Source organism: Pleurodeles waltl, chromosome 1_1 (assembly GCF_031143425.1).
Source record: "Pleurodeles waltl isolate 20211129_DDA chromosome 1_1, aPleWal1.hap1.20221129, whole genome shotgun sequence".
Taxonomy (NCBI): Eukaryota; Metazoa; Chordata; class Amphibia; order Caudata; family Salamandridae; genus Pleurodeles; species Pleurodeles waltl.
Window position 1 is genome coordinate 25,370,510 of NC_090436.1, and position 144,179 is coordinate 25,514,688.

At 48.1% G+C, this 144,179-nt stretch overlaps 1 protein-coding gene across 1 annotated transcript; it reads right to left on the reverse strand.

The window, feature by feature from the left end:
• Window positions 1-4,617: 4,617 nt before the first annotated feature.
• On the reverse strand, window positions 4,618-91,695 carry LOC138257869 (HEPACAM family member 2-like). Its single transcript, XM_069205906.1, has 3 exons — window positions 91,551-91,695; window positions 54,337-54,711; window positions 4,618-8,211 (listed from the first exon to the last, which is right to left on the reverse strand). Exons 1-3 carry the CDS (start codon window positions 91,672-91,674, stop codon window positions 8,021-8,023), a joined length of 690 nt encoding a protein of 229 aa, XP_069062007.1. The 5' UTR covers window positions 91,675-91,695; the 3' UTR covers window positions 4,618-8,020.
• Window positions 91,696-144,179: the final 52,484 nt, after the last annotated feature.

The following is a 144,179-nucleotide window of genomic DNA, read 5'->3' on the forward strand; positions in this document are numbered from 1 at the left end:
TCCACACCTGGCAGGATTCAGTATTCAAAGATGAAGAACTATTTAAACTTGTTACAAGATGAATAAAAGAACAGGGTTTATCTTCTGTCGTTATTAAGGTCACGTTTTACCCTGTGCTCCAAGAGTGCATCCTTCATCCAAAGCTCTGCCCATAGGCCTCTGGTGTGATGCCTCGGGGGTTGGCCAGCTGCTGCTTTGCAGGCAGGGTTGTGCGGTTTTTAAGCTGCAGGTGTTTCTGTGGTTTGACCTAATTTGCTTCCGTTGTGATTTTGCTGTTGTTCACCTATGGCTGAAACTGATGGGTTTTCTGCTCTCAAGAGGGTCAACTGAGTCCTTTCAGTTTTAAGAAGGAAAATGGAGAAGCAGATGAAACTCCCCAGGGGCTGCTTTCTTGTTTCCTCGCTTAGCCCCAGCATTGATAGGATTTTGAAATAGAAAATAAAATTTGTCTGAAGCCTGATTTTAGGACAAGTAACACGAAAAACCCTAAATGGTGAAGGCAACAGCGCTTGGGCATTAGCCGCATCAAAGCCATGAATTCACATTTCTCGAAGCTCATAGGTCGCTGGCCAGTGAGACTGGTCAAGTGGTTGTTATTGGCTGGACACTTCACCTCTTCGCAGCATCATTTGGGATTGTGGGACAACTGATTTGTTGTCGATAGCAAAGGCAACGCTCTTTTGAGGGGTTGAGAAAGATCACCACTTGTATTTGCAATCAGGCGTTGACCACTTCCAAGATGCAATCCACATGTCCGCCTTGTAGTGTAGTGGATACAATGGGATTTATATTTCGGCGGACGGGCGATCGACCACCGTTGTGATGGAGTAGCCCCTCCACCGAATTCTAAATCCGGCCCCAAACCATCTTCTATAACATATCAACTGTCTACAAAACCATCCCCTCTGCTCTAAGTTACTACATCAGAGTAAAGGAGCATTATGTAGAGTATTGGTTGGTGGCATCTCATCATGCATATGCTGAAGACAACCAGATCTTTCTCTTCTTACCTTCCTTCACCCGTTGCTCGACCCTGAGCATCCGTCTTGCAGTGATCCGGCGTATGATGGCTCAGTCTTCGCTCTTGTTGAAGTTGTCTAAACTAGAGCTTATACGATGCCATACGGTTTGAGTACTTGTCTCCCCACCCAAACAGTTCTCCTGTTCCTACCACTCTCACTCCCTAAAACTCAGCTAAAGCCCTTGAGATATTATTGAATAGTAACACGTAGTTAACTCTTTCATTACCGGTATTACCATGCTTGCCGGGTACAAACCATAAGCACGCAGAGGATCTGCCCTAGCTGACAACCTGGGCGCCAATCAGCCAACTAATTATAAGAAAAAATATATTCTACAACAGACTTTTGGTCATCTTCTTTAATCCTTTTCTAGAACACACAAGGTAATCAACTTTGCCTCAAGAACATACTATTTATCATCGTAGGGTCACCATCATCTCATTTGACAAACCAGAGCAGGGGACTGTCAGCTAAAACAGATTATCACTTGTGTCCTGGTACCTCCCAACTTACCACCTCCACTCAACCAGTCAAAAACCTCCTAGTTCTTCCTAAGCCTCTAGTCTGTACACTGATACTGGGTTTCAGTGTTTCCGCTCTTGCAGTGACTTCACTGGAACTCTCCTCCCAACCACAGGAACCGGGCAAAGCTATTCCACTGTCTGGGGAGGCTGTCCTCATCCTCCATCTGTGCTATGGCAATCCAGGGCACACAAAATGGATCCCACTGGCTTCAGTGCTCAGCCTTACTCATGCAGAGCCCTACTACTGCATATGTACTACATGCAAACCCCACATGCAGTTGACATGATGCAGGATGTCGGCAGAGTGTACTGGGTACTCCCATAACAGTGGAATGTTACACAAGAGGGCCTGTAGGTCACACTCTCACTGATTTTGGGAGTGCACAACCAATTCTGGAGCTCTTAAGCATTTGTTTTGCACACTTACAGGACTTACAAAAGTATTTTTGTGTGAGTAAATCTTCTAGGGGTGGGGAGGAACTAAGGGGGTCATTCCGACCCCGGCGGGCGGTGGGAGCCGCCCGCCTGGCGGGAACCGCCGAATGACCGCACGCGGTCAAAAGACCGCGGCGGCCATTCTGGCTTTCCTGCTGGGCCGGCGGGCGACCGCCAAAAGGCCGCCCGCTAGCCCAGCGGGAAACCCCCTGCAACAATGAAGCCGGCTCCGAATGGAGCCGGCGGAGTTGTGTGGGTGCGACGGGTGCAGTGGCACCCGTCACGATTTTCACTGTCTGCATAGCAGACAGTGAAAATCTTTGTGGGGCCCTGTTAGGGGGCCCCACGACACCCGTTCCCGCCATCCTGTTGCTGGCGGTAAACACCGCCAGGAACAGGGTGGCGGGAAGGGGGTCGGAATCCCCATGGCGGCGCTGCAAGCAGCGCCGCCATGGAGGATTCCCTGGGCCAGGGGAAAACCGGCGGGAAACCGCTGGTTCCCCTTTTCTGACCGCGGCTTTACCGCCGCGGTCAGAATGGCCCAGGAAGCACCGCCAGCCTGTTGGCGGTGCTTCCGTGGTCGGGTCAGAATGACCCCCTAAGTGTTTCGGTGCTGAAATGTCTGTGACTTTGTGCACACCCACAATATGTCACATTTGTGCGTATTCACTGCAAGCCACTCTCGTAACCTTCTCCATCCAGGAATAGCTAAACATTGTACTCTTGACAAGGGTTAAAGAAAATCCATTTCTAGGGTAGGAAGCGGAAGGAAACACTGGCAGGATTGATGTGGGTGTAGGGGAAAGGGTTTTTGAACAGAGAAGAGCATCCTCATACAGAAACAAAACGTTTAAAAAAATGTGCACTTGCACAAATGTTTTCCAGAAGTTCAGTGTTTGCCCTGCGACTGTTTGATGTTGCTAGGAATACTTTGGGAAAAGCTTTGTTAATTCCACGACTTGCTGCACCAATGGAAGCTACATTTGTGACTTTTCAAATGATTTTCAATTTCAGACAAGCCCTTGAGAGTTCTGAGATATAAATACACCTTCAATGTGGTCTCAAGCGCTGTTATCGCCTCGCAGGGACCAGGTGCTTGCAGAGTAACTTTCTTCTCAAAAGTTTCTAGATTCTCACAATAATGTATTTTGTTAGTTATTTGAGGAACATGGTGATCCTACAAGGAATGCTGTACATAGCAATAAACTACCACCTCAGTCCAAGATCAGAATGAGTAAATATAAAAAAGGCTTTGTTTGGTTGCAACTGTGATGGCCATACAGTCTTAGGACCTGATTTAGAGATTGGCAGATGAGGAAGTGTCCGTATGGATGGAGAAGGGCATTACCTCCACCCTTCTGAGGGTTCTCTGCCTTCCAGGTTTAGAGCTGGCGACTGGCCTTGTGTACCTGTATATCAAAAGGAACCATTGTTACGGCACTTCCTTTGAATGCACTAAACGATTAGTGTATGGCTGCTGTCGGGTTTGATAGCCATGCACCAAACCTTTGACATTATTTTGTTTTTCAAAACCAAACTCCAAAAGTGGTCAACTACTGACCACCATTCCCTGGAGCTTTCTCCCAGGGCTTGGGAGTCATTATTGTTTTTTTTCTGTCTGTCACTGCTAGGTTTTTCATGGGGTTGATGGATAGGGAAAATAAGGCATTATACAGTCCACTGTTAGCAGGGTGGGCAGTGTAACGTTATTCCTCTGTCGACTCCCTACTCCGTTGGGCCATCGGACAAAGGAATCTGTCAAAGAAGCCAATGAGGGCTCCATAGACAGAAGCCGAAAGGGTCTGGCAATGGGGTTCTCCGCTCCATCTGCAACAGAGTACCTATCAGCCAAACTCTTAATGAAGCCTACACATGCAATATTGAACCATGGCTGATCATACTGGTGAGTGAACATGTTATTAATTAGTATGAAAGGACTATCAACACCCTCAGATATCTGCCTGGTCTCCTTTATGAAACCATGGACTAATTTCTCATCAGTGACCGCTTCACTCTCCTCCGCAGCCTGAGAAAAGACTTCCTTAGATCCCAGCGACCTTAACAACTACCAGTCTATTTCTCGAGTTACTTTTCTAGAGAGATTTGTGTTGGTACAGTCTGTTGCTAGAGTTCATTGATGACAACCTACTGGACTCCTTTCAGGTGAGCTTGCGGCAGGGTAGAAGCACAGAGCTGGTGGTTCTATCCATCTTTGACCTCAGAAGGCTTGTCGATGCTGGCGGTGTTGGTGCCCTTCTTTTTATTAGACTTCTCTGCTGCATTCAATTACATCCATTACTTCATCCTCATGTCCAGACTGTCTCACTTGTGTATTTCAGGTTCTGTCCCCAAATGGCCATCAGATTGCATCACCAAAAACTATTGTAACAAATGAGATTATTATTTGGGGTAAGTTACTACCCATCTCAAGGAAGAATCACAACCCTTGTCAAAGTCACTAAACTAACCTTATGTCAACCCCCTAGTTCCGATTGCACAGAACAGGCAGGCTTAAGTATTTTTGCAGTATCAAAATAGTAATAAAGTCAAAATGCAAAACAATAAAAATACCAAATTGAATTAGAAAAATAGAGTACATTTAAATAAACAAAATGACAAAAATCCAAAGGGGGCACCGGACATGTGCATTTTTAAAGGTTTAATTAGAATTAGTGCCAAAAAGCACAAAGTACCAACTATTGTGATAGACTGAGAACGAGGCCTAACTTGAGGCTGACTGCAATGGACCATGGGCTGATGCACAAACCTGGTTCGTCCTGCTCCAAAATGCACCTTCTACTTTACTCTTTTGTGTCCCAGTCCGCCCCAGGAGTACACCTCTAAAGCCCTCCACGGAGACATTTGGGGGCCTATTTAGAGGCGACTGGCACCACATTAACATCATTTATTTTTACGTTAATGTGGCCCATCGACGCCAAAATCCCTGTGCCGTCTTTACAGGGTGGCACAATGCATGCATTGCACCACCCTGTAACCCTTTGCACTACATTATGCCTGCACCAGGCATAATGCATTAATGTATGCAAAGGGGCATTCCCCCGTTAGGGGAGCCTGTAAAGTGATGCAAGGAAACCTATGGGATTTCCTTGTGCCATTTATTATGGCACTTTTAACCCCTGCTCAAGAGCAGGCATTGAAAGGGGGCATCCATTCTTTAGAATGGGCACCTATGTACTCTGCAGGGGTAGCACCAACAGTGTGGTGCTACTCTAGAGTACATCAATATTCATTAAAAATTACTCTATTGCCCCCTACCCTGCGCCATGGTGCGCCATATTGTAAATACGGCGCACGCATGGTGGTAGTAGGGGGTGCTAAGGGGTGCAGGGAAAGTGGCGCTGTGCCAATTGTAGTGCCACTTTCCATAAATCTGCCCCTCAGAGACTCCTAGTCTGTGTCATGCAAAGCCCAAAAGCAGAGTCCAGTCCAGGTCTGGTTGCCACTGGACATTTGGGTACTTCCAGGAAAAGGCCTCTTGCAGCCTGCAGTCCCACTGTAGCCCCACAGGATGTCAGGCAACTGACTCTCGGAGACCACTTCATTTTCCTTGGTACAAGGCGGAGCAAGTCCAGTCCTTCAGGGCTCTTCCCAGGTGACAGACAGCAGGTTCCGGCCTCTTGTTTTTCGACAGGTCCAGGAGTGTTCTGAAATGAATGCCTGGAGATCCACATACATGCTTGGCACAAGCTAGTGGGTGGGAATGATTTCTGGGTTCACCCTATCCAATAGATAAAATGTTTCTGGGACCTTGGGCATTTTCAAGATGGTGAAGTCCTCAGCCACACTAAAGCTAGGTACTCAGGGATGGGAGTGTGTGTGGGGAGTGTACTATGGCATTCCTAGTGTCCTCGCACATCAAACACTGAAATCCAGGTGGGGCAGTCGTGTCCCTGTAAACCCAGAGACAGATATCTGGTAGAAAAAAAGCAGGGTTTCTAGCAACTACACAGTGGATGAACAAGAATTTTGAGTGCACCCCGTTATATGTATACCGTCAGCAGACCTGTCAAGTAGGTTTTGAAACTCCAGCAGGATTTCACAGTGTAATGACAAAATGAGGCCCACTGGGATTGGGGTCTGCCTCACAAAGGAAGGGTCCTGTCCTGGTATTAGCTACATCTGCCTGTGATAGGGAAGAACTCTTTCAAGGGGACAACTACAGCCCCTCACACTCAGGACTTTGTTCTCTACTCTGGTAGCATTCCCCTTAGCTCTTCAATTACTAGATAATTACTGGAAGGCAGAATTTGGACAGAAGATGCAAATGTAGCCTTCAGGAATTTCAGGAAGGGAAAATTTAACTTTCTAAAAGTTATTTTTCCTTCAAATATATTTAAAACCTGACCACCAACCATTTACATTTTTAATAACTATTAAAAATAGTTGTTTAATTATTTTTCAATTTAGTCCCGTTCCTTAAATTTCATTACATGACTTTAATCTGCACTCCGGTTTTCTATATAGCGCAGCTAGGCCTGCCACTGTAAGAGTTAGTTTCTGGGTGCTATTGACTGTAAGGACATGTTAACATGACATTTCTACATGTTCTTCCTTTAAATACCATGTGCTCTACCTTGTAGGCGACAAAGCCAACAAGGGGGGGAGGGTCAGTAATATTCATATCATTATTATTTAAAACAAAGGGAGGTCTTGACATCTCCAAAGGGTTTATTTTGACAACTTGAATTGCAGTTTTTAACTGCTACAGTCAGGCTACACTGGTGGGCCTGAAGCCACGTTTGCACCGATATTAGTGGATAGCACAGTAGCTGCTGCAGTTCACTAGTGGCATCTAATTTCCAGGCCTTGGGTACACCTTGTACCATGTACTAAGGACGTATAGGTAAGTTATATAAACTAATTAAGAGTATACCAATTCATCCCTCTTTAAAGGAGTGCTATAGTCACTTTACTGGCAGCAGAACTATGGGGTTCAGCAAAAGATGAAAAATACTGGGTGACCACACAGAAAAGGTGGATTTCCTACAAGTACAATTGTAAGCTGTGTATTGAAAGCAACCGTATTTGACAAGTAAAACTGGTGATGACACATTATATGGGAAGTATGGGTGTTAGCTAATCCTGTAGTGGCAGTAATACTTATTGGGAATGTGTGAACGTTTATGAAAGCGCCGCGTGAAAACAAGAGGTAGAAAAGTGGTGAGAGAACGTAAGGTTGATAAGTAATTAGACAAAGGTCATGATATAAGTAAGCAGAGTGTATGATGTCATTATGAAGTAAGGAGAAAACGTGTGTCCGAATGTATTTAGCGATCTATGGACCAGAGGGTTTCGACTGCTAGATTAGCAAGGGCGGACAAAGACTGGTGTGTGTCAGAGGCGCAGTCTGGTGGCCATATTGAACTTCTTGGGGGTTGGCAGCCACATAGTAGGGAAGCGGTGTGCGAATAGTATTTCAAGTTTACAATTAGAAAATGAGTGTAAAAAGTTGTGCAGTCACTTATATAAAGCCACATCTAAAAGTGAAAACAGACAGGTTGGAAGCACATTCTATTACTATCAAACAGGTAATTGCCTACAATATTATATTCACATGACACTTGCTTATACATTTAGTCATTGCTGACGTTCTTGCATAGACGGCTTAGTAGGAGTCCGGGGTATGTTGTTCTGAGTGCAATAATAGCTGAGTCCTTTTGAATATTCCCATGTGAGTTTATCAAACCTTAAAGTGTCCCAGAAATAGAAAGAACATGTATGGAGTGGTATACGTTATGGCGGTAATTGGTTGGCATCAGTATTTAGTTGGCATCACTACTACATATGTTGTGTAAATGGAATGTCGAGGACCAATATCTTGGGGTGGGGGAGGAGCTTATCATAGAGCGGGAGTAAGTCCCAAGAGTGATGGTGGTTATTTGTTCTTCCTATGACGCATGTATCATGGCAACGTACCCAGGGAGGGGTAAGGCACCTAGGAAGTCATGTATGTCTCTGTCTCTTTCCATGTCTGACACAGGTTGATTGTACCTCCTGTAGGATCCTACAGGACCTTTTTCACAGGCGTCTTGCCTCCTCCTTGGTGGCCTTCTGTTTCATAACTAGATGCAAACAAAGGACGGAGAGCAGGGAAATCAGGAAAGATATGGCTCTCATCGTCAACAGGACCTCAGGAGTCATGACGTATCCTTCGCCGCTGGAGTTTCCAGGACAGGTGCAGTGTCTGGCTTCTGGCTGTTCATGATCACCTGCCAATGGTAATGACAAGAAGAAACAAGAATGGTCATTGGGCCAGCACCTGTGTTCCTCCTCTGAGATCAATGTCACACATGTACACATCATTAGACCGTCCTTCACTTCGTCTAGAGTATGTGTGCATCTAGCCTAGCTTTCTCGGCAAGACCCAGTGGGCATATTTAAAAGAACCTGGCATCACGTTTGCACCATGCAAAGTGGCAGATGCGTGATGCAAAAACTCTCAGTCAGATTTATGAAGCCACGCAAAGCCACTTTGTGTGGCCTTATTAATCTGGAGTAGTGCAATGCACTGCACGTCGCTGCGTTGTGCTACTCTGACCTGGGTAGACGGACTGTCGGCATTACTGTGGTTGATCCCACGCAACTTCCATGGACTTTGACGCATCCCCCGATTTACAAGACCTTGTAAACCTGGGGATGCACCAAAAACGTTTGCCTCCCCAGGGGAGGCACAAGGAAAAATATCACTATTTCTCCTCGTGTTTACCTCTTTCTATGTGTGCTGCATTTTGCAGTACATATAGAAAGAGGAAGAAAAGCCTCCCAGGATTGTTTTTGTGTGGCAAGGTGCCCCTTCCTGCACAAAAACAATCCTGCATGCAACCGAGACACCTTTGTGCATTGGTGCGAGGGTGCCTGCGTTGGCGCTAGGCTGCTGAAACGGCTCCAGCGCATGGAGAAAGGACAGAAATGTGCTCCATTGCTTAAATACGGTGCGTTCCTGCTCGTTCCCTCTGACCAGGGCAGCGCAGCAAAGCATCTGTCGGCGCTGCCCTGCAGCACAATTCTCATACATATGCACCCAGAGGATTATGGGACACAGTAGCAAACAAAACGTTTAGGGAAATATGTTCTACAGCTTTCTCTGGTGCCTGACTTGTCCACCTCACTTCCAAGGGCCCCTCTGCACATTCCGGCTTCACATGCTGGCTCATTTATTCTATGCTCACAGTTTCACTTAACATGCTGCTGCTTGATCATGTAAACACCCATTCCATTTAGAGTCAGGGCAAATATTTTCCGAAATAAAGTCAAACTCTTTAGCAAGTAATAATATATTTTCTAAGGAGTTCACACATTTTTGGGTCATTGCTTTCAAGAGAGGTTAGACCTGTTCTCTCTCAGGGCCATTATCTAAGTAATGAAAGAAACATTCAATTTTTAGGGAACAGAGTTTAATTGCAACATGTAGTGCTTTATTCGTAAAAAGAAAAAAAAATACATTGAAAAAATAAGCCCAAAGTTTTGCTGAGAAGCCCACAGCCAACTACCAACCCTATGAGATGTGGAGCACCAGCGATGCATAGTTTTGATTCCAGCTAAGGCCTCTTTAAACCACCACCAGACACTGTTTGCTACTTTACCAAACTTCTGTGTGTTCTATTCCATCCCTGCTTTCACTCTTTGTCTCTGTTTTCTGTCTTTCTCTTCATCATTCTCTCCCATTTGTTTTTCTCTCTCTTGTTCTGGGTCAAAGTCTGATGAGGAAAAACCTAGAGTGCTGTGTTCAAGCGCTGCGCTCTGTAGGTGGACGTCTGGATGTTGCATGTGTGGGGGCCTACCCCTCACACACACACAATCCATATAATTTGGCAAACTGTGCATGCTTCAGATAGCACAGTATATCTGCTAAAAAGGGGTTGTCAGGGCATCCCTGAGGCCAGTAATGGTTAAAACAGAGCAGCAGGGGCAGGATTCTAAGCGCTAGGTCAGCGTCTGATAGGACTGTGCTCCCACTCCTATGGAGAGGACGGGAGAGGGGTTGCATTGGGCCTTCCCTTTATTCCTGCTCTCTGCTGCTGTCTGACACATCCTAGGAGATCATGCCTTGCTGGCTGTGATGTCCAGATTCCTGCCCTGCTGCTGGAAAATATCAGTCACAAAGGAAGCAAGGTAAGTAAACACAAATCTGGTGTTTTTCTGCAAGTGTGAGTGAGTGCATTTTTCTGAGTGACAGTTAATCAGATTGAATGAGGGAGAGAACGAGTGGGTGTTGTTAGTGTGTTTGTATTTGTCAATGAAAGTGAAATTGAGTGAGAATCAGCGAGAGTGACCCTGTGTACGAGTAAGTGAAAGTGAGTAATGCAGTGAGTGAAGGATTGGGGGTTAGATTGAGTGAGAGGGAGCATGAGTGAGTCAGGTGTATAACTCTCAATGTTCTTGCACCAGGGCTCAGAATACTGAGGGGTCTGGCCTGCTGACCCTTAAATGTTCAAGCTGAGCACTTGTGCACCAGGAGTTCAAAGCAGGCACCCTGTATCCTGCAGCTGCGTGTGAGAGTGAGTGAGTGTGCGTGTGTGAGTGAGAGTGAGTACATTTCTGTGTGAGTCACAGAGAGGATTGGAGGGTATTCTTCATGTAATGGAGGACAACCATGCCAGGGGTGGGACTCAGGAAGAAAACCTTAAGGAAATGTTTGCTCTGACACTCTCTAGGTAATTTGTGACATAGAGGTCACTCACTGTACATGGACAATATTCTGGTACTTCCACACTGTGTGTAATTTTTGGCATACTGGGGTACCAATGACAAAATGCTGGCATTGGCACATTGGAAACAAACCTGAACACCCTAAGTACATTTTGAAAAAAAAATTGAGCAAACTGATGGAAAGCGCCTTCTTCTGTTATCTGGAACCCAGGGAGGGAAAGGCACAGTCAATGTTAAAAAATGCAAACCTCTTGTTTTCATGAGCACTGCTAAATTTATTACACAGCAGTGTGCAAGAGGCTAGGGGCATTATGTGCCACCTCGAGGATGCTTGGTCCCTCCAGAGGAGCCACCAGTGATAAGCGCCTTTGCACAGCCCTTGGCTTTTTTGTTCACTCACTGGAATTACTTGCATTGGCCCCATTCCTGTCGGAGATCCGTGGCCACCACCGGCAGGGGCGTGGCTTGTCAGTGGGATCGGGAGGTGCCAGCTTTAGATTTCCCAAAAATCACGCTGGCATATAATGTTACAATACATTATAGGACAAGCAGGGTGCAAGAGAGTGGCTCAGGGGGCAGTGGAAAGGGAGGGAAAGCAGATTGGTAGGGGTACTGGGAGGCATATTAAAGAGCCCTTAATGCAGCCATATTTTTTAAGCTAAAAGGCTCTAAAGTGGCTTTTTCCCCCACACCATATTTACAAATTGGCGCAATACATGCATTGCACCACTTTGTAAAACCTTGCGCCACATTATGGCTGCGCCAGGCATAATGCATGAAAGGGGGTGCGTTCCAGTGCTAGGAGGCCCGGAAAAATGTAACAGATTTCACTGCAACATTTTTGGTGTCATTTTTAATGCCTCCTCAGAGCAGGCTTTAAAATGACGCTCCCTTAGAAACTCACGGGCCCATCCACGAGCCGAGCCCTGAAACCCAGAATCATGTAAATAATACAAGCAGAGCCCGCCTGTGGTCAGATCAGGCCCTGTGATGAAACAAATTTGGCTCCCAGGTTGCTGCTAGTAACAAAATCGTGTGGGGGGGGAGGCGCTGGGGGTGCCATCTAGTCATTTGCTAGTTCACCCCAGAGACTGGCCTCTCAACACAAACAGTTCTGCTACTCTCCCAACTCACCCTAATTACCCGCACCTTCCTTCACCCTGGTGAGAAGAAGGTGTTGATGGTGATGGAGTAATGGGGTGTGTACATCAGGGATGGTAAGGGCTGGAAGCAGTGGTGTAACAAAGGCCCCTGCGGTGCTGGTGGGCCCGCTCCAGGGGGCCTCTTCAGGTCAGTACCCTGCCATGAGAGCTTCTGAGTGAGTTCAGAGCGGGGGCCCTTCATGTACTTTGCAGGGGGGGGGGGGTGGGCCCAAGTTTTGTTACACCCCTGGGTGAGAGGGAGGTGGGGTGACAACTGTGGGAGTTGATAGGTGTTGTGACCTGCAGCAACTTTGAGGGAAAAAGATTCAAAGCAGTTTTGGCAGAATCACTGGAGCCAGGTCAGAGGGGACTGCTGTATGTACAACCTTCATTCTGACAGGTTTTTTCGCCCCTCTAAAGACTGGCGCCCTGGGCAAAGGGCGCGTTCACCCATACCAAAGTGTGGCCCTGACAACAACATCACATAAAATATGATAAAACTTCTTCAAAATTAAAAAGTCGATGTATTTAACATGTGCAATCTTTGACATTAATATGTCACGTTATAGCGCTGCACTGAGCAGTACTTATTAAAAGTGAACATCTTTAGATAGGAACCACTCCTGCCCCCACCCTGGTGTACATCATCCATTTTAGGACATCCCCATTCCTCACCCCTGCTTCTCATCCATCATCCCTACTTCTCATCCATCATACATCATCCCTACTTCTCATCCATCATCCATGCTTCTCTTCAATCATTCCTACTTCGCATCCATCGTACATCATCCCTACTTCTCCTCTATCATCCCTGCTTCTAATCCATCATTCATCATCCCTACTTCTCATCCATCATCCCTACTTCTCATCCATCATACATCATCCCTGCTTCTCTTCAATCATTCCTACTTCTCATCCATCGTACATCATCCCTACTTCTCCTCCATCATCCCTGCTTCTAATCCATCATCCATCATCCCTACTTCTCATCCATCATACATCATCCCTGCTTCTCTTCCATCATTCCTACTTCTCATCCATCATCCCTACGTCTCTTCCATCATCCCTACTTCTCATCCCCATCCCTACTTCTCTTCCATTATCCATCATCCCTGCTTCTCTTCCATCATCCCTACTTGTCATCCCTCATCCCTGCTTCTCACCCATCATCCCTACTTCTCATCCATCATACATCATCCCTACTTCTCATCCATCATCCCTGCTTCTCTTCCATCATTCCTACATCCCATCCATCATACATCATCCCTACTTCTCCTCCATCATCCCTGCTTCTAATCCATCATCCATCATCCCTACTTCTCATCCATCATCCCTACTGCTCATCCATCATACATCATCCCTGTTTCTCTTCCATCATTCCTACTTCTCATCCATCATACATCATCCCTACTTCTCCTCCATCATCCTTGCTTCTAATCTATCATCCATCATCCCTACTTCTCATCCATCATACATCATCCCTGCTTCTCCTCCATCATTCCTACTTCTCATCCGTCATACATCATCCCTACTTCTCATCCTTCATCCCTACTTCTCATCCATCATCCCTACGTCTCTTCCATCATCCCTACTTCTCATCCTCATCCCTACTTCTCTTCCATCATCCCTGCTTCTCATCCATCATCCCTACTTCTCATCCCTCATCCCTACTTCTCATCCCTAATCCCTGCTTCTCATCTATCATACTTCATCCCTTCTTCTCATCCATCATCCCTGCTTCTCTTCCATCATCCCTACTTGTCATCAATCATTCCTGCTTCTCATCCCTACTTCTCTTCCATCATCCCTACTTCTTTTCCATCATTTCTACTTCTCATCCCTGCTTCTCATCCAACTTCCATCATTCCTACTTCTCATGCGTCAGCCATCATCCCTACTCCTCATACATCATCCCTACTCCTCATTCCTCATCCCTCAGTCATACCAACACATTTTCAGTTTTGTGAAACACACCTTCACACTGATTGGTTAGGAACAGCCAATCAGAGTCATGAGAGAGAGCTGCATTCTTACAGCTCTTCTGGTTTGGGAAATACAAGGAGCCCACAGCTAGGGCCATAAATCAGCTCTTGGAGAAAGGGTTACACAGTTCATCTACAGTTCATCCAAAATCTTTCTGGTTTCAGAAAAGAAAAAAACAGCTCTCAGAGATAAAAGCAGCCTCAGATGTAAACATGTTATTTGTTACAAATAAAAAGCAGGCTCAGATTTAAATGTTTTATTTGTTACAAATAAAAATTAAACCAGAAAAGGTTTGGGTGAATTGGATTGCACTGTCACCAGAGTTGATTTTAAACATTTTCTTTCTACATATGAAACTGAAACCAGAAAGGTTTTCAGTTGAACTGCAGATGACCTCTATAACCCTTTCTCCAAGAGCTGGTTTATGGCCCAGGCTGGTGCTCCTTGTATTTCCCAAACCAGCAGAGCTTTCTGCAGAGGCCTGTGCAAACAAAAAAACACTTAGGTAAATAAAATGAAAGATTGTGCAGCCTTGAATTCACTGGAAACAAACACACAGTTGCATTTCCTTTCCTCCCTCTTCACCCACCATGTGCAATGAGGAGGCTGCTTTTCATTGAAATAGAATGCAGCTCTCTCTCATAACTCTGATTGGCTGTTCCCAACCACTCAGTGTGAAGGTGTGTTTCACAGAACTGAAAATGTGTTGGTATGACTGAAGGATGAGGAATTAGGAGTAAGGGTGATGGATGAGGAGTAGGGATGATGGCTGATGCATGAGAAGTGGGAATGATGGAAGATGGATAAAAAGTAGGGATGAGAAGCAGGGGTGAGGGATGAGAAGTAGGGGTGATGGATGAGAAGCAGGGATGAGGAGTAGGGATGATGTAAGAGAAGCAGGGATGACGGAAGAGAAGCAGGGATGACGGATGAGAAGTAGGGATGACGGAAGAGAAGCAGGGATGACGGAAGAGAAGCAGGGATGATGGAAGAGAAGCAGGCATGATGAATGAGAAGTAGTGATGATGGAAGAGAAGCAGGGATGATGGATGAGAAGTAGTGATGATGGATGAGCAGCAGGGATGATGGATGAGAAGTAGGGATGATGTGTGATGGATGAGAAGTTGGGATGATGAATGAGAAGTAGGGATGATATATGATAAGTAGGGATGATGTATGAGAAGTGAAAAGTAGGGATGATGTATGATGGATGAGAAGCAGGGATGATGGATGAGAAGTAGGGATGATGTATGATAGATGAGAAGTAGTGATGATGGATGAGAAGTAGGGATGATATATGATGGATGAGAAGTAGGGATGATGGATGAAAAGCAGGGATGATGGATGAGAAGCAGGGATGAGACGCAGGGATGAGAAGGAGGGATGATGGAAGAGAAGTAGGGATGATGGAAGAGAAGCAGGGATGATGGATGAGAAATAGGGATGATGTATGAGGAATGTGAAGTAGGGAGGATGGATGAGTAGCAGGGATGAGAAGTAGGGATGAGGAGTGAGGAATGAGGATGTCCTAAAATGGATGCTGTACTGATGACACTGACATTAAACTACGAGGCAAGACAGTTGTCACATGAGCCCTGTATGTTTCCCAGAATCTTACAGATGGAGCAACATTATAGACTAATAAATCGAACACAACAGATTTTTGCGCAGCTGGAATTCGGACCTCACATTTGTAAAGGTTGCTTCCTATGTAATAGGGAAGAAAAAAAGGAGGATTGATGAAATAAAGTATTTGCTGAAGATCAAAACACAGTTAATTTAGTTAAACAGGGAACCCAAGCCACGATTAATGCAGCTTTTCTGGAATCAATCTGTACAAATGAGCCACTGAATGGGTATCTATTTGTCTCTCCTTTTCACCTGAAAGGTGAATGATTTGTTTTTACTTCTTTGTACATGAGGGTAGAAGGAGGGTGGAAGGCGGAAGCCACTTGAAAGTTTGGTTTGTTTTGGACTCAAGGTTCCAGCGGGGCCTTGAGCTGGCCCAGAGCCAGGCTTCGAGCTGGATCATGGCTTGAGTTTTCATTGGGTCGCCCACCTCTACTAAAAGCTGCTAAGGCCTCTCCGTTTGTATCACCTACGCAAGGTAACACCAAACTAGCTAGGCCAGGCCACCTGTCCTGCCCCAGCGCAGCACCTCTGTCACCCACAAGGCCTCGCTGCATCCTTTCTTTGCCATTTTCACCGCAGTGAAGCACCCTGTCACCTCTCCTGGGTACACCTTAAGCAGGGCCACTGGAATTATGCGGCAGGAGAGGGACAAATTATGCGGCGGGGTAAGTAAATTATACGGCAAGAAAAGCCAAATTATGCAGCATAATGTGGCACATTTTGCAATAGTATTACCTCATTATTTTGACATTTTTAAACTTGGTAACACTGTGTGGGCACTGGTTCTATCTCCTTAGTACCAGTTAAACACCCAAATACAGCAATAAGCAACATAAAGGTGACCAGTGTAGCTTTCCAAAGGGCGTTACACTGCGCGGCAACATGTGTTGCTCCATTTTTAATCCTTTTGAACCGTTTGACCTGGAAATAAAAAAATTGTTTTGTTAAAATCAGCAGATTATGCGGCAGATGATGGCTTATGTGGCAAATGTATTAAATTTATAATTGTGTGAAATTCATCGCAAGTTGCAAAAACTCCCAAATTCTAGTGCCCTGACCTTAACAGATCTTCCAGCCACTGTCCTCCGGGGTGTCAAGAGAGTATCGGAGAGTCCAAGCAGACATCCTCGTTTTAGGCCTGAAATGCATGGATTATAGCTCCTCTGCACTGCTTCCCCCTCCCAAGTGCTCACAATCCAAGGATTCTAGATATCCTGCTCAGATGCACCATCTTTCACACAACAGAGTGCTGCGCGAACAATCCCACGCAGCTCCAGGTTTGAGACCCCTGCTAATGATGTCATCGGTAGCACTCGCACAAAAAAAATCTGTTTAGACCACAGCTGTGCACCATGGCGCAAAGAGAAGCCAGTGGTGTTGAGTGTAGAATTTGCGCCTGGATTTGCATCACAGCCAAGGGGAGTTTGCACAGTTCATCCCTTTGCATGAATTAGCAGTTGCCCGGCCTTTCACTTCCAAAAGCTGGGCAAAAACTGTAGCGCTGCTGTTTGCACCAGTATATGTGGCAAATACCGCTTTGCACCACCGGACCCCCTCTACATTACAAAATTAATGGTTCCCCGCAAGGATTTCTGAAGGAGCTGGAAGTAAAATATCATAGGTATGCAGGTGACCATCAAGTGATCTTGAAAAAAATAGATGATGGATCGATGCAAATTACTTTAGCTTAAACCATGAAGAACTTAAGTTTCCACTACAAACTCAGCACACAAGATGAAGGTGGTACCACCATGTGTTCTAGCTTTGAAGTTGGAGGTATCTGGATTACCTTAATGGTGCAGTGAAATCCAACACCAAGAAGCTCCTGATTATTCAAATTTTAACAACCGGGGATGTACCCCCAGAGACCACACATTAACCCAAGTACCTCCCAAAACGAACCTGTTGCCACATACAGTTCCTCTAATTCTTGTGGAAGAGCGCTTTACCAATGGCTGATTTTGGGACCCATAAAGCGCTATTAGATGGACCATGGTCTGAAACTGAGCCTAATCAACAAAACAACACACTCAATAATATGTGAAGCACATTAGGCTTCAGAAAGGACTGTGAATACTTTCAAACCATGAATGTTTATTAAAGGTTAACAGATCACAGAAGTCAAAAATCAGATTAGTTGCAATTAGTAAGCAAAATGTGTATTCTTCTTTTAATAAGCAATAACTATAAATTAAAATCGCATACATTCTCCACACCCGTGGATACCTTCACGGGTGATTAGCCCTGTTTTACAAATCGAGATTGACTAATTGATTGATGAATCAGAAGAGGATTCAGTATGGAGTCACCTCAAAAGAAGCTCAGTCCTCTCACTGAGAGAGGATCCTGAAAATCTCATACTCCGCTCTCCTCGCATCTCAGTGTGAATCTCTCTGCTTCTGCATTTGTCTCCAAACTGAAACATGCAGGGCTTATTTCTGGGGATTTGGCGTAGTGCACGGCCGCAAGTCTTCTCGCTGCCCTGCCCTACACCAATGCCAAAGGACAGGAATCCACCCTATTTATGCAACACATGCAATATTTATGCATACTGTCCTTTCCCCCTAGCTGGCGAACAATTGGCCTCCTAGCACCAACGCAGACACCCTTGCACCATGGTACAAAGGTGTCTGCCTTGCACGCAGGATTGTTTTTGTGCAGGAAGGGACACCTTCCTGCACAAAAACAATCCCAAGAGGCATTTTAATCTTCCTTTGTGTGCCACGCACACAGAGAAAGAGGAAACAAATGAGGAGCAATAGAAATATTTCTCATTGTTACGCCTCCCCTGAGGAAGCGTAAGGTTTTGGTGCTTCCCCAGGATTACGTAATTCCATAAATCTGAAACAGCGTCAAAATCCATGGGTGTTGTATGGGGAAACCCACCACAATGCCCATGGGATGCCTCCTGGCACAGAGTAAGGCAACGTGTACTCTGTAGGTGTCTTCTCAATGTGCTATTCATGAATACATTCCCCGATTTTTTAAAACAAAAGGAACATTTCTTCACATGGGAAAGAAGGCAAAAGAACCTTGCATTAATTAATTACGACTTTTGCTCACTTGGAAGTAAAATGTTCATGAGTCGCAAAGCAAAGATGGCAACCAAGGGTAGACATTTAAATTCAGGCCTACATTAGCTATACTCATGGGCTTGGTTTGATTCATCAAAATGCCAGGAGTAGGGGAAGTGACATCACATACCCTATGACCTTAATGGCATCACAGGAAGTGGCATCATATGATCCTTGTCCCAGATTTTTTTCCAAGAAGGCAAGTTGCATGACTAACATCACACTTGCGCTCCCTTACACCCCGTACACTCATTCATTCTTACTCACTTGCATTCGCTCTTGATCTCACTCATACTTACTGACACTCAGGCCCAGGTTTACTAATGCTTTGCACCAGGTTTGCATTACTTTTGAGAAGCAGATCCGGTGCAAAGTGGTAGGGTGGGATTTACTATCCAACACAAACCCTGATTTGCTTCAGAGAGTATTCCAAAGTAACACAAAATTGCGCTATGCACTGCTTTATGTTGTTTTGCGTCAAGTGCGTGTTCCATCGTTGGTCCGCTGACGTTCCAATTCAACCTTCTATAGGTTTGACACAGATCCTTACCTACAAACGTTGGTAGAGAGGAGTTTGTGCCAAAATCTTACCACTTCTCACACTCTCTTAACTCACATAAACACAAACTTGCCAACAAACATGCAACACAACAAACACTTAAAAACATTTTTACTGCCACCAACGGTCCTGTCCCAGGTACATGTGCTGCATTTTTTGTTACACTAATAGTGACTAATAGAATATTATTCACAATTAGTATAAAGATAAATGTGCTGAAGATAGAAAATGTGCTGAAAATAAGAAATGTGAACAAGCCAGTGTGTTCTTGGCACTGATTCTGCCCCCCCTGAGGCCAGGGGTCACAAAGGGATTGTCAGGGATCACAAGCATCAAGACACAAGTCGCAGCTGCGACCCATGGGGACCCCAAAATGATGTCTGTGTCTATACTAAACCTTAAATATGAATAAACATAATTTCTCCCTACAAAATAGCATTTTCTAATTGCAAACAATATAATCCATAGTCAAATCCCTGAATTGTTTACAAATATGATGGAGATTCACAGCATGTTAGACCTGTCAGGCTTAGGGTGATCTTCCCTCAAACTTTTTGACTTACTTCTCCATATTTTTCTGATCTTGTTTTTGTTGGCCTTAGGACTCTGTGCACTTTACCCCTGTTAACTAGTGCTAAAGTGTGTGTGCTCTCTCCTTAGAGGGCTTGTGCCTGGTTCCCAAGTTCCAAAGTCAGCAGCTCGAGCTGCTAGGCCACATCTCCTCCCTGATGAGAACAGAACCTGAAGTCGTACATCCTGCTAGATGTACCGACTTTGTGCACATGGCACCTGAAAATGGGAGATACTGGGCTTGAATCACTGTTCGGCCTGCCTTGAGGGATGAAACCTGCCTTCTGTGCAAGTGGGTGCCGGATTGTGCCCCTGCAGAAGGAAGATAACTTGCAGAGAAGCCCAGTAACCAAGATGCTTGGAGTAAATAATCTGTGCAGGATGGACTGGAGTCATTGTCCTCTACACTAACTGCATGTTTTTTTGTTCCTTAAAAATGTATTTAGACTTCCCAATACTCTCATATCTCTGTCCACGGACCTCATAACATCTGAAGATCCCTCTGTGGGTACCACTGCTGCCAATGCCTTCCTCAAATTAGTTCATTAGAAGCTGATTTTGATCATAGTCACCTACAGTTTTCTTGTGCCATTTTTGGACGCATTAGCAACTTGGGTTACCTCACTGACAAGGACTGTGGTCATTTCAGCGGCGACAACTAGTTAAATCTTTACTGTTTGTGGATTGTATTGCAAAATAGGTATGTTTATCAAAATGGCAGCAATCACAGCAGCTTTGTGGAGCACCTTTCTACAGCTTGTGCAGAACCAAGTAGCTGTTCAATCTCCTGTTTGTCCTTCCTACTTTCAATTCAACATTATAAAGATTAAGCTGAAAGGGATATCCTTCACCTGTTCCTTTGAGATGCTGCTCTGCCTGGCTAAAATCTACGCATAGGTCATAGTATCTCTTTTTTATATCGATTACAACGCGTTTGGTAGTTGACAAAACATATCTTTTGCAGGATACTATTCTAGATGTTATCATAGGACTTTGCACCAAATTAAATATCATAATTGCCTAGCTGGGACTGAGTCAACAATCCGTTCTAAAGATTGTTCTGAAAAGTTGGGCCTTCCTTTTCAGCTTACATTTGCAGTGGCCATGTTTGCCATTAGATCTCCTTGAGCAGAGAAGCCTTTTTCTGCCAACTGATCAACCAAACCATTTTCTGACCAGAAAACGATTCAATGTTATCTGCCTTCTGAACCAGGCCTTCCAGCAGCAGCTACATTTAGAATTCATTATTCCCAGCAAAGTTCACAGTCCTGATTATCTTTCAACCAATAAAGATGTAAACAGCAGCCACATTTTTCGCGCTTAACTCCACAAATCCAACTTCACAGATCATCCAACACATTTGAGATCAACCACTTCTAAATTATGAATGACCATTGACTCCATACCAACAAGTTAGCAAGAGTCTTTAAAATTGGTTCATAAATGATATTACTCTTCAAATGCTAAACTATAAATAGAAAAAATTAATACCACTACACATTGAACAACACCAGCACCTTATTGTGGCCCAGGGGGAGGATCAGCACCTCTAAGAGACTGTAATGAGCCAACTTTATCCCTGAACCTCACTGTACCTCCACTTGCGCGTAACTGGACCTAGAGGACTTATTGGACCTTCCGTCTGACCTGAAACAACCTGCAAACCAAATCCAGATCTGTCCAGCTGTTTGAGAACTCTCATCTTTGAAACATCTTACTCATGTGAGGTTTGTTCTCCACTCATGTCCTCTTGATGAATGGCTGACTGTGATAGGGGTTTTCTTAGTAAATCATCCTTTCTTCATCCTGGGACCAAAATTCCATTCGTACAGCAATTTAGTAGACATTGTGTAACAAAGATCAACACACGAGGGGTCGGGATCCGCTCTAGGCCCCACATAGCCTTTGTTAGATCATGAACCCACAGCGCTCACACTGTCTTTTGGCCAGATTTGTTTTCTACAAACACCATCCACATACATATATATGTATAAGTGACTCCCTTACGTATGAGCCGAAGGATCAGTAGCGGAATGTGGGTGGTGTCATCTATGATATGGTATGAAATGTTATCAGTGATATCATTTAACATGTCATTAGTGATGGAATATGTAAGGTCATAAGCAGTGTATTATGGGGGGGTCCAAGTTATGGTCAGTTTCCTGAACCATAACTGGTGAGTTTCAGTAAGTTTAGGTTTTGTTTTGTAGCCATAAATGCACTTTACCCGTGCTTTCTTCAGTGAATTTCTGAGTTTTTTTTAACTTAAACGTAACCATGACTTCACTTTAATCATATTCATCATGGGGGTGTTTTTTGCACCAAGGCCTGGGTTCAGTTCAAACCATTGCTTTGCAAACATTTTGGTTGTGACTATTGGAGAACAACTGCAGTCTCTGCAAAAAAAGCTTTTGTAGAAAACATAACCATTACAGGAAATAGTTTGTCGAGATATGAAGCAGGCGTTGGCTGCATGTCAAATTGTTATGGTAAGCTCCTGTATTCTAACTCTACCAGGAATTGTACGAACAGGGACAGTATGAAACACTGATCTTACATCTACTTCAACAGCTAATCGGCACAATGTAATTCCTTCGTCTGCACATAGTACGAGTGCTCCCCTGGGGCCTCACAGACCAGACCCTGTGCACCAACATCAGCAGGATGGCTTTGGCTGTATGCAACAGAGGAAACTGGGCAGAGTGTGACCTGTGACTAGTCCCTACAGTCTATCCTTTGTGAGAGTCTAGCATCCACAGAAGATGGCCTTTGATTGTCTGAGGTGGGGTGAGACCATATTGTCTCAAAGATTTACTCTGCGTGGGCGGGTGCAGGGCCTGGACCGTGGCCAGACCACGCTTCCCACCCTCCGTGGCCTTTCACCCCTCCCTGCAGACAGCCTTTGGCCAAGAGGAATATGGGTGAGGTGCAGGACCTAGCATCTACGTTTACCCTGCGCCACACCCCTCCAACAGATGCACCGACAGAAAGGCCTTCTGGTTTACCGCTGACCTCCACGAATCTATACAAACGTGCCGAAGACTTGAAAGAAAGTGGCACCAAGATCAAACTCTGGTAACCACACAGCCTTCAAAAAATGCCCTCTGCAGACACCACCAACTCATCCGAGCCGCCAAGAGAACCGCCTTCAAAGGCCGAATCAACAACAACGCACACAGCCACAAGGAGCTCTTCAATGTCATGAAGGAACTCTCCAACCCCAGCTCCAACGCCAATGACATCCTGCCATCCCAAGACCTCTGCGACTCCCTAGCCTCCTACTTCCACCACAAGACTGCAGACATCCACAACAGCTACAGCACCCAGACCCTCCAGCAACCATGAACACCACAGATTCACCTCCAACCAACCTCCTGATCTCCTGGACCCCGATCAGCGACAACGACTTCAACACCATTGAAATCATGAACACCATCCACTCCGGCTCTCCATCTGACCCCTGCCCTCACCACATCCTCAACAAAGCAAGATCTGTTGTTGCACCCCAACTACGGACATCATCAGCAGGTCCTTCGAGTCCGCCACCTTCCTGGACAGTTGGAAACACGCTGAGATCAACGCCCTCCTCAAAAAACACAAGGTGGACCCAAAGGACCTCAAGAACTTCCGGCCTATCTCCCTGCTCCCCTTCCCGGCAAAAGTCATTGAGAAGGCTGTCAACAGACAACTAACCCGCTTCCTCGAGGAGAACTGCACCTTGGACCATTCCCAATCCGGATTCTGCAGCAACCACAGTACCGAAACTGCCCTCATCGCCACCACCGACAACATCAGAACCATACTGGACAATGGCAAGACCGCAGCCCTCATCCTACTGGACTGGGTCTCCTGCTTTCTCACTGGCAGAACCCAGAGAGTCCAGCTTCCCCATTTCCCTCAGAGGCCACCGAAATCATCTGCGGCGTACCCCAGGGTTCTTCCCTCAGCCCGACCCTCTTCAACATCTACATGGCCCCTCTCTCTAACATTGCCCAATCCCACAACCTCAACATCATCCTATACGCCGACGACACCCAGCTGATCCTCTCCCTCACCAAGGACTCCGCCAAGACCAACCTCCACAAATGAATGAATAAAGAGCAGCTGCCTCAAACTCAATTCCGACAAGATGAAAGTCCTCATCTTCGGCTCCATCCCCTCTGCATGGGATGACTCCTGGTGGCCTGCCACTCTCGGAGCCGCTCCGACTCCCACCGACCAAGCACGCAACCTAGGATTGATCTTGAACTCCTCATTATCCATGACCCAGCAAGTCCACGCCCTCTCCTCCTCCTGCTTCAACACCCTCCGCATGCTCCGAAAGATCTACAAAAGGATACCCACCAAAACCAGAAGAACAGTCACCCAAGCCCCCGTAAGAAGCAAACTGGGCTACGGCAATGCCCTCTACGCAAGAACCACGGCCAAACCCCAAAAGAGGCTGCAACGCATCCAGAACGCCTCCGGACACCTCATCCTGGACATCTACCACTGCCACATCACAGACCACCTGGGAAACCTGCACTTGCTCCCAGTCAACAAGAGAATCACCTTCAAACTCCTCACCCACGCTCACAAAGCACTGCACAACAGCGGACCAGAATACCTCAACAGACGACTCTCCTTCTACACCCGGACCCGGCATCTCTGCTCCACCGACCTCGCCCTTGCAAGCGTCCCACGCATCCACAGAACTACAACTGGCGGTAAATCATTCTCGCACCTCGCCACCAAAATGTGGAACACTCTTCCCACCCACCTGTGCCAGACCAAAGACCTCCTTATCTTCAGGAAACTTCTCAAGACCTGGCTGTTGGAGCAGCAGGAGCACCCCCCGTCCTCCCCATCCCTCCTCAGCACCTTGAGACTCTCACAGGTGAGTAGTGTGCTTTACAGATTCCTGATTGATTGACCCTGTGCAGGCCTCCCACTTCTGTTATGCATGGCCTACAGCCATAAACAGTGAGGGCCAGTTGCAGGACCTAATACAGCAAGTCTCCTTTAGTCCTTGAAGCTTGACATTGTGTAGGTATGCCAGCTGGGTGTGATGCCAGGTGGGTGGTAGCTTGGCAATAACATCTTATATTGTGTATCTGGGCCATGTGCAGCTGGGAAGCTTGCATGAGGTGGTGGCCTACTGTGTAGGAAGTGCTAATTTCTCCACAGAGATGGGCTCATTGTATCAGTGAAGCATGCACACGGTGGTGGTTTCCCAACCGGGTGGTACTAGTGCCTCAGACGCTGGGCCCTTTGGGTCTGTGAAGCTTGCACCAGGTGGTGGTGTACCCGAGTGGTGGTGCCTCTGTGGCCGAACCTCTTGTGTTTGTGAAGTTTGCGGGCGGTACTAGTTCCGCTATGGCTGGGCCCATTCAGTCCTTAAAATGAGCACCCACTGACCAAGTAGTTCTACTGTCTCCATTGCTGGATGCTTCTGGTCCGTGAAGTTTGCATCCGGTGTTGATTTACCGAGCGGGCTGAACTAGCGCCTCTGCAGCTGTGCCGCTTGCACCCGTGAAGCTTGCACCCAGTGGTGGAGCACTGGGCAGACTAACCGGTCCATAATCAAACACACTGTGGCTACAGGTGAATGAAAAATGGGATCATGAATACACACTGGAGAGCCTTGCTGGGATCCATGAATGCAGTCGCTTGATCAGCAAATCTTGTAACAAAATGTAAATGTTCTTTTTTTTGTTTGTTTTAAAGAACCCACATGGGACTGGGGTTCGTGGTGTGCAAACCATGGCCACTTATGCACACTTTCCTTTTTTTCAGGACTCGGGGTTGAGTCCTGTACTGGTGCCCAAACATTTTCTTTAAAATTTGCTGGAGCCAATCAGATCTTTTTGTATACATAGCTCCTACTCGAGGTCTGCAATCTTTTTAATTGTGGGATGCAAGGATATCTGGGGATTCCCAACTCTCAAGCTATCCCTACGTTTTTCTTAAATATAATCTGTTAATGCCAAACCCAAGCCTCACTTTAAACACTGATTTCTCCAAAACTATTGAATGGGTTTGAACCAAACTAACAAAAGCACAGTCCTTGAGTAAAGTTCTAACTTTGTGTGCTTTTAGCGTAATTTTCAGCTGTTTTATTATGTATTGGAAAGATGAAAATTAGAACGGAAAATCACATTTTTGGGACCCTCCCTTTTTCTTTTCCCCTTCATGAAAAATAGTCACAAAACTTTCCATGAAGCAACTAAAGTGAGCAACTGGTTTCTGTTGTAAAGTTTTGTCCAGATTTGTTGAACAGTGCCAAAGTTATTAAGAAAACAAAAAAATAAATGTCTTTCCTATGGAAACTGGGACCTAACCAGTAACCGTGACTACACTGGTGCTACAGTCATACAAATACATATATATATTCACTGACAAAAAAAGGTTACAATGACATTGTAGTTAGGTATTAAAATTGTAAAAACTAATGTGCAAGTGTTTGCAATGCAATGGATCTCACATTTGCTCGAGTTAGAGCTATTAGTGTGTAAACTCCTAACTGGACTTTTCTTGCCACATAAATTGAAAATGAATAGTATAACAGTTTCACATAAGCGAACCGATTCAAAGTGCCACGGCCGCCATGAGCATGAGCGAGAGGAGACACACAAAAGGAAAAAAGAAGTTCGCTTGCAGTCAAACTTATCGGCAAAAGTGCAATTACCCATGTAACGGGGGCGATGGCCAAGGCGGTAACAAAACCTCCCCAAGGAGGGACAACTGTAAACCATTTACCAATGCCATCAAAGGATTTTTGAAGGGCAAGCCCACTAACAAGTGGTAGTGATGGGCGTGAGGTGAGCGTTGTTAAAAACCCAGATACATACCAACAAGTCGGCTATGCTCGACCTAAATACAAAAAATCAGTGTAATTCACTATAGTTTACTGAGCTAACTATAACCTGCACCCTCACCATGCACTTCTTATGACCTCACATATTACATCACTCTTGACATGATAAGTTAGTTGTTCCATTCACACATGATCCTGTTTACTCATTTCCATTGCTGAGCGGAACCTTTCGGCCACCTGCTGTACCTTGCCTTATCAAAGCGCTGGGCGGCCCCTAGCGCCTTATTTCTGGGGTTTGCTCAATTCCTCCATTAACAAGGGACATGAGGCTTGGGGTTAGAACTGTGAACTGTTCTTGATGTCAGCTATCAAATTCTGCTTGGTGTTTACAAATGACTGTTTGATGGGTTATACCAACCACGGACCACAAACCCATTTGGACTTCCACTTGTGTTAGTTGTCTATAATTGCACAACCTTCTCGGGTGAGTCTGTAAAATGTCCATTGTGTCAGCGGCGGCCACCACATAACGCAGGAGGATGGGTGGAGGCGGGGGTGAGAGTGGGTACAGGGGGAAGGAGGGAACGAGATGAATTCAAAAATAAATTAAAAGAACTTACCTTGCCTCCGTCCCTGCTGCCTCGTGCTCTCTACAGGCTCCCCAGCAATCCTGGCACTGCTTTTGTGCAAACCCTCGCATAAAGCAGTGCCAGGATTGGTCTGAGTGGAAGTGACTGCAGCTCAGACACAGCCCTGGGGTCTGTGCAGTTTCTCCAGCCGGGCTGGAGAAACGTAAGTGTGCATGTGTGTTTGGCCGGCCTCAGACGCCAGGCTAAACACACATGCGCACTTATGTGCACTCTCTCCTCCTCCCTCCTCCTCTTGCCCAGCCCCGAACTTCCCTGCATTGCCATTAGTGCTTAATTGTGCTTGTTCTTTCCGGTGCTGAGCACCGGCACTTATTGTTTAGGGCCAGCGCTTATTCTTCTGCCCCAAGCATTTTCTGCGGGCAAAAGACACATATGGGAAAGACGGAGGAAGAGAAAAACGAAAAAGCGTCACAATGGGAGAAAAGTAGAAAGCTACCAGAGTGAACTGAAGGGACAGGGAGTGGCTTTAAATGGAATGAAGAGCCCGAGATGGCTTCAGGATTACGCTGCCTCAGTATTCCGTGTTTGCACATTTATTTGCGGCAGCCGCATGTTTAGGAGGAGAGCTTTGAGCACCGGCACCTTGTTATTTACAAATTAAGCACTGGGCACAGCCAATGGGCGACGCCCCTGCGCCGTAACGAAGGAGCTGCCCCTGCATTCTGTCCTAAATTTTGTAATGAATTGGGACCCTTCGTCCTGAATTTTCACACTGTCCAGAATTTGCCTCCATGTCCGGTGGTCACCCTGTGTTGTAACTTAGCTGAAACTGTGTTGGTGCGTGCTGGAAAATGACTACCAATAAATATGTTTAGTTTTAACTGTGATGCTACAGACATAACTTGTTGTTTATGTAGCTGTGACTTGTATTTCACTTTCCAGTACTGCAAGTCCACCTCTCATATAGTTTTCCTCTCAGAGAGGCGGGTATCAGATCGCCAGACTCCTTCGCCCTTTGCTCGCGGATCTGTGAATCCACGTAGGTCCTCCGCCCTTTGCGCGCCTCCGTGCGCTCCACCGCGCGTCATTGCGCGTGGATCTTTGAATCCACGCAGCTCCTGAACCCTTTGCGCACCTCTGTGCGCTCCACTGCGCGTCATTGCGCGCGGTTCATGTAATCTGCGCAGCTCCTCCGCCCTTTGCGCGCCTCCGTGCGCTCTACTGCTGTCACTGCGTGCAGATCTGTGAATCCGCGCAGCTCCTCCGCCCTTTGCGCGCCTCTGTGTGCTCCACCGTGCGTCATTGCACGCAGATCTGTGAATCCGCGCAGCTCCTCCGCCCTTTGCGCACCTCTGTGCGCTCCACTGCGCGTCATTGCGCGCGGTTCATGTAATCTGCGCAGCTCCTCCGCCCTTTGCGCGCCTCCGTGCGCTCTACTGCTGTCACTGCGTGCAGATCTGTGAATCCGCGCAGCTACTCCGCCCTTTGCGCGCCTCTGTGTGCTCCACCGTGCGTCATTGCGCGCGGATCATGACGAGCCGATCTGTTAATCCGCGCAGCTCCTCCGCACGGCACGGCCTGAGACGCGGATCCTGCCTGTGCTTCTCCACAAGCCTCATTATGCTCTGCCTGTCCCCGCGCCCTGTCTCCCTCATCCAGAAAGGCCTCAGTGGACAAAAGGCAGGATTGTGAGTCGTGCCAGTGACGTCAAACGCGCCCGGACGTGGCACGGGTTTAATGTGAGCCCCTTGACTCTGCCAGCCACCGATGGCCGGGCTTTCCAATCTTCTGCAGCCCTCAGAGAACATTTTAATTTCATTCTGCCCTGCGTCGCATCCCTGGCTCGCTGCGCCCCCAAAGACTTATTTAATGCAGCCATGGGTACTGGGGTGTTAGCGGCTAGGAGGCAAAGTGTACGCGGGGCAGCGGCACAGACGGGAAATTAATTATCCAAGGCAGGGCAAGCTTTGTTCTGGAGCTGAGGGGCTGAAGCAAAAACGTTTGCCCCTTGGGGGTTCTCATTGGGGTACCTCGCTCACTGAAAGGACTTTGCAATGATCTGCAGAAGTGTGTTTTTTCTGGTTTATTTTAAGTAGGCCTCAGATTAGACCCTAATGCAGTATTGTTCAAACTGGATGCCCCTCCTGCTGATTATTTCTGCAGCGCTGTGAAGCAGGGCAGGGTCTGTTTATTTCCATTGACGCTGTTCTTGCTGTTCTTAATGAAAACTTTCAAGCCTGGCCACAACATAAACCTGAGTCACAAAGGTTAATTTAGACTTTGTTCAAGTTTACTATTTTTTTGGCTATTCACAAACTAGGAGTTAATAGCAAAAATAGCAAATCTACACAAAAAAGTGCAAGTTTACCTTTGTGAATCAGGCCCAATGTTTCTTTCCCTCAAGGACCTTCCGCTAGCCCACTGTGCCCGAATCATTCATAATTCCTTGCTGTTCTAGATGTTATTACTTGCCATCTCCTGATGACATTGGCATAGAGTGCACAGTCAGTAAGCATGTAGTGGGCTAGTGCTAAGCCAATGTTCTGTTTTATAAAGTTGTGCTCTAACTTGCAAAGAATGAAATACATTGGCTCACATCATAATTGCGAACGTGTTGATTTATTATGCAAGAGAAGAGAATATAACCCCTGCAGGCGAGCATGTTTATTTCAGCTCTGGGTGTCTTGTAAGGGTTAAACAGTGCCGTCTTGAGGGAGCATGGGGCTGCTCCGTCCCCATCTATAGCGGTATGCGGTTGAAAAGGGTTTGGGTGCACCCAAAAGTGGAGATATTGCGCTTGTGCACCATAAGTGTAAAGTGTCCTGTCCAGCGCCCCTAGTCGGCCCTTCGCCCTCCCAGGACACTCTAGGCTGCTTCCCTGTCCAGACCAGGGTGCACAGATTAGATTTTAAGCGTTTGAGGGAGCTGGTAGTCGGGGGAGGGGAATATTGAGGAATAGATAAAGGATCCTAGGAAGGACCACCTTTTTTGCTAGAGAGATGCGGTCAGTAAGGGATAACGGAAGGCAAGACCATATTGGTATCTGTCCTCCAGCCAAGTCATCGCCCTACCATAGTGTGCTTGCCACAGAGCATTGACATCACGACTAAGCCAGATGCCTAGGTAGCGGACTGGTTCCTTCGCCCATTGAAGTGGAAATTCGAGGAGGAATGGCAGGGTCTCCTCCGTGAGGGGGAGTAGCATCGATTTCCCCCAGTTTATCTGCACACCTGAGTGTTCTATGAAATGGATCACCTCTTGTATCATGGGAGTCAGGTTGGTGTGAGGGTCATGGGTGTAGAGCACAATATCATCAGCGTACATGGAGATCACCAGGGCCCTGGAGGTCAGGCCAATGCTCCTGTTCGCGGGGTGTTGTCGGAGGTGTGCCGCCAGTGGTTCCATCGAGGTGGCGAATAGCAAGGGCACCAGCGGGCCTCCCTGTCGAGTTCCCTGGGTGATCTGGGAAGGTTCTGAAACAGTCCCATTTATGTGCACTCTTACCATAGGGAGGGTGTATAGGAGATAAATCTGTTTTATAAATATAAGACTAAGTCCAATTCTCGCCAGTAAAGGGGAGAGGTATGTCCATTCTAGTGTGTCAAACCCCTTTGTGGCGTCTAATAAGTCCGCTGTTGCCTGAACATGTGGGGCCAGGTGGTGCATGATGGCAAAGATTGTGCAGAGATTATGGGATGTGGACCTGCCCGGTATGAAACCCACCTGATCCAGACAGATAATTTTGGGTAAAAGTGGTAGTAACCAATTGGTCAGGACCTTAGCAAAATGTTTATTATCAACATTGATGAGGGAGAGCGGCCTATAGGAGTCGCATTGCGTCGCTGGCTTGTCCAGTTTGAGTAGAGTAATTATCATAGCCTCTCTTAGGGAGTCAGGGAGGCATCCCAAATCTAATGAGTCCTGGTACATGGCCAGGAGGTGGGGGTCCAGCAATGAGGCATATTCCTTATAGAACGAGGTGGTAAGTCCATCTGCACCAGGGGCCTTGTCACACGGGTGCTCAGCGATCACTCTAAATATTTCCTCTGTTGCAACAGGGGTCTCAAGGTAGGCGTGGTGAACCTGGTCCAACCACACCAATTGTATCATATCAAAGTACGTGATAAGTTCTGGTTCACCCGTCACCATGGTGGCTTGATATAATTTCTCCTAGAATGTGGAGAAAACTTGTGCTATCTCTGGTGTAGTGGTGACTAAGTTGTTAGTGGGGTCCATGATTTCAGCTATATGAGAGGAGTTAGGGCTGGGTCATATAAGTCTTGTCAGGGTTCTGTAAGGTCTGTCACCCTCACCATATCTGCATGCCTGAGTTTCTTTATGTAGGTACTGAGTTTCACGAGTGGCATCATCTCTGAACTCCTTCGATTTAGAGTTAATGTCCGCTAGCAAGACGGTCTCCTTCAAGTAGAAAAAGCGAGTCTCAAGGGCACGGATCTCACCCTCAAGGCCAGCTAGTGATGTGTGGATGGATTTTAAAACCCCAGCTTGCTTTGCAATGCAAGCTTCCCTTATTACCACCTTAAAGGCCTCCCATAGTGGTGAAGGTGATTTAACTGAGTTTATGTTGTGTGCAAAAAATATAACAATCTCCTTTCGGATCTCATCACGGAACACAGCGTCACATAGGGTGCTGGGCGGTAGGTGCCTTGAGAAAGGCTGTGGCATTATGTGGGGAAGACTGATGCATGGTCTGACAGAGTGTGGGGAAGATGTGTAACAGCGGACAGCCAGGACCGCACCACTGGCGACACTATATAGAAGTCAATGCAGGACCACGACCTATGGTATGTCGATATACAGGTGCCGTGTAGGTGGGAGAATCTCCAAATGTCTAACAGCGAGTGATCAGTCTTTATTGTGAGTAACATTTTAGATGCATGTGGGTAGAGTTCCCGGGATCCCCTCAATCTCTCTAGTTTATCATCATGTACAGCATTGAAGTCACCCCCCAAATAATAGTCCACGGGCCTTGGCTCTGTATCTTTGACCACAATGTGGAAAAAAAATGTGGGTCATCCGCATTTGGGCCATACATGGCAGCCAATAGTACTGATTGTCTTTCTAAGGAACCTGCCAGAAGTACATATCTGCCTCCAGGGTTGAGTATTGTTTGTGTTGTGTGCCAGGCAAGGTCTCTGCATAATAGTATCGTGACCCCACCGGCGTACCTTGAGTATACAGATGAGTAAGCTGCGTCCCGGCCTCTGGCTTTAAGGCCAGGGGAGTTGGGGTCAGCTAGGTGCGTTTCTTGCAGGAAACATATGTCAATACTATGGGGGTCATTACGACCCTGGCGGAACAAGTCCGCCAGGGCCGTGGGACGCGGTGGCACCGCCGACAGGCCGGCGGTGCCCCGCGGGGCATTCTGACCGCGGCGGCTCAGCCGCGGTCAGAGAAGGGAAACCGGCGGTCTCCCGCCGGTTTCCCGCTGCCCCAAAGGAATCCTCCAAGCCGGCGCAGCATGCTGCGCCGGCATGGGGATTCCGACTCCCCCTCCCGCCATCCAGTTCCTGGCGGTTCTCCCGCCGGGAACCGGATGGCGGGAGGGGGAGTCGCGGGGCCCCTGGGGGCCCCTGCCGTGCCCATGCCTATGGCATGGGCACGGCAGGGGCCCCCGTAAGAGGGACCCTAAAAGTATTTCAGTGTCTGCAAAGCAGACACTGAAATACGCGACGGGTGCAACTGCACCCGTCGCACCTTCCCACTCCGCCGGCTCTATTACGAGCCGGCGTCATCGTGGGAAGGGAGTTTTCCCCTGGGCTGGCGGGCGGTCTTGTGAAGACCGCCCGCCAGCCCAGGGGAAAACTCGGAATACCCTCCGCGGTCTTACGACCGCGGAGCGGTATTTCGGAGGGGGGAAGCCTGGCGGGCGGCCTCCGCCGCCCGCCAGGCTCGGAATGAGGGCCTATGTCTATTCAGGTAAGAGTACATCAGTTGGGTTTTTGTAGCATCATTCAGGCCACGTATATCCCAGGTTAGGCATTTCAAAGTAGTTATGTCGATGTAACGTGTGCAATCTCGTCGGCTTAGGGTCTTATATGCGATTTTAGGGATATGGTGTTGAGATTTGTGTATGAAATGTGTAGCATCCCGTACCTCAGCAGTACAAATTTAAACAAACTGTTATATGTCATAACTAAACAACAAACTTCCCATCCCACCCCTACCAACCCCCAAACTTGGTTGAGGAATGATTCCCTTCTCCCTCTCCAACATATCCATCTTGGTCTAAAGAGAACAGTTATGGGAAACATCCCTTGGGGAGAAGTGGCTCTGGGCATATCCCAGCCAGTTCAGGAACCCCGCATGGCGCAGCCCGCTGGTATCATTGCCACAGTGTAAGCGGTGGGTTACAAAGTCGGGTATCTGCAAAATTGGCCTAGTCACTGTCACTTAAATCAGCATTCCCAGCAGCCCCCGTCGAAAAAACACCCATTGGACCGCGTTTCTTGGTGGCACTTTTGGCCAACTTTAGGGCTGCCCTAGCATCTGTGAAAACATGTGCTTTGCCATCAGCCATGAGTCGGAGCTTGGTGGGGTACAGTAATACATATGGTATTTCAGATTTCTGCAGGAGTTTCTTTGCTGGAAGGAATTCTCGGCTGGCGGTGTAGGAAAGTACCCTCTTTTTTGTATGTTAACCCCAATTTCTGCCTGATGTCAATGTGTTTGACTGTGTTCACTGGGAACCAGAAGCCCAGTGATTATGCTCTCTCTCTCTCCTCTAAATTTTGTCACTGCATGCTGGTAACCCAGTATTTCACCCAAAATTGGCATACTGGTGCCCCCTTATTAGTCCCTAGAATATGGTACCTAGGTACACAGGGCATTGGGGTTCCAGGGGATCCCTATGGGCTGCAGCATTTCTTTTGCCACCGATAGGGAGCCCATGCAGAGTCTTCTACAGGACTGCCATTGCAGCCTGGGTGAAAAGGTGCATGCACCCTTTCACTGCCATTTACACTGCACCAGGTCACTTATAAGTTACCCTTATTGCAGGCCCTGCAGCCCTGAAGGCTGGGTGCAGAGTACCTGTGTGTGAGGCCACCCCTGCATTAGCAGAGGTGTCCCCACGACCTCCAGGACCATTTCCCCAGACTTTGTGAGTGCGGGGACAACATTTTAGGCGTGCACTGGACATAGGTCACCACCTATGTCCAGCTTCACAATGGTAACTCTGAAATTAGCCATGTTCAGTATCAAACATGTTGGAATCATACCCCCAGGCTTTTGCAAGCATTGTTTGTATGATTCCATGCACTCTGGGGGCTCCTTAGAGGACCCCCAGTATTGCCATTACAGCCTTCTCAGGTTTTCCAGGCAGCGCCAGCTGCTGCCACCTCACAGACAGGTTTCCGCCCTCCTGTTGCTTGAGCAGTTGAAGCTCAGGAAGCAGAACAAAGGATTTCCTTTGGAAAAGGGTGTTACACCCTCTCCCTTTGGAAATAGGTGTTACAGGCTTGGGAGGGGTAGCCTTCCAGAGCCTCTGGAAATGCTCTAAAGGGCACAGATGGTGCCCTCCTTGCATAATCCAGTCTACACCGGTTCAGGGACTCCCAGTCCCTACTCTGGCACAAAACTGAACAACGGAAAGGGGAGTGACCACTCCCCTGTCCATGACCACCCCAGGGGTGCTGCTCAGAGCTCCTCCGGAGCGTCCCTGGGTTTTGCCATCTTGGATTCCAAGGTGGCGGGGAACTCTGGGAGCATCTGAGTGGCCAGTGCCAGCAGGTGACATCTGAGCCCTCCCCTGATAGGTGCTTACCTGTGTAGCTGACCAATCCCCTTTTCAGGGCTATTTAGGGTCTCTCCTGGGTGTTTCTTGAGATTCGGATTGCAAGACTCCAGCAGGAATCCTCTGCATCCTTTACCTCACCTCCTTACTGAAGAAACTGCATATGGACCCTCCAGGAACTCTACAACTGCAACAAAAAAGCAAAGAGGACTTCTGCAACATTGTATTTTCAGCTCCTGGCAGCAACTGCAACTGTTTCGTGGTTGTGCATCCTCAGAGGACAGCCTGTCTTCAGCCTGCACCAGAAAAACAAAGGAATCTCCCTTGAAGTGAAGGATTCACTTCCCTGCTTCAGCAGGCACCCCTCTGCAGCAATGACCAGTGGCTTGGGTCCCCTCTCCTTACGAAGTGCGTGGATCCAGCATCACAGGTGGTGGACTGAAGTGTTCCCGATGGTCCTGACATCCAACTTTGGTGGAGGTAAGATCTTGCCTCCCCACGCAAGACAGTACCTCCATGCACTGTGTGTTTTGCAGTTGCCAAGGCTTGTTGGCATCCTTACACGAACTTCTTTGCGCACCGTGCAGCTCCGGCTCCTAGCACTCCTTCCTGCGAGGCACAACCTCCTGCGGTTTCTCCGGCAGCATGGGATCCCTTCGTGTAGTGCTGCGTAGGCCTCTTTTTGCACCTTCTTTGTCACCGTGTTGTGGGACTCCTGTGCACGCTGCCTGGCATTCAGAGGGCTCTCTAAGTTGCCGAGAGCCCCCCCTGAGTCCCCCTCCTGGGTAGAGTCCACCAGGTCCCTCCTGGTCCCTGGCATCTCAATTTTCTGCTAACCCTGAGCTTTGCGTGTGCTAAGGCTTGTTGACGGAATCCAGTGACACAAACCAGACTGCAATCATCCAGTCGCCGTGGGACATCTTCTACACCAACTAGGAACTCACATCTGCCTTCTTATGTGCAGTACGGACTGTGAGAAAGTAGCCTATTTGTCAGTGTGTTTTGCCTGTCTCACTGGGATCCTGCTAGCCAGGATCCCAGTGCTCATAGTTTGTGGCCTAATGTGTGAGTTGTCAGTAGTGCTTAACTGTGTCACTCATGCTCTCTCTGCTTCCAAATTAGTCACTATAGTTTAGTGACTTCATAGTCCAATTCTAATTGGCACACTGGAACCCCCTTGTAAGTCCCTATTATATGGTACTTAGGTACCCAGGGCATTGGGGTTCCAGGAGATCCTTATGGGCTGCAGCATTTCTTTTGCCACCCATAAGGAGCTCAGACAAACCCTTCTTTAGGACTGCCACTGCAGCCTGCGTGAAATAGTGCTCACACTATTTCACAGCAATTTTCACTGTACTTAAGTAACTTGTAAGTCACCTATATGTCTAACCTTCATTTACTGAAGGCTAGGTGCAAAGTTACTAAGAGTGAGGGCACCCTTGCACAAGCAAAGGTGCCCCCACACTGTCCAGGGCCTATTCCCTGTGAGTGCGGGGGTACCATTACAAGCGTGCACTACATATAGGTCAATAACTATATGTAGCTTCACAATGGTAACTCCGAATATGGCCATGTAAGGTGTCTAAGATCATGGAATTGTCCCCCCATTCCAAATCTGGTATTGGGGGGCTAATCCCATGCATCCTGGGGGCTCCCCCCAGACCCCCAGTACTGCCAAACCAGCTCTCTGAGGCTTGCACTGCAGCTACAGCTACCTCTATCAACCTAAGCTGCTAGAATACTACTACATTTCACTAATAAGGGATAACTGGGCCTGGTATAAGGTGTAAGTACCTTAGGTACCCACTACAAACCAGGCCAACCTCCTACACTGACTGTTGTTCTTCACTGGTGGTTCTTCTTTTGCACCTTCATCTGGGTTAGCAGGGGCCCCTGTTCTCCCTGGACTTTTCAGAGCTTCTTGGACTTGGTCACCTTACTCCACAGGTCTTCAATTCCAGGAATCCATTGTTGGTGTTTTGCAGTCTCTTCTGTTTCTTGCAATATCTTCTTTCTCATGTTCTTGTGTGTTCTAGGAAAGTTACTGTGATTTACTCCTGCTTTCCTGGGCTCTGGGGTTGGTTCTATTACTTACCTTTGGTGTTTTCTAATACTCCCTGTGCCCCTCTACACACTATACTTGCCTACGTGGGAAACCGACTTTCACATTCCACTTTCTTAGTATATTGTTTCTAATTGTTTTGACAGTTATTTCTGCATACTAGTGTATATAATTTGTGTATTACTTGCCCCCTAAGGGAGTATAGGCTCTATGGTATTTTTGGCAATAGTGTCACCAAAAAAAGTACCTTTATTTTTGTAACACTGACTATTTTTCTTCATGTGTGGGATTACTGTGTGACTACAGTGGTAGTGCATGAGCTTTGGATGTCTCCTGGTTAGGCCTTGACTGCTCATCCACACGACCTCTAGAGAGCCTGGCTTCTAGACAGTGACTACATCTCACTAATAAGGGATAACTGGACCTGGTATAAGGTGTAAGTACCTTAGGTACCCACTACAAACCAGGCAACCTCCTACAGGCGGCCTGTACAGCGGGCGGGAAGTCAAGATAGAGAGAGATGACATTACCATGGTGCTGCAGTGGACTTCAGGGGATAGGTGCTCCCAGACCAGGCTACGCCGCAAATTCTCAACATAGTCTTCCATTTTGGATATAGCAGTAGATTCTGGTACACCTGCAATGCGGAGATTACTGCGACAGGACCTCACCTCCAAATATTTGTTTTTAGCTTTTATAATGCCCAATAGCCTGTCCATTTTTAGGAGTTGCCCTTTTGATTCAGTTTGCTGATCATCTATGTCAAGGAGTAAACTGTTTGCAGATAGTCCAGCCTGTTCTCATGCATGTCCACGTGTTGTTTGACTTTGTCAAGATGGGCAGTGAGGAGGTCCAGCTTGCCATCAATAGTTTTAAGACTAGTTTTCACATCCAGTAATATTCCTTTGAGGTCAAGCTCATCAAGATCTTCCTCAGGTGGGAGTTTGAGTTCTTTCACTCTCTCTGTGGCGTATGCGCTTTTTCCCTTCAAATGAAAGTTTCACCTGTTTGGCGTCTGTTTTGCCCATCGTCGTAGCCAGCCCAGGGTATTCGGACAGATATGGGAGGTCTCCCGAGTCCAGGATTTTACTGCAGCATGGAGAAGAGGCCACCCTCCACTGCTTTGGTTGTAGCCACCTAGAGGGCCCCGCCACTCCCCACATCTACCAAACTACGACGGGGGAACGAGCAGGCCCCAGAGGCGTTATCAGGGAGAGTTGAGTCCCGGGGGGCTCCCCACTTAGTGGGTGGTGTATCTGCAGTTGTGCTCCAGCGAGATGACGGGCCTTCACGTATGGCTGCCGAGCCGTCACCTCTACAACGGGGGTGGGGGGGCGTTAATGCAGCAATCCCTGAGCCTCTCCCTCTAGGTCCCCCCCACTTACCGGGTTCACACCCGTACCGCCGCAGGCACGCATTCGGTCTTTGGTCACGGCTCACCCCTGACACCAGGCCACTGGCTCAATCTGGACCACGCGAGCTAGCGTGGGCTCTACCATCTACCATCGGCCCAATCTTGTGCCACCAGGCCCCTCCCCCTGCTCGATCAGTCTACAATCGTGCCTCTGCCTTCCAGTCCCACGATGTTTGGTCAGTCATTTGGAACCCGGAGGGCATGTCCCAGCCCCCGCACGACAGGTGCTGGGACAGGCCTGAGCTCGCTCGGCCATGCAGTCACAGTTAAGTGGCGTCCGCCATCACAAATGTTGCTTATTGCTGCAGCATCTTGCGACATTAGCGCCGCTCAGTCGGGGGCCTCATTATATTCGGATTTTGTAGGATTTAACTCATCTGGCCGGAAGAGCCCTCCAAGGAGCGGCCATCTTGCTGCTCGGCGAGACCACGCCCTGTAGGAGGCTGGCCTGGCTTGTAGTGGGTACCAAGGGTACTTACACCTTATACCAGGTCCAGTTTTCCCTTATTAGTAGAGTGTAGTAGTGTTCTAGCAGCTTAGGCTGATAGAGGTATATAGCAGAGCAGCCAAGGATGAACTAGGAGACATGCAAAGCAAGTGCAATACCACTTATATCATATAGGTACTATATCATAAAAAAGACAATACTCATAGTTACTCAAAATAAAGGTACTTTATTTTAGTGACAATGTGCCAAAAATATCTCAGAGGATATACTCCCTTAGGAGGTAAGTAACATACAGAAAATATACACAACTAACCAAATCAGGTAAGTAAAACAGTCAGAAAGTAGTGCAAACACTAAAACACAATAGGATGCAATAGGCCTAGGGGCAACACAAACCATATATAAGTAAGTGGAATGCGAACCACAGATGCACTCCTAGGCAAGTGTAGTGTGTAGAGGGTGGCTGGGAGTGAAAGAAAATACCAAGCCAGGACCCAGGAAAGCAGGAGTAAAGTACTACTATTTCCCACAAAACACTCTAAAGTCGTGATAAAGGATTTTGCAAGGACCACACCAGACTGCAAAGTACTGAAGACGGATTCCTGGACCTGAAGACACGTAAAGGAAGGGGACCAAGTCCAAGAGCTGCTAAAGTGTCCAGAGGGGGCAGGAGCCCACTAAACCCCGGATGAAGGTGCAAAAGGGCTGCCTCTGGGTGGAAGAAGCTGAAGATTCTGCAACAATGGAAGGTGCCAGGAACTTCTCCTTTGCTCAGAAGATGTCCCACGGTGTGCTGGAGGATGCAGAGTTATTTTCACGCAGAAAGACTGCAAACAATCCTTGCTAGCTGCAAGAGTAGCGGTTGAAGGTTTTGGGTGCTGCCAAGGCCCAGGAAGGACCAGGAGGTCGCCCCTTGGAGGAGGAGACAGAGGGGGCGCTCAGCCCACGCAGAAGCCGGCAGCACCCGCAGAAGCACCTGAACAGGTGTTCAGAAGATCTGAGCACGGCGGTCATCTCAGCACAACAAAAGAGGCTCCTACGAAGTCGGAGCCCAACTCAGCGAGTTGGGCAATGCAGGACGGAGTGCTGGGGACCTGGGCTGTGCTGTGCGCAAAGGAAGTCTTGCAAACGTGCACAGAAGCCCTAGCAGCTGCAGTTCACGCAGTACACAGGATTATTGTCTGGCGTGGGGAGGCAAGGACTTACCTCCACCAAATTTGGACAGAAGGGCCACTGGACACTTGGATCCAGCTCCTGTGTTACAGGTACCACACTCGTCAAGATGAGAGGGAACACAGAGGACCAGTGATGCAGAAGTTTGGTACCTGCATTAGCAGGGGGAAGATTCCGTCGACCCACAAGAGATTTCTTCTTGGCTTCCAGTGCAGGGCGAAGGCAGACAGCCCTCAGAGCATGCACCACCAGGAAACAGTCGAGAAAGCCGGCAGGAGGAGGCGCTACAATGTTGCTGGTAGTCTTCTTGCTACTTTGTTGCAGTTTTGCAGGCGTCCTGGATCAGTCAGCGGTTGATCCTTGGCAGAAGTCGAAGAGAGAAGTGCAGAGGAACTCTGGTGAGCTCTTGCATTCGTTATCTGATGAGAAACCCACAGGAGAAACCCTAAATATCCCTCAGAGGAGGATTGGCTACAGAGAGAGGTAAGCACCTATCAGGAGGGTCTCTGAAGTCACCTGCTGGCACTGGCCCCTCTGAGGTCTCCATTGTGCCCTCACACCTCTGCATTCAAGATGGCAGAGGTCTGGGACACACTGGAGGAGCTCTGGGCACCTCCCCTGGGGAGGTGCTGGTCAGGGGAGTGGTCACTCCCCTTTCCTTTGTCCAGTTTCGCGCCAGAGCAGGGCTGGGGGGATCCCTGAACTGGTGTAGACTGGCTTATGCAAGGAGGGCACCATCTGTGCCCTTTAAAGGCATTTCCAGAGGCCAGGAGAGGCTACTCCTCTCAGGCCCTTAACACCTATTTCCAAAGGGAGAGGATGTAACACCCTCTCTCAGAGGAAATCCTTTGTTCTGCCTTCCTGGGACTGGGCTGCCCAGGCCCCAGGGTGGCAGAAACCTGTGTGAGGTTTGGCAGCAGCAGTAGCTGCATAGAAAACCCCAGAGAGTTAGTTTGGCAGTACCCGGACTCTATGCTGGGGCCCCGGGGATGCATGGAATTGTCCCCCAATACCAGACATGTTACATGGCCATGTTCGGAGTTACCATTGTGACGCTACATATAGGTATTGACCTATATGTAGTTCACACGTGTAATGGTGTCCCCGCACTCACAAAGTCCGGGGAAATTGCCCTGAACAATGTGGGGGCACCTTGGCTAGTGCCAGGGTGCCCACACACTAAGTAACTTTGCACCTAACCTTCACCAAGTGAGGGTTAGACATATAGGTGACTTATAAGTTACTTAAGTGCAGTGTAAAATGGCTGTGAAATAACGTGGACGTTATTTCACTCAGGCTGCAGTGGCAGTCTTGTGTAAGATTTGTCTGAGCTCCCTATGGGTGGCAAAAGAAATGCTGCAGCCCATAGGGATCTCCTGGAACCCCAGTACCCTTGGTATCTAGATACCATATACTAGGGAGTTATAAGGGTGTTCCAGCGTGCCAATCAGATTTGGTAAAATTAGGCACTAGACTGCAGTGACAATTGTAAAAGCAGAGAGAGCATAAACACAGGTCCTGGTTAGCAGAGCCTCAGTGATACAGTTAGGCACCACACAGGGAACACATACAGGGCACACTTTATGAGCACTGGAGTCCTAGCTAGCAGGATCCCAGTGACATAGGCAAAAACAAACATACATATAAGTAAAAAATGGGGGTAACATGCAGGCAAGATGGTACTTTCCTACAGAATCAGTCGAGAAAGCGGTCAGGATTAGGCGCTACAATGTCGCTGGTAGTGTTCTGGCTACTTTGTTGCAGTTTTGCAGGCGTCCTGGAGCAGTCAGCGGTCAATCCTTGGCAGAAGTCGAAGAGAGAAGTGCAGAGGAGTCCTGGTGGATTCTTGCAAGTCGTAATCTGATGAGAAACCCACAGGTGAGACCCTAAATAGCCCTGAGAGGAGGATTGGCTACCTACCCAGGTATGCACCTATCTGGAGGGGTCTCTGACGTCACCTGTTGGCACTGGCCACTCGGAGGCCTCCAGAGTGTCCTCACACGTCTGAAAACAAGATGGCAGAGGTCTGAGACACACTGGAGGAGCTCTGGGCACCACCCCTAGGGTGGTGATGGACAGGGGAGTGGACACTCCCCTTTCCTTTGTCTAGTTTCGTGCCAGAACAGGGACTGGGGTTCCCTAAACTTGTGTAGACTGGTTTATGCAAGGAGGGCACCATCTATTCCCTTCAAAGCATTTCCAGAGGCTGGGGGAGGCTACTCCTCCCCAGCCTTTAACACCTATTTCCAAAGGGAGAGGGTGGAACACCCTCTCTCAGAGGAAATCCTTTGTTCTGCCTTCCTGGGACTGGGCTGCCCAGACTCCAGGAGGTCAGACCCCTGTCTGTGGGGTGGCAGCAGCTGTAGCTGCAGAGAAAACACCAGAGAGCTGGTTTGGCAGTACTGGAGGTCCATATTGGAGACCTCAGGATGCATGGAATTGGCTCCCCAATACCAGATTTGGAATGGGGGGACAATTCCATGATCTTAGACATGTTACATGGCCCTATTCAGAGTTACCATTGTGAAGCTACATATAGGTATTGACCTGTATGTAGTGCACACGTGTAATGGTGTACCCGCACTCACAAAGTCCGGGGAAATGACCCTGAACTATATGGGGGCACCTTTGCTAGTGCAAGGGTGCCCTCCCACTTAGTAACTTTGCACCTAACCTTCAGCAAATGAAGGTGAGATATATAGGTGACTTATAAGTTACTTAAGTGCAGTGAAAATGGCTGTGAAATAACGTGCGTTATTTCACGCAGGCTGCAATAGCAGTTCTGTGTAAGGGTTTGTCTGAGTTCTCTATGGGTGGCAAAAGAAATGCTACAGACCATATGGATCTCCTGGAACCCCAATGCCCTGGGTACCTAGTACCATATACTAGGGACTTATAAGGGGGATCCAGTGTTCCAATTAGAATTGGTAACTGTAGTCACTAGCCTATAGTGACAAATTTAAAGGCAGAGAGAGCATGAACACTGGGGTTCTGATTAGCAGAGCCTCTGACACAGTTAGTCACTAACAGGGACACACATTTAGGCCAGAAACTATGAGCTCTGGGGTCCTGGCTAGCAGGATCCCAGTGAGACAGGCAAAAACATACTGACATACGTGTAAAATTGGGGGTAACATGCCAAGAAAGATGGTACTTTCCTACATGCCCCTCCAGGTGAGCCACGCTTGTCTGCGCTGGAGTACCACAGTACCTGTGACACCAATCTTTTTCTATTTTAGCCTTCAGGGAGTGCTCGCTGCAAGTTAAGTTTCCAGTCCGTTGGGGTTCATGTCGTTGAGTTGTTGTTATTCTTGGTGAATAGTAGGACTTTGGTTTCAATCCAATGAAAGTGATGATAAGTGCTAAAAATCCAGGTATTGGATGAGACTTTTAAGTACATTTTAGCCGTCTGCATATCAGTAATTTAGATGCTGTTGTCAATGAATAGAGCCACAAGAGACCCAAAGTAGAGGTTGAAGATAACTGGGGACAAGAAGAAACCCTGGAGGACTCCCTGGGTGATAAGTAGCTTTAGCGCCTTGAGGTGGCTTTGTGAACCAGCTGGTGTTGTTTGGATAGGAAGAAGTATTACTGAAGGCTGTCGCATTAAATCCCACGCAAGACTTGAGGATATGGATGATGTTGTAGTGTCAGACAGTGCCAAAGGCAGCTGAGAGGCTCAGTATAATCAGGAATTAGGGGTCACTTTAGCTGTAGTTTGTAGGATGTCATCTATATTTGGTCTCTGTGCTGCTGTGTGATCTGAAGCTCCTTTGGTAGTCATGCAGGAGGTGGTTGGGGGTTGATGTGATCTTAAAGTTAGTAGACTGATTTTTCAATGATATTACCCATCAAAGGTAGGTGAGATTATCCTAGTAGTTGGTAGGTGGGAGGTGGTGAGGTTGTCAGGGCCTAAGAATCTGGCCTGCCTTCAGAGACTCAAGGGAGATGCCTTGGCTGATGGAGGCATTGGCTATTAGTAGAAGAGAGGGAGCTTCTCTTTTGGAAAACTTTGATGAAGAACAAGAGTAAGACAAGATGGCGACCTCAGAAGTGGCATAGTGAGGAGCTCTCTGAACCCAAGCCCACAATTAAATATCCTGCCCTTTCACCGAAGCCCCCACTGGTAAACAAATTGTCGCATGAGCATCCGCAACCACCCCAATTGCAGTGCTGGACCGCCGCATTGAAGACCCCCTCCGGGTTGGACCCGCAGAGAACTTGTGGCTGTGCAGTGACGTTGGTGGTGGCCAGTGTGGAGGGGTGGGCTGCAGGGAATGGCTTGTCATGACTGAAGGACTGGGGGTCCCAAACCACTGCCCTTGAGCTATTACTATTGGACCTCCTTGGAGAGAGGTCGGAGGATGCAGCAAGAGGATCGATCTTGCTGACACTCACATCAGCAGACGCAACTACAATGAGGCAGAGGAGAAGACACAGTGTGGCCTATCATGGCCTTGTGGAGACCTCAAGGGGAGACAGCAGGAACCTCCAACGCTGCTATATACCAGGGTAAGGAGTGCCATAAACAACCATGCAGCGACACCCCATGGCTCCTCCCCCCTGGAGTAAATAACTAACTGTGCGGAGAGAGGCCACATACTGGCAGTAATTAAACTGAAGGGCCATTCACTGAAGGTACTACTGGATTGGGGAACGACTGGGGTGCAACTATCAATCCCCCCCAGCGGGAAGCAACTGGTGAATAACCCCTCCCCCAAATGGTTTCTCTGGGGCATAGAACGCCGCACTCGGCCCTCAGCCATTAGAAGGGCATCAACACTCGAGCCACCTGAACTTCCATCAACGTTTGTGGCTCTCTTTTCTTGGGCTCCCACAATAACATTCCTGACAGCGTGGTGCGCCAAGGAGACGGCTGCGCCTGCCACACACCTTCCACCAAAAGTTGGGACATTGAGGAACCTTCCTCATATTACTTTGAGCCATAGCGATCCAACTACTGTGCACCAAGGTACCAGGTTCACAAAAGAGTATCCCAGACACTCAATAACACCCCCTGCTAATGCACAACACTTATCGCAGTGGGACGCCAAAAATCAGGATAGATCAATGACGGGAGCAGATGGCACACAAGGAAGTGGAATCGAGAGAGAACAACCACACACCCTGGGAGAGTCCCTTAACACCATCCTGGCAGCGCACTTGGGCAGGTTTGATGGAATACTATTACTGTGCTAGATATCAAAACCACGATGGAACCCAAGGTCGATGCACTGGGGATCGATAGGGGCCTAATGAGAGAAGATCATTAGAAACTGAGAAAATAAGTCAAATCCACAGAGGAGGCATGGGCTTGGATGGAGCACAGAGACATAACTACTGCACCTTCGGAGCATCAGGAATAACCTGCGGGGTGGAGGGCACAGAGGTATTGGGGGGGTCTCACCGCAGTCGCCCACAGGTTGTTTCCATGGAAGAACAGGAGGCCAAGGAAAGGGCACTGGTGGTTGCGGAAGTGGAGCAGTGTGTGGCAATGCCCTCTCCGCCCTCCTCACATATGGGATGAATGGAGGATGACATGTCGGACCTTGCCCAGGCACTGGTATGCGCTACTGGGCAGAACCCCCGGTGGCGCCACAAACGGCTGAAGAAGTTACATAGTTGCCTGCATATTCTGGGGTGACATAATGCTGAGCAATGTTACATAACGTAATATGTATGATGGCGGGGGTGGAAGTTGTAATAGTACAGCACAGGCTGGGTTTCTTGGATCATAAGTATTTGGGTATGTGGTTGATGGTTGTGGGTGGGGGTGGGCAATGGGACAGACAGAGGTTTGTGGGATGGAGAGGACATGAAACTGTTGCTACCACCAGTCACAAGATACAAACGTACACATGACAGGAACGAGTATTGTCCTAGAATACTCGTTCCTGTCCTGGAATGTTAGGGGACTCGCAGGGTATGTCAAATGATACGGGGGTGCATCAATGCTTGGGCACGCGCAAAATACATGCAGCACTGCTCCAACAGACCCATCTCACTGCTCCAGACCTAAAAAATATGAGCAGATGCTGGTGGGGCACATTGGTGGGGACTACTTACTCCAGATACGCTGAGGGCGGGGGCTTCTTATATGGGTGGCGTCAGGAGTGCCACTAGAAGTGCTGCACTCAAGAAATCGACCCGGAAGGGAGATATGTGGTGCTGGAAGGGAACCTCGATGGCTCTCCAGTATTGATAATCTCGTCATACGTCCCTAACTCCAATCAGTCCATTTTTCTGCAATCACTTACCTCGGCACTCATACACAATATACTAGAGCCATTTTATTGGAGAGAGGATTTCAACCTTGTCCTAGATTTTAACTGGGACCGCTCACATCCACCAGTGCCAGAGGCCTCATCTACAGCCTTCTCGCAACACCTGAGGCAATGGCCATTGCACACACACATCTCAGATGCTTTGCATAGTCTATGCCCAACTGCTAGAGAATACTCATTCCATTCTGGATTACATACAGACCTTTTTTACTGGAGCCCTCAGGCACTCTCAAAGGTTAGTAGCACTGAATACCTTGGGCGCACCTTATCCGACCACTGCCTCTTGCAACTCCGGCTAATATGGGTCCATGGAGTATACCTAGGCATTTCACGATACCATGCTAGTCCATGCCAACGCATACTTTGAGATCAACTAAGGCACGGCCTCTAGCACTGGAATAGAATGGGACACATTCAAAGTAGTCCTTGGTGGACACGCAATCAAGACAGTTTATGGCACCAAACAAGTGCTGCGCTGGGAGCTACAGATGCTAGAAACTGACATACAGTATGAGCAGATTCTGCCGGAAGACCGCGCAGGGGCTGCCCCATTTGCGCAGACACAGATTGACTACAGGACAACATTAGACCGAGTAGGCAAATCAGACTATAGAGAATACCAGATGAAAAAACGTGGAGGGTGATAAGGCAGGTAAGCTCTTAGCCTGGCTCATACGTTCAGACTGCCCCCGCGACAATACAAGTCAACTACTCGACCCACATGAGTCCATTAATTCGGCCTTTCGCTCTTACTATTCCACGTTATACTTAGCACCAAAGCAGGCAGATGTGGACTGCATCAGGAGTTCTCTAACACTGCCCCCTTGCCACGCCTGCAGGCATCCATAAACGCCAATCTGGAGGCACCCCTACTAGATTCTGAAATATCAGAAGCAATTAAGCAAATGGCGTGCTGAAAAACTCCTGGGACGGACATCTGGCCGATTGAACTTTGTTCTATATTCGATCACAACTAATCCCTCAGTTGTTGAAGGTATATAATTCCACTTATTCCACAGGGATACTACCTGCCTCTATGCATGAAGCGGTATTGGTGGTTTTACCCAAACAAGACAGGGATCCCCCAATGGATCCTACCGTCTCCTGTCCCTCCTAAATGCAGACTATAAGATCCTAGGAAAGGTGCTGGCAAACCGACTGATTTCCATAGTCCAAAGTGTAATTCACCCCGACCAGAATGGGTTCATCCCTGGCAGGAACACCTTCATTAACCTAAAACGCCTTTTCAAGCCTATGGTTTGGGCAAGATCCATGGGTGCAAACCCCTGGGTGGCAGCACTAGATATTGAAAAGGCGTTCAACACCTGGGGTTGGGAATACCTGCAGGAGGCCCTCAAACAAATGCACATAGGCCCCCGATTTCTCAAATGGATTGCCCTGCTCTATAACACCCTACTAGCATGGGTGTGGCACTCGTCAGGGTTGCCCCTTGTCACCACTGATATTTGCGCTGGTGATGGAACCCCGGCCTGTGCACTATGAGCACTGGAGTGGGGTATCTGGGCTCGGGATCATTAGCATGTAATATCACTGAATGCTGATGACGCCTTCATATACCTCCGCAATGATGCGATGGAACTGAGCCATTTGATGGAGCTTCTGCAACAGTTTAGTGGTGCGTCGGGACTAAAGGTGAACTGGGAGAAATTCTGCCTATTCCCCCTCACGGCCTTGTCAGAGGAGCAGCGAAGTAGACTCTTGCTTACCCCACTCTCATGGGATTATGACTCCATTAAATATTTAGGGATCAGAATCTATCACTCTGAGAAGGACCTTTGCTGGGGTGTGGTTGTCCCTTCAGTTTAAGACTTCCCTCCCACTCTCCTTGGCGGGTAGGATCACCATCTCCACGATCGAACTGGGTAGTTGGCCGGTTGGGGGCCACAGTTGCACAGGTATTGCGATGGCTCTTAAGTACTAGTGTAGAGTTGCCTACCAAGAAGTGCTGGTCTACATACACACTCACAAAATACTCCTGCCCCCCATATGCTCTGGGACTATCCCTCTGGTCAATGCAAGGTTGCTCGGAGCTACACTTGCTCCCAGACTCAGCCTCTTGGACAGAGGTGGGCCGAAAAGGGTTCCGGAATGTAAAGGATGAACTTCCTGAGAAGGATAGTGTATGGATGAGAAGTAAATGCCTGATTGCTCCTGTGACTTTGAGAGACTATATAATTTTGATGGCTCACGAAAGTCACATGTGAATTCCAAAGACCAGGGAACGTGTTTGCACGTATTACTGGTGCCCAGGGATGGGCTTCATGGCAGAAAGAATGGTGAGATATTGTAAGAAATGCCTGTGTAGTGATAAGACCTTAAAAATGTAGAACACAACCAATGGGATTGTACAGATTGCCATCTGAACCCTAGGAAAGGTTTGCTCTGGACATTATTAGTCCTATTCGTAGAGATAATGCGGATCAGTACATCTTGAGTTGTACAGTTATTGTAAGTTCTATTGAGACGTGTATTATGATTGCTTTCCTGGAGGAAGTTTTTGATAGAGAAGGGTATCTTTCAGTTTTGTTGACAAATGGTGTGCAGTTTACCTCTAAGGAGATGGAACAGTTCCTGAAGAGTAAAAGGGATTCTACATAAGTGTGATATTTGATCCCAAATCTTACAGAATTGTAAATCACAGTTTTCAGAGGTGCTACTAGCCGGTCACGACCTTTGGATAACAGTTACATGAATAGAGTGAGCAATCCCACCAACCCCCCTAATGAGTTATCTCATGGTCTGTATCTAAACCCCAGAATCTTGAAGGAAGCCCAGGCATGGAGTCTATAGGTTGGCCCAAAGAGTTGTCTCACCAGGGCCAGCACGGGCCCCACCAGACATTTGAAACATCCCAGACACAGTTCCATGGTTGCAGACACAGTACAGTTTAGCTTGTCACTGTTTGTAATGTGCGCCACTGATCGTCAAAAAAGGATCAATGGATAGAAATCCCAGTGGCCAGTAAACACTGCACCACTAGTATAAATGAAAAATGCTTGAATTTTTTACAATAAGAGAAATTTAAAGTGCAGTAAAATGTTCCTTATTATGAACAGTTTTTCAGGACATTTTTCTGCTCTTTAAATTTCTCCCATTTAAAAAAAAATGATTGTATGTTTGTGTCATACATGTAACTGTGCCGCATATGGTAAAAGGGATGTCCTGTGCTGCAAGTGCATACGACACAGGCTCTCATTTACCCATACAAATATATCCCATTGACACACACACACATGTTCATACATCTGCCAAACACCGTGGTCTCACTGACACACACAGCAGCCCTGTCATAGTGCCCTTAGTCAAAGTATTTTGTTTAAAGCTTCGTATCTGGCTCTATGGACATTGGGCTTAAAGTCAATGAAGCTGGGCGTGGGGGTGATTGGTAACAAGGCACATGTTGTTTGGCCTTCAGTGGCTCAGGATGATATTCACTGATATAAAGTAACTCTCACTACAGAAAAGGTTGGAGACCCCTGCTTTAGAGAGTGCGGGGTTTTAAGTGCAGAGTTCGATATAATCTCTCGGTTACTTCATAGTTTTATATTTCATTGACATGTCTTCCAAAGGGCTGGTTTCGCACCATCACTTTTTCTTTAATCTGATATTATGTGCAATGTATTTCCAAGTGCACAGGTACAGTGGTAATCACCATGTGCGCTTTTTAAGTAATATTATTTTTATCCTTCGTAGAGTGGTAACGCGAACACTTCTGACATCTCCTGTGCACTATATGTGGCCTTTGAAATTCAGGGATGGAAACTAGAATAATAAAAAATGTGTGCAAAGTCCAAAAAGGAGACCCATATCAGGCAGTCACATTGTCGGACGCTGTTCAAGGGAGTAGCCAGAAAGTTAAAATAGCCCCAACTTTTGAGAAAATGCACTGATGTCATCAAGCAAACGAAACAAGTGAGACAAATCCACACTAGAAAAGCTTCCTTGTCTTTTCCATCCATGCATCTATCTATTTATTCTCTCACCCTTCCATCCACCTGCTTCACTTTTACATCCTGTCATCCATTCATTCTTCCATCATTCAGACTCTTCTCATTTCATCCATCATCTGCCCATCCATCCAGCCTGCCATCCATCCATCAAGTGTCCATCCATCCACTCATCCATCCATTCACTCTGCCATCCATTCACTCTGCCATTCATCCACTCTGCCCTCCATCCATCCACTCTGTGATCCACCCGTCTAGACACTCTGAAATCCATCCATTTATCTATTCATGCACTCTGCCATCCATCCACCCATCCACTCTACCATCCCTGCACTCTGCAATTCATCCATCAATGCATCCATTCTGCCATCCATCCATACATCGACTCTTTCATCCTTTCACCTGTCCTCCACTATCCATCCATTAATTTACCCCTCCATCCTTTCACCTGTCCACCACTATCCATCCACCACTTTCCTCTGCCGTCCTTTCACCTGTCCTCCACTATCCATCCATCACTTTACCCTGCCGTCCTTTCACCGGGCCACCACTATCCATCCATCACTTTACCCTGCCGTCCTTTCACCGGTCCACCACTATCCATCCATCACTTTACTCTGCCATCCTTTCACGTGTCCACTACTATCCATCCATCACTTTACTCCGCCATCCTTTCACCTCTCCTCCACTATCCATCCTTGACTTTACTCTGCCATCCTTTCACCTCTCACCACTATCCATCCATCACTTTACTCCTCCATCCTTTCACCTGTCTTCCACTATCCATCCATCACTTTACTCTTCCATCCTTTCACCAGTCCACCACTATATACCCATCACTTTACTCTGACATCCATTCACCTGTCCTCCACTATCCATCCATCACTTTACTCTGCCACCCTATCACCAGTCCACCACTATCCATCCATCACTGTACTCCTACATCCTTTCACCTGTCTACCACTATCCATCCATCACTTTACCCTTCCACCCTTTCACCTGTCCTCCACTATCCATCCATCACTTTACTCTGCCGTCCATTCACCAGTCCACCACTATCCATCCATCACTTTACTCCTCCATCCATTCACCTGTCCTCCACTAGCCATCCATCACTATACTCCGCCATCCTTTCACCTGTCCACCACCATCCATCCATCACTTTACGCTGCCTTCCTTTCACCTGTCCTCCAATATCCATCCATCACTTTACTCTGCCATCCTTTCACCAGTCCACCACTATCCACTCATCACTTTACTCTGCCATCTGTTCACCTGTCCACCATTATCCATCCATCACTTTAGTCTGCCATCCTTTCACCTGTCCTCCACTATCCATCCATCACTTTACCCCGCCATCATTTCACCAGTCCACCACTATCCATCCATCACTTTACTCTGCCATCCTTTCACCTGTCACCACTATCCCTCCATCACTTTACTCTGCCATCCTTTCACCTGTCACCACTATCCATCCCTCACTTTACTCTGCCATCCTTTCACCTGTCCACCACTATCCATCCATCACATTACTCCGCCATCCTTTCACCTGTCCACCACTATCCATCCATCACTTTACTGCGCCATCCTTTCACCTGTCCTCCACTATCCATCCATCACTTTACTCTGCCATCCTTTCACCTTCTCCACCACTATCCATCCATCACTTTACTCTGCCATCCTTTCACCTGTCCACCACTATCCATCCATCACTTTACTGCGCCATCCCTTCACCTGTCCTCCACTATCCATCCATCACTTTACCCCTCCATCCTTTCACCTGTCCACCATTCTCCATCCATCACTTTACTCTGCCGTCCTTTCACCTGTCCACCACTATCCATCCATCACTTTACTCTGCCATCCTTTCACCTGTCCACCACTATCGATCCATCACTTTACTCTGCCGTCCTTTCACCTGTCCACCACCATCCATCCATCACTTTACTCTGCCATCATTTCACCTGTCCTCCACTATCCACCCATCACTTTACCCTTCCATCCTTTCACTTGTCCTCCACTATCCATCCATCACTTTACTCTGCCATCCTTTCACCTATCCTCCACTATCCATCCGTCACTTTACCGTGACGTCCTTTTACCTGTCCACCACTATCCATCCATCACTTTACTCTGCTGTACTTTCACCTGTCCACCACTATCCATCCATCACTTTACTGTGCCATCCTGTCACCTGTCCACCACTATCTATCCATCACTTTACTCTGCCGTCCTTTCACCTGTCCTCCACTATCCATCCATCACTTTACTCTTTCATCCTTTCACCTGTGCACCACTATCCATCCATCACATTACTCTGCATCCTTTCACCTGTCCTCCACTATCCATCCATCACTTTACCCTGCCGTCCTTTCACCTGTCCACCACTATCCATCCATCACTTTACTCTGCTATTCTTTCACCTGTCCACCACTATCCATCCATCAATTTACTCTGCCATCCTTTCACCTGTCCACCACTATCCATCCATCACTTTACTCTGCCGTCCTTTCACCTGTCCTCCACTATCCATCCATCACTTTACTCTGCCATCCCTTCACCCGTCCACCACTATCCATCCATCACTTTACTCTACCCTCCTTTCACCCGTCCACCTCTATCTATCCATCGCATTACTCTGCCGTCCTTTCACCCGTCCTCCACTATCCATCCATCACTTTACTCTGCCACCCTTTCAGCTGTCCTCCACTATCCATCCATCACTTTTAAATTTAATGGAATCATTTTGCATGCAAAGTTACAATATAAACGTGTAACTGTGACGCACAAACCCCAAATTGCCCACAGCAACTAGATGTCTCTTTATAATTAAACAGTTATATCATAGACTCGACTCATGAGAAGCACCTCCCACGGTGGCCTTTGAGGCTTCCCAGCCGAACATGGGGCCAGATGTAGCAATTTCCGCATTTGCGATTCGGAAATTGTGAGTCGGTGCGACTCGCAATTTCTGAATCGCAAATGCGGATTCAGAACGGTGTCTCAGACACCGTGTGCGATTCGCTATGGGGTCGCAAAGACCCACCTCATTAATATTAATGAGGTGGGTCGCATTTTGCGACCCCATAGCGAGTCCCTGCACTCACAGGGATGGTGGCCTGCTGAAGACAGCAGACCTCCATGTCTGTGACTGCTTTTTAAATAAAGCCGTTTTTTTTATTTATTTTGCAGCCCGTTTTCCTTAAAGGAAAACGAGTTGCAAAATAAACAAAATAACGAAACCATTTGGTTTCGGTTTTCCAGAGTAGGCAGTGGTCCATTGGACCACTGCCTGCTCTGAAAAAACATTTTGGGCAACATTCACAAAGGGGAAGGGGTCCCTGGGGACCCCTTCCCTTTTGCGAATGGGTTACCACCAGTGTGACACTGGTGGTAACTGCGAATTGCTTTACGACCGCATTCGCGGTCACAAAGCAATTTAGCATTGCAATGCGAGTCGCAAATAGGAAGGGGACATCCCTTCCTATTTGCGAGTCGCATTCACAATTTGCGAGTCGGCACCGACTCGCAAATTGTGAATGTGCATCGCAAAAGGCTTTTTGCATGGTGCAAACTGCGAAAAGCTTTCTACATCTGGCCCATGGTCCCCTAACATTTTCCTCAGTTTTCTTTTTAGAAGTTGGTTAAGTAAAGAGGGGTGTTTTTTAAAACTTACTGATGAAACATTACTCTTTCCAGCCTACAAAAAGGATTGTACTACTGAATATCGACATGAAGAATATCAGCATGCAAGAATGTCGCGGACAGAATACCGAGTGACAAAATATCGAAAGGAAAGTGCATATATGGAGGTATAGATTTAATATTCCTAACTCCACATCTAGGTATCTTGGAAATATATGTACCATGTAGGTACATACATATGTAGTTCGGTACAGAAAATCTAGATGAACTCACCCGTCAATGTTTTTTTATATGTTGTCCTTGATATTTTGATTTTCTTGCTTCAATATTTAGTGCGCACATCTGCGAAAAGGACCCTAGGGAGGGGTGGATTTCTTTAAAGATGAGGAGGAACTTCTACATTGCCATACTTGTCTCAGTGAATCTGTGACTGAGCTTTTATATTATTTGAAAATGGAATGTTAAACTGACTGGTGTTTCATCTTTTATTGGGGATATCTTTTTTAAAGCATAGACATAGAAAACATAAAATCTAACAATGTACCATCACATCACATTCATGGTCCAAGAGCAGATACCTAGTACTCACTGAGGACGGTGACATAAACAGTGGCTGATGCGGAGTTATGGGAATCCTTCACGGTGACCTGGTACAGCCCTTGGTCCATTGGTTGTAGCTTCTCGATGAGCAATGATGCATTATCCGGAAACACCGTCACTCTATGGTGGTACTGGTTGGAAGCGACAAAACTTTTGTTGGCCGGCTCCTGGTGGCTATTGGATGACTTGTTGTTCCGAATGGTCTGCATGATGAAGGCTGTTGAGTTGTTGACAATATTCCATTTAATCTGAAGGAAGCCAACTGGGTCGCAAAGAAGATAAGACGTCTGCAGAAGGACAGATGAGCCTTCGTACCCTGATACCGCGGTCTGGTGCACCACGAGGCGAAGCCCACTCACTGCACCTGGAAGAGAGGACATCATAGACTGAGTTCTATGGCGGGACAGCACAGTGAAAGCACATCACCAGTAAGCTAGAAATCATGGGCCATTCTTGATGGTATGGTGTCATGGTCTTGAGACACAACACCATAAGCAGCTCAAACCTCATAAGACCAAACTCCTCTTTCTGTTCTCCTACTCCCACCATATCTAGAGATGGTTGCCAACTCTCTCTTCCTTAGGAACCTTCTGCACCATCGTCAAGAGTAAGAATTACTTCTAGATAACAAGTTCCACCTTGTTCACCATTTTAAAGACATAGCCAAAAGAGAACAATTGCATCAGTCCAATCAAAAAACGAATAAATATGTCATCTGTGAATAGCATTTTAAATCAGAGGCACAAACCCTGCTACTGACTAGATTGGTCTATGGGTGCTTATTTATTCCAAGTCTTCGTTTTGGTTCTTGATATAGCGCCATTGTGGCCCCGGCAGTAGGCGACAGAGCGCTTCAAAATATAAAAGAGTGCAGTAGAGTGAAGCAATTTATGTAGTTAGCAGGACTGCCTGTTTGTTTTATTGGTGATATAAAATATTAAGCTTTAGTAGAAACATCTAATATTGTTATAATGATCTCTGCCAAACCAGACTCGCGCCCCTAAAAAACGTTCTACATACATGCGCTGACCTCAAGCACATGCCAACATATAGCGGCAGTCATGGGATCACTTAGCAGTCAGAGTGTGTAGATACACGTTCAAGACTGGCTTATCCGTCCGCACAGGACCTTTGAATAGGAAATGAGTGGTAGGGTGCAGTTAGGGACAGTTTTCCAACATGGGGGACTTGATTTAAATGTAGAATATTTCTTGTGCGCTATTACTCAAGCCTGACTTTGGGGGTAAACTAACTGCAGCTGAACAGCACCTTCAGTTTGTCTTTTTGAGTCTGGCCGAAGGACAGATTAAGCCGTCTCATGTAATTAAAAAACATCAATAAATAATGCATATATCCACACACATAGACGGTCTTCCGGTCTGCCCTTTTCACTCATTGGTCTGTTTAATTGTCATTCAGGTTTTCCAGGTTCCCGCCACAGCATGCAGAACCGGGCAATGGTTGAGCCTATTTCAGCCATTGGCTGCCTTCACTCTGAGTGAGGTCCGTAGCCTGATCACATGTGTTCATCCATCTAAAAAGAAGTTCACGTCAGTGCCAGGGCTGGTGGGCCAATACCTTACTTTGCCAATGCTTACTTCTTCATATTCCTAATCCTATTTTATTTTCTAGCCATGCTTTTCTTTGCACTAATAAGAATCATATTTCCTGTGATATGTGTTAAAAGTAAATAGTATCTACACCACATCTTTCTATCAGTTAAAGAAGTCATCTGGTTAATGATGTCACAATACATCTAAAAACCCAAACTGACATCATGGACCAAAGCAACATTCTAGAACTCCTGTTGTTGCTGATAGTTCGCCATGATGGACTGGGAAGAGAAAACCTTTTTCCCTCTACACTGGATGTAGGAAACATAGGGGCATATTTACAAAATAATGATGCAGCCCAGCGCCGCAAGCCATCTTGCAGTGCCGGCCTGCGCATTAGGAAAGCGCAGGGATGCATCGTATTTACTGCAATACGACGCATTCCTCTACTTTCCTCAGCGCTGGTGCACAATTGGCAAACTAGCGCCAATGCAGGCACCCTTCCAACATGGTGCAAGGGGACCTGCGTTGCCGGACGTCATGCACATAAACAATCATTAATGGTGTTTCCTTTCTACTATGTGTGCTGCAGAATGCAACATAAAAGGAGGAAACACGAGAAGAAATAAAAGTATTTCTCCTCTTTGTGTCACTTTTACGCAACCCCTGGGGTGGCGCAGGAAACAGACACAGTCCCAGGTTCACAAAACCTTGTAAATCTGGAAACACATCAGATTCCATGGGTTTTGTGTGGGAGCACCCCCAGCAACACCCATAGAACACCCCTTTCACGCAGAGTAATGCGTGAAAGGGGGTCTTATATAAAAGGCCACGAAAAGCGACGCAAGGTGAATTTGCATGGCCTTGTAAATATGGGCCCGGCACACTGCGCCACCGGAGCGTAAACAAAAGAGACGCTTCAGTGGTGCTAGGGGCCTGTAAATATGGCCCTAGGTATTCCCTTTAGAGGCAGTATCCGAATATTAAATTCAGTGAGTTTTTTGTGTAAGAATTTACAATAATCGCTGTAGCACTCGGGGCATTCCCCCTATACTACACTCTACTGCCTTTGAAATAATCCTCTATAAATGTAATGTAATTTCAGAATTAACAGGAACTTTGTTGATATTCCAAGTAGGACATAGCTTTATTTTCCTTAGAACATTATACAAGACATCCTCAAGCTTACTTCCATTTACAGAGTGAGGTTAAGACATAACTTTATACATAGTATTACATTGAGAAATCATGCATATTCCTATTTGCATCCTGCTTGGCAGTATGCAGAGAATGCCGACAAATATACTGTAGGAAAGTACCATCTTGTCTGGCATGTTACCCCCATTTTTCACTGTATATATGTTGTTTTAGTTGTATGTGTCACTGGGACCCTGCCAGCCAGGGCCCCAGTGCTCATAAGTGTGCCCTGTATGTGTTACCTGTGTTATGACTAACTGTCTCACTGAGGCTCTGCTATCCAGAACCTCAGCGGTTATGCTCTCTCATTTCTTTCCAAATTGTCACTAACAGGCTAGTGACCAATTTTACCAATTTACATTGGCTTACTGGAACACCCTTATAATTCCCTAGTATATGGTACTGAGGTACCCAGGGTATTGGGGTTCCAGGAGATCCCTATGGGCTGCAGCATTTCTTTTGCCACCCATAGGGAGCTCTCACTATTCTTACACAGGCCTGCCACTGCAGCCTGAGTGAAATAACGTCCACGTTATTTCACAGCCATTTACCACTGCACTTAAGTAACTTATAAGTCACCTATATGTCTAACCTTTACCTGGTAAAGGTTGGGTGCTAAGTTACTTAGTGTGTGGGCACCCTGGCACTAGCCAAGGTGCCCCCACAGGGTTCAGGGCAAATTCCCCGGACTTTGTGAGTGCGGGGACACCATTACACACGTGCACTATACATAGGTCACTACCTATGTACAGCGTCACAATGGTAACTCCGAACATGGCCATGTAACATGTCTAAGATCATGGAATTGCCCCCTCTATGCCATCCTGGCATTGTTGGCACAATCCCATGATCCCACGGGTCTCTAGCACAGACCCGGGTACTGCCAAACTGCCTTTTCAGGGGTTTCACTGCAGCTGCTGCTGCTGCCAACCCCTCAGACAGGTTTCTGCCCCCCTGGGGTCCAGCCAGGCTTGGCCCAGGAAGGCAGAACAAAGGACTTCCTCAGAGAGAGGGTGTTACACCCTCTCCCTTTGGAAAAAGGTGTTAAGGCAGGGGAGGAGTAGCCTCCCCCAGCCTCTGGAAATGCTTTCATGGGCACAGATGGTGCCCATTTCTGCATAAGCCAGTCTACACGGGTTCAGGGACCCCTCAGCCCTGCTCTGGCACGAAACTGGACAAAGGAAAGGGGAGTGACCACTCAACTGTTTTCCTGGTGGTGCATGCTGTGGGGGTAGTCTGCCTCCTCTCTACACTTGAAGCTCCGAAGAAATCTCCTGTGGGTCGACAGAATCTTCCCCCAGCAACCGCAGGCACCAAAGAACTGCATCACCGGTCCTCTGGGTCTCCTCTCAGCACGACGAGCGAGGTCCCTTGAACTCAGCAACTCTGCCCAAGTGACTCCCACAGTCCAGTGACTCTTCAGTCCCAGTTTGGTGGAGGTAAGTCCTTGCCTCCTTACACCAGACTGCATTGCTGGGAACCGCGTGTTTTGCAGCTACTCCGGCTCCTGTGCACTTTTCCAGGATTTCCTTTGTGCACAGCCAAGCCTGTGTCCACAGCACTCTAACCTGTATTGCACGACCTCCTGAGTTGTCCTCCGGCGGCGTGGGACTCTCTTGTGCAACTTCGGGTGAGCACCGTTTCACTCCACTTCATAGTGCCTGTTGTGGCACTTCTCCGGGTGCTGCTTGCTTCTGAGAGGGCTCCTTGTCTTGCTGGACGCCCCCTCTGTCCCCTCACGCAATTGGTGACATCCTGGTCCCTCCTGGGCCATAACAGCATCCAAAAACCCTAACTGCAAGCTTTGCAGCTAGCAAGGCTTGTTTGCGGTCTTTCTTCAGGAAAACACTTCTGCACGACTCTTCACGACGTGGGACATCCATCCTCCAAAGAGGAAGTTTCTAGCCCTTGTCGTGCTCATAGAATCTTCAGCTTCTACTGTCTAGTAGCAGCTTCTTTGCACCCACAGCTGGCATTTCCTGGGCATCTGCCCACTCTCGACTTGATCGTGACTTTTGGACTTGGTCCTCTTGTTCCACAGGTACTCTCGTCTGGAAATCCATCGTTGTTGCATTGCTGGTGTTGGTCTTTCCTGCAGAATTCCCCTATCACGACTTCGGTGCTCTTTGGGGAACTTCAGTGCACTTTGCACTCACTTTTCAGGGTCTTGGGGTGGGTTATTTTTCTAACCCTCACTGTTTTCTTACAGTCCCAGCGACCCTCTACAAGGCCACATAGGTTTGGGGTCCATTCGTGGTTCGCATTCCACTTCTGGAGTATATGGTTTGTGTTGCCCCTATCCCTATGTGCCCCCATTGCATCCTATTGTAATTATACATTGTTTGCACTGTTTTCTATTGCTATACTGCATATTTTTGGTATTGTGTACATATATCTTGTGTATATTTGCTATCCTCATACTTAGGGTACTCACTGAGATACTTTGGCATATTGTCATAAAAATAAAGTACCTTTATTTTTAGTATATCTGTGTATTGTGTTTTCTTATAATATTGTGCAAGTGACACTAGTGGTACTGTAGGAGCTTCACTCGTCTCCTAGTTCAGCCTAAGCTGCTCTGCTAAGCTACCATTTTCTATCAGCCTAAGCTGCTAGACACCCCTATACACTAATAAGGGATACCTGGGCCTGGTGCAAGGTGTAAGTACCCCTTGGTACTCACTACAAGCCAGTCCAGCCTCCTACATATATGCATTGCAAAGGATTACAAAATCTGAATATGACCTCATGATGTTCATGAATCTTAAAGTTACCAAAGCAGCAACCAGGGAATTGCTTAATGCACCATCTCTGCTCAGGGCACCTGTGGTCCCAACTGGTCACACCCATGAAAGCATAAAACCATAAATTTGGAGGGAAGGCCTAGAGGGCCTGTACCACCAGTTGGCCAGCTCTCCCCCCTTACCAGCCACATACCCACCTGTAATGTTTGAGAAGAGAGTTTAAAAACTTGTCTCTAGTTTATAGACTTTTAATGTTTGGCATTCTTTACGCTTACACCAAACTGAATCTATAAGAATTAGGGAGTCAGATGGGGCAAGTTTTTGCCAACCTGGGTGCCCCCATCCCTGGGGGTTCGCAAGATAAAGGAGGGGACAGGCAACTGCCGGTCCCCTCCTGATGACCACATCTGGGAGAAAGACCATAGAGCACCACCTGGGGGCATTGGAGGGTGGTGGGGTGTTAGAGGGGTCAGCCAAGATATTAGAGGGGCAACATCCTTAATGAAGTGGGACTAATTGCGCACCTCCTCTATTTGTGGGGTGCTTTTCTCAAGAGGTATGTGGACTACTTGTCTCAAGCCTAAGATTACTTTGGTGGAAGGGTACGTCGTCCCTCGTTTCATGATGCGATTTCCGGTTTAAAGGTCTATAGCGTTTAGATTATCCAAAGTGTATGCGTTGAAAGCATAAGCAAGCACACAGTTGTGGCTTCTGGGTCTTTGGTTTTGGCGAGGTGAATAAATGACCCATCAGTAAGTCACAGGATTCTGACACATATAAGGCTGTATTGTGTTCATACTGTATTCCATCTGTCAAATTCTCTTTCCAGGCCAGCTCTCCCTGTACTGCTGCATCGCTCTTGCTTCTTCCCCATTTTATGGGTGATTTCTACTTCTTTTCCCTCGTTTTTGACTGCTTTCCTTGTTTTTTTCCTAATTTCCCCCTCCTGCCTGTTTTCCCACCTCCTGCCTAGCCCCACCCCAGCCTTCCAGCACCCCTCCTTCTACCCAGGACCTACTTATTGGAGGCCACAGCGACAAAGGCAAGCCCGTATTTGCCCATCTGTGCTTGGACAGCACCCTGCACCAGGAACCCTGGTTCTTCCACCCCACGCAGCTACACCTCCACAGGCCTCCGAGCCCTGGTCCCCGGGTGCATCAAAAGCAACAACTGCTGCCGCATAACTTCATGCACCACCAGAGAACCGTTCTTTTGTCAGCATTGCCACTTCACCTGCAACACTGAGCAACCAACAATGGAGGAGACACCACAAACACAACTGCGCCCATCACGCCGATCGAGTGCCACGGCACAACTCCAGTGCATTCTACTCAACGCATGATCTCTCGGCAAACACACCGCATAGATTTAGGACATGATCTCATCCCTCACCCCGGATGTCATCTTTCTCACAGACACCTGGCTGAACTCCGCCTTTGCGCCAGACATCGCCATACCTGAATACTCCAAGACCACACACCCGGACCGAACCAACAAACATGGAGGTGGAATTTCCATAATCTTTCAAGGACACCATCCGCTCCATAACCTCCTCATAAGACCCGACCCCAGCAATGGAGCATCTCAATTTCCAACTTCACACAGATGGAAATAGCACCATCAGAGGCACCCTCACATACAGTCAACTGGGACCACGCCCCAGCATCTGCAACACCATCCCTGGTCTCATTGCTCGGGTTGCCATTGACTCCAAGCACTACATCTTCCTAGGAGACCTCTACTTCCACCTCGATGACCCTGCCGACACAAACACAATCAACCTGGAAAGTATGAGCAACATCAGCCTCCAACAACTTGTCACTGACCTCAGCCTCATCGCAGGACACATGGTCGACCCCAATTTTATATCCAGCAACAGAGTCAATTACAACCACGGCTCACTGCACACCTGGACCGACCACTACAGCGTCCACTTCTCCATCTCAGGATCTAACAACTCTGGCACCACGCCCCCAGCTCCACATGCAGAAACTGGAAAAAGGTATCAAAAGACCAGTGGAGCAACTCTCAAAATTCCCACCTCTCAGGCACATTACCTGACCCAGAACTGGCTGCAAAGAATGTCTCCCAGTGAATCACAGAATGCGTCCACACAATCGCCCCGCGAAGTCAGCCAAACCCAAAGTACCGGCCAGGAGATCCAGCAGTTTCCAATGGAGCTGACATCCTCCAAACACAACTGCTGGCAATTAGAAAGGAAGTGGTATACTAGTGAAAAGACAGAAGACCAAACCACTCTCAAAACAGCACTTAACCAGTACAACCTCCTCCTGAGAGAAACAAAGGACGCTCTAGCAGAAAGCATAGAAGCCAGCACAAACCACAGCAAGTAACTCTTCACCATCATGAAGACGTTTTCCAAACCAGCAGCCACGGGAACATCAGCCCCTCCCAAGAACTGTGTGACACCCTGGCAAACTTTTTCCGCAACAAGATCTCAGCCATTTATGAGAACTTCAAAATCCATCCCCCTCCTGCCGACAGCATCAGCCTAGTCACACCCTTGAACACAAACCCTGAACACCTGCTCACCCATTTGGACCCTCTCACAACTCAAGCCACAATCTCCATCATGAACTCCATACATTTGGGAGCACCCACGGACCAATGTACCCACCACATCTTCAACCTTGGTAGCAAGACGATTGGCGCTCAAGAAACTCCTAATCGCCTCCATCACCACGGCCTCCTTCCCTGAAGACTGGGAATTCGCTGAAGGGAGGCCCCTCCTGAAGAAACCATCTGCTGATCCATAGAACTATCGGCCCATCTCCCTGCTCCCCTTTCTGGTGAAGGTTCTCAAAAAGGCAATCAACAGAAAACGCACCAAACACTTGGAACACTACAGCCTCCTGGAGAACCTCTCAATCTGGATCCGAGACAACCACAACACCGAGACAGCCCTCATCTCAGCCACCAGTAACATCAGGGCCCTCCTAGAACTCAGCCATACAGCAGCCCTCATTTTCCTAGACCAGTCAGCTGCCTTCAACACTGTCTCCCACCACATCTTGATAAACAGACTTCTCTGAATCTGAGTCTAGGAAGATGCCCTCAAATGGATCACCTCTTACCTCAATGTAAGAACCCAGAGAATCTGTCTCCAACCATTCACCTCAGAATCCAAGGAGATCATCTGCGGTGTCCCACAAAGATAGTCCCTCAGCCCCACCCCTTTAACATGTACATGACCCTTGAGCCAACACCGTCAGATCCCATGCACTCAACATCATCCCCTCTGCTGATGAGCAGCTCATCTTCTCACTGTCAGAAGACCCCTCCATCACTAGAACCAACACCCACAGATGTATGGTGAACGTCGCCGACTGGATGACAACTGCCTTGAACTCAACACGGACAAGACGGAAGTCTTAATCTTTGGGAACAACACCTAACCATGGAACGACACTTGGTGGTCTGCTGAAATCAGCGCTTCCCCTACCCCAACAGAGCATGCCCGCAACCTTGGCATCATCTTGGACAGCAAGTCATCAATGCAGAAACAGGTGAATGCAGTCTCGTTCACTTGCTTCCACACCCTGCACATGCTCCATAAGTTCTTCAGGTGGCTCTCAATCAATACCGGAAGGACCGTCACTCCACCCCTTGTGACCGGCGATCTGGACTATGGTAACACTATTTATGTAGGAATGACTGCACGCCTCCTGAAGAAACTACAGACAATACAGAACTCAGTGGCAAGTCTCATTCTAGACCTCCACAGATGGACTCACATCACCCTGCATCTCAAGGAGCTCCATCGGCTCCTCTTCCAGAAGAGATGCCAGTTCAAGATGCTGACCCATGCATACAAGATGCTGACCCATGCATACAAGATGCTGTCCCATGCATACAATGAAGGACCAGCATACATCAACAAATGAATGACCTTCCACCAAGCGACCAGACATCTGTGATCTGCCTCCCTTTTCATCGCAGACGCCCCCGCCCGGGATCCACTGATCCAACAGTGGAGGTCCTTTATTCTCTCACCTGGTGGCCAAAGCCTGGAACAACCTTCTTCTGCACCTCAGGAATGCCACATCGCTTTGTGAATTTAGAAAAGGACACAAAACATGGCAGTTCGAATGAACAGAGCACATCAAAGATTCTAGCAACGTCAGTGCCTTGAGACTCTCACAGGTGATTTGCTGCTCTTTATAAACCCTGATTGATTGATTTCCATTATCTGTCTTTTCTTCAACTCTTTCTTCATTCTGCTCGCTCTCCACTTTGTTTGAGTTTCTTCTATTCTTAACAGTTTAATATATTTCAAAACATTACATTCAGAAAAAGGCATGGACCATCTTTGCAGGTTTAGAACTCAAGGAAGGGAAAGATCTTTCATACCTCTTTCACCAAACAACGTCAGCATGTTATGGGCGTCAACAGAGCAGCAGGTGCAGTAAACTGGAGCCCATGGGTGAAAGTGTCCCACTGTACTGCCATAAAGTCTGCTTATCACCACAGCAGGCGACAGAGGGCCCATTTTCTTGGCTTTCATTTTGAGTCCATACAACGGTTGCTATGGCAACGCAGCCCCCTCCTCCCAGCAGTTGTACTCCATGTGTAACCTACTGAGTGTGACCCCTCCCCCTGCTCACAGCAGCTCCTGCCTCACCACACATGCACACACACCTACACACACACTCTCTCTCTCTCATGAGACTGAATACAAACACACACCGTAGCGTAACACAAAATGGTGCCCCCTTTCAGAATGTGGTGTTGGACGACATAGACTCCTTTGTCTCATGGATATTCATAAACCTAAAGCTGAATGGGGGTCCCCCTGTGCCACAGGGGCTTTAGGGGCCTGTTTTATGTCCCTGCACATACACGCCCAATACACACAACACAGCTCAGGTGTATCATATAATTGGTTATCACTGTGCTGATAACAACTCTCCCCCAGGACTCCTCGTGCCCTATCACACACCAGCACGGATAAAGACAGAACTGCTAACCTATAGCTGCCACAGTCCAAATGATTATTTAACTGGCTTAACCTCATCGCCCCCAGCTGCACATATATTTCTGCCAGGCAGTGGGCATACCAAGCATTCCATGAAGATGTGCTAGCAATTTGGCCCTCTGATCTCACCCCTCAAGCACCAAGTCTACTCACTCACAACTCTTTGAAGTCGACACATTCACATTCACATTCATCTTGGTGGAGAAGTGTGGCTCAATGGTTAGAGCGGCAGACCCTGAAGCAGAGATCTGGCTCAAGACCAGGGTTCAAGTCCCACTTCGGCAGGTCTTGGGCTCAATTCCCCTTGACCAGATAATTCTCGCCTCGGTGCCTAATCTAATTCATGGGTGCAACTCTGGGCAATAGCTTGCTTAATCTCCCCAACGGCCCCAACAGCGCTTGGATGCCTGGCTTCACCCTGGGGGTGCTCAGGAGTGGGCACCTCACAGGGAAAAGCCAGGAGGGGTTCCATAGCGGTATGAGTACAGCGCCTTGAGACCCTAATGGGTGAGTAGTGTGCTATACAAGTGCTAATTTACATCTAACATAGAATCATTCCCTTTACTACTAGTAATGGCCCTAGTTATTCCATTCTTAACCATGGTTAACCCTCATCACCAACCGTGGCCATCCCTGGGCTACCAAAAAAGCTGCAATCAGGGTCGGACTGGCCTATTGGGCAATCAAGCACTGACCGATGGGCTGGTTCGGCAGGTCAGTGTGTGGAACCTTTTTATATCTGTTTCTGAGCCTGTTGTATGGTCTCCGGGGCTGCTATTACAGTTAATTTCCCTAATATTAAAACGAGAATCGCCTGCAGCAAACTAAAATCCATACCTTGCATTTATTCAGTCTGTCTTTACAAGTTCAAAACTGCACTAATTTGCAAACATGGGGCACTTTTTTTAGGAATCAAGGGGCATATTTATGAAAAGTGGCACTGCACCTAGTGCCCCCTTAGCCCCGTAGCGCCCCCTAACACCACCATGTGTCCATCACATTGAATATACGGTGCACCATGGCGATAGTTAGGGAACTGGCGTCATAATTTTTTACGCTAGTTCGGCGCTTTGCAGGATTAGCATAAAAAATGTTGACGCTAATCCTGCAAAGCACCCAGAGGCCCATTGTAAGCAATGGGAGCCTCCTTTTAATGCCTGCTCTTAGTAGAGTTCTACTCTGTAAATTCTCTTTGCTGGCTGCCATTTGTTGAATATTTACCATCTGTGATAAACCATGTGGTGCCCATGTCTGACTCCAGTTGATAGTTGAAAAGCCTTGGCATCATTGTGCATTGCTGGTTGTCTCTATTTGCCCCGGTGACACAGTTTTCAAGTCAGTATTCCCACTAAATTAACTCAGGAAATTGTTCCCTTTTGTGACAGTGATGTAAGGTCCATCTTGTTACCTGGAGCTGGTGCCTTTCCTAGGCAGGCTTTCGGAAATGTCCAGCCCATAAACATTGTGGTTCATTTTATTTGGCTTCTGTTCTTCACCCTGAAGCAGAACAACAAATCTGTAATGTTTTGATGCTGTAACTACATCATGTATTATATTGTGTTAAGCAGCTGTATTCATATTTCTCAACCAAAAAAAGGGAATTGTTTATGAAGGCTTTTTATTGGTTTAAGACAATCTTAGGATTGCGTTTCATGGCAAAAATAGTCTTAACAATGCATTAAAACTGCTGCTAGTTTACTGTTTCAGAAGTCTTAAAACTTAAAGCAGGAAAAAGCTCTGTAAATTAGCCCTTATTTCCTAGTTTAAGACAGTTAAGTTAGAAGTTAGGAGCAATCCTTAGCTAATAAGGCCTATAGTTTGAGACTATGTGGCAGAGTAATTATCCTAAATATGAAGATATGGAGCAAAGCCAAGCTAAACACCATTAAACAAACATTTACTATTCGCTATTGCGATGTTTTTCTTTTGTGATTGTTGTGGTAAGCTGTTTCTTTTGTAACACGCACCCTCTGGGATTCGCATGACGCGCTGCACTCCAGCTTCCTGGTTCGATGAAAGCTGCGAAAGTGATTAAGGGGAAAGAATGGTTTGTGATTCTCATGGCAGGCTCCAAGTCTCTGACCTCTAGACCGCTTAACGAGCATTGATTCTTTAATCATGGTCACCCTGGCGGCCATGATTGAAGGTCAACAGCAGGTTAGGCAGAGGGCGGCCGCTTCCAGCAGAGAAGCGCAGGAAGGAGACAAAATGAGCTCCCGTAAGCGAAAGCAATTATCTCGTGCCCCAAGAGGTCACAACTGAATGACTTACAGCTCATCTCATTCTTACAGACTATGAAGTATTTTTCAAAATACTCCTTGACAGGATTTTTTTTCATTTGTAAATGTTATATGTCAAACTACTTAAAGTTCTTCAAATTGAAAAAGTGCTAACTCTAGCAGCAAGAAAATATATGTTAGAGAGATATGGGGAGCATTTCCTTGAACGGGTTCCTCATTATTAGGCAGATAATGCGTGTGGGTGGGGAGGGAGGAGCTGCAAGGTCAGAAATGTTTATGCGTGTTTACATGGAGGAACTGTGGACTGGTGCATGATGCGTGGACTTTTTAAATCCGATTAGAACACTGGAATGTTGAGAACTCTGTTGAAGACGGTGGAGTGGCTCCGGGCTTATAAGGGTTGGTAAAGGCCCAGAGAGCCAACATTCCAATGCTTGCCTTTCTGTCTGTCCTTTTTGGTTTAGAACATTCTACCCTTAGCGGGTGGCATGTTCTAATAGCGTTAGAGCCCGCCTGCTGCTGGCCATTCCAGTTGTTAAAGGCCCTCAATATAGGCAATCGCCTGCGGCTCTGGCCTACAACTCAGGTTAAAGCCTTTAACATATGGCCTGGCCCTTGGCAGCGGCCTACAAGGATAGAATCCTAAATCAGAGGATGGTGGTAACTGTGAGTCAACTTTTATTTGCATTTTTATGGTTTACATTGCAAAATCTGGTGACCAACTTAACAAACATAGGCCCTCATTCTGACCTTGGCGGGCGGCGGAGGCCGCCCGCCAAAGTCCCGCCGTCAGATTACCGTTCCGCGGTCGAAAGACCGCGGCGGTAATTCTGACTTTCCCGCTGGGCTGGCGGGCGGTCGCCTTCAGACCGCCCGCCAGCCCAGCGGGAAAGAGGCTTCCACGATGAAGCCGGCTCGGAATCGTGCCGGCGGAGTGGAAGCTGTGCGACGGGTGCAGTTGCACCCGTCGCGTATTTCACTGTCTGCGCAGCAGACAGTGAAATACATGTAGGGGCCCTCTTACGGGGGCCCCTGCAATGCCCATGCCAGTGGCATGGGCACTGCAGGGGCCCCCAGGGGCCCCGCGGCCCCCCCTACCGCCATCCGGATCTCGGCGGTCCGACCGCCGGGATCTGGATGGCGGTAGGGGGGGTCGGAATCCCCGCGGCGGTGCAGCAAGCTGCGCCGCCGCGGAGGATTCAATGGGGCCGCGGTACACTGGCGGGACCCCGCCAGTGGTGCCGGTCCGACCGCGGCTTTACCGCCGCGGTCGGAATCCCCATTGGAGCACCGCCGGCCTGTCGGCGGTGCTCCCGCGGTCCTCCGCCCTGGCGGTCAAAGACCGCCAGGGTCAGAATGACCCCCATAATCACCAGAGTGGGACAGAGTAACGATTTCTCAAAACTATGTCCCGATTCTGAAAGTGCACACAAAATCCATCAGTATTGGCAGAATGTTGAGGTGCTTGAATTAGAATTGACATTAGCAAATTAGGGTCGGGTCGGTGTCCAGGGTGGTTCAGCTTGCAAAGGTGAGTCAACACCCACAGAACTGAAGTTGATGGGTTTTTACATTCGCTCTGCAGATACTTTCCCACCATGGATACACACAGACTAACTTGGGTTAAGCACACAGTGAGTGCCTTTCCAGAGTGCAAATGAGACAGAGCACCCCTAGATTTAATGTGGGTGTAAAAGAAGGGGAAAATGATTTATTTTGGGAGAAACAAAGAAAAAAGTTAAATATGCAAATACACACACCGTCTCAATTTTATATGCAACATTTCCTGCTTATTGGAAATTGTGCGTATACAAATTTTACAATTGTGATTACTTTCCTAGAAATATCAACTGGTGTCGGTTTTCAGGAGTACTTCGGGGAATATTTGAGAATCTATGAAAAGTTAAAAATTTGTCTTAAGAAAAGAAGTTTTCTTATGCAGAGCAGATTTCTGACTTTTATTTGAAGACTTTAGTGAATTGTGCGGAGTGATCATACTTTACGGTGTGCATGGTGTACACAAAACATTATATTACCCGTAGCATTCTTTAACAAATTATGACCCAAATTTAAGAAAAGTGGAGCTTCATGTCATGAAGCGCCACTCGCTTGCACCCCGTTGCGCCCCCCCTTAACGCCACTGTGTGTGCGCCATATTAAACATACACAAGTTAGGGACAATAACGTCATACTTTTTTATGCTATTGTTGTACTTTGCAGGATTAGCAGCAAAATGTTGGCGCTAATCCTGCAAAGTACATAGAGGCCCATTATAAATAATGGTGTGGCTGCTTTTAACGCCTGCTCTGTGCAGACAATAAAATGACAAGAAAAATGGCACAGAGGAATCTCATAGATTCCACTGCGCCATTTTTGTGGGCCTCCCTTGCATACATTATGCCTGGCGCAGGCATAATGTGGCACAAGGGGTTACAAAATGGCACAATTCAAGCATTGCTCTACTTTGTAAATGTGGTGCAGCGATTTTGCCAACCTAATGCCACATTAGCATCTTAAAAATTAAGCAAATGTGGTGCTAAGCCCTTCTTGAATTTGGGCCTAAATGTTGTAGTCCAGTTACCAACAAATATTTCAAGTATTGGGTTCTTAATTATCTCTACATTTAAGATCCGTGCGATCAGCTTATGTGCATAAGTGAAAGGATAGTTACACTAAAGTCAAATCTTCGCCATGGAGGGCTACCTGTCTTGTAGCTGGGAGGTGAAAACTGTGCACTGTGGCTAGGTTGTGATGAACATATGCACAAGCCATTGCTTTACCTAAAACCTTTTGAATACCACAGTGTAGCTCAATGCATTATTGCTTCATCCTCGCAAAGCATGCAGGTACAGGGCTCCCCCTTAGAACCAATACTAGGCCATCCTTTTATCTGAGCCCTGCCAGCCCCTTCTTCTATGACTACTGCTTTCAGGCTCTTCCCAAAACTCTCCTTTCTACCGTATTGCTCAGTTCTCCATCATGGTAGAAAACCTTCATATCAGTGTACTGCCGTCCAGTGGGTGCTTTTTCTCACCCACCAATGAAGCTTCATCCTATGAAGCATTGCAATTTAAAAAACAGACCTTATCCCTTCACTCATCGGTTTCTTTCACGCTTGCATCAGTGAAGTCGCCTGCAAGACGTTGAACCATCAGTGGCATAATTACTATAACTTCTTGAAAACAAGAAAGATATTCACCAGAGCTCTCAGTGCCACATTTATGATCCAGTTTGTGTCACTTTTGTGGTGCAGGGGCGATGCAAACCATAAGCCATATTTTTGAAGCGATGCAAAGCCGCTTTGAGTGGCTTTCAGTGGCTCAAAAAAATATGGAGTAGTGCAACGCAGCGCAGATCGATGCGCTACGTTGCTCTGGCCATAGTAGGCATTCCATGGGCATTACGTGATGTTTTGACGTAACTCCCAAGGTTTTTGATGCATTCCTAGATTTGCAAGACCTTGTAAACCCGGGGATGAGCCAAAAAGATAATGGTCTCCATGGGAGGCGAAACATGGAAAAATATGTTTCTTTTTCTTCGTTTATTCCTGTTTCTATGTGTGATGCATTCTGCAGCACGTATAGAAAGAGGAAAAAGCCTCTCAGGACTGTTTTTGTGCAGGAAGATGCCCCTTCCTGCACATGAAAAAAATCCTGCCTACAGCACAGGCATCCTTGCAGTAGTGTGCAAGCGTGCCTGCCTTGGCGCTAGGCAACCAAAACGGCAGCAGCGCAGGGAGAAAGGCAGGAATGTACCGTATCCGGCGCATTCCTGCCTTTCTCAGTGACCCACGGCAACCAGGTGACGTGCTGCGCCGCACTGCATGACTTGGCCATAAATGTGTCCCTCAGTTTACAGGAAAGCTATCTTCTTACCTCAAAGCCCTTCTTTTTGTTAATACACCTTGCCAAAAAGAGTCATCTTTGAGCTTCCCCAGGAGCTGAATTATCCTATTTGTAATTGATATAATGCAGAACATCACAACATCTTCCCACATCTAATATCTGAACTCAGTACCTTTGAAGGAGTGACAGGGATTAAAATTAACATTTCCCCATTCTGAATAATACTGGTCCGAAAGAGATCAGGCAGAGATACGCCAATTCACATTAATCTGGACAAAGCAAAAAAACAGATAGAGGATGGTCAGGCTGACCAGGCCTCACTCCTCACTGAAGAAGAATGACATATTAGGACTCTTACACCCCTGAGGCAAACTGGAGGATTCATGGATCAGGAGAACGTTTGAACTAATGCTTTGAAGAATTGCTTAGTTCTCAGATTCTTATGCGTGGTTCAATGCCTTGCTATTCTGGTCGCCCTTGAATCCCTCACGCAGGCGCATGCGTAAGGACTTACATTTATCTGGATCAATAGGCGGCTGGGGAAAGATGGGAGAATGTCTGCAGGTCTTTATCAAGAGGGCTGGCAGTGCCAGACTTACTCAAGTACACTCATACTGCCAGGGCTGGCCTTTGCTAGGAGAGCACCCTGGGTGAAACCAAAGTTTGCACTCTCCTCCCAAACCCCCTCTCACTTGTCCTCTTTAATTGCCAATGTATTGAAAATCTGGGAAGATTTGACAAGACGGCATCAAAAGAAAAAAAAACAGAAAGCAGACAAGGGCACCAGTAGCCTTCAGAATAAGGGGCATACTTCGTTAAATCATGAAGCGCAGTGCAGCACGTCGCCTTGCTACGCTGCGTGATCGGGAAGGAGCAGCTATACGCAGTACCTTATTTTGTATGGCGCGTTCCAGGTTTTTCCCAGCACTCCCGCACAATGTTCTGCCTAGTGCCAACGCAGACAGCCTTGCACCATGGTGCAAGGATGTCTGCATTAAGAGCAGGATTGTTTTTGGGTCGGACACATTCTTGCACAAAACAATGCAGAGAGGCGTTTTCCTCTATGCGTGCTCCAGAAAGTGAAATTGAGGAGGAAAAATAGAGAGGGTTCTCCTTGTTCCACTCACCTGGGGAGGTGTGGGTTTTTGACACATTCCCAGGTCTACCAATATTGGTAAATCTGGGAATGAACCAAAAACCAGGGGTGGATGTGTGGGGACACACATGGTCCACCCATGGAACGCATTCCCAGGGCAGATTGACGCAACAGAGTGATTTGAGCTGTGTTCCATTATTCTAGATTTATCTAGCCAGGCAAGGCCACACGAGGTGGCCTTGCCTGACATGATATATCTAACTTAAAGGTTGAGTTGCTCTTGCATCACGTTGCCTGGTGCAAGCGTGACACAATTATTTGATAAATATGGCCCTTAATGTTTCAATACACTTTTCTTTGGACCTAAGTGGGAGGGAGATTGCTGCAGAAAGCTCCAGCATCCCTCTGCTGGTCAGCACAATGGGAGTGGGCTCAAACCACACATGCTAAAGGCGTCCCTGCTTGCTTTCAAACTAGTGCCGGCTGTACACTGGACAATGCCCAGTCGGGACCAATATTGAATCTAATGCGTAATTTGAGCCTATGGTTTCTGGTGCTCAACACTGGCACTTAATTCTCAGCACTGGTGTAGGAAAGTACCATCTTGCCTGGCATGTTACCCCCATATTTCACTGTATATATGTTGTTTTAGTCTATGTGTCACTGGGACCCTGCCAGGCAGGGCCCCAGTGCTCATATGTATGTGCCCTGCATGTGTTCCCTGTGTGATGCCTAACTGTCTCACTGAGGCTCTGCTAACCAGAACCTCAGTGGTTATGCTCTCTCTGCTTTTCAAATTTGTCACTAACAGGCTAGTGACTAAATTTACCAATTCACATTGGCATACTGGTACACCCATATAATTCCCTTGTATATGGTACTGAGGTACACAGGGTATTGGGGTTCCAGGAGATCCCTATGGGCTGAAGCATTTCTTTTGCCACCCATATGGAGCTCTGACAATTCTTACACAGGCCTCCCAGTGCAGCCTGAGTGAAATAACGTCCACGTTATTTCACAGCCATTTACCACTGCACTTAAATAACTTATAAGTCACCTATATGTCCAACCTTCACCTGGTGAAGTTTGGGTGCAAAGTTACTTAGTGTGTGGGCACCCTGGCACTAGCCAAGTTGCTCCCACATTGTTCAGGGCAAATTCCCCGGACTTTGTGAATGCGGGGACACCATTACACGCGTGCACTCTACACATGTCACGACATATGTATAGCCTCACAATGGTAACTCCGAACATGGCCATGTAACATGTCTAAGATCATGGAATTGTCACCCCAATGCCATCCTGGCATTGGGGAGACAATTCCATGATCCCCAGAGTCTCTAGCACAGACCCGGGTACTGCGAAACTGCCTTTAACAGAGTTTCACTGCAGCTGCTGCTGCTGCCAACCCCTCAGACAGGTTTCTGCCCTCCTAGGGTCCAGCCAGGCTTGGCCCAGGAAGGAAAGAACAAAGGACTTCCTCAGAGAGAGGGTGTTACACCCTCTCCCTTTGGAAAAAGGTGTTAGGGCTTGGGAGGAGTAGCCTCCCCCAGCCTCTGGAAATGCTTTGATGGACACAGATGGTGCCCATCTCTGCATGGGCCAGTCTACACCGGTTTAGGGATCCCCCAACCCTGCTCTGGTGCAAAACTGGACAAAGGAAAGGGGAGTGACCATTCCCCTGACCTGCACCTCCAAGGGAAGGTGCCCAGGGCTCCTCCAGTGTGTCCCAAACCTCTGCCATCTTGGAAACAGAGGTGTTTGTGGCACACTGGACTGTTCTGAGTGGCCAGTGCCAGCAGGTGACGTCAGAGGCTCCTTCTGATAGGCTCTTACCTCTCTTAGTAGCCAATCCTCCTTCCTTAGTAGCCCAACCTCCTTTTCTGGCTATTTAGGGTCTCTGCTTTGGAGAATTCTTCAGATAACGAATGCAAGAGCTCATCAGAGTTCCTCTGTATCTCCCTCTTCACCTTTAGCCAAAGGATCGACTGCTGACTGCTCAGGACGCCCGCAAAACCGCTACAAAGTAGCAAGACGACTACTAGCAACCTTGTATCACTTCATCCTGCCGGCCTTCTCAACTATTTCCAGGTGGTGCATGCTCTGGGGGTAGCCTGCCTCCTCTCTGCACCAGGAGCTCTGAAGAAATCTCCTGTGGGTCGACGGAATCTTCCTGCAACCGCAGGCACCGAAAGACTGCATCACTGGTCCTCTGGGTCTCCTCTCAGCATGACGAGCGTGGTCCCTGGAACTCAGCAACTCTGTCCAAGTGACTCCCATAGTCCAGTGACTCTTCAGTCCAAGTTTGGTGGAGGTAAGTCCTTGCCTCCCCACGCTAGACTGTATTGCTGGGTACCACGTGATTTGCAGCTGCTCCGGCTCCTGTGCACTCTTCCAGGATTTCCTTTGTGCACTGCCAAGCCTGGGTCCCCAACACTCTAACCTGCAGTGCACAACCTTCTGAGTTGTCCTCCGGCATCGTGGGACTCCCTTTTGTGACTTCGCGTGGACTCCGTTTCACTCTTCTTTCAAGTGCCTGTTCAGGTACTTCTGCGGGTGCTGCTTGCTTCTGTGAGGCTCCCTGAGTTGCTGGGCGCCCCCTCTGTCTCCTCCTCCAAGTGGCGACATCCTGGTCCCTCCTGGGCCACAGTAGCACCCAAAAACCGCTACCGTGACCCTTACAGCTAGCAAGTCTTGTTTGCAGTCTTTCTGCGTGGGAGCACCTCTGCAAGGTTCATCGCGACATGGGACATCCAGCCTCCAAAGGGAAAGTTCCTAGTCCTCTTCTTTCTTGCAGAACTCCAAGCTTCTTCCATCCGGTGGCAGCTTCCTTGCACCCTCAGCTGGCATTTCCTGGGCTCCTGCCCACTCTCGACACTGTCGTGACTATTGGACTTGGTCCCCTTGTCTTACAGGTACTCAGGTCTGGAAATCCACTGTTGTTGCATTGCTGGTGTTTGTTCTTCCTGCAGAATCCCCCTAACACGACTTTTGTGCTCTCTGGGGGTAGTAGGTGCACTTTACACCTACATTTCAGGGTCTTGGGTTGGGCTATTTTTCTAACCCTCACTGTTTTCTTACAGTCCCAGCGACCCTCTACAAGCTCACATAGGTTTGGGGTCCATTCGTGGTTCGCATTCCACTTTTGGAGTATATGGTTTGTGTTGCCCCTATACCTATGTGCTCATATTGCAATCTACTGTAACTTTACACTGCTTGCATTACTTTTCTTGCTATTACCTGCATAATTCTGGTTTGTATACATATAGCTTGTGTATATAAGTTATCCTCATACTGAGGGTACTCACTGAGATACTTTTGGCATATTGTCATAAAAATAAAGTACCTTTATTTTTAGTATATCTGTGTATTGTGTTTTCTTATGATATTGTGCATATGATTTAAGTGGTATAGTAGGAGCTTTGAATGTCTCCTAGTTCAGCCTAAGCTGCTCTGCTATAGCTACCTCCTATCAGCCTAAGCTGCTAGAAACACCTCTTCTACACTATTGAAGGATAACTGGACCTGGCACAAGGTGCAAGTGCCTCTGGTACCCACTACAAGCCAGGCCAGCCTCCTACAACTGGCACTTATGACAGTCCACCACATGATGGCACTGTCTGTCTATTTTTAAGATGACCCCAACAACAGTGTTTAGTAGTTTGATATACATTACAAATGAATAATACCTGCCACCGACCTCTTACTTACAGCTTTGGGTGGGCTGGAATAGTCTGAATTGTCACACGTGTAGGAGCGCAATGGTTGGTATTTGTGTTGGCACTGTCATTGGCAGCGCTGCCAGGGGCAATGGGTGGTGCAAGCTGCAGTGGCCTCCTGAGAGGGGGCCCTGCCAATCACTTTCTTTTAAACAAATTAAGGACTAATTGCATCACATTTGAGTGGGCACAAGTACAAATTCCCCTTCCCAATATACTGTGACTGCCCAAAACCCATGGTCCCTCTAGGACACTCTTCTGTATTCAGACCAAGGTATTGGGACAGGACTACAAGAAACTCTATCCTAACTCCTGTCCTGCCTCTAGTAACAACAGTCTTTAATAAGCTTGGCACTCCAAAGTAAATAAGGATGATTCCCTACTTGAATAAACTTATGTATACAAGTGTCAGGGAGGACTGTTTGCATGTAAGTAACTGAAGAACTGGGTCTCAAATAAATTATTGCTACTTTATGGTTCTAGACCCAATCTGGCCTTTAACCTAGATCATGAATGAAAGAAGCTATTTATAAAGTACACAGCTACTCCTAGGAGTGTCCCGGCGCTAGGAAACAGACACCAGCTAGAACCCCATTCAGTAAGCTACCTCAAAAAATAATTTTCAGAAACTTTCAGAACTGAAGTTCATTGTCACTCTTACAGACGTTCAGTGGAAGACTGTTACTTAGCGGACGGGTTACTCCATCACAACGGTGATGGAAATCCCATCCTCTGAATTCGACATCCCATTATATTCCATGGGATTTAGGTTTCGGCGGACGGGATAACCGTCGCTGTTCTGATGGAGTAACCCTTCTGCAGACCTCTAAATCAGGCCCTTGGTCTGCCAGGAAGGAAAAGGAAGAGCCCCCTCCCCCCCTTTGTGATACGCTTTAATTCTGGGATGTGTACCAACCCGCATCAGCAGAGTGAAGAGACTGCTAGGGACAGTAATACGTAAGCCTCTCCATCAAATACGTTAGAACAGAGCCAAAAAAGGCTCCATGCATCAATACCAAAGTTTTAACGAAAATCCTTTCCTTAATCGGTCGCCAATGAAGGGTAGTCAGGTAGGGAGAGATTGGAGTACATTGAGAGATCTTTAACAACAGAATCCAAAGGCACAGGTTGTCGTTGAACCTTACCACACATTTATCAGATATCATAAACCCCCAAACTAGGAGATAACTCAGCTTATGTGTATTGCTGGGAGGCTGAACTCAATAGAGATACCCCCTCTAAAGCATGGTCTGAAATCTGGCCACTGCAGTGACATTCTTTGCGTGCACTCTCCACGAGGGAAATGCAACAATAGCCCTCTTCGAGTTGTACTTTGCACCAGCCATGCTTATCAAGATTTTCTCTGAAACATTGACATCCTGCCAATACAACGGAGGTGACCTGTACCACCCGTCTGGTATTGTAGAAAGAAATCCCTAATTAAATCTACCATATGCTCAAGATCCACTAGTTACGCAAGAAGTGACTGAGTAGACTTCAACTATCAATGACTGTAAATTCCATTGCGTAGAATGATCACACGCTACTGACCAGCATCAACTTGATTATGGCCATTAGTGTAAGTCACCTAAAAACCACCATTTGGACTTGCAATAGTTAGAAAAGTGGGTCACACCTGTAAATTATAAATTGTGTTTGTTGCCTTGAACAGGGACAAAACATTCAAGCAGTCCTTTGAGGGCCGGGAAGTGCTAATGCAAAGACACCCCTTAGACAGTGTTTACAACACGGGATCCTACTACTCAACAGCTGTATATGAGGTGCCCAGGGCTAGCATTTATAAAATGGGATCATACTACTCAACAGCTGTATATGAGGTGCCCAGGGCCAGTGTTTATAACATGGGAACCTACTACTCAACAGCTGGATATGAGGTGCCCAGGGCTAGCATTTATAACATGGGATCCTACTACTCAACAGCTGTATATGAGGTACCCGAGGCCAGTGTTTATAACATGGGATCATAATACTCAACAGCTGTATATGAGGTGCCCAGGGCTAGCATTTATAACATGGGATCCTACTACTCAACAGCTGTATATGAATTGCCCGAGGCCAGTGTTTATAACATGGGAACCTACTACTCAACAGCTGTATATGAGGTACCCGAGGCCAGTGTTTATAACATGGGATCATAATACTCAACAGCTGTATATGAGGTGCCCAGAGCTAGCATTTATAACATGGGATCCTACTACTCAACAGCTGTATATGAATTGCCCGAGGCCAGTGTTTATAACATGGGATCCTACTACTCAACAGCTGTCTATGATGTGCCCGAGGCCAGTGTTTATAATATGGGACCATACTACTCGACAGCTGTATATGGGGTGCCTGAGGCCAGTGTTTATATCATGGCATCATACTACTCGACAGCTGTATATGGGGTGCCTGAGGCCAGTGTTTATAACATGGGATCATACTACTCAACAGCTGTAAATGGGGTGCCCGAAGCCAGTGTTTACAACATGGTATCATACTACTCAACAGCTGTATATGAGGTGCCTGAGGCCAGTGTTTATAACATGGTAACCTACTACTCAATAGCTGTATATGAGGTGCCCGAGGCCAGTGTTTATAGCATGGTAACCTACTACTCAATAGCTGTATATGAGGTGCCCGAGGCCAGTGTTTATATCATGGGATCATACTACTCGACAGCTGTATATGGGGTGCCTGAGGCCAGTGTTTATAACATAGGATCATACTACTCGACAGCTGTATATGAGGTGCCTGAGGCCAGTGTTTATAACATGGGATCATACTGCTCAACAGTTGTATATTGGGTGCCTGAGGCCAGTGTTTATAACATGGGATCATACTACTCGATGGCTGTATTTGATATGCCCAAGGCCAGTGTTTATAACATGGGATCATACTACTCAATGGCTGTATATGAGGTGCCCGAAGAAAGTGTTTATAACATGGGATCCTACCACTCAGTAGCTGTTTATGAGGTGCTCGGGCCAGCGTTTATAACATTGGATCCTACTACTCAACAGCTGTATATGGGGTGCCCGAGGCCAGTGTTTATAATATGGAATCTTTCTACTTCACAAAAGTATATGGTGTGCCCAAAGACAGTGTTTGTAAAACTGAATCCTACTACTCAATAGCTGTATATGAGGTGCTCGGGCCGGTGTTTATAACATGGGATCATTCTACTTAACAGCTGTATATGGGGTGCCCGAGGCCAGTGTTTATAACATGGGATCATACTACTCGACAGCTGTATATGGGGTGCCTGAGGCCAGGGTTTATAACATGGGATCATATTACTCGACAGCTGTATATGGGGTGCCCAAGGCCAGTGTTTATAACATGGGAACCTACTACTCAACAGCTGTATATGAGGTGCCCTAGGCCGGTGTTTATAGCATGGGATCATACTACTCGACAGCTGTATATGGGGTGCCTGAGGCCAGTGTTTATAACATGTAAACCTTCTACTCAACAGCTGTATATGAGGTGCCCGAGGCCAGTGTTTATAACATGGGATCTTACTACCCAACAGCTGACTACTCAATAGCTGTATATGAGGTGCCCAAGGCCAGTGTTTATAGCATGGGATCATACTACTCGACAGCTGTATATGAGGTGCCCAGGGCCAGTGTTTGTAACATGGGATCATACGACTTGACAGCTGTATATGGGGTGCCTACGGCCAGTGTTTATATCATGGGATCATACTACTCGACAGCTGTAAATGAGGTACCCAGGGCCAATGTTTATAGCATGGGATCATACTACTCGACAGCTGTATATGAGGTGCTTGGGCCACTGTTTATAACATGGGATCATACTACTCGATGGCTGTATTTGACGAGCCCAAGGCCAGTGTTTATAACATGGGATCATACTACTCAATGGCTGTATATGAGGTACTAGGGCAACTGTTTATTACATGGGATCATACTACTCAACAGCTGTATATGAGGTGCCCGAAGAAAGTGTTTATAACATGGGATCCTACCACTCAGTAGCTGTTTATGAGGTGCTCGGGCCAGCGTTTATAACATTGGATCCTACTACTCAACAGCTGTATATGGGGTGCCCGAGGCCAGTGCTTATAACATGGAATTTTTCTACTTGACAAAAGTATATGGTGTGCCCAAAGACAGTGTTTGTAAAACTGAATCCTACTACTCAATAGCTGTATATGAGGTGCTTGGGCCGGTGTTTATAGCATGGGATCATTCTACTTAACAGCTGTATATGGGGTGCCCGAGGCCAGTGTTTATAACATGGGATCATACGTCTTGACAGCTGTATATGGGGTGCCCGAGGCCAGTGTTTATAACATGGGATCATACGTCTTGACAGCTGTATATGAGGTGCCCAGGGCTAGTGTTTATAACATGGGATCAAACTACTCAGCATCTGTATATGAGGTGCCCGAGGCCAGTGTTTATAACATGGGAACCTGCTACTCAATAGCTGTATATGAGGAACCCGAGGCCAGTGTTTATAGCATGGGATCATACTACTCGACAGCTGTATATGAGGTGCCCAGGGCCAGTGTTTATAACATGGGATCCTACTACTCAACAGCTGTATTTGAGGTGCCCGAGGCCAGTGTTTATAAGATGGGAACCTACTACTCAATAGCTGTATATGAGGTGCCCGAGGCCAGTGTTTAAAAAATGGGATCCTACTACTCAACAGCTGTATTTGAGGTGCCCGAGGCCAGTGTTTATAAGATGGGAACCTACTACTCAATAGCTGTATATGAGGTGCCAGAGGCCAGTGTTTATAACATGGGAACCTACTACTCAATAGCTGTATATGAGGTGCCCGAGGCCAGTGTTAATAGCATGGGATCATACTACTCGAAAGCTGTATATGAGGTGCCTAGGGCCAGTGTTTATAACATGGGATCATACGACTTGACAGCTGTATATGGGGTGCCTGAGGCCAGTGTTTATATCATGGGATCATACTACTCGACAGCTGTATATGGGGTGCTCGGGCCACTGTTTATAACATGGGAACCTACTACTCAACAGCTGTATATGAGGTGCCTGAGGCCAGTGTTTATAGCATGGGATCATACTGCTCAACAGCTGTATATGAGGTACCCAGGGCCAGTGTTTATAGCATGGGATCATACTACTCAACAGCTGTATATGGGGTGCCCAGGGCCAGTGTTTATAACATGGGATCATACTACTCCCCAGCTGTATATGAGGTGCCAGAGGCCAGTGTTTATAACATGGGAACCTACTACTCAATAGCTGTATATGAGGTGCCCGAGGCCAGTGTTAACAGCATGGGATCATACTACTCGACAGCTGTATATGAGATGCCCAGGGCCAGTGTTTATAACATGGGATCATACTACTCGACAGCTGTATATGAGGTACCCAGGGCCAGTGTTTGTAACATGGGATCATACGACTTGACAGCTGTATATGGGGTGCCTGAGGCCAGTGTTTATATCATGGGATCATACTACTCGACAGCTGTAAATGAGGTACCCAGGGCCAGTGTTTATAGCATGGGATCATACTACTCAACAGCTGTATATGGGGTGCCTGGGGCCAGTGTTTATAACATGGGATCATACTACTCAACAGCTGTATATGAGGTGCCCGAAGACAGTGTTTATAACATGGGATCCTACCACTCAGTAGCTGTTTATGAGGTGCTCGGGCCAGCGTTTATAACATTGGATCCTACTACTCAACAGCTGTATATGGGGTGCCCGAGGCCAGTGCTTATAACATGGAATTTTTCTACTTGACAAAAGTATATGGTGTGCCCAAAGACAGTGTTTGTAAAACTGAATCCTACTACTCAATAGCTGTATATGAGGTGCTCAGGCCGGTGTTTATAACATGGGATAATTCTACTTAACAGCTGTATATGGGGTGCCCGAGGCCAGTGTTTATAGCATGGGATCATACTACTCGACAGCTGTATATGAGGTGCCCAGGGCCAGTGTTTATAACATGGGACCCTACTACTCAACAGCTGTATTTGAGGTGCACGAGGCCAGTGTTTATAAGATAGGAACCTACTACTCAATAGCTGTATATGAGGTGCCAGAGGCCAGTGTTTATAACATGGGAACCTACTACTCAATATCTGTATATGAGGTGCCCGAGGCCAGTGTTAATAGCATGGGATCATACTACTCAATATCTGTATTTGAGGTGCCCGAGGCCAGTGTTTATATCATGGGATCATACTACTCGACAGCTGTATATGAGATGCCCAGGGCCATTGTTTATTACATGGGAACATTCTACTTAACAGCTGTATATGAGGTGCCCGAGGCCAGTGTTTATAGCATGGGATCATACTACTCGACAGCTGTATATGAGGTGCCCAGGGCCAGTGTTTATAACATGGGATCATACTACTCAACAGCTGTATATGAGGTGCCCGTGTCCAGTGTTTATAGCATGGGATCCTACTACTCAACAGCTGTATATGAGGTGCCCGGGGCCAGTGTTTATAGTATGAGATCATACTACTCAATATCTGTATTTACTGTATACTATATTTACTTAGTTGCCTGGGGCCAGTGTTAATAACTTGGGCTGACAGCTGTATATGGGGTGCTCGAGGCCAGTGTTTATAACATGGGATCATACTGCTCAACAGCTGTATATGAGGTACCCAGGGCCAGTGTTTATAGCATGGGATCCTACTACTCAACAGCTGTATATGGGGTGCCCAGGGCCAGTGTTTATAACATGGGATCATACTACTCTCCAGCTGTATATGAGGTGCCTGAGGCCAGTGTTTATAACATGGTAACCTACTACTCAACAGCTGTATATGAGGTGCCTGAGGCCAGTGTTTAGAGCATGGGATCATACTACTCAACAGCTGTATATGAGGTGCTCGAGGCCAGTGTTTATAACATGGGATCATACTACTCAATAGCTGTATTTACTGTATACTGTATTTACTGAGTTGCTTGGGGCAAGTGTCAATAACTTGGGGTGACAGCTGTATATGGGGTGCTCGAGGCCAGTGTTTATAACATGGAATCACACTGCTCAAGAGCTGGATTTCAGTCCAGGTACCTGGGGCCTCTGTTTGAGACCCCGGATGACTCTAGATGCTCTTTCTGTTACTGGAGGTGCCGGAGTCTCATGTTTTCGATTTAAATCATGCAAGCTTCCGGGTTTGCAACCTAAGTAACCACACTACATGCTAAAGGTTTCCACACTGCCTCACCACGACCACACTCTAAAATCACCCAAAGCTTCATTCTCTCACCTCTGCTGGAAAAAGTAGGTCAGACCTCTGCGTTTTAAGCTGATCCATTACATGTGGCTTCTCTACCATGCCAGTGACACGCGGACATGCTTGAAAGTAGTATGAAATTGTCAAATACACTTCACTCAATATTGATTCCTCAATGATTAGAAGCTTTTAAAGACTGAAAAAATCTGAGCTTCTTAAAATAGGTTCTAACCTGAAGAACGACCGAGGTACAAGTGTTAATAGCGAGGTTGGTTTTCACCAGGTGACGTGAAGTAAACAACGAAAGAGAAACTCGAGTTGTCCGGAAGTCACTTCTTCCGCTTGATAATGCCGCTTCAGATCATCTTCTGTTCTTCACTGTTGTGATGTGATCATTGGTGAAACTCTGCATTTCTTGCAGAACCCATGCACAAGAAGAATGTTCACAATCAGACGTGTCCCACTCCCCACCAAGCATCACTGCTGAGCACAGGTTGGAAGGCTGGGAGGTGTTTGAAATACAGGGACTGAAATCACTGGTACTGGAGCTTGTGGCATCAAGGTCTTGGACTTCAATTCAACCATCGCTAAAAGACTAGTTATCTGCCAAAGCGTCTGGCACAATCATGGGGGGCAAAATGATTGTGGGCCCAATTCACAAAGGTAAAGTTAGACCAAAAGTCTACCTTAGACCAAAATCTACCTTAGACCAAAAGTCTAACTTCACTACTTTTCGGTATTCACAAAGGTAAAGTTAGACCAAAAGGGGCGTGTTTACAAGAAACTGGAACATCAGTGCTGATGCGCCAGTTTTCTTGCGTGGCCCTTGGCCCACCTAACAACACCATGTGTGCGCCGTATTTACAATATGGTGCACCATGGTGCACGTTAGATATATGGGCCCATATTTATGCTTTTTTTAGCGCTGCATTTGCATAATTTTTTTACGCAAAAGCGGCACAAACTTACAAAATTCAATTGTATCTAGTAAGTTTGCGCCGCTTTTACATCAAAAATCGGTGCAAATGCAGCGCTAAAAAAGTATAAATATGGGCCATAGCGTCAAAATTGTTGATGCTATTATGGCACTTTGCTGTACAAGCGTCAAAATGTTGACGCTAGTACAGCGAAGCGCAGGAGGCCCATTGATTACAGTGGGTGCGTCACTTTAACACCTGATTTGAGCAGGCGTTAAAAATGATGCCACAAATGGTGCAGTGAAATCTTGTAGATTTCACTGCGCCATTTCTGTGGGTCTCCTAACACCGGAACCCCCCCTTGCATACATTATGCCTGATGTAGGCATAATGACGCGCATGAGAGCGGAAAGTGGTGCAATGCAGGCAGTTAAGTCATACGTGGACAGCCGCTCCCAGGTGACTAAAGTAGCGAAAGTAGAACATGTGTTTTCAAACCCCATAAAAGACTCCCAAGAAGTGCCGCGAAGATTAGTTCTAGCTCCTGCGGTCACCAACATTTACCTGGAACCAATGAGTGATCTCTTTAAGAACTCCAACATACAGTATCATCAGTTTGCAGGTGACACACAACTATACATGAGGGGCTTCTCCAGAGCAGGCATCTCCTGATTGTCTACAATTGTTGACAAAATTTAAGCATAAATGACAGCACACCTTCTAAAACTAAACCCCCAGAAGACTAAGGGCCTGATTCTAACTTTGGAGGACGGTGTTAAACCGTCCCAAAAGTGGCGGATATACCACCTACCGTATTACGGGTTCCATAGGATATAATGGACTCGTAATACGGTAGGTGGTATATCCGCCACTTTTGGGACGGTTTAACACCGTCCTCCAAAGTTAGAATCAGGCCCATAATGTCCAGCACTCCGTTGCTTCAGGGGTAAGTCTGCTGTATATAAATACCAATACATACACTCAAGACAATTTCAAACTTGTGTGTTATGTCCGCTGGACATTAGGTTGAAGCGATATGACAATAAACCCATTGACGGTTAGATTTTTCAACACAAATGCAAGGTTGGAGTTCAAAGGGGACCCGAACTATTCCAAGCAAGTTACTGTGTCAAAGTACTGGAAAGTGGAAGCACTGCAAAAGTCTAGGATTAAAACTATTCTATGGTATTCAGTTAAAAAGTTGTTTTGAACAAATCAATTTAAAGAAAGTGTTAGCCCCATAGTGCACTAAAGGCCAGATGTACTAACATTAGGAATACAGATTTCTTAACTGTGATTATCTCTGAATTGCAATTAGGAAAATGGTATTCCTAAGGTATGAACCTTTTTATTTCCAAATAGCGATTCCTAGTAGCTCGCAAATGGACCGACCTCATGAATATTAATTAGGTAGGTCGCAATTTGCAACCAATTAAGAATTGCAGCCATTACAGGGATGATGGCCTGCTGGGTTCAGCAGACCACTGTGTCTGTGATTGCTTTTAAATAAGTTTAAAAAAAAATCTTTGGACAATGCAGCCTGTTTTTCTTAAAGGAAAACGTAATGGGCTAAAAAAAGAAAAGGAATCTAAGGGCCAGATGTATGAAAGCATTTTGCATTCGCAAACGGTGCGAATGCCCGTTTGCGAATGCAAAATGCCATTTCAGAATGTATGAAATACATTCTGAACGCAATTTTAAGGAATCGCTAAAATAGTGATTCCTTAAAATTGCGACTCTGTTTAGAGAGTCGCAAATTGCGACTCTCTAAATTAGAAATCGCAAATAAGGATTCCTTATTTGCAATTTCTTAGCACATGTTTGAAGCCATTCCTAAGTGCGATTTGGGCATTTAGCAATCGCTAATTACCACCAAGTTGAACTTGGTGATAACCATGTGCAAAATTTAAAAATGCATTTAAAATGCAGTTTTAAATTGTACATGTACAGCACACCTGCCCTTTGGCATCTGTGCACCTTACATGTTCCCAAAAAACTTTTGGGGTGCAGCAGAGGGGGCCTTAGCCCCCCAGAACCCTGGGGTTTTTCATTTCCAAAATTGCAATTTCTGGTTCAGAAATTGCAATTTTGGAAATGCAAAAAATTCACAGATATGAGCCAACAGGCCCATAGCTGCGAATGGGGCCGGTATCGCAATTTGCGAATCGGTATTAGCATTTGCGATTTTTAAGAAATCGCTATTACCGATTTGCAAATGTGATATATGGCACTTTGCAAGTCGGAAATAGCGATTTCTTAAAAATTGCTATTTCCGAATCGCAAAGGGCCGTGATGATACATCTGGCCCTAAATCCCTTAGGAAATAATGGGATTCAGATTTTAGTGGATGGGATGTCCGCCACCGTTGTGGTGGAGTCACCTGTCCACTTATATCTAAATCAGCCCCTAAGACTCGTAAAAAAGAAAGCATACAAGACAGCAGGCCTTTGTTCTTCTATGCCCAGGACTGAACATAGTCGTATCCATCAGGCCCACCCAATGCTGCTCCAGTTTCAGAAAGAGTTTAAGACTCACCTTTTCCAAGAACACTACATCACAAAGCATTAACCATCCACAGCCCGGCTTCCGCTCTTATTACTCATTGACATTAAGCTTGCTTTGACTCCGAACAGCGATCCACTGCCTTTTGTTTAGGTTTGCACTATGGAAATACCATATACACATACCTTGCACTGCGACTGTGTCCCAAAAATGACGCAAACCCAGCAAAAAGTGTTGTGGTGGGCATTACTTTCTATGCATTTGAAAGCTGCCTAAAGTAATGCAAAATACTGCTATTTGCTGCTTCGTGCTTCTTTGCGTCAAGTGGGTGTCATGGATAGCACATGTGTGTTTTGGATGCATCCACCCTTGTGTTTTAATGCAAATCCAAGTTCTACTAACATTTGTAGATAAGAATGGCACCAAAACAATTAAGCCTCCTCAAGGCATGCATAACAGTAGAATAACGTTGAAACACCTCCATATGTGTTTAACTTTGCATGTGTGCTGCACAATGTGTGTGGCACATGTCCAACTACCTTAGTAGATATGCGGCAGCTTTTCTTTCTCTTTTTGAAGCATTGTGGTAAACTTTCGTAAATGTCCCCCAATATGTCTTCAAACTAGGGAGCAGATTCTGTATTTTTGTATGCTGTGCAGCACAGGAATCAAGGTGCTATGCTGCGTTGTGTCAGTGGGAAAGAAAAGCAGGGCCACTTATATAAAGACATGGCACTGTTTTTGTCTCCCCAGTGCTAGTGCACTCTTTAGCTGCCATGCTCCAATGCAGATACTCTTGCACCGCGGTGCAATTGTGGATGTGTTCTGTCAAGCGTGGGTTTTGTAATGGACGAGGACCCTTCCACTGCAAAAATGATGCGTTAATACTTTTCCACTTTGTATGTGTGCTGTACAGTGCAGCACACATGCAAAGTTAGAAAGGTTTTAAGAAAAAAAACGTTTCTCAAACCTTACCTTGAGAAGGCGTAAGTTCTTGGCAGAAATCCCTGTCTACCAATGTTTGTAGGTAAGGATTTGCATCAAACATGAATGCCCATGCACCACCCATGGAACGCCAGCTTCACACGTTGTCTCACTTCAGGCAACTTCCCAATGTAAATCTGGATTTGTGTTAGAAAGTATGGGCCAGATGTAGGAAAATCCAATTTTGCGACTTGCAAATTGCGAATCTGACTGACTCGCAATTTGCAAGTCGCAAAATCGGATGCAGAATGGTGTCTCAGACACCTTCTGCGACTCGCTATGGGGTCGCAAAGACCCACCTCATCAATATTCATGAGGTGGGTCGCATTTTGTGACCCCATAGCGAGTCCCTGCACTCACAGGGATGGTGGCCTGCTGTAGTCAGCAGACCTCCATGTCTGTGACTGCTTTATAAATTAAGCAGTTTTTTTTTTTCATTTTGCAGCCCGTTTTCCTTAAAGGAAAACGAGTTTCAAAATGAAAAATAAACCGAAACCATTTGGTTTAGTTTTTTTCAGAGTAGGCAGTGGTCCATAGTACCACTGCCTGCTCTGAAAAAATATTTTTGCCGACATTCACAAAGGGGAAGGGGTCCCATGGGACCCCTTCCCTTTTGCAAATAAGTTACCACCAGTGTGACACTGGTGGTAACTGCGAGTTGGTTTGCGACCGCATTCGCGGTCACAAAGCAACTCTGAATTGCGATGCGAGTCGCAAATAGGAAGGGAACACCCCTTCCTATTTGCGAGTCCCACTCCCAAATTGTGAGTCGGTACCGACTCGCAATTTGGAAATGAGCATCGCGTTCGGCCGTTTGCATGCCGCAAACTGCGATTTTTGCAGTTTGCGACATGCAAACGGCTTTCTACATCTGGCCCTATATTCTAACACAATATTTACAATGGGTTTGCATCACTTTTGCGACACAAGCCCAGCACAAAGTGTTGATAAATTTCCCCCAGATTATGACTTTTGCCGATAAGTGAGCACTACACTGTTCAGTACCACAACAGACTTGATAATAAAACTTACAGCCAGGGCTTTTAGTTTAATGCAAATGCATATGCAAATTCGACAAGCAACATGTTATGAGTGTACTGAAGACAATGCATAACTCACACAAGCGTATAATTCATGCAGTACTCAACTGAGCCAGTATAGAAACATATTTTCCACAATGATGACTGATTTAAACAGAGGTTTTTTGTAGTGCCTTAATAAATTGTTATAACCCATCATTAACTCTCCAGTAGCACTAATAAATCTACTTATTTTTTAACCAAAAATAAATATCTTCTGAAGATTCTCATTCAGAACTGGAGGCAGGACTGTTTAATAATATACAGAATTTAATCAGGCGCATTCTGTTGCCAGCTCATGGCGCTGGGCGGAAAAATGATGCCACATTATATTTGTGGCCTGCCAGCTTTCCAAGCCCAGCCGTGGTTGCCCACTCCTTGACTGCTGCTTCTAAAGTTCTACGGGGCATATATATGAGGGGCTTGCAATGTAAACCAGGGAAAGGACAGGAATGCACCATATTTCCTCCCTTTCAGATTGGCGTAGGGCAGTACAGCAAGAAGACTTGTATGATCACTGACCCCAAGTCCGCAGCGATTTTCCGCACTGGCCTAATTCAGGCTTTGCTCTGTGCCATGCAAATACAGCTCCAGATCCCACCCGAGTGTGGACCTGAAGATACGACTCGTAAATGCCTTTGGTAAATTACCAAAGCCATAAACTTAGAAGTTTGGTCTAAGTTTAGGCCAGACGTCTATGTTTACCTTTGTGAAACAGACTCCATGGTCTAGCAATTGTATTTTGTAGTGTGTGAGCAGCCATAGTATAGAAGTACTACGAAACCTACTACAAAATGCACTTTGCGAATCGGGTCCATGGTGTGTCTCCTGCAACCCCTTGTCCTGGTTGTAAGAGGTGGCGTTTATGTGGTGGGCAGCATCTGAGAAAACAATATTTTATATATATATATATATATATAACAGGCAAACTTGTTCTGCTAGCTCACTGGCCAAATGCAGGAACTTCAGGGTTTGTGTTTGGAGCTATGGTCACTGGTTCCCATCCCAGGAGGTCTCAACATTCATTCTCTTGAGGCTGATGAAATGAGTGCTCTTCAGTTGGGAAACAAAAGAAGATAGTGCCAGGAAGCTCCTCATGGTAAATGAAGCTTTTTTACATAGACATCAGCTATGTTTAAAGTCCCCCTGTAGATTTCATGCTACTTATGGGTGCACTTCGGAGGTCGCATTACAGACTGAGGCCCATATTTATACTTTTTTAGCGTCGCATTTGCGCTGATTTTTTACGCAAAATCGGTGCAAACTTGCAAAATACAATTGTAAGTTTGCGCCGATTTTGCGTCAAAAAACGACGCAAATGCGGCGATAAAAAAGTATAAATATGGGCCTGAGTGTCCGCTCTAGTAAAGATCAGTGCAAAACCATCTGCACTACTTTCGACTTCTTTAATATGAAACTGCAAAGAAGTGTTGCACTAGTTGACATTTCAATAAGTTTTTTAAATGTAAACATCTTTCACATTTGAAATTAGGAGAAAACGTATGTTCTTTGCAGGCTAAACGCTTCTAAAAAGTGCAATCACTTGTGCCGTGCTTTCTGTTTAGACAATTTGACATGAGAGTCATCAAGGTATGGCAGATAGATTTCAAATGAGGCGAATGATTGGAAATAACGTATATATTTATATATATATATATATATATGTATATATATTCACAAACACACGCTGGCTTCATAGGGGGGCACCAGCTCTTAGGGGAAGCCTCCAGTTTAACATCAAACAGGATGCTTGATGCATTCCAGCCGAAACGCGTCAGGAGGATTCTGTGGGAGCTGCTTTTTACACTGTGAATAAATGCTTGGATGTTCTCTGAACTGGGGAGGGTGTTCAGACGACATTTTGTGCTGTTTGATATATAAAATAATTTCTTCCTTCTTTGCCAGTCAATATTCTCCTAGGCACGGAAGGGGTGGAATCGGTCTGTTTATAAGGCACAACCCACTTTTTTTGCACTAATTCCCAATCTACACACTTTTCCAAATTTATTAATTGAGGCTTTTTGTGCTAAACTGCATTACAGCACATTCTCAATTAACCCTGTGGTAGAATATTTTTAATAACGAGCCTTTTTGTTAAAAATGCCTCATTTTCCTGTATGCTCTATCTTTTTTCCTCCTCTCTCTGTTTGTGTAGTTTGCTCCAAACTTGAATGTTTGTTTGCTCCTTCTACTCACAGCACCAAATTGCACCCACCCGCTGACATCAACTCAACACATGACCATTCACACTTTTTAAATTTTCATCCGCATAAGGCCATGATTACGAGCGTTGGAATTTCTGATGGATGTGAATTAATGGAAAAACGAAAAACGAGAAACCACTCAGGAGGAAACTAAATCATGGAAAAACAATTTGATTTGGAGATTATGCGACACGGAATTTTGGAAGCCAACTCCTCCCTAGAATATGATGATAAGATCACACAGGCTGTCAAAAATGATCTGAGATTCAATGGTACCAACACCACGCCTCGCACCACGGCTCGGTGGCACTGCCCACCCTCGGATGTGAACCTTAGTGTCAGATGTAGGAAGCAAGGGCCATATGTACCAACACATTTTCCCATAGACACAGAATGGGTAAATCCCCTTGGTACATCTGGCCCCAAGTGGCTAATTCCCCTCTTGCCAACCCAGGGCACAGGAGTTCTTGCCCCGGCTTTGCCAAGTGGCCAAAGTGCGTGATCCTGGCCAAGCCAGTCCAGGCACCTCTGCCTCGGACGCTTTATCTGGCTAATTTGCTAGTGCTTAGAAATCAGCTAAACGGAAGTAGTAGGCACTAGACAAAAAGTGGATATTGACAGTGCTATGGCTCGTGTGCTCTCAGCGGTATTGCGGAGACATGCGTGTACACATGCAAGGAGACCCACAAATCTGCAACTTACTTCTGCTCAATGCGCATCATTTTTAATACACATCCCCTGAAAATCCGGCGAGAGTTTACTCTTTGGTGGGTCGTAGAGTGCACCCGGCAGCAGGTAACCACGGCTCCTCGTCCAAAGGCAATCCGGGCAGAAGAGGGGGAACAACGCAACTGTCCTGTGCCGGCCGCGATGGGACCCAACAACTCCCATGAATGAAGTACTCACCCGCGAAGAAGAGCAGAAAACCAGCCCAGGCGTGGAGGACACGTCTGGAGCCCTCCCCTCCGGCTGGAGCGGGCATGGTGCCCGCAGGACCTCCTCCTATGGGCTCACCAGTGCCACCAGGCATAGTGCCCTCATCCCCCTGCGAGCAGGGGGTGTGGTACCCGGCGCCTCGCCCCTTCCTGCGCATCTCCACTGGCGGATGTGCGTGGGTCTCAGGTCGACGTTTGGGGGGGGGGGGGGTGTTCTTGGGACCCCCCAGGTTATGATTTCCTCTGCACCGCAGGCAGAAAGGCGAAGACGCAGCTAGAGAGGGAGGGAGGGCTCGTGCAGGCGCCCACAGGTGACCAATGGCTGAGGCGTTTCAAGCCATGGGCAAAGTGGGCTCTGGGCCAGGGCGCCTGCCTTTTAGGGGGCCCCGGATAAAACCAGGTGTCTTCTGCAGTCATGCCCTGATGGCATTGAATGGTTCCTAAACAGATTGTTTTAAATACCGTTTTCCTTGAATTTATGTTACTGTGAGTGATGTGTGTGCGTCTGTTACAGACATTTTGCAGAGAAATGTTGTTTATGTTACATGAAACATCCATAAAAAAAGTTTCTTTGAGATTAAAACAGAACCTCACATTTGAAAAATGGAGGGCGTCAAAGAGATTATTTGCAGTAATATCAGTGAGCTGCTGCTGTGTAATAATACTGAAAAGACACGTCACAAAACTGAATATTTGCTGTAACATATTTAGAATTTGGACAAGTGTTTCTGTTCACTGCTCGTGACCTGGCCAAAGAGGGCATGAAAGAGCTGAAATTCGATCATAAATTCCATTCTGGTCCGAAGAGGTGCCCCAAAATACGTTTGGCCCAGGGCCCCCAAATCCTTAAGATGTCCATGGCAGATACACAAAAGTTGCCCAGTGTGTGTGGAGTGCTTGTTGCCAGGCAGGAATGGCCTGAAAAGGTTCTGCACACCCACAAATTGTTCTTAACCACTTACCACTGCCTAAAAAATTAGAAATGTCCTCCTGTTAAGGGCAGAACTGAATACCTGTCTATCCAACAGCACGAGAAGTTGGGGGTATCCTTCACAGAGAAAGAGGGGGAAACAGAAAATTAACAAGAGCAGCTGCACACATGTGAAGCACACACACATGTATTCGTACTCTATGTACAATTACTCATGCAAACTGCCTTTGAATTAGCAATAATGACATTTTTCAAAACATCTGCAAGAAAACCATTGAGAATCCCCTCATTGTGTAAATATACACCGAGGCAAAGATGTGTATCTGTGAGTCGGATTTACACACTTCTTGTGAATCCTGCCCAAAACCTTTCCGAACCCTTAAAGTGTACGAATCACAAGGCAATCATTTTATCACAGCCTCTGACCGACATTGGGTACAAAAGCTTGGAATGAAGTCTGAAATAAAGTTTAATCAAATATGAGAATTCAATTGCATTTCATGGTAACCGCATTGAAAATTCATACAAAATACAAATGACTTTGGACTTTGGAGATATTTGCACTGTAGAGCCAGAATGCAGTAGTTTGCAAATGGAGAGTCCCAAAATGCAGAGACTATGCGTTGATGAAATTGAGTCCTTCGGTCACCTGCAGATCACAGTGCCTAGCCACAGAGGTAAACATAAGTCCTAACCATGCACTTACCAGCAAACGTAACTTTTTTTTGTACCTGTCTAGAATCCATGAAGTCAGTCCTGGCAGGTGCAAGCCCATTTATGAGGGGAGAGATCTCCTCCTGGGTGTAGACATCTACGCACTCGTAAATCCCACTCAAGGAACGGGAAATGGGCGAACCATGGCATGGTTCGCCTTGAAATTTGAAAAAAGTATTATGGGTTGATGTGAAGATCTTTCACCGTACTTTAACATTTTGGTGCATTTGGCCCATGTTTCTATTTCAATCATGACATTATTTTATATTGACTGCTTGAATAAGATTGAAGAAGTGCGTTAGACCAAAGACACATCACAGCAAATCCTGCATTGACTTTGGGCCTGATTTAGATATTGGCGGACGGGTTACTCTGGCACAGCGGTGATGGATATCCCATCCTCTGAAATCTAAATCCATAGGATTCAATGGGATTTAGATTTCGGTGGACGGGTTATCTGTCACTGTTGTGATGGAATGACCTGTCCATCAATATCTAAATCAGGCCTTTTGTCTTCTGCAAACCATCCTGTGGTTTTCCTGAAGAAAAGCAAGCCCTTTTTCTGGGAGAAAGCAAGAGCCTCATGGAGAATCAACTGCATATGCATATGCTAATATATTATAAGCCACAATTCTAAATGACCAGCTGTCTAGGGATCTCATGTTGGTTGTTGACCTGTTCTACTGTCTTGACCACAGAAGGTCCACAGCTATCCAGGCTTTCATGATATTCACTGACAAAGTGAAATCATCACTTTAGATTCATTGTATGTAAATTTGTCTTATGCACTGTCCTGAAAATCTGCCCTTTTGGCCATGCACTGGGCAGTCCTGTGCAGGAAGATCCCATTTTTTTCTGCGTAGGGACTCTTCCATAGATCATTATAAATTTTCTATTTTATTCAACACATAGACATTTGCACATTTGCTGAATGAGTTCCACTAAATAAACCAACAAAACTCTGCTGGAGTTTAAGATTCACATGACAGAGATAATTTGACATCAGATCATTATTGAGAATGTCTTAGCCCTTGCTCTGGATGTGGTGGTGCGCAATGTGGACGATTCATCTAGTCGGTCTCACGGTGATGAGACACCTCTGCTCGTCATCATAGATTTCTATTGATTACACTTAACACTTCCAATCACCATCAAAGTTGTTTTACTGAGTATAATTATTGATTGTATAAACCAGTGTTCCCCAACCTGTGCTCCGGGAATCCAGGGGGGTCCGTGAAGCCTCCTCAGGGGGTCCGTGACTGTTTAAAAACGTTAATATTATTAACAGATTTGGTCTCCAGCTCTCAGTAATGACTCATTGGAGGGGTCCCCGGATTCCAGTGATGAGTCATTGGGGGTGCCCGGGATCCAGTACTGATAAACTGGGGGTCCACAGAAGTCAAATGGTTTGGAACCACTGGTATAAACCTTTCTTCATGCAGACAATTGTTCTTACACGTGATGATTATCGCTCAATGGTGCAGCGAAAGATGAATCACATTACCCAAGATCTTTTCATACTTCATTCTCATTGGTACTATCTGTCAATGTTGGATACACACAAGTTATGGCACTCAAGTTAAAACTTACAATTATTTCCACCTGATGTCTCAGTGGTACAGCTGATGGAATATAAAAAGATAGGGCAGGGGTTCCGTATTACATGTGTGAACAACACCAGGTTGTGCAGACTATGAAGTCTGTACACTTTAGTATCGAAGGGTTGCCTTAGTCTGCACCGTGGGATGGACACAAAGGGAGGGAGGAGTTGTTTGGACCTGGCCATACTAATAAAAGGGTCTTATACAGAAGACCGAGATGGGCTTATACATGGACAGTCAACAACTGTAGGAGGCTGGCCTGGCTTGTAGTGGGTACCAAGGGGTACTTACACCTTGTGCCAGGTCCAGTTATCCCTTATTAGTGTAGAAGAGGTGTTTCTAGCAGCTTAGGCTGATAGAAGGTAGCTGTGGCAAAGCAGCTTAGGCTGAACTAGGAGACATGTAAAGCTCCTACTATACCACTGGTGTCAGATGCACAATATCATAAGAAAACACAATATACAGATATACTAAACATAAAGGTACTTTATTTTTATGACAATATGCCAAAAGTATCTCAGTGAGTACCCTCAGTATGAGGATAAGATATATACACAAGATATATGTAAGTAATGCAAACAGTGTAGAATTACAATAGATTGCAATAGGAGCACATAGGTTTAGGGGCAACACAAACCATATACTCCAAAAGTGGAATGCGAACCACGAATGGACCCCAAACCTATGTGAGCTTGTAGAGGGTCGCTGGGACTGTAAGAAAACAGTGAGGGTTAGAAATATAGCCCACCCCAAGACCCTGAAAGGTAGGTGTAAAGTGCACCTACTACCCCCAGAGAGCACAGAAGTCGTGATAGGGGGATTCTGCAGGAAGAACAAACACCAGGAATGCAACAACAGTTGATTTCCGGACCTGAGTACCTGTAAGACAAGGGGACCAAGTCCAATAGTCGCAACAGTGTCGAGAGTGGGCAGGAGCCCAGGAAATGCCAGCTGAGGGTGCAAGGAAACTGCCACCTGTTGCAAGAAAGAAGAGGACTAGGAACTTCTCCTTTGGAGGATGGATGTCCCACGTCACGGTGAAGCTTGTAGAGGTGTTCCCATGCAGAAAGACCGCAAACAAGCCTTGCTAGCTGCAAGGGTTGCGGTAGAGGTTTTTGGGTGCTGCTGTGGCCCAGGAGGGGCCAATATGTCGCCACTTGGAGGAGCAGTTAGAGGGGGCGCCCAGCAACTCAGGGAGCCCTCACAGAAGCAGGCAGCACCCACAGAAGTACCTGAACAGGCACTTGGAAGAAGAGTGAACCGGAGTCCACGCAAAGTCACAAAAGGGAGTCCCATGACGCCGGAGGACAACTCAGAAGGTTGTGCACTGCAGGATAGAGTGTCGGGGACCCAGGCTTGGCTGTGCACAAAGGAAATCCTGAAAGAATGCGCAGGAGCCGGAGCAGCTGCAAATCACACGGTACCCAGCAATGCAGCCTAACGTGGGGAGGCAAGGACTTACCTCCACCAAACTTGGACTGAAGAGTCACTGGACTGTGGGAGTCACTTGGACAGAGTTGCTGAGTTCCAGGGACCATGCTAGTCGTGCTGAGAGGGGACCCAGAGGACCAGTGATGCAGTCTTTTGGTGCCTGCGGTTGCAGGGGGAAGATTCCGTCGACCCATGGGAGATTTCTTCAGAGCTCCTGGTGCAGAGAGGAGGCAGGCTACCCCCAGAGCATGCACCACCTGGAAACAGTCGAGAAAGCCGGCAGGATGAAGCGATACAAGGTTGCTAGTAGTCGTCTTGCTACTTTGTTGCGGTTTTGCAGGCGTCCTGAGCAGTCAGCGGTCGATCCTTTGGCAGAAGGTGAAGAGGGAGATGCAGAGGAACTCTGATGAGCTCTTGCATTCGTTATCTGGTGAGATCCCCAAAGCAGAGACCCTAAATAGCCAGAAAAGGAGGTTTGGCTACCTAGAAAGGAGGATGGCTACCAAGAGAGGTAAGGGCCTATCAGAAGGAGCCTCTGACGTCACCTGCTGGCACTGGCCACTCAGAGCAGTCCAGTGTGCCACAGACACCTCTGTTTCCAAGATGGCAGAGGTCTGGGACACACTGGAGGAGCTCTGGGCACCTCCCCTGGGAGGTGCAGTTCAGGGGAGTGGTCACTCCCCTTTTTCCTTTGTCCAGTTTCGCGCCAGAGCAGTGCTGGGGGATCCCTGAACCGGTGTAGACTGGCTTATGCAGAGATGGGCACCATCTGTGCCCATCAAAGCCTTTCCAGAGGTTGGGGGAGGCTACTCCTCCCCAGCCTTCACACCTATTTCCAAAGGGAGAGGGTGTTACACCCTCTCTCAGAGGAAGTCCTTTGTTCTGCCTTCCTGGGCCAGGGCTGCCTGGATCCCATGAGGGCAGAAACCTGTCTGAGGGGTTGGCAGCAGCAGCAGTTGCAGTGGAGACCCCGGAAAGGCAGTTTGGCAGTACCCGGGTTCTGTGCTAGAATGGCATTGGGGTGACAATTCAATGATCTTAGACATGCTACATGGCCATGTTCGCAGTTACCATTGTGATGCTGTTCAGAGGTAGTGACCTATGTACAGTGCACACGTGTAATGGTGTCCCCGCACTCACAAAGTCCGGGGTATTTGCCCTGAACGATGTGGGGGCACCTTGGCTAGTGCCAGGGTGCCCACACACTAAGTTAATTTGCACCCAACCTTCACCAGGTGAAGGTTAGACATATAGGTGACTTATAAGTTACTTAAGTGCAGTGGTAAATGGCTGTGAAATAATGTGGACGTTATTTCACGCAGGCTGCAGTTGCAGGCCTGTGTAAGAATTGTCAGAACTCCCTATGGGTGGCAAAAAAAATGCTGCAGCCCATAGGGATCTCCTGGTACCCCAATACTCTGGGTACCTCAGTACCATATACTACGGAATTATATGGGTGTACCAGTATGCCAATGTGAATTGGTGAATTTAGTCACTAGCCGGTTAGTGACAAATTTGGAAAGCAGAGAGAGCATAACCACTGAGGTTCTAGTTAGCAGAGCCTCAGTGAGACAGTTATGCATCACACAGGGAACACATACAGGGCACATACTTATGGGCACAGTGACACAAAGGGGGTCATTCTGACCTCGGCGGTAAAAGGCCTCTACCGCCGGTCAGAAGTCCGCCATTCTACCGCCGCGGCCGCGGTAAACCGCCACGGTCATTCTGACCACCAACTGTGAATCCGCCAAAAACCCGACATCCACGGAAGGCCGCCTCATCAGCGGGCAGCGATAAACTGGAGATGACCAAACCTCCACCGCCACGCCAACACAAACACGCCCATGCCATTCTGACCCACGAATCCACGCGGCGGTCTTTTAACCGCGGTATTCTATTGGCGGTACACACCGCCGCGGTCAAAATACACACACCTTTACAAAACACAGCCACATTGGACAATTTGAAATACACACACCTGATACACACGCACACACACCACTCCCACACACCCAATACAATATAAAACACACACCCACATCACCCACAAACCCCTACGACCAAAAATATCTGAGAGAAGGCGCAATACACTGAGAGAGAGCACAGGGAACGCTAAGCACAACACACACAGGAACCAAACATCATCACCCACACCACATCTACGCACACATCACCACAAACACCACCCCACACCTCATCCACACCACCCCATGGCACCCCAAAGACACCCCAGGTTCTCGGACCAAGAACTCAGGGTCATGGTGGAGGAAATAATTAGGGTAGAGCCCCAGCTCTTCGGCACACAGGTGCAGCACACCACTATAGCAAGGAAGGCAGAGCTATGGCAAAGGATCGTAGACAGGGTCAACGCTGTGGGACAGCATCCCAGAAATCGGGAAGACATCAGAAAGCGATGGAACGACCTACGGGGGAAGGTTCGCTCGATGGTGTCGCGACACAACATCGCTGTGCAGAAGACTGGCGGCGGACCCCCACCCACTCCACCCGAATTCACATCCTGGGAGCAAGAGGTATTAAACATCCTGCATCCTGATGGCCTCGCTGGAGTACACGGAGGAATGGACTCTGGTAATTCGATTCACAACTACTTCACCCCCCCCCCAGCATGCCAACCCCCACCCCCACCCTCACCCCCAATCTCAACCCCCCAGCACACATCCTCCATGCAAATGTCTCACCAGCACAACCCACCCTAAACAACACCAACCCCTGAATGCCTACACAAACCATAGACATCCATCACCAATGCATGACCACTGCACATACCCATCCACCCCCCCCAACCACCCTCACAACACCTCACACAAGGGAATGCCAGCACTGGTGGACAAGGGCACTCACAAAATGCACGCCATGGCACACACAAAAACAATAACCATACCCTTTTACCCCTGCAGGGCCCGAAAGCCAACACACCGCCACGGAGGGTCCAGATTTGTCCATCCCACCCCAGAACAGGCCCCCAGTGAGGACAGCAGCTCTGTCGACCTAGAACCTGATGACCAGCCCGGACCATCGGGGACCTCTGGACAGTCGGTTCACCACACCCAGACACAGGCCACACCAGACCCAACCCCCTCTGGGAATACCAGCACAGCTCCCACCCAGCGGGCCCATGCCTCTGTCTCCAGGACGCGTCAATCAGCGGTGTGTCCGCCACTACAGGGCACCCAGGCTGACCCAACACCCCAACAACAACAGGGACCTGGGGGCAGTGGTAGTGGGCACACCGTCCAGGGGACAGAGGCCCAGGGAAACAGGGGAACTGGGAGGGCTGCTGTGCGACAGGGGGGGGGAGGAGAGGCCCAGGGAACCCACTCTCCAAGAGGCCCTCACCACCATCATGGGAGCTTACCACCACTCCCAAGAGTCGATGGCGACGGTACTGGCCAGGTTCACCGAGATCCAGGCACAGCAGGAGGAACGGTACATGGGGTTCAGCAATGAACTCAGGAACATCGGTACCGCTATGGGGACCATAGTCCAGGCCCTCAACCGGATAGAAACCACATTGCGGGACCATGTGGCACCCCAAAGGGCCCCTGTCACTAGCCAGGTCCAGGAACAGCCTACCACCTCCGCCGGCGCTAGTGGACAGGAGGCCCCCACACAACGACAGGCCACCAGAACCCCACCTCCTGCTGAAGAACAACCACCCCGCAAGAGGAACCTGAGATCTCACAGGAAGACAGAGTAGGATGCCAAGACCCCCGCCAGCAAAGGATACCCCCTGATGTCATCCCACTGTCCCACATTGTGACCCTGTCCAACCTTAAACTGCCCCTGCTCCATCCTTCCACAGGCATATGGACAATGCACCTGTGAAACTGAGAACTGGACTCTGCCATGGACATTACTCCACCCCCACCCATCCATCACCGTTTTAATATCATGTACCAATATCTAGCACTAATAATAAAACACTCATTGCACTGAAATTATTCATGAGTCAGCCTGTATTCTTTACAAATGTATTACACTTTACTGTTCAATTATGGTCAGACAATTTGTGATGACAACATACCGATGTCAATAAGCTTTAGTCCATGGGCAAACCAAGCAGAAGTCACGCAGTGGGTCATACAGCACTGAAAAGGGAAGGGAAAAGCAAAAATCAGTAAAAACAGAACTGGGGGGAAATACAGAAAGTAGAGATGCAGGAGGCTTTAAGGAAATGTTAAATGGCGTGGGTGATTCTTACCTGTGTGCTACTGAAAATACTGTTGTATCACTGTGTCCCTGTTGTCTGTATCGTCCCCGTCGTCTTCCTCCTCTTCACTCTCCACGGGCTCCACAGCTGCTACAACACCACCATCTGGACCATCCTCCTGCAGGAAAGGCACCTGGCGTCGCAATGCAAGATTGTGAAGCATACAGCAGGCCACGATGATCTGGCACACCTTCTTTGGTGAGTACATCAGGGATCCCCCTGTCATATGCAGGCACCTAAACCTGGCCTTCAGGATCCCGAAGGTCCTTTCTATGATCCTCCTAGTTCGCCCATGGGCCTCATTGTACCGTTCCTCTGCCCTGGTCCGGGGATTTCTCACTGGGGTCAGTAGCCAAGGCAGGTTGGGGTAACCAGAGTCACCAATTAGCCACACACGTTGTCTCTGTAGCTGTTCCATCACATAAGGTATGCTGCTATTTCGCATGATGTACGTGTCATGCACAGACCCAGGGAACTTGGCATTTACATGGGAGATGTACTGGTCAGCCAAACAGACCACCTGCACATTCATAGAATGGTAATTTTTTCTGTTTCTGTACACCTGCTCATCGTCTTTTGGGGGTACTAAAGCCACATGGGTCCCATCAATGGCACCAATGATGTTGGGGATATGTCCAAGGGCATAGAAATCACCCTTCACAGTGGGAAAATCAGCCTCCTCAGGGAAAACAATGTAGCTCCGCATGTATTTCATCAGGGCAGACAACACTCTGGACAAAACCTTAGAAAACATAGGCTGAGACATTCCAGATGACATGGCCACTGTTGTCTGGAATGAGCCACTTGCCAAAAAATGAGGGACTGACAGAACCTGCACTAGAGGGGGAATTCCTGTGGGTTGGCGGATGGAGGACATCAGGGCTGGCTCCAGCTGGGCACACAGTTCATGTATAGTGGCTCGGTCAAGTCGGTAACGTAGTATAATATGGCGTTCTTCCATTGTCGACAGGTCCACCAGTGGTCGGTACACGCGAGGATTCATCCTTCTCCTTGCAAGTCCCAGCGGACGGTGCCTAGGGAGGACAACATGGAGTATGTAGTCAAGCAACTAACAGGTACGTTCACCACAGCTTGCACAGTACACTATTATCAATGTATTGAAAGGCGTGTATGTGTGGCAATGGAAGGCCTAGGCCTGTGTGACGCAGTTAAAATTAAGCCATGTGGGCCCTTGAAATGGCGGCTGCCTGACCTGTGAAGTGGGACAATGGGATGTGAGGTCAATGCGCTGGCGTGACACACCGTGGCGGTAGGCGGTCGAAGACCGCAGTACGAAGCCGCATTGGTTAACATTGAAGCCTATGGGTTTCAGGAGCCAATGACGAGGTGCGCCGGCGGTCGCGGTACGCACCGCCGCGGTACGCACCGCCACGGGCATGACCGCCATTTTCTATCTGCTTAATCACTCGAGACCTGATCATCCACAGGAGAGGACCTATACTGCAAGTGCTGCTGTGACCTCGGTCTGGAAGATACAATGGCTGCTGCGACTGGGGAAAGGGCCCCTGCCTTCACGTCTGAAGAGTTGGAGAAACTAGTGGATGGGGTCCTCCCCCAGTATGCGCTACTCTACGGTCCTCCAGACCAACAGGTAAGAACACTGGGTGCACATTGAATGGGCTATGCCTGTGTTGAGTGGGGTGGATGTAAGATGGTGGGGTGGGGAGCGAATGAGGAGTGCAAGGCATGACTGATTAGAGCATGTGCCACATGGCATAGTTGGTGGGGGGGGGGGCAATCACATCTAACATGCAGATAAATGATGATATTTCCTTTCCCACCCTGTACATGTCAAATAGGTCAGCGCCCATCAGAAAGTCGAGATTTGGCGTGCCATCGCCAAGGAAGTCCGGGCCCTGGGGGTCCACATCAGACGGGGCACCCACTGCCGCAAGAGGTGGGAGGACATCCGCCGCGGAACCAGGAAGACCGCCGAGTCACTGCTGGGGATGTCCTCCCAACCTAGGAGGGGTGCCAGTCGTACCCTGACCCCCCTGATGTCCCGGATCCTGGCGGTGGCCTACCCTGATTTGGATGGGCGCTTGAGGACATCACAGCAGACACAAGGGGGTGAGTATCAGCACATTCTGCTATCTATATGCGCAGTGGAGGCGTCTGGGTGGGGGAGGAGGGTTGTGGTTGACATTAGGCCAGGGCGCATTCTGTAGTGTAGTCCTATCCTTTAGGCATGGCCCTGTGCCCCCGCCCCCCACCTCTGTAGGGTGACAAGTACAGCTATCCATGGTCCTGCATCATCCATGTGCGTATTTGTTGTCCATAGACCTGTAGGCCTGGTCACAAGTACTGAGTAGTATACCCCGATTGCGCAGCGTAGTGCATGAGGCTCCTGTGTCTGTCCTCTCCGCCAACGGTGTTGACATTGCATGCACTCAACCTGTTCTTTGTTTTTCTCCCCCCACCCTTCTTCTTTATCTTCTTGTGCATGTGTGCATTAGCATCATCAGGCGGAGGAGAATTGGCATCGGAGCACGAGGGAGCTGCAAGTCACAAGGCCCCGGTGGGCCCTGGAACAGACACCGAGGGCACCAGTGATCCGGAGGGCGAGGGGAGCACCACAACGGGGACCGGTGGTGACACCAGCGACACCGACACGTCCTCGGATGGGAGCTCCCTAGCGGTGGCGGCAACATCCGTGCCCCCCGCATCTACAGGTACAGCCGCCACCCAGCGCACCAGCACCGCCCTCCCAGCAGCCCCTCCGCCTTCGCTCCGTGCCCGCTCGCCCAGGAAGGCGGGCATCTCCTTCGCCCCAGGCACCTCAGCCCCTGCCCCTGTTACCCCTGCTGCCCTCAGTGCGGAGATCATTGACCTCCTCCAGACCATCATTGTTGGGCAGACTACCCTTTTGAATGCCATCCAGGGGGTAGAAAGGGAGGTGCATTGGAGCAATGCCTACCTGGAGGGCATTCATTCGGGTCAGGCTGCCCATCAACGATCGTTCAATTCTCTGGCCTCAGCACTGACGGCAGCCATTGTCCCTGTTTCCAGCCTCCCTCTTCTAACTGCCTCCACCCTGTCTCTGTCTCCTGTTCCTCAGCCTATCCCATCCACACCATCAGACCAGCCTGCACACACCTCAACACTCAAGGGCAGCTCATCCAGACACAAGCACCACAGATCCCACAAACATCCACCCAAGCAACACCCAGATGCAGACATGCCAACAGTCACTACCACCTCTGTGTCCCCCTCCTCCTCGTCTCCCTCCTCCCTCCCTGTGACGTCTACACTCACACCTGCATGCACACCACCATCAGCCAGTACTTCCATCACCAGCACACCCTCCAGTATAGTCCGCACACATGCAGTCACCACCCCCACTGCCATCTACACGTCCCCTCTGTCCTCTCCCACTGTGTCTGTCACCCCCTCTTCCAAGACACACAAACGCAGGCAGCCACCCACCCAACAGCCAACCACATCACCACAGCCTACGTCACAAGCACCTGCACCCAAAGACAGCACACCTGACTCTCCTACAACCACATCCTCTTCCTCCACTTCCATCACCACTACTCCCACCCTTTACCTTGGTCCTAAAAAACTTTACCTCTCCAATCTTAACCTCTTTCCCTCCCCTGACCCACCCCCTCCATCTGCTAAGAGTCCCAAGAGCACCTCAGCCACCACCAGCCCAGCTTCAGGTGTCACTGTAGTGCATGGGTTCTGGAGTCCACCCTTTGGCAGCAGTGACACATCTATCAGCAGCAAGGGGACAGCCAGCCCCCCCGGCAAGAGGACCCGTAAACTCAAGGGCCGCCGTGAGAAGACTGACACGGCTGCCCCCAAGGACCAGAGTTCGGCCACTTCACCTGCCACAACATCCAGGGGAGGCAAGGGCCCGAGAGCCCCATCTAAGGAGCGAAAGGGCAGCAGGGCGGAGAAGTCAGCCAGCAGGAGCGCGGAGCAGGAGGGCCCCACAAGCCCCATCCCTGGTGTAAGGGAGGACACCCAAGGGCCCAGAACTCCGTCCCCGAAGGGCCCAGCAACAGCACGGTCGGAGGGCGACTGAGCAGGGAGTCCAGGCCAGGTCTGGTGCCCTTGAATGACTGGACAAGCACCGCTGAACAGGGCCCGCCGTGCAGAAGAGCACCGCTGAACAGGGCCCGCCGTGCAGAAGAGCACCGCTGAACAGGGCCCCGCCGTGCAGAAGAGCACCGCTGAACAGGGCCCGCCGTGCAGAAGAGCACCGCTGAACAGGGCCCCACCGTGAAGAAAGGCACCGCTGAACAGGGCCCGCCGTGCAGAAGAGCACTGCTGAACAGGGCCCGCCGTGCAGAAGAGCACCGCTGAACAGGGCCCCGCCGTGAAGAAAGGCACCGCTGAACAGGGCCCCGCCGTGAAGAAAGGCACCGCTGAACAGGGCCCGCCGTGCAGAAGAGCACCGCTGAACAGAGCCCGCCGTGCAGAAGAGCACCGTTGAACAGGGCCCCGCCGTGAAGAAAGGCACCGCTGAACAGGGCCCCGCCGTGAAGAAAGGCACCGCTGAACAGGGCTCTGCCGTTTCAAGCACCGCTCCGCTGGGCCCTTCCTGTCAAGCACCGCTCCGCTGGGCCCCGCCGTCTCAAGCACTTCTCCGCTGGGCCCTTCCTGTCAAGCACCGCTCCGCTGGGCCCTTCCTGTCAAGCACCGCTCCGCTGGGCCCCGCCGTCTCAAGCACCGCTCCGCTGGGCCCTTCCTGTCAAGCACCGCTCCGCTGGGCCCCGCCGTCTCAAGCACCGCTCCGCTGGGCCCTTCCTGTCAAGCACCGCTCCGCTGGGCCCCGCCGTCTCAAGCACCGCTCCGCTGGGCCCTTCCTGTCGAACACCGCTCCGCTGGGCCCTTCCTGTCAAGCACCGCTCCGCTGGGCCCCGCCGTCTCAAGCACCGCTCCGCTGGGCCCTTCCTGTCAAGCACCGCTCCGCTGGGCCCCACCGTCTCAAGCACCGCTGGCACAATGACAGTGCCGGTTCTGTGTCGAGCTACTGTTCACGGTTCACTGTGCCCGCCATGCCTCCTCCATGACCAGTGGTCTCTGTAATCCACCTGATGGACTGTGTCTTTGCACTCCCCAGGATTGAACAGTGGGCAAGCCACCCACTGTAGAGACTTTGAGAGACTGTGGCTTTGCACTCCCCAGGATGGCACAGTGGGCAACCCACCCACTGTAGAGACTTTGAGAGACTGTGGCTTTGCACTCCCCAGGATGGCACAGTGGGCATGGTGGCCCCTTCGTGGATCTGTCGTCGTGGACTCATGTGGCTGTGGTGCCCCCCCTTCCCTTCCCCCTGAGGTGCCTGTAGTTTTATCATCAGATGCCCCAGCAGTGTTCTCTCCAACGGACTCAGGTCTCCTGTGTGGGCTTTGCCCTTGTGTTATTACGCTTTGGCCCACGGACACTTGTGCTTTCGTTTCATGTGCAGGACTAATTGCCTCGGTTTCTTGATTGGACTAAATATTTATAATTTTTTAAATCTTTATATTGCAATTTGACCATGACTTATCAGAGGCTATTTTTTACATACATTTTGATTTTCAATTTAATAATGTCTTTGCATTTTTCCGGGGGGTTTGGGTGGTGTCACTGTGACTTGTTGGTCTGCATTGGTGTGTACATTGTTTGGGGGGGGGGTGTGTGTAGCGTATGTTTGTGCCCGTAACCTTTCCTCCTCCCCCCTCCCGTGTGTCGTAGGTGCAGTACTCACCGTTGTCGTCTGCGGCGGCGTTCGTACTCGTGGTAGATTAGCAGGTAGACGAGAGCAGGTAGGATGTTTAATTCGGGTTCCATGCTGTTCTCCGTCCCGTGGAGTGTATAGAGGTGAGCGTTTTCCCGTTTGTAGTCTGTTTCCGCCGTGTTTTTATCAGCGGGGCTCCCGCCTCGGAAAAGGTGGCGGATTGGTGAGTTGTGATAGTGTGGGCGGTACATTGTCTGCTGCCTGCCTGTTGGCGGTGACCGCCAACCTGTTTGTCTCTACCGCCGTGGCGGTCAGAGTGTTATAGTGGCGGGCTGTGTTGGCGGTTCCCGCCAGGGTCAGAATTTCAGTTTTTGGACCGCCGGCCTGTTGGCGGGTTGGCCGCCGCTTTACCACCGACCGCCAGGGTTAGAATCACCCCCATAGACTAAAACAACATATATACAGTGAAATATGGGGGTAACATGCCAGGCAAGATGGTACTTTCCTACACAACCCCCCCCCAAACGAAGGACAATAAGACTAGCAATGACCTGATGAGTCTTCATTCTCTAAGTGGAAACATCTGGAGAGTCCATCTGCATTGGAGAGGGTACTCCCAGGTCTACGTTCCACTGTATAGTCCATTCCCTGTAGAGATATGGACCACCTCAACAATTTAGGCATTTGTTTTAGCCAAAGTAGAGGTTACAAACAGGTATGGCCTCAACGTTTTCAGTGCCCAGACCACAGCAAAGGCCTCCCTCTCAATGGCAGACCAACGCTTTTCTCTAGGGGTCAACCTTCTGCTGATAAAAGCAACTGGTTGATCCTGGCCCTCAGAATTCAGTTGTGATAAGACTGCCCCTACCCCTAATTCAGATGCATCAGTTTGAACAATTAATTTCTTGGAGTAACATGGGCTTTTTAGGACAGGTGCAGAGCACATGGCCTGTTTGAGCTCCTCAAAAGCTTTCTGACAGCTAGCTGTCCACAATACCTTTTTAGGCATCTTTTTACTTGTGAGATCATTAAGAGGGGCTGCTATGGAGCCATAGTTTTTAATGAATCTCCTGTAATACCCAGTGAGGCCTAAGAAGGCTCTCACTTGGGTCTGTGTTGTAGGGGGAACCCAATCCACGATTGTCTGGATTTTCCCCTGCAGTGGTGCAATCTGTTCTCCACCTACCAGGTGTCCCAGATAAACCACCTTTCCCTGCCCTATCTGGCACTTTGAGGCCTTGATAGTGAGGCCTGCCTTTTGCAGGGCCTCCAAAACGTTCCAAAGGTGGACCAGGTGCTCATCCCAGGTGGAGTTAAAAACAGCTATATCATCTAGATATGCTGCACTAAAAGCCTCCAACCCTTGCAGGACTGTGTTCACCAACCTCTGAAAAGTGGCAGGGGCATTATTCAAACCAAAGGGCTTCACTGTAAATTGGTAGTGCCCTCCTATAGTTGAAAATGCAGTTTTAGGTTTAGCATCCTCAGCCAATTTGATCTGCCAATACCCTGCAGTCAAATCAAAGGTGCTTAGATACTTGGCAGATGCCAGTGTATCTATGAGCGCATCTGCCCTGGGTATAGGGTGAAAATCAGTTTTGGTTACCCGATTGAGACCTCTGTAGTCTACACAAAACCTCATCTCCCTTTTTCCATCTTTGGAGTGAGGCTTTGGTATAAGCACCACAGGACTCGCTCATGGGCTTTCAGAAGGTTCAACCACTCCTAGATCAAGCATTTTCTGAACCTCTTGTTTTATGCAGTCCCTGACATGGTCAGGCTGCCTATAGATTTTACTTTTGACAGGCATGCTGTCTCCAGTATCAATTGTGTGTTCACACCAAGATGTGGTGCCTGGCACAGTTGAAGAGAGTTCAGAAAATTGTCCAAGGAGATTTATGCAGTTGTCTTTCTGTTCTGCAGTCAGACAATCTGCCAAAACTACTCCCTCCACTGAAGCATCATTTTCAGTGGTGGAAAAGAGATCAGGGAGAGGGTCACTCTCTTCCTCCTGTCCCTCATCTGTTGCCATGAGCAGGGTGAGATCAGCCCTGTCATAGTAGGGTTTTAGGCGGTTGACATGAATCACCCTAAGGGGACTCCTGGCAGTGCCCAGGTCTACCAGATTGGTAACCTCACCCTTTTTCTCAACAATTAGATGGGGTCCACTCCATTTGTCCTGGAGTGCTCTTGGGGCCACAGGCTCCAATACCCACACCTTCTGTCCTGGTTGGTACTGAATCAGAACAGCCTTCTGGTCATGCCATTGCTTCTGTAGCTCTTGGCTGACCTGAAGGTTTTTACTGGCCTTTTTTATGTGCTCGGCCATTCTGGATCTTAAGCCAAGTACATAGTCCACTATGTCCTGTTTGGGAGCTTTTAAAGGTTGTTCCCAACCCTCCTTCACAAGTGTTAGTGGACCTCTTACAGGGTGTCCAAAGAGGAGTTCAAAGGGGCTGAATCCCACTCCTTTCTGAGGTACCTCCCTGTAAGGAAAAAGGAGGCAAGGTAATAGGACAGCCCATCTCCTCCTGAGTTTTTCAGGGAGTCCCATTATCATACCTTTGAAAGTTTTATTAAACCTCTCTACCAGTCCATTAGTCTGTGGATGATAAGGAGTGGTGAATTTGTGGGTTACACCACATTCCTTCCACGTAGCTTTCAAGTATGCAGACATAAAGTTGCTACCCCTGTCTGATACAACCTCTTTTGGAAAACCCACCCTGGAAAAGATTCCCAGGAGGGCTTTTGCCACTGCAGGTGCTGTAGTGGTCCTTAGAGGAATTGCTTCAGGATATCTTGTGGCATGGTCCACAACCACCAAGATAAACCTATTGCCTGAAGCAGTAGGAGGGTCAAGGGGGCCAACTATGTCAACCCCTACCCTCCAAAAGGGGACCCCAACCACAGGTAGTGGAATAAGGGGAGCCTTTGGTGTGCCACCAGTCTTGCCACTGGCTTGGCAGGTCACACAAGACTTGCAAAAATCTTTAGTGTCCTCTGACATCCTAGGCCAGTGAAACAGGGGGACAAGCCTTTCCTATGTTTTGATCTGGCCCAAATGCCCAGCCAAAGGAATGTCATGTGCAAGAGTTAGGAGGAACTCTCTGTACTGCAGGGGAATGACCAATCTCCTGGCTGCTCCAGGTTTTGGGTCCCTTGCCTCGGTGTACAAGAGGTAGTCCTCCCAGTAAACTCTATGTGAGTCACTGACACCCCCATTTTGCTGTTTGACAGCTTGCTGTCTGAGACCCTCTAATGTGGGACAGGGTTGCTGTGCCACACTCAGCTCTTCCCTGGCAGGCCCCCCTCCACCCAAAAGCTCAGCAGTGTCTGCTGCCAGCTCATCTGGTGAAGGTTGTGCACAGGGAGGAAATTCTTCTTCCTTAGAAGGAGAATCATCTGTAGAGGGAGGGATAGTGGGTAGGGATTTACCCTTCCTACCCCCAGCTTTAGGGAACATTTGGTCCATTGTTCCAGGATCCAAGTTACCCTGTCCTTTTTGCTTTTTGACCTGAGCCCTTGTCAAAGCAAAAATATGCCCAGGAATGCCCTGCATTGCTGCATGAGCCTCCAACTCCACTTCTGCCCAAGCTGATGTCTCTAAATCGTTCCCTAGTTGACAGTCTACAGGTAAATCTGAGGCAACCACAACTTTCTTTGGACCAGTAACCACCCCCCCAGTTGAGATTCACAACAGCCATGGGGTGGCTAAGAGTGTTGTTATGAGCGTCTGTCACTTGGTACTGCTGACCAAGTAGGTGTTGTTCAGGGTGCACCAGTTTCTCTATCACCATGGTAACACTGGCACCTGTGTCCCTGTATGCCTGAACCTCAACACCATTTATTAGGGGAAGTTGCTTGTACTTATCCATATTAAGGGGACAAGCAACCAAGGTGGCCAAATCAATGGCACCTTCAGAGACTAACACAGTCTCTGTGGTCTCCCTAACAAGACCAACCCCAACTAAACTACCAGAAGTGAGCCCAGCTACTCCCTTGGATTGGCTATTAGTAGGTTTGGTCCCACCACCACTGCTATTACTAGGGGCACTAGAATTTGCAGTAGGGGTTGTGGTAATGGGAGGTTTGGTGTTTTTCTTTGGACAAATGGTATCAGTTGTCCAATGGCCTTTGACTTTACACAAATAACACCAAGGCTTTTTAGGTTGATTTGAAGAGGATTTAGACCCACCACCCCCACCAGAGGATTTTTGTGGGCCTGATGAAGACTCAGTTTTACTTTTGTCCCCACCCTTTTTAGAAGACTTACTATCCTTCTTCTTGCCATCCTTGTCACCCCCTGTAGGAACTTTTCTGTTCACTCTTGTTCTGACCCATTGGTCTGCCTTCTTTCCCAATTCTTGGGGAGAGGTCAGATCTGAGTCCACTATTATTGGTGTAACAAGTCAGACACACAGTTATTCAGAATATGCTCTCTCAGAATAAGATTATACAGGCTTTCATAGTCAGAAACTTTACTGCCATGTAACCACCCTTCCAAGGCCTTCACTGAACAGTCAACAAAGTCTTTCCAGTCTTGTGAGGACTCTTTTCTGGTGTCTCTGAACTTAACCCTGTATTGTTCAGTGGTTAAGCCAAATCCATCCAAGAGTGCATCCTTCAAAACTGCAAAATTGTTAGCATCACTTTCTCTAACAGTAAGGAGCCTCTCCCTACCCTTTCCATTGAAACATAGCCACAATATAGCAGCCCACTGCCTTTGAGGGACCCCCTGTACCATACAGGCCCTCTCAAGTGCAGAAAACCACTTGTTGATGTCATCCCCCTCCTTGTAAGGGGGGACTATCTTGTGCAGATTCCTGGAATTATGCTCTCTAACAGGATTACTATCAGGAATACTGCTATTGCTGCCACCATGGGGTCCAAACCCCAATCTCTGTCTCTCCTTCTCTAGGTCTATGCATTCCCTATCTACGGCCAGCTGCTGCTGTTTAAGCTTCATTCTGGTCTCTTCAACTCTCAACTTTTTGAGTTCCCTTTCTAACATGTTGTCTTCAGGGTGGGTGGGTTGGGAATGCTTGGACACTGAAGATAAATTGGAAACAACAGAGGGGGATCTGTCCCTAACTGAAGGAACCCTAGCAACTTGGCCTCTAGGAATAAAGACTTCCCTACTGTGATGGGAACCTCCATTACTACCACCATTACTGGGTGTCTTGTTAGAGGGCAAATCCTGATCAGAACCCTCCCTACCTCCCTCAAGGAGATCCCCTGAGTCAGATCGGGAACCTTCTATTAACCTCTCATTTGAAGTGCCTGCTTGGGACTCATCATTCACAATAAGCACGTTAAATAGAAATTCTTTGGTAGGGTTCTTTCCTATCACTAAACCTCTCTCTAAGCAGAGACTCCTTAGGCACTTGTAATTTAAATTGTCACAAGTAGTATTGACCATTTTAAGAGCAGACTCTACATCAGACATGATAGGAAAAGGTTTAGAAATAGTGAGAAGGAAGAACAAGTTTCAGAGTTTTTTAAAGAACAGAGAAAAAATAACTTTTTCTAACTTTTTGGAAACTTTTAGAAGTTTTAGAATACTTTTCAATACTTGGTAAAAAAGTTTAAGAGGAGAAAAGCAACACTTTATGGTTAGGTGTACATACACTGAACTTGTTTTGTACATATTATTCTCTTATGAAAAGTACACAATGACAAAGTGGTAAGTAGTTACAAGTACTTATCCCACCGCTGCACAACCAATGTAGGAGGCTGTCCTGGCTTGTAGTGGGTACCAGAGGTACTTACACCTTGTGCCAGGTCCAGTTATCCCTTATTAGTGTAGAAGAGATGTTTCTAGCAGCTTAAGCTGATAAAAGGTAGCTATGGCAAAGCAGCTTAGGCTGAACTAGGAGACGTGTAAAGCTCCTACTATACCACTGGTGTCATATGCACAATATCATAAGAAAACGCAATACACAGAAGTACTAAAAATAAAGGTACTTTATTTTTATGACAATATGCCAAAAGTATCTCAGTGAGTACCCTTAGTATGAGGATATGATATATACACAAGATATATGTACACATACCAAACTTAGGTAAGTAATAGCAAGAAAAGTAATGCAAACAGTGTAGAATTACAATAGATTGCAATAGGAGCACATAGGTTTAGGGGCAACACAAACCATATACTCCAAAAGTGGAATGCGAACCACGAATGGACCCCAAACCTATGTGAGCTTGTAGAGGGTCGCAGGGACTGTAAGAAAACAGTGAGGGTTACAAAAATAGCCCACCCCCAGACCCTGAAAGGTGGGTGTAAAGTGCACCTACTATCCCCAGAGAGCACAGAAGTCGTGATGGGGGATTCTGCAGGATGAACAAACACCAGCAATGCAACAACAGTGGATTTCCAGACCTGAGTACCTGTAAGAGAAGGGGACCAAGTCCAATAGTCGCAACAGTGTCGAGAGTGGGCAGGAGCCCAGGAAATGCCAGCTGAGGGTACAAGGAAACTGCCACCAGTTGGAAGAAGCTTGGAATTCTGCAAGAAAGAAGAGGACTAGGAACTTCTCCTTTGGAGGATGGATGTCCTACGCCGCGATGAAGCTTGCAGAGGTGCTCCCACGCAGAAAGACCACAAACAAGCCTTGCTAGCTGCAAGGGTCACAGTAGAGGTTTTTGGGTGCTGCTGTGGCCCAGGAGGGACCAGGATACCGCCACTTGGAGGAGGAGACAGAGGGGGCGACCAGCAACTCAGGGAGCCCTCACAGGAGCAGTCATCACCCGCAGAAGTACCTGAACAGGCACTTGGAAGAAGAGTGAACCGGAGTCCATGCAAAGTCACAAAAGGGAGTCCCACGACGCCGGAGGACAACTCAGAAGGTTGTTCACTGCAGGTTAGAGTGTCGGGGACCCAGGTTTGGCTGTGCACAAAGGAAATCCTGGAAGAGTGCACAGGAGCCGGAGCAGCTGCAAATCACGTGGTACCCAGCAATGCAGTCTAGCGTGGGGAGAGAAGGACTTACCTCCACCAAACTTGGACTGAAAAGTCACTGGACTGTGGGAGTCACTTGGACAGAGTTGCTGAATTCCAGGGACCACGCTCGTCGTGCTGAGAGGGGACCCAGAGGACCAGTGATGCAGTCTTTTGGTGCCTGCGTTTGCAGGGGGAAGATTCCGTCGACCCACAGGAGATTTCTTCAGAGCTCCTGGTGCAGAGAGGAGGCAGGCTACCCCCAGAACATGCACCACCTGGAAACAGTCGAGAAAGTTGGCAGGATGAAGCGATACAAGGTTGCTAGTAGTCGTCTTGTTACTTTGTTGCGGTTTTGCAGGCGTCCTGAGCAGTCAGCGGTCGATCCTTTGGCAGAAGGTGAAGCGGGAGATGCAGAGAAACTCTGATGAGCTCTTGCATTCGTTATCTGGTGAGATCCCCAAAGCAGAGACCCTAAATAGCCAGAAAAGGAGGTATGGCTACCTAGGAAGGAGGATTGGCTACCAAGAGAGGTAAGAGCCTATCAGAAGGAGCCTCTGACGTCACCTGCTGGCACTGGCCACTCAGAGCAGTCCAGTGTGCCACAGACACCTCTGTTTCCAAGATGGCAGAGGTCTGGGACACACTGGAGGAGTTCTGGGCACCTCCCCTGGGAGGTGCAGGTCAGGGGAGTGGTCACTCCCCTTTCCTTTGTCCAGTTTCACGCCAGAGCAGGGCTGGGGGATCCCTGAACCGGTGTAGACTGGCTTATGCAGAGATGGGCACCATCTGTGCCCATCAAAGCATTTCCAGAGGCTGGGGGAGGCTACTCCTCCCAGCCTTCACACCTATTTCCAAAGGGAGAGGGTGTTACACCCTCTCTCAGAGGAAGTCCTTTGTTCTGCCTTTCTGGGCCAGGGCTGCCTGGACTCCAGGAGGGCAGAAACCTGTCTGAGGGGTTGGCAGCAGCAGCAGCTGCAGTGGAGACCCCAGGAAGGCAGTTTGGCAGTACCCGGGTTCTGTGCTAGAGACACGGGGGGTCATGGAATTGTCCCACCAATGCCAGAATGGCATTGGGGTGACAATTCCATGATCTTAGACATGTTACTTGGCCATGTTCTGAGTTACCATTGTGACGCTGTACATAGGTAGTGACCTATGTACAGTGCACGCGTGTAATGGTGTCCCCGCACTCACAAAGTCTGGGGAATTTGCCCTGAACGATGTGGGGGCACCTTGGCTAGTGCCAGGGTGCCCACACACTAAGTAACTTTGCACCCAACCTTCACCAGGTGAAGGTTAGACATATAGGTGACTTATAAGTTACTTAAGTGCAGTGGTAAATGGCTGTGAAATAACATGGACGTTATTTCACGCAGGTTGCAGTGGCAGGCCTGTGTAAGAATTGTCAGAGCTCCCTATGGGTGGCAAAAGAAATGCTGCAGCCCATAGGGATCTCCTGGTACCCCAATCCCCTGGGTACCTCAGTACCATATACTAGGGAATTATATGGGTTTACCAGTATGCCAATGTGAATTGGTGAATTTAGTCACTAACCTGTTAGTGACAAATTTGGAAAGCAGAGAGAGCATAATCACTGAGGTTCTGGTTAGCAGAGCCTCAGTGAGACAGTTAGGCACCACACAGGGAACACATACAGGGCACATACTTATGAGCACTGGGGCCCTGCCTGGCAGGGTCCCAGTGACACATAGACTAAAACAACATATATACAGTGAAATATGGGGGTAACATGCCAGGCAAGATGGTACTTTCCTACAACAACCCAGCCATGTTTGTCTGTGCTACTTGCATCGTGTTCAGACAGTAGCAACTCCCTCCTTTTAATTTAGAAGACCTGAAAGGATGTATTTGTGAAGTGTGGCCAAACAAAGGTGAATTACAAGATTTGAGTGCTTTCTGTCTATTTAAATGTAATCTGAAGTGACTTTGATGTGGGGTTGAGGCTGGCTTGGGGTAAAGAGTGGCTTGTTGGCAGTGGTTTCCTTTTAACGCTACCCCAGGGTTACTCACATCATAGTTTCTTCATTTGCGTGTTGAGCTTTGATCAGGCTTGACCATAAGTGGCTCTGCCTGGTCTCTTACCTCAGCTACATTTAAAATGGTGGTCTGATCTCATATTGCAGGACCTGAGAGGCGGTAGTGTAGTGGGGTGCTATCTTTAGTGGGTTTCTGGAGCTGGTGTAAGTTTGAGAATGGTGAAATAGATGTAAATTCTGATACTGTATTTCAACACTATAGGGCTGATTTTGTTGACCGCCATATAGATAAGTAGTCAGATGTTCTGCTTAGCCACTATGAATATTTACAATTCACATATAATACATTTTAGTGGAGATTATTTACATGTTTTTGGGCATTCCTAAATCTTTTTGGGATTCTGCTCAGTGGCCTGACAAGCCTAGCTGTGCCAGTCAAAGAACCTCAGGACATGGTTGGATAGGGGCTGTGATAGACAGTCAAACTCTTGCTCAAAGACTGGCTGGCTGACTCTTGATTCCTAGCAGTTTCTCTAGTATATTTTAGAAGTCAGCCCAGGTATCCAGTGTTACAATAATCCAGACAGGATGCCTTGTGAGATCCACCAGACGACTGGAGTGTGGTAGCGGAAAGAGATCCTTGGATCTGGCATCTAGCTTTGTAGGACAGCCTTTACCTGGGTGATCAAGAAGTGGTTTTGACTAAATTTGTATGCCTAGGAGATATGCTTTTTGCACAGTATCAAAGATACGGCTGCATCCAGGTCTTCAAGACATTTTAAAATGCCCCATTCTTGTTTATATTGGTTATCCCTAAAGCACTTTGCACCAAAGAAATTCGCAAAGTTATTTTATGCAATGATTTATTAATTCACTTTATTTCATCGACACGCATACATCAAATAAAACTCCAGAGGGCAACGCTCTCTACGCCGGTACCACCCAGAAGAACCTCAAGAAATTACAGCACATCCTAAATGCCTCTGCCAGACTCATCCTGGACATTCTCTGCCGCAATCATATCTCCAATCACCTAAGAGACCTCCACTGGTTCCCTATTGAGAAAATAATTAACTTCAAGCTCCTCCTCCACGCTTACAAGGCCCTCCATGACCTAGGGCCACCCTACCTCAACCACTGCATCACCTTCTTCTCCCCCACTAGACCTCTCCACTATGCTCAACAAGCACTAGCCACCGTACCCCGCATACGGAAGACCCTGGCTAGTGAGAGATCCTTCGCCTACCTCGCGTCAAAGAGCTGGAACACCCTGTCCCTGCACCCCAGGCAGTCACCATCGCTACCCTGATTCAGGAGGGACCTGAAAACCTGGCTCTTTGACTGAAGCTCATAGGACAAACCTCCTTAGCGCCTGGAGACCCTTACAGGTGAGTAGTTGCGCTTTGTAAACCCTGATTTGATTTGATTTGTAGGGCCCCCTCTAACTTAGGCCATTTCATCATTTCAGTCATTGCTCACCCCCACATCCACTCCCATCATTGAAATCTTCAGTCCACAAACTGCAGCCTGCAACACTTCAACCGCATACACAGATCACACCTGCTGGTTGGTGCAAGTAGTCGTGTGTGTCCAACCATGTCTGCCAGGCACTGTGGCTCTTTGGTCCTGGGATCAAGGAGGCATGCACTTCATTCACACGTAATTGCTGGAGTTGGAATTAGGAATAGACATGGAGTGGCATGATGGAGTAAAGGCCACTGGCCGATTATCCTCCAGCACATTGAATTCAGACCCCTCGTTTCGAAATAGTGTAAGGACAGGGTGTTGGACATGGCTCTGCTGAGGGAATTTTTCTGAAAACATTTGCTTTTCTCTCCCAGTCTTTGTTGACTCTTTGTGCGTGACCTTAGGAATCTGGGAACTTCCCCACTGTCTGGCAGCGTAAAGGTGGACGTGCACTGGGTATGCCATCCCCTAGAAGACCCTTTTAACCATGTCCTAGGCCTATGGAAGAGGCCTGCAGCTCGGGGTGGCAGTCCCAATGAGCGGGCAAACTTTGAGCTGCCTTACGCCTTTGCCAGAGGGCCCCAACAGTGGGACTGATGGTAGATGGGGACAGGGCAAGGATACAAAGGTGTACCCTGTCCAGGCGGGGAAGCATTCCCATGTGAGTGTCTGCTACCTAAAGGGGGGGTTTGACGCGAACATAAGGGGAGGGGCGCTCCTCTACTAGTGGATGTGGGCCATGGGCACTGTCCCTGTGTATGGACCGGGGGGGGGGGAGTGTGCACGCATTTCCTCCCCTTTGTGCAGAGGCCTTTGGGCCTTCAGAGATACTGAACCTGGCACACCAGACCAGTGGGTGCACACTTACACCATGGGGATTTCTTGTATGTTGTGCCTGGCACAGCTTGCCAATAGGGGCACCCTTGTCAAGGGGTGCCAGATCATGTAGGTAGCCAGGCCTAGGGGGCCTCTCCATGCCCATCTGCATGTGGAAGCTCATGTATATGCGGAGCTTGGCATAGCTTGCCTCGAGGTGCCTGCTTGTACCAGGGCGACACACACTTAAATGAGACTGGCACAACTTGCCAGTGTGTGCATACTTGCACAGGTGCACTGGTGTTGCCATGTGCGGGTGGCAGCTAGTAACACTCACCTGGGTGTGCAACTTGCACCCTGGTGGTTTTCCTGGATGGGTACTGGAGCTGGCTTGCCAGGGTGTGCACATTTGCGCATGTGTAGTCTAAGATAGGAACTGAGCCTGACAGAACAGGTCAGTATTGACGCAATTGCACCTTTGTGGTGGCTTTAACGAAGTGTCCCACATGCCCCAGTCGACATTGGTGTGCGCCAGGGCGTATGTGCCCTTAAAGGGTGCCAAATAATCATGTGTATTAGCACTACCTATGAGTGCTGGGACAAGGAGTCTTATTAAGTCTGGCTGCAATAGTCGATTGCAGGGGAGCAGCCTCATGATGTTTAGTATTGTTGAATTCAGAATGACGAATCCCTTCTGATGATGAAGGTGGTTTTCTCATTGATGTCCTAGAAATGCCACTTTTAGGAAGTGGGCATTTCAGGTGCTGAAATTGTTCTGGTGCCTTATAAATTAGACTTCATTCTATGGGTCATGGGGGTAGAGCACATCTGTGCATTCCCCAGGTGACGGATATAAAACTTGGCATTCAGAACAACAGAGCCCTGCCAATTGGGGCCTGGATGAATTGATGGGGGGTAGAGATTTTTGACACTTGGCCTCTCGAAGCCAGGGCATGGTCCCACTAAACATAACGATCTGCATTAAAAAGGCTCAGTGCGGACAGAGAGGAAATTTAGGGGAAACATCTGTGGTTCAAAGAAGAACCATTTGATCCACCCCCAACTTCAAAGTAACCATGTGGTATAACTAGGTGTACTCAACTTCTGCAAGGCAGAGTAACCTTTACAACAATGCAGGACTGGTACTGCTGGCCTGTGTGGGCACACTGCCAGAGGAATCTGTTGTGCCTAGGAGGATAACTGTCCGAGGACGGGATCCACGGTCCCCTTCCTGCTTAGAGACTGGGCTGGGGCAGAATGCCTGCTGCTGAGTAGCATCCTGAAGGGTAACTGTCCAAGGACAGGTTGGCTTGCCCCCTGTTCTCTGAGGAGGTCTCAGGGACATCAAGACCACCTAAGAGGGACTCACATTGCCGAACGGTAATATCTGGAGAGTATTGCCCTCTGCTGCGTGTACTTCGTATGCTGGACTTCACCTGGCAGGAGCACCGTTAGCGTGGCCCAATTACTGTGTCTAAAGACCGGAATTGCAGAGCTTGCCAAGGACTGCCCACACTTCAGGAGAGTGGCCCTTCATTGTGGGGACCACTGCACGCCAAAACGTCTTGGTGTGAACAGGATCACCCGGTGCGGGACCCCGCGGGTCTCGCTATTATCGCGTGTAGTCTCTTGTGTGACCCGCGGCTGCATGCTCATTGTGTGCGGTGCCCTGTTCATTGGTTGTAACCCTCGGAGGTGAGGGTGCAACCTGAGTTGTGCTGTACTAGGCCTAGTATGACATGGCTGAACTTGTGATGAAACGGTGACTGGGGAGTCTGGTGCGACTACAAGTCATCGAGTTCTAGACAGTGTGCCTCCTTCCAGAGAGGTACGGAAACCAAGTTCCGACTGTGACCAGATGGTCTAGTGTGAGTCAAGTCAATGTGTGCTAGATATTGTGCCTCCCCGAGGGGAGCGGGATTCACATCCTTTTGTGGATGAGTCCGGGAGGGTCTGGTGTGGTTCAAATCATCATGCACTAGACTGGTGCCTCTGTCCAAGGAGGTACCATCTTGAGGATTGGCTCGGGAATGATCGTACTGTCAGAGCGACTCAGATCAGCGAAACCCTGACATTGTGCCTCCTTTTTTGTGGAAGTACAGCACTGAGCACTTTTCATGTGGAATTGTAACTGTCTGGGGTCACTGGAGTCCTCGTGCCCCAGACACAGCATCTCCTGGTACAGGAGGTGCAGGCCTAGTAACTTGTAGTGTGCCACTGGAAGTGTTGAGGGCGGATCACGTCAACAATCCCCAATGACACCTCTCCATTCTGGAGGTGTTGAATTTTGTAACTATTTGGTAACATTGAACTGTCTGGCTGGGCGCCTCACTGTCAAACGGCGGCCCCAGTGAAACTCCACCTGTGTTTTGCAGACCTCTGAGTGAATCTCCTGTGGGGAGCCCAAACATCTCCTCTTTAATTGGTTTACCGGCTGTTGTCTTTTCTTTCGCCCACCTTGACCCCAGGAACCCTAAGACTTGTGACTTAGCTGTGAGCAGCCTAGTAATCAGAGAAGGGTTGATGCAATCTTTGGTGCATAGATGGGTGGGATAGCTGAAGCTGGTTGGTGGGTGAGGGACAGTTTGGTTTGTGTTTGCAAACAGTGGTGTCCACTATCCGACTGTCAGGACACCACATTAGGGTGCCGGGAGTATGTGCGCATGAGTAAGTGTGTGCACACCCCAGCTGATACCCGTGGCACCGCACGATGGTGAAGAGTGGATGTGTGGAAGTGAGTGTGGGTGAATGTGAAGGCAGTACTGTGGTGCTGCTGGTCACGTTAATCATGTCAGGGAGCTCGTACAGCTGGCATTACATCTTACTAGTGAGACTGCGACCACAGTGCTACGTAAAAGTCTTATAAAGCTTGTATGTAAATTTTCCTGCTAGTGTTGGGAACCGGGGTGCACCCTGAATTTATCTGATACACTGATTGTGGGGAATTCTAGGGTGGGTCTTGGGCTGACAATGTTTGCCACCTTATGTGGGTGCAAGGAGGGAAGGTATCGTTTTCCTCATGTGTACATACAGTGGTAGTGTTTAACACAGCTGGGCCTCATATTGTGGCTTCCATTGCAATTTGGGGCATAGGCCCAGAGTTACATGATAGCCGTTCTGTGTTGACAAGGTGTGTGTTGAATGCAATCTTTTTATACATACGTTGCGTGTGAAGTATCCTTTGTGCTACGCAGCATGGTTGTGGCAGGGATGTTGTGTCTTGCTTTACGCATTGCCCCTGACTGTTCTGTCCCGAGCTACCCAAGGGTGAGGTTAGTGTAATCATCTATCCTTGACGGGAGTGGTGGGTTTGGCCTGGCTAGGGTCCTGCCTTAGCTACCGGAACGTGCCGCCTCTGACACACAAAAAGTGTTTACACCCATTCACCTTTCATTCAATGGAACGTTCTTCAATGAAATCTCTCTTCCAGATGACCCTTGCTGCTCATTTGTTACTTTGGCTTGAAGAATTTCCATCACAAACAACAACATTAACACACTGAACTGTGTCAATGCGCATTCTGAAATGTGCGCTTGTGACTTCCACCGGTCATGTAATCCCTTTTTACATCTGGCATTAGCCAAGATATTTTGATTTTGCAAAAATATATATGAGTAATATACTTGAAGGGGGTTTCAGCCACCTCACTTCATCCGTTGGTCTGTTGTTGTGTCATTCACATTTTGGTCCTGCCCAGTACAGCATGGGACAATGGCTCAGCCTACTTCAGCCACTGGTTAACCTCACTTCGAGTGATTGCATTTTGTTCTTCGACAAGGAGCGCATCCACATACACAAGGTAGTTCCCTTCAATGCCACTGTTTTCGTTTTTACTTACTTTGCTGTTGCCTTTGTGTTTAGAGTCTGATGTGAAAGCAGGATTCTTTCTACCAGCTTTTCCATGTTGAAACAAGACACACTCCAGCTTTATCTGTTCCTGTTTCCTACTGATTCTGCTGTAAATTCCTTTTGAAGTGGCCTTTATTTGTCTGACTGCTGCTAATTCACAGCCTACCAGATTGTGTCCATTTAAAACTGTTTTTATAAAGCTATCCTTTATATTTATATTAGTATGCGTGCAATGAAGTGCATTTATAACTGCATTCCTGCACATCATGATGGGGTGTATTTTGAGGACTGTAATTTCACTTCTCAACCAATTTAGCCTGTATGTCCTGCTTGTTTTGCTATCTGTCTGTCTGTTTGTCTGCCTGTCTGACCGCCCGTCCGTCCATCCATCTGTATATCTATCTATCTGATTGCCTGTCTGTCTATTTATCTATCTTTGCTGTCCTCTTTATTTATCTGTCTTTTCAACCACTATATTTGTAATAAATATTTAAAAAAACAATACAAAAAAGCAAAAGGAAATGCAAGAGGCTGGCAGCCAACACCTGACCAATCAGCTTTTTCATGTGGCTGCCAACGCCAGACCTATTGCCTTTGCCAAGGCTTGTTCTAATCTTTAACACCCCTCTCCCGCCCCCTCTTTCCTCATTTCTGTACGAGCATGACCTGTTGCCTTCCAGGTGAATCATTCTGTAAGATTCAGAGCAGGGCCTCAGTGCCTGACCCATTCGTGTCCTCCAGTCCAGCCCATGTGGAATACTGGACACTGGGCTCATTTCTCTTGCAGACTTGTTCTCCTCAGAGCTAAATGTTTAAAATTCAGCTATTGACTCCTTATAACTGTATATGACAATCCATCGTCGGGTTGTCTGCTCCGAGCAATGTGCCTGCCTTTTATTGCTCAGTCTTCTAGCACTGAAGTAGAGCAATGAAGATGCATAGGTCAGTCCTTCAGCAATCATCACATTAAACAAACCTCAAGAACTCAAAACCCTGCAAAAATAAATGTTTCTTGATGTTTTATGCTTGTCTCCTAAGTAGGAGCAGCCAGTGCTTAATTTGTAATATAATGAGTGCCGGTGCCCAAAGCTCTGCTGAAAAGACAGTGGTCGGTGTAATTAAATGTCCCTGCGCTGAATACCAAGGCTGCGTAGTCCGGAATCCACGTCAGGCCCATTTATTTCGCTACCAGACTCCACCTGTCCCTTTATCTCAGCCTTTCAGGCTCTTGCTGTCTCCCTTGTTGATGCTTTTTCATCTTATCTTTTTTCTTCTTTCTGTTTGTTTGTTTTCCTGTCTGTTGCTCTGAGGCAATGTCTGACAAATAAGTGCAGTTGAGCCCCACCGGCCCCAAAAATGAGTGTCGCCGGGCCCCACCGGCAACCACCTGCTAACATTAAGCACTGGGAGAAGCATTTGACAAATAGAAGTGTGCGTCTTCATTCTAGGATATCAAAAACATTTCATGTGCAGCTGTTATTAAATTGTGTTAAAAAAATTGTAGAAAGATTGGGAAAAACATTCATAACACACAGTATGATATAAGGGATAAAGTACCCCCTGCTGCAAATTATTAGGATATTGCAAGGCACCAAGGAGTTCCATAATGATAGAGGAATGAGATCGAAGGCCAAGTTCCTGTATAAGGTTATGGAACTCCGAGGTGACTTGCAATATCCTTATAATGTACTTCAGGGGAGGGAGGGTACTTTATCCTGTATAATACATGCTCACACCATCACCTTTCCGGCAAACCACTTACAATCTTGGAGCACAGCTCTTTCATACGAAGATGCTTGCATGTTTGCAAACATGAAGAATAAAAATGAAACATCGTGTACAAAATTAAACACATCAAAAGCCTGTTAGATATTTGTTGCAAACAGATATTAGAAAGTTCAGTTTAACAAAAAAGGCTGCAGTAGCTCAGAATGTGGAGAAACATGCAGAAAGTTTCTAACTTTTCTCTAAGGAGTGCAAAAACTAAACATATTTTCTCTGCTTGTCATTGTCATCTATTAAATAGTGCAGAAGAATGAAAAACAATGGTCTGCTTTAGGTGTTTTAAGCAGCTGCTTCAACTATGCTCCAGGACCTGACCCGCCTTTAACCTTCATTACACATGGAGAGAGGAAGAGGGAGGAGGGGGGATAAATATGGAGGAACACTTCATACTTAGCTCCCTATAATTCAAACTACACACGAAAGTACGGGGTTCTCTAAAAGAGGACGTCGCGGATATTAGCGTAGCCCTGGGTTGTATGTATTCCTATTTGGAAGGGTAAAGTCAGTGGAATGTCAGTTGGAAATTGCCGAGTGCATATTCGGAGAGGAACAACGGGGGGTGGGAAAAAAAGGGGGATTTCCTTTTACGGACTAGGTGGTCTCACACACTATATAGTGTCATGCTTCATCATTTGACCACCTAGACCCACCCAGGTAGGACAGTGCCACCTAGGCGGACTCAACCTCACTGTTAAAGGAACAGGAGGGAGTGCGTAAATAAACTTGTTTCTGGAAAGATCGGGATCCAGCTAATCTACTGAAAAAAACTAAAAACACCTAAGCAGACACCTATGAAGAGCAACAAATTTAATGGTGGTGTCTGACTGGTGTAGTTAAAAAGGGGGGTTGGGACACCTCTGTGAGGGCAAGGACTCACAGGGTCACCTAACTAATTACTAGCCAACATGTTTCTGCCCTCAGGAGTGAGCCAATGAAGGTCTCGGGGCATTCGTCAGGGCCTAGGATCCCTACGTCTCACGTTGGAGGAAAATACTCTATGGGGAAATCAAAGAGTGAAAAAATGGAAAATGAATGATCTACCTTACCCAAGGAGTTACCTTGAGGCGGCCCTTTTCTTAGAGGCTGTTAGCCTCTGGTATCCAGGAGGGGGAGTGTCCCCTTATAGTCACACATACATCAAAGGGGACGCTCGCCGTGCGCCTATTTCGTCCTCTCCTTGGACCGCTTGAGACGTCTCCTGGATACCAGAGGCTAACAGCCTCTAAGAAAAGGGCCGCCTCAAGGTAACTCCTTGGGTAAGGTAGATCATTCATTTTCCATTTTCCATTTTTTCAATTTTTTCACTCTTTGATTTCCCCATAGAGTATTTTCCTCCAACGTGAGACGTAGGGATCCTAGGCCCTGACGAATGCCCCGAGACCTTCATTGGCTAGAAGCCAGGCTATCTAGAGGTAGCTGAGGATGAGCAGCCAAGGCTTATCTAGGAGACATGCAAGGCTCATGCAATATCACTGTAGTTACACAGTACTCACACACATGAAACAAAACACTCAGTGTTCCAAAAATGAAGGTACTTTATTTTGGTGACACAATGCCAAAAATACCATAGAAACTACACTCCGTTAGGAGCTAAGTAATACATAAATTATATACACTAGTATGCAGAAATAGGCATAAAAACAGTTGGAAAACAGTGCAATTAGTGAAAATCACAATAGTTAGAAATGGGCCTAGGTGGAGCACCAACTATACATTAAGAAAGTGGAATGCAAATGTCGGTCCCCCACCTAGGCAAGTGTATTATGTAAAGGGGAGTTGGGAGTACTAGGAAAGCCCAAAGGTAAGTACCACAACCCAACCCAATCACCAGGAAAGCAGGAGTAAATCACAGGCACGTTTCCCAGATCATACACAGAAACAAGAAGAATTATGCAAAACCCAGAAGAGACAGCAAGACACCAACAGTGGATTCCTGGACAAGAAGACCTGTGGAAGAAAAGGGCCAAGTCCAAGAAGCATAGAAGAGTCCGGGAAGAGCAGGAGCCCCTGCTAACCCGGATGAAGGTGCAAAAGGAAAACTACCGGTGGAGAAGAAAAGTCAGAACTGCACACAAGAAGATGAAGTCGGGTTCCTGGAGGGTGCAAGTGATGTCCCAAGCCAGATGGAGGATTGCAGTTGGGTTTGCGTCGTCAGAGTCTGCCAACAAGCCTAGGTACATGCATAGCTCGCGGTTAGCAGAAAATGGCACTGCCGGGGTCCAGGAAGGACCAGGTGAACTTTACCTAGGAGGGAGAGTCAAAGGGGGCCTTCAGCGACACAGAGAGCCCACAGAACACCAGGCAGCACACATAGGAGTCCCACAGGGCGGGGACAAGAAAGCTGCAGATGAGGCCCATGCAGCACTACGACAAAGGCTCCCATGCAGCTGGAGAACCACTCAAGAAGCTGTGCATCACAGGACAGTGCATGCCAGCTCTGAAAGAAAGCTGTGTGTAGCATAAAGCCACATCAGTGAAAGCAAAGGCACAAGATGTCTTTACCTCTCTAAGGCCCATATTTACATGAAAGTGTCGCGTCATAGATGATGCGCCACTCTTCTTGCGCCCCCCCAACCGTTACCTAATGATGCCAGGGTTGTGCCGTATTTATGATACGGCACACGATCGTGGTCATTAGTACAATAGCATCAAAATGTTGACCCAATTGTGGCGCTTTGCTACACTAGCGTCCAAAATGTGGATGCTAGTGCAGCAAAGTGCCGGGAGGCCCACTGACTATAATGGGTGTGCCATTTTAACGCCTGCTCTGAGAAGATGTTAAAAATGCAGAAAAAAATGGAGTAGTGAAATCTTGTAAAATTCACTGCGCCGTTTATTCGGGGTCTCGAGCGCCAGAACGCCCCCACTGCATACATTATGCCTGGTACAGGCATAATGTGGCCGAAGGGGTTAGAAAGTGGCGCAATGCAAGCACAACTTTCAGTGGACCATGTTTGCATGGATACAATTGAACACACATTATATATGTCATTAAGTACATTGTTCTGCCATTTCTGGAATGCATAATGGCACAGCTAAGTTATGCTCTCTCAGCTCTATGGTTGCGCTTTTTAGGCCTGAAGAATGTTAAAAAAAGACTCAAAACAAGTTTAATTGTATTAAATGCTTTATTGAAAATATTTTGTGACAACCACTATTATTAAATATTGCAAATATACATTTGATTATAGTTATTGGTGGCTTTTTGACAAAGCCAATAGATCTGTTTTCTATTTGTTGATATGTTAATCTTTCATAAAGCCAATAGGCCTGCCTCTTTTTATATTTTGGTGTTCTGGTCCTTTGGCAAAAAAGGCCTTACTTGAAATGACACCCTTTGAATTGTTACTTGACATACTGAGCTGTGCACGTCGATGGGGGGTTGGGTGCCCATGGGGGGTTGGGTACAGTGCCTCGCCCTGCATCCAACCCCACACCGAGCAAAGTGATGTGCATCCTAATTTTATGTTAAAAAAAATAGAAATTCACTGAAAAAAACAAAGGTTGAAGTGATGTTATAATTAGGAATTGCAATAATAGGTTAATTTATATTTAAAAGACCTTAGAGATTAACTAAACAAAACAAAGGTTAAAGGCATTTTATAGTTAGGTGAAAATGTCAATAAAAACATACCATTTTACGTAAACAAAACCACTGAAATTCAGCAGTTCTAGTTATATTAAAGAACTATAACTCATGCCCTAAAATAACAATAACTACGCCCCTGCCAAGCACTGTTAATTTCCTTCACAATACATCACTCATGACATGTTCTATGACATCACTGATAATCACATGATAATTATAGTAGTCACAGCAAGATGGCGCCCATCTCTGAACAAAGCTCCTGGAGGGCCAAAGCGCCCTGGGTCTGTTTCCTGCAACGTAGTTAAACACACCTTAATCACTGGCACCCCGTTGCTGTGGTCTTTTTCTCAATTTGTTTGTATGGGAGTGTGATTGCAGTGACTGTGTTTTGTTTGTAGGTGAAAGATTGCACTCGTCTGCTTTGACCCCAAATGTACTTATGTGCGTGAAAAGCACAGTGATGTAATTTGCATTTTTTAAAAATTAACACCATATAGTTAGTGTATGCATATTTAAAGGTAGTAATTTTTTGCAGTTTATTTGGACAAATTTCCTTTAACAAAATAGAAATATTAAACAAGCCGCTTTGAAGAGAAAAAGAGAAATGTTTCTAGAAGTTGCATTTCAGTCCTGCAGTTAGAATTGAAACATAGTGGAAAGGGGGGTTTAACGTGTTTTTCGTGATATTAAAAGCTAAAGGTTTCAGCGGTGAAATGATGAGAGCTGAAGAGCAGCGTTCATGAAGCATGAGCCACGCTGATGATGTCAAGCAGAACGTGAGCCTGAGCGCAGCGTCCGTGAAGCGCGAGCCCCGCTGATGATGTCAAGCAGAACGTGAGCCTGAGCGCAGCGTCCGTGAAGCGCGAGCCCCGCTGATGATGTCCGTGAAGCGCGAGCCCCGCTGATGACGTCGGTGAAGCGCGAGCCCCACTGATGACGTCAAGCAGAACGTGAGCCTGAGTGCAGCGTCCGTGAAGCGCGAGCCCCGCTGATGACGTTGAGCAGAACGTGAGCCTGAGCACAGCGTTTAAGCGCGAGCCCCGCTGATGACGTCCATGAAGCGTGAGCTCCACTGATGACGTCCGTGAAGCGTGAGCCCCGCTGATGACGTTAAGCAGAACGTGAGCCTGAACGCAGGGTCCTTGAAGCACGAGCTCCGCTGATGACGTCCGTGAAGCGCGAGCCCAGCTGATGACATCAAGCAGAACGTGAGCCTGAGCGCAGCGTCCATGAAGCGTGAGCCCCGCTGATGACGTCTGTGAAGCATGAGCCTTGCTGATGATGTCAAGCAGAACGTGAGCCTGAGCGCAGCGTCCGTGAAGCGGAAGCCCCGCTGATGACGTCGAGCAGAATGTGAGCCTGAGCGCAGCATCCATGAAGCGCGAGCCCCGCTGATGACGTCTGTGAAGCGCGAGCCCCGCTGATGATATCAAGCAGAACGTGAGCCTGAGCGCAGGGTCCGTGAAGCGCGAGCTCCGCTGATGATGTCCGTGAAGCACGAGCCCTGCCAATGACGTCAAGCAGAACGTGAACCTGATCGCACGAGCCCCGCTGATGAGGTCCGTGAAGCGCGAGCCCCGCTGATGACGTCAAGCAGAACGTGAGCCTGAGCGCAGCGTCCGTGAAGCGCGAGCCCCGCTGATGACGTCGAGCAGAACGTGAGCCTGAGCGCAGCGTCCATGAAGCGCGAGCCCCGCTGATGACGTCCGTGAAGCGTGAGCCCCGCTGATGACGTCAAGCAGAACGTGACCCTGAGCGCAGGGTCCGTGAAGCGCGAGCTCTGCTGATGACGTGCGTGAAGCTCGAGCCCCGCTGATGACGTCAAGCAGAACGTGAGCCTGAGCACAGCGTCCGTGAAGCGCGATCCCCGCTGATGACGTCCGTGAAGCGCGAGCCCCACTGATGACGTCAAGCAGAACGTGAGCCTGAGCGCAGCATCCGTGAAGCGCGAGCCCCGCTGATGACGTCGAGCAGAACGTGAGCCTGAGCGCAGCGTCCATGAAGCGCGAGCCCCGCTGATGACGTCCGTGAAGCGTGAGCCCCGCTGATGACGTCAAGCAGAACGTGAACCTGAGCGCAGGGTCCGTGAAGCGCGAGCCCCGCTGATGACGTCCGTGAAGCGCGAGCCCAGCTGATGACGTCAAGCAGAACGTGAGCCTGAGCGCAGCGTCCGTGAAGCGTGAGCCCCGCTGATGACGTCCGTGAAGCATGAGCCTCGCTGATGACGTCAAGCAGAACGTGAGCCTGAGAGCAGCGTCCGTGAAGCGCGAGCTCCACTGATGACGTCGAGCAGAACGTGAGCCTGAGCACAGCGTCCATGAAGCGCGAGCCCCGCTGATGACGTCTGTGAAGCGCGTGCCCCGCTGATGACATCAAGCAGAACGTGAGCCTGAGCGCAGGGTCCTTGAAGCGCGAGCTCCGCTGATGACGTCCGTGAAGCGCGAGCCCCACTGATGACGTCAAGCAGAACATGAGCCTGAGCGCAGCGTCCGTGAAGCGCAAGCCCCGCTGATGACGTCCGTGAAGCACGAGCCGCGCTGATGACGTCAAGCAGAACGTGAGCCTGAGCGCAGTGTCCGTGAAGCGCGAACCCCGCTAATGACGTCCGTGAAGCGCGAGCCCCGCTGATGACATAAAGCAGAACGTAAGCCTGAGCGCAGCGTCCGTGAAGCGCGAGCCCCGCTGATGACGTCGAGAAGAATGTGAGCCTGAGCGCAGCGTCCGTGAAGCGCAAGCCCCGCTGATGACGTCCGTGAAGCGCAAGCCCGGCTGATGACGTCAAGCAGAACGTGAGCCTGAGCGCAGCGTCCGTGAAGCGTGAACCCCGCTAATGACGTCCGTGAAGCGCGAGCCCCGCTGATGACATAAAGCAGAACGTAAGCCTGAGCGCAGCGTCCGTGAAGCGCGAGCCCCGCTGATGACGTCGAGAAGAATGTGAGCCTGAGCGCAGCGTCCGTGAAGCGCAAGCCCCGCTGATGACGTCCGTGAAGCGCAAGCCCGGCTGATGACGTCAAGCAGAACGTGAGCCTGAGCGCAGGGTCTGTGAAGCGCGAGCTCCGCTGATGACGTCCGTGAAGCGCAAGCCCTGCTGATGACGTCGAGAAGAATGTGAGCCTGAGCGCAGCGTCCGTGAAGCGCAAGCCCCGCTGATGACGTCCGTGAAGCGCGAGCCCCGCTGATGACGTCAAGCAGAACGTGAGCCTGAGCACAGCGTCTGTGAAGCGGGAGCCCCGCTGATGACGTCGAGCAGAATGTGAGCCTGAGCGCAGCGTCCGTGAAGCGTGAGCCCCGCTGATGACGTCCGTGAAGCGCAAGCCCGGCTGATGACGTCAAGCAGAACGTGAGCCTGAGCGCAGCGTCCGTGAAGCGCGAGCCCCGCTGATGACGTCCGTGAAGCTCAAGCCCCGCTGATGACGTCAAGCAGAACGTGAGCCTGAGCGCAGCATCCGTGAAGCGCGAGCCCCGCTGATGAATTTGAGCAGAACGTGAGCCTGAGCGCAGCGTCCGTGAAGCGCGAGCCCTGCTGATGACGTCCGTGAAGCGTGAGCCCCGCTGATGACATCAAGCAGAACGTGAGCCTGAGCGCAGGGTCCGTGAAGCGCGAGCTCCGCTGATGACGTCCGTGAAGCGCGAGCCCCGCTAATGACGTCAAGCAGAACGTGAGCCTGAGCGCAGCGTCCGTGAAGCGCGAGCCCCGCTGATGACGTCCGTGAAGCGCGAGCCCCACTGATGACGTCAAGCAGAACGTGAGCCTGAGCGCAGCGTCCGTGAAGCGTGAGCCCCGCTGATGACGTCGAGCAGAATGTGAGCCTGAGCGCAGGGTCCGTGAAGCGCGAGCCCCGCTGATGAGGTAGAGCAGAACGTGAGCCTGAGCGCAGCGTCCGTGAAGTGCGAGCCCCGCTGATGACATCAAGCAGAACGTGAGCCTGAGTGCAGCGTCCGTGAAGCGCGAGCCCCGCTGATGACGTCCGTGAAGCGCGAGCCCCGCTGATGACGTAGAGCAGAACATGAGCCTTTGAAGGACGTGCTCCTGCAGTGCTCGTGCACTTCCCACATCGCTGTCGACTTTCAAGCAATACAATTTGTGTTGTTGTGAAAAACAAACACGATACCTGTGTTAGCGTTCTGTTTAAAGCAATAGAGTAAGCCTAACTATGACCTGGGATGTTAAAGCAGCCACTGTGTCCAAAACTGAACCCCGGGAAACACATTCAGTCTCACAAGCAACAAAGTAACATTTACCAAACCTGCATATCAGCATGTTATCATGCGGAAAACTTTAAAAACTATTTCTGGGCACACTTCTTTGCGACCTCTAAAGAGGATTAACGCTGCCTTCCTCTTTTTTTTTTTAAATAAAGGTTTCTAGTGAATGCATTTTAAATCCCTAATCCTTTTGAACTTTAAAGGAAATTAAAGATGTGTCACACATGTTTTAATACCACTATAGTGAGAATTTAGCCTTAACAGAACCTATAGTAATTTTAATGAGTTTCGCAGTCTCTCTCCCCTTCTTTGAACCCGGAGTCAGGATGGTGTCACATATGGCTGAGGAAAGTAGAGAATCTGCCGCTTTTCTTTTGCAATAAGCCAGCTGGAACAGATGAGCCAAAAGATTAGCATGACCGTAAAGGTTGTCATCTCCATTACTAGCTGCATTTTTTCACAACGTCATACAGTAAATTACCGAAAAACACAGGATGTGAAATCAGCAACCGAGACAAGAACCCTGATTCTTGGTTCCCTGGTTCCCAAGACTGGTTCCTAAGACTAAAAGTCTACAGCAGTATCAATGAAGGAACGTCTGTTTGTTTCTGTGTAGCCTAAACCGTGTGCACATTTGTTTTGTTTGAGACTGTCCTGCATCTTTTATTTTTAACATATTTCACAACTATGCCGCGCTAAGACAGCAACCATCAGCCGGTGCGGTTTAAAACGTAATAACCCAGTAGATGAAGTGTGATGTTAAAGCAGCGACTGCGGTCAAACCACCACAAAAACAAACACACTTTGAGGGAAGTGTTTGTGCTCGGTGCATGTTAAGAGTGCCGCGCTTAGCCAGTAACCATCAGCCGACGTTGTATAAAACTTAATAATCCGGGAGATGACACACCATGTTAAGGTGGCTACTGCAGTCACACTGCCACCAAAACAAACACATTTTGAAGGAGTTCCTCCTGCGCAGTGCACGTTCGGAGTGCCTTGATAAGCCAGAAACCATCAGCTGATGTTGTATAAAACTTAATAACATGGGAGATGAAGCATGATGTCAAAGCACCTACTGCGGTCATACTACCACAAAAACAAACACACTTAGAGGGAAGGGCTCGTGCTCGATGCACGTTCAGAGTGCCTTGAAAATCCATGCCAAGGAACGCAGGAGCCAGGCAGCAGAGAGAGGGTGCAGAGATCCAACAAAGACCAAATGTGACCAGGATAACAGTTTGATTTATAGCATTGTTTACAACTAAGCTAAACGGAAAGCAAGAATGCTCTGCAAATAAAAAGGGAAGCTTCCCTGAACAGAAGCAGGAAGCTAGGGAAAAAAGTCCCCTAAAGACCAGATAAATAGGACAAAGCGTAATTATACAGTAGTTTGTCCCTGCTCCCAAAGAGAAAAAGGAGGGACTAACAAGCATGACTGCTCACTAGCAAGGAAGGATTTTTAAATGACACAGAAATGAGCATATGAAATGGCTTCAAGCCCACCGTAACTGAAAGTATACTAAAGTATACAAGAGGCAGTATGCTTACGCTCGACCTAAAAAGACAAGGTTTTATTTTCTAGACCAGCCAAAAGGCAGGAAGGAGGAGTCAGATTCATAACACCTTTCGGCCATCAGGAGCAAGTGCTGCAGCGTTCTTCAGAAAGCACTGGCGTATAGTCAGATATGACCTTGTGATAGGACCGAAGATGCCAAAAACCCTCCATTTACATACAGGAGCGCTTACTCAATGAGGGATGCACTGGTGAGGAGCAGTCCAGAGGCTATCAAAAGTAATTGACTCAAACCGAAGGCAGGTTCTTGGAAATGCTCTAGATGTAGGGCATGCACAATAGGAATCGACACTACTGAATATTCATCTCCTTTCCACGAGAACCCCACGAAGACCAGGGATTCATATAATTGTAAGACAGAGTTTGCAGTTTATCTGCTGACATGTAGTTGCAGCCTCCATTGTGTAGGGCGCACTACTTTGCAAGTCCATAAGTGAATACACGGTACATGAGACCCATGTGCAACAAGGATCATACATGCATTGTAGCCAAGCATTGTGAGGAATAGCACAATCACAACGTGAAACAGACGAGATATATTGTGATTGATGCAGTTCCAAAAAAACACACCTGGGGGTTGCTGGGGGGAGAACTAGTGAGAGTATTGAGGCAACAAGTGCAATATATGCTTAATTGGAACTGCAAGGTGCCTGATGGGCTGAATGTGAATCATGAATTGCATTGTTGTCTGTGAAATTATTTCATGTTTGTTTCTGTAAGGAGGTGGATCTTGCATACTGACAAGAAAGATCACCTCCAAAAATATTCTCCCTTCTCGATTTTTGTAGAGTGATTATGTTGTCCCACTGTCTGGTGTATTTCAAATGTAGGGGCATAATTCCTTGCTGCCAAAACATCTTTTATTTAAGTACATGCATCATGTTTCTCCAAGTGAGTGTAAGTATATCTATGAATACAATACCGAGGCTCAAGACATGTTTTCTTTTCACACAATGTCGAGTGATATGGAGTGATACTGACCAATGCCCACTTGGGCTCAATTTGCCATGTATGTGTCACAATATATCTCTTTGATCTGCCCACTTGGGCTGAATTTCGAATTTATTTGTCGCAATATGATTGAAAAATTGTGAGAACAATTTTCAGTTTTCGTGGTGCAAGCAATGAGCTGTGTGCCATGGCACAAGGTACAATTATGGTTTTTTATACAACAATCTTGATAACTATACATATGGCTAATAGGCAGACTGATTTTAAGTTTGTGTTGAATGTGTGCATTCAGAAAGCCTGCGAGGAACAACATGCACTGAATTTCCATACTGCGGTGAGCAACTGGATATGATACACAGAACTGAGACAATTCATTCAGTTTTGTGGAGCCAACCTGAGTACTGTGAAATTGATACGTTGTTCCTTTAAAATAGATTAATGAATGTATTAACAATATGGCGATGCACATTTAATTTGACAAAGTGTGTATGCTGTGTATGTCAACACCATGGCGGTAGTAACTTAGTAGTAATATTCATGATGTCGTAAGAGGTGTATAATGAAGCAGTGCTTTAAATGGAAATATAGAACTGCAGGTACTCACTATTTAGAGTACCTGTTTGTTACTGAAAAGTGCTGGCACTCTTCCCAATCAATGCAGTGCAGCAGTGCTGAGAACTGCTGGGACACTCCCTTACAAATTAAAGAATTGCAGGTACCCAGTACTAGACAGTACCTGCCCATTTAAAGCATTGTGATGAAGGCGAAATGGTGAAAATGTATGTGATGCAGGAACGGGTCAAATGCGTTATGATGGAGTACTGGTGAACAAAATAAATCTATCCTTGTGGGAGATTTGTTGTTCGAGATATACGGAGGAGCTGGCCTCGTTGTACTGACACCCTCGTGAGTAGTTAGCGGCAAGCCGCTGTGCACGGTCCACCACATCGGCCATATGGAAGGAGGCGAGTAAAGCAGCCGCAGACTCCCCCCGATGTATTGTGATACCCGGAGGAGCCTGTACAGGAACAAAGATACTGTGGTGACTCCGAGGACTCGCGTAATTCATCGCGAGCAGTACAGGTGAGAGAGGGCCGTAGGAGAGGAGTCGCTGATGCTCGAGCCAGCGTGCCAAGTGCTCAAACCTCAAGTGATAAACCATGTCTGACAGCATGCAGCGTGAGCTGGAGGAGGCAGCAAATAGAGGCTCTCATTACAACTCTGGCGGTAAATCCCGCTGACCGCCGTCCTGACGGCCGCCAACATACCGTGTCCACGGCGGAAATCCGCAATGGGTATTATGACCCACACTTAGAATTCCGCTACTATACAGACACCCACACAAGTCCGTCACACCAAAGGTCAGTGATAAACTGGCGATATCAAATCCCACACCGTCACGCCAACAGGAAAACGCCCACAGTATCAAGGCCCACGAATCAATGCGGCGCTCTTTCAACCACGGTAAACCATTGGTGGTACACACCGTTGCGCTCAAAATACACACACACTTACAAAACACACTAACATTGGACAATTCAAAATACACACACCTGACACACATACACACACCACACCCACATACCCAATCCAATATAAAACACACACCCACAATACCCACAACCCCTTACACCGAAAAAGTTTGAAGAAGCAGAGAGAGAGAAAAGCAAATAACACACCAGCATCCAGAGGCACACAACACCAGCACTCATACACCATCCACGCACAACACACCACACACCCCAAAACATCACCCCACACATCACATCAACTATCACCTCACACATCACTCAAACCACATCATGGCACCTCAAAGACACCCCAGGTTTTCTGAGGAGGAGCTCAGGGTCATGGTGGAGGAAATCATCTGGGTAGAGCCACAGCTATTCGATCACAGGTGCAGCAGACGTCCATTGCTAGGAAGATGGAGCTATGGCAGAGAACTGTCGACAGGGTCAACGCAGTGGGACAGCATCCAAGAACAAGGGATGACATCAGGAAGAGGTGGAACGACCTTCAGGGGAAGGTACGTTCAGTGGTATCCAGACATCAGGTAGCCGTACAGAGGACTGGCAGTGGACCCTCACCTCCTCCCCCACAACTAACAACATGGGAGGAGCAAGTCTTGGCGATCATGCATCCTGAGGGCCTCGCAGGAGTAGAAGGAGGACTGGACTCTGGTTAGTCAGATCTTAACTATTATAACCCCCCACCCTACCTGCATGCCATCACATACTCCCATCCTCACCCTCACTCTCATGACTTCACCATCTCCCACACACCCCACCATCACGCCCCACCACTCCCACAACCAAGCCCTGCATGCAACAACAATGCATGGACACCCATCACAGACATGCATGGACACCCATCACCAAAGCATGTCCAATAGAGAGACTCAGTCAGGGCACACAATCACCACTCACACAAGGGCCAAGGCGACAGTGCAAGCACAGTATTAGGGGGAAACACACCCATTGCACAAGATGGCACACACAGATAAAATAACAATGCATTTACACCCCAACAGGACCCCTACCCAACGTCACCGGACAGGAGGTGCCAGTCATATCCAGTCCCCCCACAGAAGAGGCCCACAGTGACAATAGCATCTCTGCACGCCTGGATCAAGATGACAAGCCTGGCCCATCAGGGACCTCTGGACAGTCAGTTCCTCTGCCACAATCCCAAGCCACCACAGAACCTCCCCCCTCAGGAAACACCACCACAGCACCCACCCAGCGGGCCCATGCCACCCTCCCCAGGACACATCAATCAGCAGTGTGTCCACCACTACAGGGACCCCAGGCAAACCCACTAACCCAGGACGATCAGGGACCTGGGGTCAGTGGCATTGGGTACACGGTTCAGGGGACGGAGGCACAGGACAGGAGGGAAGTTGGGAGGACTTCTGTGTGACAGGGGGAGGACAGGCCCAGGGAACCAACCCTCCACGAGGCACTATCAAACATCATGGGAGCATACCACCATTCCCAGGAGACCATGGGCACGGTACTGGCCAAGATTCAAGAGACCCAGCGGCTGCAGGAGGGACAATACATTGGGATCAGGGAGGACCTCACCAACATATACACCATCCTGGTCACCATTGCAGGGGTGCTGGCTGACATAGGCAAGACCATGAGGGAGGCAGTGGCACAACAAAGGGCCCCTGACACTAGCCACACGGAAGAACAGCCTTCCACCTCTGCTGGCGCTAGTGGACAGGAGGTGCAGCCACAGGAACAACATCCCACCAGCACCCCACCCCCTGCAGAAGGAGAACCACCCCACAAACGGTCCCTGTGATCCAGGCAGAAGACAGAGAACATTGCCAAGACCCCCCCCCCCAGGAAATAAGACTCTCCTGATTGTCACCCTTCTGTTCCACTATGTCACCCTTTCCAACTTGAACTGCCATTACTCCCCTTCCTATGCACCATTGGACAATGCACCTTTGATACCAAGAGACTGGACTCTACTATGGACCTTCCTCCACCATCACCCCAGCCACTTGCACATCCCCCTATACTTATGAGCACCTTCATAAACACCCTTGAGTCACAAAACAAGCTGGAGTCAGTCTGTTTTTTCACAAATGTATTATTACAACATCACCAACAAATAGCAATGTAAATATTAATTTGCTCATACCAATGTATGATGGTTGTTGGGCAGCAGTACATATAGCAGAAGGCAGAATGAGATACCCATATCTGTAAAAAGGAAAGCCAAAGTGAACTGTCAGTGTCCATAGACAGAGGTGAAGAGGCAGCTTATACAATGTCCTACAGTAGTCAGAAATGTGAGGAGCAGTGACAGTCTCTTACCTGTGTGTCACTGGAAGTACTGCATGATGATGTTTGTTCGGTTGTCCATATCTTCTTCCTCTGCCTCCTCTTCCTCACTGTCCACAGGCTCCACCGCTGCCACAAGGCCATCATCAGGCCCATCCTCCTGCAGAAAAGGCACCTGGCGTTGCAATGCCAGGTTGTGCAACATGCAGCATGCCATGATTATCTGGCATACCTTCTTCGGTGAGTAGTATAGGGAGCCACCTGTTAAATGGAAGCATCGGAATCTGGCCTTCAGGAGGCCGAAGGTCCTCTCAATAATATGCCTGGTTCGCCCATGTACCTCATTGTAGCAGTCCTCTGCCCTTGTCCTGGCATTCCTCACAGGGGTCAGTAGCCATGAAAGGTTGGGGTAACCAGAGTCACCTGCAAATGTCGAGGGATACCTGTTAGACACACACTAACCCCTAGGGAATACCCTATACCCAGACACCTACTCATACTGTGTGGAGACCTTGGGCTCACCTATTAGCCACACACGGTGCCTCTGCAGTTGGCCCATCACATAAGGGATACTGCTATACCCCCCAAAATGTAGGCGTCATGCACAGAGCCAGGATACTTGGCATTCACATGAGAGATGTACTGGTCTACCAAACACACCATCTGCACATTCATCGAATGGTAGCTTTTTCGATTTCTGTACACTTGTTCATGTCTGCGTGAGGGACAAATGACACATGTGTACCATCAATAGCACCAATGATATTGGGGATATGTCCCAGGGCATAAAAGTCAGCTTTCAGTGTGGGCAAATCCTTAACCTGTGGAAACACTATGTAGCTGCGCATGTGTTTCAGCAGGACAGACAACACTCTGGTCAACACGTTAGAGAACATTGGCTGAGACATCCCTGATGCCATGGCCACTGTAGCTTGAAAGGAGCCACTTGCCAGGAAATGGAGCACTGACAGGACTGCACATTCCTGTGGGATGGCGGATAGCTGACATCAGGTCTGGCTCCAATTGGGCACACAGATCTTGGATTGTGGCACAATCAAGTCTGTAGGTGATAATGATGTGTCTGTCTTCCATTGTCGACAGGTCCACCAGGGGTCTGTACACCGGAGGATGCTGCCATCTCATCATCTGCCCCAGCGGATGTGCCCTATGGAGGAGAATGGTGAGCAGAGGGTCATGTACCACATAGGTTGCACAAGTGTGTTTGCAGTAATGTGAGTAAATCCGTGTGTGGCGTAGTTTGTCTGTATATCTGACAAATTGTGCTGTGATGCAGTTAGGTGACATGCCATGTGCCCCCCTGAAATGGCGGCTGCCTGACCTGTGAGGAGGGACAAGGGGAAATGAGGTAACTGCGCTGGCGTTGTGCAGCGTTGCGGTAGGCGGTCGAAGACCGCCACGCAATTGAGCATTGGTTATCATTGGGCCCTATGGGTTCCAGGAGCCAATGACGATGTACGCCGGCGGTGACGGTACGCACCGCCGCGAAAGTGACCGCCATTTTCTATCTGTTCACTCAAGTGATACCTGACCTTTAACAGGAGAGGACCTACACTGCAAGTGCTGCTGTGACCTGAGTCTGGAAGCGACAATGGCTTGAGTGTCTGGGGAAAGGGCCCCTGCCTTCACCGCGGAGGAGTTGGACAAACTGGTGGATGGGGTCCTCCCCCAGTACACACTAATCTACGGTCCTCCAGACAAACAGGTGAGTACACAGTGAGCATGCTACATGGGCAAAGCCTGTTTTGAGTCGTGTGGATGGTAGATACATGGGGGGGGTCTGAGGCCTGCATGTGAGGATGGTGAGTGTATGTGCATCTGGACATGGGTGGGAATTGGTGGGAAATGAGTATGACGATCCGGACAGATGATTAATTTCCTTTCCTCCTGTACCTTTCCTCTAGGCCAGCGCCCATCAGAAGAAGGATATTTGGCGTGCCATCGCCAAGGAAGTGCGGACCCTGGGGGTCTATCATAGACGGAGCACCCACTGCCGCAAGAGATGGGAGGACCTACGCCGCTGGAGCAAGAAGATGGCGGAGGCCCAGCTGGGCCTGGCCTCCCAACGTGGAAGGGGTGCCCGTTGCACCATGACCCCCCTGATGTTCCGGATCCTGGCGGTGGCATATCCGGAGTTGGATGGGCGCTTGAGGCCATCACAGCAGCCACAAGGGGGTGAGTACAGTGTCATTCAGCTGACTCCGCGTGCCTTACTAATTGTCTGGGTGGGGGATGTGGGCTGTGGGTTCCCCTAGGCCAGGGTGAACTTGGTAGGGTAGGTCCCTTGTTGGGCAGGCTCTGAGGCACTTCAACCCCAATATTTTTAGTGGGCATCTACAACTGGGCAGGCTCCTGTGGTGTTAGACATAGTACCCCATGGCCTTATGAATTGCCTACTAACTGCTAGTGCATTGCCTAGTGCATAGTGCTACTCCCTCTTGTGTTGTGTCCGCCAACGGTAGTGGTGTTGCTGGCATTGACCATGTGTGTTTTCTGTCTCCCCCTCTTCTTGTTTTGTCACCCTGTCCTTGTGTGCATTAGCATCATCTGGTGGAGGAGCAGAGGCACCGGCGACGGAGGGAGCTACATCCCACATGGCCCTGGAGGGTGAATCTACAGAGGGTGAAGGCACCAGTGGGACTGAGGGTGAGGGGAGCTCCACGACGGGGACAGGAGGGGATGCCAGTGGCAGCGACTCCTCTGATAGAAGCTCCTTGGCGGTGGTGGTCACCTCTGTGCCCACCCCAACAGAAGGTACAGCCGCCACCCACCCTACCAGCACCACCCTCCCAGCAGACCCTCAGCGTGTTTCCCGTGCCCGCTCATCCAGGAAGGTGGGCATCTCCTTCGCCCAGGCACCTCAGGCCCTGCTCCAGTCAGCCATGCTTCCCTCAGTGAGGAAGCTATTGACCTCCTGAGAGCCCTCACTGTTAGGGAGTCAACCATTCTGAATGCCATCCAGGGTGTCGAGAGGCATTTGCAACAAACAAATGCATACCTGGAGGGCATTCATTCTGGAGTGGTGGCCCAACAGAGAGCATTTCAGGTTCTGGCCTCAGCACTGATGGCAGCCATTGTCCCTGTGTCCAGCCTCCCCCCTCCAACTTCCACTACCCATACGCAATCCCCTGTACCTCAGCCTATCCCAAGCACACCATCAGACCAGCATGCACACACATCAACACACAAAAGTGGCTCAGGCAAATATAAGCACCACACATCCCACAGGCACTCACACAACCACCATACCCATGCACACATACAACATCCACTTCCTCCACTGTGTCCCCCACCTCCCTCCCAGTCTCGTCTCCACTCACACCTGCATGCACTACATCATCAGCCACTGCCTCCATCACCAGCATGCCCATCAGTACACACCGCTCACGTGCAATCACCACCCCCACTACCATTCACACGCCCCCTATGTCCTCTCCCAGTGTGTCTGTAAGCCCTAATCCCAAATTACACAAACGCAGGCACACACCCACTCAACAGCCATCCACCTCACAACAGCCTCCAACCCATTCACCTTTACCCAAACTCAGCAGACGTACACCTCATACAACCACTACCTCTTCCTCCACTCCCACACCCCCTCCATCTTCCTGTCCCAGTGTGTCAAAAAACTTTTCCTAGCAAACATTAACCTCTTCCCTACACCTCCCCCCGTCCTTCCCCTAGGGCCAGGATGTCTAGATCCCAGCCCAGCACCTCAGCCACCGAATCTGCATCCGCTGTGGTCCCAGATACTCCAGTACGGTCTAAGGGGGCACCCGTCAGAGCTGCCAGTGTGCCACCGACTAAAAAGAAGGATCACCCTATTCCCACACCTGCAAAGGTCAAAAAGGGGCCGGCCACCAGCAGGGGACAATCACACCACCCACCCAGCAAGGCCTCGCCCAAACAATGAGTGGACAGTGCCAAGGTCCCTGCAGCGAATGTCAAGATGGGGAAGGGCCACAAGCCAAAGGGCAAATTACCTCTGGGCACGATGTCTCCTGGTGAGGGGCTGGTGACCACCATATCATCAGGGATGGCAGCCACATGCACCACAGTCACCACCGCCGCTCTGACCGCCACCTGCACTGCCACCTGCCCCACCACCTGCACCGCCACCTGCACTGCCACCTGCACCGCCGCTACCACAACGTCAGTCTGCAGCATCGTGCCCAAGGATCAGCCATCCGAGGATGCCGGAGACTATATGGTGCCTCCATCCACCACAACAGTCACTTGCACCACGGCCAGCACTGGCAGCATCTCCGCTGCAGACACCGCCACCTGCACCACCATCAGCACCGCCACGTGCACAGCCGATGCCACTCTGTCGGACGTTAGCCCCTTCCCCAGTCTGCAGCTGTCAGGGTCTGCAGGTGACATCCTGGACCCTGAACACACCACTTGAGACACCACCTCCAGCACTGACACGAACCAGCAATTGGCAGCCTAAGTCGCCGCAGGATGGAGTGTGGCTCTGCCTCCATGGAGTATCATGCTACCTGTTCCAGGTACATCGCGTGGCTGAGACACCCAGGTGAGACAGAGTCAACAGCCACACCCCAGGTGCAGCATCACTGGGCTCAAAGCCCCCTCCAGAACCAGTGGAGAAATACATCCACTCACCCAGTCCTTGGCAGGATCAAGCACTCTGGGCACAAAGCCCCCTCCAGAACCAGTGAAGAAAGGCATCCACTCACCCTATCCTTGGCAGGATGAAGCACTCTGGGCACAAAGCCCACTCCAGAACCAGTGGAGAGATGCATCCATTCACCCAGTCCTTGGCAGGATGAAGCACTCTGGGCACAAAGCCCCCTCCAGAACCAGTGGAGAAAGGCATTGTAGGAGGCTGGCCTGGCTTATAGTGGGTACCTGATGGTACTTACACCTTGTGCCAGGTCCAGTTATCCCTTATTAGTAGATTAGTAGTGATCTAGCAGCTTAGGCTGATAGAGGTAGCTATAGCAGAGTAGCTTAGGTTGAACTAGGAGACATGCAAAGCTACTACTATACCACTTATATCATATAGCACTATATCATAAGAAACACAATACTCAGAGTTACTAAGAATAAGGGTACTTTATTTTAGTGACAATATGCCAAAAGTATCTCAGAAGATATACTCCCTTAGGAGATAAGTAATATACACAAAAGATACACACAAACCAAACTCAGGTAAGTAAGCAGTTAGAAAAGTAGTGCAAACACTACAGAATACAATAGGAGGCAATGGGCCTAGGGGCAACCTAAACCATATACTCCAAAAGTATAATGCGAACCACAAATGGACCCCAGGCCTAGTGTAGTGTGTAGAAGGTCGCTGGGAGTGTAAGAAAACACTTAGGGTGTCCAAGATACCACACCCCAAGACCCTGAAAAGTAGGAGTAAAGTTACCCTACTACCCCAGAAAGACAGTAAAGTCGAGATGGGGATTCTGCAAAGACAACAACTGACTGCAAAGCACTGAAGACGGATTCCTGGACCTGAGGACCTGTAAAGGAAGAGGACCAAGTCCAAGAGTCACGCAAGTGTTCAGGGAGGGCAGGAGCCCAATAAACCCCAGATTAATGTGCAAAAGGGCTGCCTCTGGGTGGAAGAAGCTGAAGATTCTGCAACAACGGAAGGTGCCAGGAACTTCTCCTTTGGTCAGAAGATGTCCCACGGTGTGCTGGAGGATGCAGAGTTGTTTCCATGCAGAAAGACCGCAAACAAGCCTTGCTAGCTTCAACAGTCTTGGTTGAAGATAATGGGTGCTGACCGGGGCCAGGGAGGACCAGGAGGTCGCCCCTTGGAGGAGGAGACAGAGGGGGCGTGTAGGAGGCTGGACTGGCTTGTAGTGAGTACCAAGGGGTACTTGCACCTTGCACCAGGCCCAGTTATCCCTTATTAGTGTATAGGGTGTCTAGCAGCTTAGGCTGATAGATAATGGTAGCTTAGCAAAGCAGCTCAGGCTGAACTAGGAGACGTGTGAAGCTACTACAGTACCACTTAGTGTCATATGCACAATATCATAAGAAAACACAATACACAGTTATACTAAAAATAAAGGTACTTTATTTTTATGACAATATGCCAAAGTATCTTAGAGTGTACCCTCAGTGAGAGGATAGGAAATATACACAAGATATATATACACAATAGCAAAAATATGCAGTATAGTCTTAGAAAACAGTGCAAACAATGTATAGTTACAATAGGATGCAATGGGGAAACATAGGGATAGGGGCAACACAAACCATATACTCCAAAAGTGGAATGTGAACCACGAATGGACCCCAAACCTATGTGACCTTGTAGAGGGTCGCTGGGACTATTAGAAAATAGTGAGAGTTAGAAAAATAACCCTCCCCAAGACCCTGAAAAGTGAGTGCAAAGTGCACTAAAGTTCCCCTAAGGACAAAATAGTCGTGTTAGAGGGAGAATGCAAGGAAAACACAAATCAGCAATGCAACAACGATGGATTCCTGTCTGAAGGTACCTGTGGAGCAAGGGGACCAAGTCCAAAAGTCACAAGCAGCTCGGAGATGGGCAGATGCCCAAGAAATGCCAGCGGTTGGTGCAAAGAAGCTCTTACTAGGCTGAAGAACTGTGAATACTGCAGGAACGACAAGGGCTAGAGACTTCCCCTTTGGAGGATGGATCCCCCACGCCTTGGAGAGTCGTGCAGAAGTGTTTTCCCGCCGGATGGACGCCAACAAGCCTTGCTACACGCAAATCGTGCGTTTGGCGTTTTTGGACGCTGCTGGGGCCCAGGAGGGACCAGGAGGTCGCAAATTGGACCTGCAGAGAGAGGGGACGTCGAGCAAGACAAGGAGCCCTCACTGAAGCAGGTAGCACCCGGAGAAGTGCCAGAAACAGGCACTACGAGGATGCGTGAAACGGTGCTCGCCGAAGTTGCACAAAGGAGTCCCACGTCGCCGGAGACCAACTTAGAAAGTCGTGCAATGCAGGTTAGAGTGCCGTGGACCCAGGCTTGGCTGTGCACACAGGATTTCCGCCGGA

Bases quoted from the DNA above. Each gene is read 5' to 3' on its own strand.
- LOC138257869 (XM_069205906.1), bottom strand. From the start codon at position 91,674: ATGCCTGGTGGCACTGGTGAGCCCATAGGAGGAGGTCCTGCGGGCACC. The intron at 54,712-91,550 runs GTGAGTACTTCA...CCTCTCTTCCAG, and splicing joins TTTTCTGCTCTTCTTCGCGG to GTGCAGTGAGTGGGCTTCGC. The intron at 8,212-54,336 runs GTGAGTACTAGG...TACCATTGGCAG, and splicing joins TGTTTATGTCACCGTCCTCA to GTGATCATGAACAGCCAGAA.